At 41.6% G+C, this 135940-nt stretch overlaps 1 protein-coding gene across 1 annotated transcript; it reads left to right on the forward strand.

Annotated features, from left to right (window-relative positions):
* The first annotated feature begins 51264 nt into the window (after window positions 1–51264).
* Window positions 51265–119090, forward strand: LOC135989820 (mucin-5AC-like). The gene is made up of 48 exons (XM_065636883.1): window positions 51265–51355; window positions 63152–63223; window positions 64843–64914; window positions 65895–66156; window positions 67176–67290; window positions 67762–67852; window positions 68236–68348; window positions 68846–69062; window positions 69409–69534; window positions 70823–70940; window positions 71785–71923; window positions 73673–73783; window positions 74198–74267; window positions 74981–75118; window positions 75203–75367; window positions 76122–76216; window positions 77215–77341; window positions 77897–78152; window positions 78744–78793; window positions 79422–79522; window positions 79651–79802; window positions 80259–80397; window positions 80499–80612; window positions 80940–81119; window positions 81541–81780; window positions 82379–82535; window positions 83104–83232; window positions 83575–83716; window positions 84951–84994; window positions 85094–85300; window positions 86573–106942; window positions 107158–107381; window positions 108148–108322; window positions 108504–108754; window positions 109966–110149; window positions 110542–110740; window positions 111706–111884; window positions 112092–112161; window positions 112467–112567; window positions 112908–112939; window positions 113729–113906; window positions 114416–114520; window positions 114716–114750; window positions 115115–115237; window positions 116197–116325; window positions 117585–117642; window positions 118241–118346; window positions 118865–119090. Exons 1-48 carry the CDS (start codon window positions 51265–51267, stop codon window positions 119088–119090), a joined length of 26778 nt encoding a protein of 8925 aa, XP_065492955.1.
* The last annotated feature ends 16850 nt before the right edge of the window (window positions 119091–135940 follow it).

Here is a 135940-nt window from a genome sequence, read left to right on the forward strand (position 1 = left end):
ATCCATCCCTATAATAGAATTATTTTCCTAGCAGGCATCTCCTTAATTTTTAAGATCATGTGCTGCTGCTGAGGGGCACAGCAGCATTCACTGGATGGACATACAAGGCCAGGACCCTTGCAGCCATGTGCCCAGGTTGGGAATCTTAGTGATACAGAAGAGATTGATAAGGCTTGAGTAGCATCAACAAAGAGGAATATGAAGCTCAATGGGGACTGTTCTGCCAGGAAGAAATTCTTGGCTTGTACTGCAAAAATGACTTCAGAGTAGGCAGGGTTGTAGATAAATAAGTGTAGTGACAATGGCCAGCTGTTATACCAAAATTTATTAGACACGTGTCTCAGAAAAACAGAAGTGAAGCAAACGTGATCTATTGTAGGTTGGGGAGGTTGCTTTTTCCCCCAGGGAACCCTTCCCCATAGCCTAAGTAGTTAAAATGCACAGCATATTGTTTGCTTCGTAGTGGCTCTTGGGGTTAAAGTACCATAAATCATATATCTTTTTTTTTGGTCAGGATACTTAAAAATCTGATATAAACAGACTCCTGACAAAAATGCTGCACCACTGGAATGGCCAGAAGTCATTGATTTTATATGTTTATAGCTTATCTTCCCCATATTCAAAACAATCCAGTTTATAGCTAAATGTGAGTTGTCATGAGAGCTATTTCAGACTTTGAAAGCCAGTGATATCAATAGCTGAACAGTGACAGATTAGCAAGGTAAAGAGAACTGAGGTGCTTATTTCTAAGGACAATATTACCCATTTAATTCCAAATTATTTTTCCAAATATTTATATTAAACCATTAACCTAAAGGGTAAATTGCCCCTTACCTCAAACCAGTCTCTATTTGTGCTGGAGTTGTCATAGCACCACTATGGAGCAGGACTAGCAAGTCCACAAAGAGATGGGGAAGGCAAAACTGCAAAACCCTGATTACTGAGCACCCTAAAATTTTATCCAAAAGATCTCTATTTTTCTCTGTCTAGGAGGCAGGATCCTATTTTCTATTAAACTTCATAGGAGGTAGCAGTCCAATAAGAAAAAGTATCCCAAAATCTGCTGGAACAGCTGCTACCTTAAAACTAGGTGAAATGAATGGGTTAATTCCACATGTGGAAGTACTGCAGATGCTAAGGAGTGCATGGTAACTGGTAAAAAGAAAAAAAAAAAAGTGGATTATGATTTCCAATGGAAAAATAGATGGCTTATACCTTAAAAATGCATTCATTTAACTTAACATGGTAACATCATCATTTGTGGGTAACTTGTTCTCTGATAGCCCACTAAAACGTTCTGATATGCCTGGACTTAGTACAGCATCCACCACAGTGGGCAATAAAGCTTAATGCCATTCTGTATCTTTCTCTCAGTTAGGAGAAAGTCACCTGATGCAGGGACATCATCTTTGAACATATTGTCCAAAAAGTACAATTCTTTAAAGTTACTATAGGTATTGAGTGGTGATTTGTTTAAATCCCCCTAATATACTACAACCGAATAGATACAACTTAGTTCAGGTTTATCCTAGACACAATGAAGGGAAATAGACTTAGGAGCTTATGTAGATCACTGTATAATAACTAAACAATCACTATAGAGATTATATAGATTTCCGTGAAAACCAGAGGATAAGTCAGACGATCTGTATCAAACACTGTGAATGTCTGCTGCAGTTCCTCATCAGAGAACTAACTCTCCAGCTGCTGGATGCAAGAAGATAAGAAAGGGCTCAAACCATAAAATAAATCAGATTTGGATTTCAGACACTTTGGAAATGGGAGAGTTTAGTTTCTTTTGGCTTATTGCACTGACAGGGTCCACGAACAAAACAAATGAACAGACTAAACCTACCCAGAGCCAAAACCCAACTAATGCCATTCCTCTGAAGACACCCAGCAAAGTTTCTGATTTTCAGTCATTGTCCACAAAGAAAAAAATTGTTTTGCCTCATGTGGTACTCTCACTGCACATGAAATCAGACATTTCTTGACTAGCTGCTCCTGTCTGGACAGAAATTACTGAAAGGTAATGAAGAGTTAGGTGGTGATTCTGAATATCTTCTAATATTATAAATGTACATAATTCCTTGTGATACTAAAACACCGTGTCGATAGCTTTTCTGTATAATAAGAGATTGAGAGAGCTCATTGTGTAAAATCAGTGTTTATATGGAGAGATGAACAAATTTGTGCATAAATGCACTCATACATATACATTTGTGAATATAAATACAGATAGCTTAATTTATTTTCCCACGTCTTTCATTCAGAACTTCTCTTGTCTGATCTGCTCAATCTTTCTCTGTTTCTTTAAAATACCTGTGAGCTCTTTTTCTTGAGTCTCTGTTGCTCAAAAGGAGCGAGAACTATGAAGCAGTTTATTAAAATAAGTTAAAAGGGCATAGCTTATTTAGCCAAAGATTCAAAGGGGGTTATGCCATTTGTTTGTATGCACATAAAGTGTGGAGAAGAAACAATGTAAAGAGAATGATGTAAACTGGAAATTGAAGTAGGCAAAATACCAGACACCGATAAACTAATCATGGCCTTGAAAGTACCAGATTTGACACTGGTCATCCAAAAGGCTGTTAGAAAACTAAATAACTTGAAGATGGAGCTTAATCGTTAGAGAAGGGTTGAGGTAAGTTTTGCTGAAAATAGACCTCCCCACTCCCCCATCCCTGAAGTAGCTCCAGGGGTGGGAAGGGTTTTGAAGGACCAAGTAGGAAGCAATCATTTTCCCCATGTCCCTTCATGCATGATTTTGCTTCCAGGTGTGTTTTTCAGACTCTGAAGTCCTGGAGATTGGGCAGAGCTAAGAGGGTGCAAATAGTTCTTGTGTGGCATTCTCCTCATTCCCCCCTTACATGTATCCAGCTACCACAATCTGTTTGCACACAGGGAGTTAAAACAGATCTTGAACAGAGAGGAATTTTTTTTCTCACTGAAGTGTATTGGAAGGGGTTGTTGGACTTGGGGGCTTCTCTTATTTTCTCTGACATGGGTGTGTTTCACCAAAGCACAGCAAAACCTACATCCCATTATTTTCTATATGCTTTCCTCATTATAGGATACCTTCAAATCTATAGGCTTTGACTAGGCTGTTTTGTTCATGCTTTCCTGATTTATGACCTCCAAGTGACTTTCCTCTAGCCTTTAATGTGATACCCATTCAAAAGGCAACACATATGTTTTTAGGAAATAAAACGTAGTAGTGCAGAGTGACATTTGCAATTTATGCCATCTCTCCTGTGCAGCAATAGCGACAAGCAGACATCTGCTCCAGCATTTCTATGAGGTCTTCTGCCTGCATGGCACTGTTAATTTATTGACAGTTCCATGCTCACTTTAGGCACTTATCCTGCTATCACCGCATTGAAAGGAAAGTTGAGATTCCATGCAACCTCTCACATCATCAGCTATTTTTGCCTTAAGACAGGCACCAGAGGGCTCTGAGGCTTGTCATGAAATAGTAAGTTATGCTGAACCTGGATTTAAGCACATAATCTCTTTGACATGAGGAAATCTCATGCTAGTGGAACCTATTCCCTGTTTTCTTGGGAGATTTCTGGTAGGTTCACTGTGATTTGTCTCTTTTTGTGTATAACAGTATTACCTGTAGCAAACTAGCTAGCCTCTACAAATAATTTGCTACATGTTCTTGGAAATATATCAAATCCAGAAAGAAGTTTAATTAACCTTTGTGGTCAAGCTGATAAGGCACAATCGTATTTGCAGCAGTAACACTGGCTAAATACAGATGGTTAAGCTTCATGAGGACATGAGCCACCAATATGTCCTTTAAGCTTTTACTTCCCTCTACGTATCATTTTGGCAGTTGCCTTTTATGATTTCTCCCCTGCTATGAAATTTTACATAGATGCAAATTCCTGTGAGATCTGTGGCATGCAGTTTAAATTTCTGCATAGTTCTACTCAAGGAATGAGAAATTATCTGATACTTTTCTCTGGCCTCATTTTGCTATTTGAATGGTGATTCTTCTGGCATACACGTACTGGCAAATCGTCTTGGGAATCCTTTTGGATGAAAGGTATTATCCAAAGGTAAATTTTAACTTGTTAAAAATACCACTTCTTACTTTCTGTTAGGAATTACATGAACAGATGTTTGAAAAGCCTGGCTAATTCTCTTTGAAACGCAGGGCATAAGCCAGCACTGTTGCCTGCCTGGTTTTCTCTAGAGTAACAGGAATTCAAGAAGCCCTCAAGTTAAAAGCAAGAAATACTGCAAAAGACAGACAAGGTCCCCACCCCCTACCTTCTCATTTTTAGGAAAAAAGGGACATCATGAAAGAAACTGATTTTTGTCTTCATTCAAAGCCTATCACATTCCTAAGAAGTCTTGCCACTACCTTCATCAGCTTTGTTTACAGCTTTAAATCTCCCATATACCTCCAGTGCTTTCTTGACAACATGGCTTCCAGCAGTTCCCATCTTCATCAACCCTAAGAGTTGCCGCTCACTGAATTTACTCATTTTAGGCTACTGAGAAAAGGATGCTGCTGCATCTGCTAAGTGTTTGAAAAGACCTAACTTGTCCCAAAGAGATAAGTCATTTTTACTATGGTTTTTAAGGATACATACACTGATTTGTAAACACGGAACTAGAAATAATCTGTGTGCCAGAACTGTTTAGTCTTATTTTGGAAGTAGATTAGAACCTGGCTTCCATGCACGCTCTTTCTGCAATTGCCAAAGAATGAAGATCACTTAGAAATTGTCTCTGCTGATGTTCTGAGTTGGCTTGTTTTGCCTTCTACCAGCCACCCTCCCCCATTTACATCGGGTCCTGTATCCTGTACTGAACCCAAACATACTGTCGTAGTTTAACCTGAGCTAGCAATATAACCACAATAATGGCCCATTTACCCCCCTCTCCACACGCCTAATAGGGGAGAAAATCGAAAGGGAAGGGAGAAGCTTGGATTGAAATAAACACAGTTTAATAAAATAACAAAGTACTAATACAGTACTAGTAAATATAGATAAAAAGTAGAAATAGAATATAAAATAAAGTATACTCAATGCAATTCCTCATTAACTCTGTCCACACCAAGCAGCCAGTCCAGCACCTGATCTCGAACAGCTGATCCTGAACAGACAAAAAAAAAAATAGGCAGAAAGGCCCAGAGGCCTCTGCAAAACAGCAAAAGGCCAAACTAAAAGTCCCAAACAGAACTCCCCTGGCTTTGACAAAAAGAGTGAAGAAGGTGAAGAAGCAAGAGAGAGACCGAAAGATCCCGACTCTCCTTAAATATGAAGCATGATGCTAATGGGATGGAATACTCTCACTGATCAGTTTGGATGTCAGCCAAGGTCTGCCCAATCTGTGCCCCCCTTCCTTGATGCCTCACACCTGTGGGCAGAGCACTCAGAACATCCTTGGCTCTCAGACCAGAGCAATTAAAAACATTAACTCTGTGCTGGGGTGTTATCTCTTGTTCACAAACTAAGTCCAAATAATGACCGTGCTAGCTATGAAAAAGGAAGGTTTCTAACTGCATGAAGAAAATTAACTCATTTTCAGTCAAACCAGCACATATACTTTGTGCATTTCTTGTCAGCACCAAGATTCCTGCCAAAGGCCAGATGATGCCAAAGGGGCATCACTTTACCTTGTGATCTCCATTCCTGTGATGAACATATCTCCAGACACTTGTTTTTCCTGCATATATCTCTCTACTCCACACAGAATGCAAGAGGTGGTATGCTGACAGGTCAGAAGACAAGAACAAGGAATTGCGCAATTCCTGTCCATCAGCTTTTTATGTTAAGATCTGCACATGGGTAGACTCCAACCCTGCAGACACTGGCTGGAAAGTCTGCAGCGGCCGGGTCAGTCTGCTACGTGGAGATGACCAGATCTCCCACCACAGTCAGGCTGCACTGCTGTTTGGGGTCAAGTGAAAAAAACGAGGGTTGAGGTGAAAGGTAGACAGGAGCCCAAGGCCAACATTAAGGACAACATAATTTTGCTTACATCTGCTGCTTTACTGACACAGCACAATTATGCAAAACCATGTAAGAACACATGTACACAAATCCTTCACTGCATGTATTCATTGAGTCACCCTGCTATTAGCAGTGGCTAAGCTTCAGGCAAAACAGCAAGGTGTTGGCTTCCTCCAAAAAAGTTTTCATGAATTATGATCTCTACTGCTGAGACGGCTGGAGAAAAGAAATCTGTTTTTTCATTTCCATTAATCCTGCTAGTTTGTAACACTAGACAGGATAAAAATGAACCAGAATGAGAATGAAAAATACTGGAATAAACATTTCTACTACTGCAGGACTCTCTGCACTTCAAGCACATAGACACCCTCAGTAATATTATTATCTCACATTACTTCAGGGCCTTCCACCCTCTATGGTTTCACAAGCTGTTTTAATAATATTGTTTGGACAGGTGATTTCTATTTGTAGGCAATGCAGAGCAGAGAGAAACACTGCAGAACAGAGGATAATAATAGTACTAAATTTAGATGAAAATATAAAGCAAGATTTCTAGCAATGAAAATGCCTCCAAACTGGAATCAGACCACCATAGGATTAGTATCTTTTCCTTTACTGAATTTACCTCTGATCATCAATTTTTATGTGTATAATTGTTCTTTCAGTAAAACATCATCTTCTAATGATATGCGTGATGGACGGGAAACACCAGTGTAATGCTGGGATAAGAAGTGAATGAGTCACCTACTGAATTGTTTATGCCACCCATTAAGGGTCTCTGAAAGGTGCTATTCAAATTCAAAATAGCTGTGACTATCAGACTATATCCAGCAAAAGTAAGTACAGGAATCAAAGACATAATGTGCACTTACTGTCATTGAAAACTAAAGCAGCAAAATATCAAAAATCTTTGCTAAATTCAGATATGAAATTGTTCTTTGATGTTACTTTCCTGAAAGTATAATGTCTCCTTTAGTAATGTTTTTATTGAAACTTCATGTCCTTCATGACACCAGGAAACACATAAATACACACACAAACAAAAAAATATCCATGAAAGCTCTTATGGGCTGGTCTTAACAATCAACATCTGAACATATCTCTCAGCCCTTTGTTCTTGCAGAGTCTCTTTAAAAACTCTGTGGTTTTTGGCAGTTATTATCATAGTAGGTCTACTCTAAAACACAGTGGAGCCTTTCCATTGATTCTATTGGCATTTTATCAAGATCAGCATGGCAAAGATTTTGCTGTATTTTCCATTGGAACATATCAGAAAGTATGTGACTTTGTACATACCTTACTGACTTTTCAATGAACATAAGCCAGTGGCCACTTCTGCCTTGCTTGCCCAATTTTTAAAGATTAAAAGTCAAGACTCATGGTATTTTTGTATTTCTATTTACTAGAAAACCAAAACCAAAACAAAACAAAACCCTCCAGCTATGTGGCAAATTAGAGTTTGGAGTATTGGAGTATTGTTCCAAATTACTCATACAGTAAAAACTCATACAGTAAAAGCATATTTAGAAATGTAGAGATCATCTTGAAGATACCAAGGGTTGCCCCACTATCTTCGGTGATTAAACCTTAGAGACCTCAAAATAAAAAAGAGCACTATCGTCAAAACTGCCTTCTAAAGACATTTCCTTAATCTCTACTACTGGCATTCATTCTGACCAAAACACACTGCCATATAATCTCTATGGATATTTACTTAGGTCTTGCTGTTGGTTCACTGCTTTTACCTAGACAACAAGATTCATGGAAACACTCACATATCATAATCTAATCACTGATGAGATACTGTAAACGAGCTTTGCGTGACTGTACTAGAGTGGCTCAACAGGTTTTGGTCCATGTCTAGTACACTCTGAGTGCTTATGATTTACAGTGACATTCCATCAGATTTCCATCCAGAAGGGCAATCTAATATTGGTTTGGAAACTTTTTACAGCAACCAGGCCCTACTTTGCCTCAGCAAATTCCTCCTATAATAGTTTATTTATTTGTCACATGAAGTAAGTAGAGTTTTGAACAATTTGGAAGATTCTTTACTGTATTGGGTTTTATGTTATTGTATTTTGTTTGGTTGTTTTGGGGTGGCGTTTTTTTTGTGTTGTTTTTGTTCTTGCTGTTGTTTGTTTTGTTTTCTCAAATCAAAATACCTTGTCAGTGAATTAACTGCACACAACTTTCTTTGCAAGTGTCGATCTGCTTTCACAATAAGCTTTCAGGTGCCTGCGTGTTCTTGGTCCAAGTCTGAGAAACCAAGCTTTACTTTCTCAGGTGGGACATGCTCCAAAAAATAGTTACTGTGCATCTATCTTTTGACTTCAGTGAGCTTATTGTACATTGCTCATTTGTTGGGCACACATCTACTTATTGGTCAATGCCCGTTTCTGTCCAGACATTGCAAAAGGAGGCATACAAACACTGCAGACATCCAACAGAGTCTAAGATGAAGTCTACCTTTATTCTTTTGTCTTATTAATTACATTCTAGAGATAGTAGCCATATCTGCAAACTATTATCATTGTTACAGATCTATTGGGAGGTGCTCCTTTACGTCATACCCTTTCATTCAATATTGTTAATGTAAAAATACAATGTAGTGAGGTTTGTTATGGTTACTAAGGACAAAGATCTACACATTTTCCCCCTGCCTTTTTTGAGGCAACTTTAGCCTGATAGTTTTGTTCCTCCTTTCATGGGTACAGTATCCTTGGTACTAGTGAGTCAAGGGGGTAAATACTATACCAAAGGGAGAATGATTGCTATATGTGACTATCTTTAAGTGTCATGCACAGTCAGAGAAGCAAAGGAGAATCACAGAATCACAGATCACAGAATCACAGAATGTTAGGGATTGGAAGGGACCTCGAAAGATCATCTAGTCCAATCCCCCTGCCAGGGCAGGAACACCTAGGCGAGGTTACATAGGAAGGCATCCAGGCGGGTTTTGAATGTCTCCAGAGAAGGAGAATCCACAACCTCCCTGGGCAGCCTGTTCCAGTGTTCCGTCACCCTCACTGAGAAGAAGTTTCTTCTCAAATTTAAGTGGAACCTCTTGTGTTCCAGCTTGAACCCATTACCCCTTGTCTTACTGTGGGTCGTCACCGAGAAGAGCCTGGCTCCATCCTCATGACACCCACCCTTTATATATTTATAAACATTGATGAGGTCACCCCTCAGTCTCCTCTTCTCCAAGCTAAAGAGCCCCAGCTCCCTCAGCCTTTCCTCATAAGGGAGATGCTCCACTCCCTTCATCATCTTTGTGGCCCTGCGCTGGACTCTCTCCAGCAGTTCCCTATCCTTCTTGAACTGAGGGGCCCAACTGAGAAGCTGTATTTCCCATCTACATTCCTATCTCAATGGATCACCAGCTCTGAACCTGGCTGATCTGGTTTACAATAGCACAGAGTGATTTATAAATCCCCATTTTATATCACTCCACTAGGAAAAATTTTTGACAAATATCCAGAAGTCTGTAATGCACTTATGACTTCATCACATAAAAGCTGTGTAGTTATTCTATACAATAATGTACAATAATATTGTTCCTAGCTTTACTACTTTGCTGTCTCTGCTTTTCAGCAAATATAACTAAACTATGAATATTTGCCCTCACCTGTCACCAGAACACAAATGCTTCAATTTAACATCTTCTGTATGTACCCAGTTAGAGATATAATACCTCCAAGTACTGCAAAACCAGCATCAGTCCAGTGACTGCAGTGTAATTGTTAATACTGATAAAGAACAAGGGAAAGTTTTTGACCAAACTGATCAATTGAAAAAAAAGCTGGAAAGGCAAAGAAAACTTTAGTTCATAAGCTAGCACGTGGTGTTTTAAAAATACTAGCCTGTTCCCATCATGTCACAGTTACTCAGTAAAAATGATATCCAGAAATGCCATTTTCACAGTGGGTTTTGGGCTTACAAGCCCAGGGCTCTCACAGCCATTTTTCTGGCACTGATGGATCTTTCAAAAGGGTTTCAGGTGTACATTAAAACAATATATTATACTATTTGCTTTAAAACGCTTCAGGGTTTGGGTTTGGATTGAAATTCTTGATCATGAGCTTGTCAAAAAACAGATTTAAGATGTACTTGTTAAACTTCCCAAGTTAAACAATTTACACGCACACACAATAATAACAATCGTGAAAGCCCACAAAAACATCTGTTAAAGTGCGTATTAAAGGTCACAGTGTCAATACATATTGAATATTAAGGATATCAGGAATACTCAACTTTAAGAAAAATCAGTGATTACCAACATGGAAAATGTGAAGTAAGAGCTACTCATTTAAATAAGGCTTTCAAACTATTCAAACTGTTTAAAGTCAATGATGTAGAAATTCTTGCATACAATGTTAAATAATGACAGGTTAGTTAACAAGTTATTTTTTAAAATCAGTATCATGTTTCAGTACAATCACAATGTTTATTAGAGTATAATAGGAACTATTTTAAGCAGTCCAAATACTCTAGAATCTTTCAGGAATAACGTCATATGATAATAGTTTTTCTTTTCATACTCACAAAATTTTTTGCTTAAGAGAGGAAAGAATAGCAGTTGTTGGAAAGGAAGAGTTATTTGATTAGTTGTTTTGAAGGGGCTTGCATTGGTTCTGTATTATATACCCCTTATTACATTGGTTAACATTATAATTACATCACTTTCATTTTATTAATATAACTAGAAATGTAATGTCAAATATTAACTTTGTAAATGTCTTAAAAAAATACTTCTGGACTTAAAAGGACATTTGATGCTGAAATATCTTTACTGTGTAATTTTTAAAGATTTCAATCTTACCACATGAATGCACCATGAGACTAATTGCTTGTATTATTCCTTGAAAGACAGCCATGTGACTGTTCTCATATTAAGGTAAACCATAATATACGTATTTTATACTCATGTTCATGCTTTCGTCTGTCCAAGTTTTTAACAAGGCCTCTCAAACACTCACTGGTTTCTGTTTGCACAGCTCTATGGCCATTAGAGTTAAAAGCTTTAACATAGTGAATAAATACCTCTATATGACCAGCTGACTGCGTTCTACATTCGTGTACTGATGTATTAAAAAGCCTGACACAAGCTACTAATTTCAGCTCTCATTTTCACAGAATCACAGAATCATAGAATAGTTTGGGTTGGAAGGGACCTTCAAAGGTCATCTAGTCCAACTCCCCTGCAGTGAGCAGGGACATCTTCAACTAGATCAGGTTACTCAGCCCCCTGTCCAGCCTGGCCTTGAATGTCTCCAGGGATGGGGCATCTACCACTTCTCTGTATGTGCATATCTTCAACATCACATCAGACTTCGTTCTTCACAGAACTATATTAGGACATCCAGTGGGAACATCAAGAGAGGTCTTATTGCACTCTTGCGTCACATGAAAAACCATTTTAGTCTTCATGGAGCGATGTGTGAGTGCAGAGTAATTGGGTAGAAATGCAGAGCAACCACATTGCATAAGGTTTTATTCACCTAACTTTGGGGATTTGAAATTTGGGCACCTAAGGCCACATGAACACCCCGCTTCCCCTATCCTAGCCACCCCAAGAGAGAAGAATCATCTTCTAGAGATGCCTGTCTCTCTTGCTGGATGAAGGGAGATCTATATGAAACCCATAAGGCCAGAGAGCTCTCTTCAGATGGCTCATGCTAAGTGAAAGGAATCCTGCTTAACATGACAGCATATATCCTTAGAGATTTTAGCTTCTGTAAAAAATAGAGACACTTTTATAAATCAGCTGCAGCAGTACATGCTAATTTAGATTCATTTTACATACATTTTGTAGTATGTCTGCACTTTGCTGCTATTGAAGTGACAGCAGGATAGACATGCCTTTAGAAAATGTCAGTTTGTCTGGTGACTCATGCAAGGCATTGAGCGCCCTGAAACCTTGACATGAATGTGCTGAGTGTAGACAGGTTACCACTGGCTGTACACTGTTCAGTACTGCTTCAGTGTACTACTTGTTTAATAATTTATAATGCTCTTTTAAAGTAATACAAACAACTGAAATTAAAGCCATGAACAAACTAGACACTACATAATGAAAGTCATAATGTTCTATGTTCTTTCTGAAATACTCAGATCTCTCATTAAAAAACCCCAAACAAACAAACAACAAAACCACAACCAAAAAACCTCCAAACCCAAACACACAAAAACCGAACAAAAAAAACCCCAACCAAACAAACAAAAAAACCCCAGCAAAACCACAAAACCAGATGGTTTCTGCACATTAGCAATATTTTTAAAAATACCTGGTGTAAATAAGAAGGCATCACAAAATCTTGAAGCCACTTTTTCCCTTCCTTGGGCACTATTCATGGCCTGGATGGGTGTACTCTGTGATGGATAAAGAACTGACTGGAGGGCCAGGCCCAAAGAGTTGTGGTGAACAGAGCCAAATCCAGTTGGCAGCCGGTCACAAGTGATGTTCCCCAGGGCTCAGTATCGGGGCCAGTTCTGTTTAATCTCTTTATCAAGGATCTGGATGAGGGGATTGAGTGAGATTTAGTGAGTTTGCAGATGACACCAAATTGGGTGGGAGTGTTGATCTGCTGGAGGGTAGAAAGGCCATACAGAGGGTTCTGGACCAGCTGGATTGTTGGGCTGAGGTCAGTTGTACGAGGCTTAACAAGGTCAAGTGCTGGGTCCTGCACCTGGGTCATAACAACCCCAGGCAGCACTACAAGCTCAGGGAAGAGTGGCTGGAAAGTTGCCTGGCAAAAAAGGATCTGGGGGTGTTGATTGACAGCTGGCTGAACATGAGCCAGTAGCGTGCCCAGGTGGCCAAAAAGGCCAACGGCATCCTGGCTTGTATCGAGAATAGTGTGGCCAGCAGGACCAGGGAAGTGATCTTGCCACCGTACTCGATGCTGGTGAGGCCCCACCTTGAATACTGTGTTCAGTTTTGGGCCCCTCATCATAAGAAGGACATTGAAATACTAAAGAGAGTGCAGAGGAGGTTGACAAAGCTGGTGAGGGGCACAAATCTTATGAGGAGCAGTTGAGGGAACTGGGGCTGTTTAGCCTGGAGAAAAGGAGGCTGAGGGGAGACCTTACTGCTGTGTACAACTACCTGAAAGGAGGTTGTAGCATGGAGGGTGTTGGTCTCTTCTCCCCAGTAGCAAGTGATAGGACAAGAGGAAATGGCCTCAAGTTGTGCCAGGGGAGGTTTAGATTGGATATTAGGAGAAGATTCTTCATGGAAAGTGTTGTCAGGCGTTGGAACAGGCTGTGCAGGGAAGTGGTGGAGTCACCATCCCTGGAGGTGTTTAAAAGGCGTTTAGACAAGGTTCTTAGGGATGTGGTTTAGTGCTAGAGTTAGGTTAGGTTATGGTTGGACTCAATGATCCTGAGGGTCTCTTCCAACCGAAATGATTCTATGATTCTATATAGAAAGAATTAGAAACTATCCCTGTTTTATGAGGGATACAAACAAGCAAGTTTATCACAAGCATGTGTGAACTACCAAAAGTAAAAAGAAGCTATTTGTAGAGAACAAATATCTGTTTCCTTATCTACTTTTTCTTGAGGCCACTGAATCTTAACTAGCACACAAAAATGGTTTTGTTGCTGTGAGACTAATCAGCCTTCAACAGAAACCTTTATTTCCAAGCAGTTTCTTGAAGTCGACCGTATCATATGATAAATTCAAGTGTTTTATAAGCTAAGAGTCAGCACTTAAGCAAACTGATAAAACACAATTTACGTGAACAGTAGCACATCTATGCTTTTGATCCAACATGTTTACTTACAGAGTATTAGTCTCAATCTAGAGGTTTCATGACACTGCAGTAGCATAATTATTTCTGAGATTGAGAAAGGTGGCTCAGTCAGGGTAAAATGTCAGGGATGTCCTTGGTTCATTAGAGGTACATACAGTGGTTCATACAGAGCATGCTGCATCTCCATGCTTCCTCACTCATTACCCTGAACGCCACCAAAATTACCAACCCCTGCCACAAGCTCATCATCCGTTGTGTGTCTACTGCGCATTTGGGTATCCTTCAAAAACATGCATTTTCCTCTCTTTGGAATATCACTGAACCTCCTTTAGGTAGGTCAGGTACAAGGCAGCTACATCTACATCAACAACAGTAAACAAAGCTGCTAGCTCACACCACAGTCGCTAACCCCATGTGCTGGGTGGCTGGTAGACAGATAATGAAGATATCATTACACAAACATTCAGTCTCCTTTGCCTGAGGAGAGGTAGGAGCAAACTCTTATGGTGAGCTATTCCTTTTGGCTGCCTGTTGTGAGGTGTCTTACAGTTTCCTTGGAAAGCATTACTTAGCCAGTCATTGCCAAAGGCAATTTAGGGGATTTGCAGGCTTGGCTGCCAGAATTAGTCTGACACACCTCTTTATAAATGTGTTCTTGGTGTTTTCCTACCATAACTGCCTTGCAGCAGTTCCAAAGAAATCATAGAAGGGCTTTTTGGACTGGCAGCTCTTGAGAAGACTGTACGTGGAATATGTCAACACCAATTCCTCTTATTCATAGAATCATAGGATCATAGAATAGTTTGGATTCGATTGGAGCTTCGAAGGTCACCTAATCCAACCCCACTGCAACTGGCATAGACATCTCAGATGTCCCATCCCTTGAACGTTTCCAGGGATGCGGCATCTACCACCTCTCTGAGAAACCTCTTCCAGTGTTTTACCACCCCCATTGTAAAAAATTTCTTCCTCATGTCTAGCCTGAATCTAACCCCCTTTAGTTTAAAACCATTACCCCTTGTCCTATCGCAACAGGCCCTGCTAAAAAGTCTGTCTCCATCTTTCTTATGGTCCCCTTTTAAGTACTGAAAGGTTAAAACAAAGTCTTCCCAGAGCCTTCTCTTCTCCAGGCTGAACAACCCCAACTCTCTCAGCCTGTCCTCACAGGAGAGGTGCTCCAGCACTTCGATCATTTTTGTTGCTCTCCTGGCCCCTCTCCAAGAGGGCCATGTCTTTCCAGTACTGAGAGCTCCAGAGCTGGATGTTGTGCTCCAGCTGGGGTCTCACCAGAGCAGAGCAGAGGGGCAGAATCATCTCCCTTGAGCTGCTGGCCGCACTTCTTTTGATGCAGCCCAAGATACGATTGACCTTCTGGGCTGTAAGCACACATCGCCAGTTCATGTCCAATATTTCATCCACCAGTACCCTCAAGTCTTTCTCCCCAGGACTAGTCTCAATCCCTTAATTCCCCAGTCTGTATTGATACTGAGGGTTGCCCTGACCCAGGTGCAGGACCTTGCATTTGGCCTTGTTGAACCTCATGAGGTTTGCATGGGTCCACTTCTCAAGTTGTCCAGGTCCCCCTGGATGGCACTCTGTCCCTCAGGCATGTCAACTGCACCACTCAACTTGGTGTCATCCACAAACTTGCTGTGCACTCGATCCCACTGTCTCTGTCATTGATTAAGATATTAATCAGTACTGGTACCAGTATGGGCCCCTGAGGTATACCACTTGTCACTGGTGTCCATCCAGACATTGGTTCATTGACCACTACTCTCTGGATGCGACCAGCCAGCCAGTTTGTCATCCACCAAACACCCTCCCATCAAATCCATATCCCTCCAATTTAGAGAGAAGAACGTTGTGGGGAATCATGTCAAAGACTTTACAGAAGTCCAGATAGACAACATCTGTAGCCCTTCCTTTGTCCACTGATGTCATTACTCCATTGTAGAAGGCCACTAGGTTGGTCAGGCAGGACTTGCCCTTGATGAAGCCATGTTGGCTTTCTCAAATCATCTCCCTGTCATCCATGTGCTTTAGCATAGCTTCTAGGAGGTTCTGTTCCGTGATCTTCCCAGGCACAGAGGTGAGGCTGACAGATCAGTAGTTCCCAGGGTCCTCCTTTCTACCCTTTCTAAAAATGACTGTGATGTTTCCCTTTTTCCAGTCACCAGGCATTTCACCTGACTGCCATGACTTCTCAAATATAATGGAGAGAGGCTTGGTAACTACATCAGCCAATTCCCTGAGGACTTTGGGATGCATCTTGTCAGGTCCCATAGACTTATGTATGTTTGGGTTCCTCAAGTGGTCATAAACCTGATCTTCACGTACGGTGGGAGAGACTTTGCTCCCTCAGTCCCTGTCCTGTGGTTCATCCACTCAAGAAGTGTGGGAAGAGAGCTTGCCAGTGAAGACTGAGGAAAAGAAGTTGTTGAGTACCTCAGCCTTCTCCTTGTCCATTGTTACTAATTTACCAGTCTTGCTCATTAGGGGGGTACACTTTTGTTGACCTTCCTTTTCTGGTTGATACAGCTGTAGAAGCCTTTCTTGTTATTCTTTGTGTCCTTTGCCAAGTTCAGCTCCAGCTGTGCCTTGCCCTTCCTGACCCCATCTCTGCACAACTGGGCAGTGTTCCCATACTCTTCCCAGGATACCTGTCCCTGCTTCCACTGCCTATGCTTTTCCTTCTTGCCCTTTAGTTTGGCCAGTGGGTCTCAGCTGAGCCATGCTGGCCTCTTGCCTTCCTTATCCAATTTCTTGCACCTAGGGTTCATGAGCTCTTGTGCTCTGTGGAAAGCATACTTAAAGGTCTGTCAGCTCTGTTCTGCTTCATTGTCCTTGAGGGCAGTTTCCCAGGGGGTCCTGTTGACAAACTCCTTGAAGAGCTTTCCTAAAATTCAGGGTCCTGACTTTACTCTTTGCCTGTCCCACATCCCTCAGGACTGTGAACTCCACAAGTGCAAGATCACTCCTGCCCAGGCTGCCTCCAATCTTGATGTCACCAATTAGCTCACTTGCCTTGGTGACCATTGAATTCCAGTATCAAATTCCCCCCAGTAGGGCTGTCTATTACCTGGCTTAGAAAGTTATCCCCAATGCAATCCAGGAGTCTCTTGGGTTGCCTACAGCTCACTGTGCTACTTTTCCAGCAGATGCCAGGGTGGTTGAAGTCCCCCAGCAGGACAAGAGCCCGAGAGTGTGATGCCTCCTGTAGCTGGAGTAAGAAGGTTGTGTCAATAGTCTCCTCCTGATTGGGCAGCCTGTAGTAGACACCAACCACAAGGTTTCCTTTGTTGCCTTGGGCTCTGATTCTTACCCATAAGCTTTCAACCTGCTTGTGGCTATTCTTCAGAGACAGCTCTTCATACTCTATCCCTCTCTTGATGTAGAGGGCAACCCCTACACTCTTTCTACCTTGCCTGTACTTTCTGAACAGCCAGTAGCCATCGATCACTGCACTCCAGTCATGGGATCTGTCCCACTAAGTTTCAGTAATGGCCACTACATCATAGCCTTCTGACAGCATGGTGGCTTCCAACTCCACCTGTTTGTTGCCCATGCTGCATGCACTGAGCATGCTGCATACACATTCCAAGATGAAGGGCTATTTTATATCCCGGAGAGATGAACTGTGTGGAGAGGAAAAGAGGTCCTGGGAGTCTGGATCACGAGTAGGACATATAGGCAGTTCCAGCCTGTAGAAGACTGAATCCTCCTTCAAGGAGGACATCTCCCTCAGTGAGAACTGAATGTGACTTTGGATTCAGATTAGGGTTCTTTTTTCCTTGAGACACTGGCAGTTTCCTTTAAATCTGAACAATGTCTAATTTAGAGAGTGAAAGGATAAAAAACATTCCCTTTCATAATATGTTGCCTTAAAAATATGCAAATCAAAGGTATGTAGACTGAAATTAAACTAGTATGCAAACTGATGTCTCTTAGAAGCTTTGCCTGTGAGGACTTTATTACAAACAGAGATCCAAACCTATCAAGACACTGAGATTATTAAAATATAAATAAATAAATAAGTAAGTGAAACCCCAGCTTGAAAAATTAATCTAACAAGAAATCTCAGTCTCTTCAGATCTTCATGTTTTTTGGATTTTCAGTAGAAAATCTTATTTATATTTCTCTAAGATCATTTGGTTTATTCAACCTTGAGAGCAGGAAACTGAAGGGAGACCTCACCATGGTCTACAGCTTCCTCATAAGGGGAAGAGGAGAGGCAGGCACTGATCTCTTCTCTCTGGCAATCAGTGATAAAACCTGAGGAAATGGCAGGAAGATGTGCCAGGGAAGGTTTAGGTTGGATATTAGGAAAAGCTGCTTCACCCAGAGGGCGGCAGAGCACTGGAACAGGCTCCTCAGGGAGGTAGTCATGGTACCAAGTCTGAAAATATTCAAGAAGCATTTGGACAACACCCTCAGACACATGGTGTGAACTTTGGGGTTGTCCTATACAGGCACAGGAGTTGGACTCGATGATCCTTGTGGGTCCCTTCCAACTCAGGACATTCTATGATTCTCCTTTTTCCCTATACTTACCTTAAAACCCACCTCCCTATGGGGTTTTATTTGGGAGGGGGCTGCTTATATTCCCATATTCTGACACAAATAGTTTTTTTCTGCCCATCTAGACATAGTTCAGTAGTATATTAACATGCTTTTCAGTCTGTGAGCCCTGCGTTGTGAGCATATTTGGTCGCAGAGGTAGATTGTAGAGTTGCTTCCCTATTTGTCGCGGCATTACAGACTTTCTCTTCAGTCAATACAATTTATAACACACATATAATATTTATTAGAGACTGTGCATATCTTCATCTTACCACCATGGTTAGAACTTACCTTAACAGTCACACAAGCACAAAACTAGAGCCAGGAAAGAAGTTGCACTTTCCTGGTACATAGTTTCTCCGTCAGCAACAAACCCTCACAAAACCTCCTAATTAGGAGTTAAATGATGTGGACCATATCTCCATGAAACATTTAAAGTTAGAGAGTTAGTAGACAGATCCTCCACTAGCTAAAACTCAAAGTAAGCCTAGTGAAACTGAAGGAATAGGGGTCGCTGACAACTGCAGATAAAGCCTGTTCAGATGCTTCATGCTTCAAGGCATGCCCATTTTTTTTCTTACCTCTTTGACAAAAATGAGGTAAAGAGGCCATATAAACCAGGAAATATCTCCAAGATTCCAATGTACGAAATAATTTTATTTCACTGTTGCAGAAAAAAAGTCAAAGTACAAACTCGGTTTTAGAGTTGCACCCACCTAGGCATGCTGGACATTAACTCCTGTTTTACATATCTTTATGCTTCTTGTGTTTACTTCTCTCACGTAATTTTTGCAATCTTCATCTGTTGAACTTGTTTTCTGTTTGGTAACTTGTATGATGTGTTGCCTCCTTAGCTAAACATACAGATAAAATAAAAAGCTGAGAGGAATAATATAAATAAGGTTATTATTATCTAACAAGTGAGTCACAGTTATGTGAAAAACAGGGCCATAGAGGCATCAGCTACATATAAGTCAGGAAGGCAAATACAATCTTGGGCTTCATCATACTAAGAAGAAAGATAGCATTAGTCACCTTCCTACCAGAAACAGATAGACATTCTTTCATATCAAAATGAAACTAATTTCACTATTAAGTTTCCTGAGTTTTTTTATAATCAAAAGGCTCTTTCTTGGAAAACCAGACTTCTAATTCTTTTGCTTATCTTTCTCAACCCATTTTTTGAAAAAATCTTCCTTACAAATGCCATAGGGTCCAAAAAAATCTGAAATAGTGAATATGGAAGGAAACACGATCGATTCTAAGTCCAGCTCTTGCAAGCTGTTCTTCCTCCCAAAGCCACGGTAATTTTTTTGCTATTTGTTTTAAACCATCTTACCATTTCCTTTAAATATGAGCAACCCAGAAGATTTATGCAAACCAAGTGTGCAGAGGGACCTGTGCCTTGCTGCATGAAACTGTAAACTTCAGAATTTTGAACCTGCTCTGGGAAAGAGAAATACACAACCCGTTTACTACAGGTTGGTCTCTTCTTTCAATTAAAAACAGTTTTGGAACAGCTTTCTTAATTTTGTCCCATCTGTCCTCAGTTATCTGGTCCTCAACATGCTTTACTCCTTGCCTGTGTTCTGCAAAAGCAGGAAGACCATTTCCTATTTGCCCCTTCCCACCCTCTAATGCCACAAGTCATCAGACCATAAGCTCTGGTGTTGTGCTAATGCCAAGGGAGCTCTGCTTTAAAAAGAAAATCAGGACACGAGATCTGGAAATGTCTCCTGGAACACATCTGGAGATGGAGAAGTGAACTGAAGGAATCTGGAGCTGAACATTACCCATGCTGAAGTTGTGGAGTTAAAACAGTCCCCCAGGCAAGTGAAAACAAATGAATTATATTATTTTCCTGTATTGTATTTCCCAGAAAACCTTTCTGTTGTGACTGAAACACAACTAGAGTCTTCCTTCTCAGCTACTGAAGGACTTACTGAGGTGACCCTTACAAATGTGTAACTTTGCAGAATGAGGAAGATAATCTGAATCCTCATGTCGTACATAGTCTACAGTAAAATTTACACTGCTGGTAACACAACCTAACACTCTCTCTCCATCTCTCCCTCAGGAGCATGATAAAGACCAATAATCATGTGGTGTAATACAGTATGCCACATTACTTGAGAAATCCACCAGAAGGACTGACCCTTGCACAGCACTTTGATAAATCATTCATGAATAGATTTTCTTTTACCTTTGCATGTGTATTAAGGAGAGGAAAGGAAAGGAGAAAATGTGACTGTCATACCAGGAACAACATAAATGAAAATACTGGTGCATGGAGAGCTAAAATTCCCCAGCCTGCTTTCCCAATTTCTTTAGAAGCTATGCATGCGTTTGTGAAGGTGTGACTGTTTGCTGCCTTTTTCACCTGATATATTGACAGAAATGCCTGCATCCTGCCCACTCTCCGTCAAGCATTTGACTGAGGAAATAGTACCTCTTCACTTAAAGGCATTCAAACGTATGTTCCAGAGTGCAAAGTGATGTCCTGTGCACTATGGGGACAACAGAACCATCTCTGTTTCCTGAAAATGTTGGTCAATATGACTTAACTTTCAGTTAGTAGCATGTTAAAGGAGGTTATTTCTTGTACAAAACTGAAGACTGGCAGGAGATCACCTATGGGATTAGGCTTTGAGCATGTGACAAAGTCAAAAATCTGTCCAGAAGACGGCTATGGCTAACTTCAGCAAGGAAGGGAGATCCCAGTTTCCAGGGACACAAGAAGGGCTGATGCGGAATCCTTGTGTACAGCACTCTATTGTGCAGGGTTTTGTTTGGGTGAATGTCATACTAGATGTGTTCATGGATTCACCTGGGAAAGGTGCCTGGGAGATCAGCAGAGGCTGCAGAACCTGTATGCTGTTCTCAGAGTTCTTCCTCTACCATAAGTATCAAAACTTGTCCAAATAAAGACCAAGCTTACCTCCAAAGATCCCAAGTGCATGAGAAGAAACTTTGGACCAGGTTTGCAACGCACTTATCTTGGAAGGAAGACCAGATGCCAAGAGCTCCCTGTTTCAACATACATCGGGAAGAGGAAGCAGTGCTTGGTCTCTCCCACAGACAGGCCTGAGGGAGCATCCTCACATCTGAATTAGGTCCATCATTTTTCTTCTGACTATAGTTTGCACCGTCATGGTAATGCACTGGATTTTGCTCCTCAGTATTTCACTTTGAAGCCCACCCTTGTGATTTTGTGTAAACAATTGCTTACTTTCTGTGCCAAGAATTTGCTATGGTATTTCTGAGAAATGCACCTTTCAATACATGGCTTAAGAAACAAAAAAGCTGCGAAAAGGCATGGCAGATGCCTGGATTTGGCTGTCAAGAGCCACTCTTAATTTGACTGCTTTTGGGTCTGAACTGTTTCCTGAATAAAATGCATAGCAAAAAAACCCCAGAAACAAAAGAAAGTAACCCCATTGGGAAATGGAGTGGTAAGACTCTCTGTAAAGATGAAAGTAGATATTTCAGGAGCATTTCTCTCCATAGCTACAACTGATGAGTGACAGTGGAAAACATGACAATGAGAAAGTAGCCTTATTTCTGACAGTGACAAGTTCCAATGCACTGTATGGGTTTTAATTCTGTTCAAGTTTTGGATCTCTCAAAATAACCTCTTAAACACAGTCGTTTTGGCCTGGTGAGTCAAAGAGAAAACTGCAGAAGAACTGACCGAATACTGAAGAAACAATTTTGAAATTAAGATTTAAGAATTAACAAAAAAGAATCTGCGAAGCAAGAGAAAAATTTGACGTTCAGGCTGAATTCACAAAGGAGGGATAGCAGCTCAATAGAAATACCAGGAATGAAGACATGAAAGTAGGAAGATGAGCAAAGGTCTCAAAGTCACAGACAAGCAATAATATTATCCTGGTGTGCACAGATGGCAGAACAGAGCACAAGGGCTTGTTCAGACAACCAAAACACTCTCAGAAGGAAGAACGGGGAAGAAAGGGCAGGAGAGCTGAAAGTGTCTTCATGACTCATGATGCCTGGAAAGTACACAATTACTAAAAAGTACTACTTCTTTAACAGCTAAAAGAGGAGCTCATTAATTTCTCTCAGAACAGTAGTACATGATGAGGGCTGATCACAGTAGATTCATTCAGTTCCAGGGCAAAAAAAATCCTGAACAGTAGTTCCACAAGCATCAGACCTAATGAAGTTTAGTTTCCTGGAGGGTTCTGTCTTCTTGGTCCCCTGAAACTTTAATGAAGTTACACTAAATGGAGTTTTAATTGAACTACACTAATATTATTCATCCAAGCTAAGAATGTTATGAATGTGCCAGCTTTCAGTCAGTATATACATCTTAGTAGACATCACAAAATTCACCCATCAGGTCAGAGGTTTTTTAAGGTGTAGGGCAATGAAGCCTTGTTTCCAACATATAAGCAATTTCATGTTAAGTTCTCATATAGATTCCCTGTGCAATAAGGGGTAACTTAATACTGATGCTTCTCCTGCAGTGGAAATTCTTTAACAGAGAAATCCTAATAAAGTTTCGTTCTTTTACTTGGCTAACTAATTTCTGTAGCCTTACACAAGCTTGCGGAAACTTGAGACATCTAGCCACCTACCAAATTGGATTGAAATTGCCCAAAGGTTCAGAAAATGTTCAGAGGAACAGACAGATGTTTACACCAGGGAACAGATTATTATTGGATAACACATGTTGCATAAATAAGAGGTAATTGTTTAAAAAGGGGATCTTTTCTACTAACTGGTGGTAAAGGTTGGAGTGATTTGATTGACCAGGAATATTTCTCTTTTCTGGACACATTCACAAGGCTTTGGCAATGTCTGTGCATATTAACTTGCTGTTTCTGGAAAATACTCTTTCTGCAGACACAGGTTGCCTTGTGTTCAGCAAGGCCAGAAAACACAATCAATTTTTGAATATTCATAGGGTCAAACATTTGCATATCTGGCATATTACTCCAAAGAGAGGGGGGGGAAAAAAAAAAAAAGTGAAAGCGTTTGGAGGAGAAGCAAAACTGCAGGACAAGAATGGGGGGTGTATAATTTGCAAAGATGTCCACGACCTCTGAATTCCCACCTTCTAGATTTGAATAAGCATTTAATTACTGCTTAATTCCAGAATCAACAAATGTGGTCTCAGTTCTCTGTGATTTCCATTTGCTGCTTTTGCTATAAATGCACATTGGCCTTCATTCATGTGATAGCATAGACCTATCCTGACTCTTCCCTGATATTTACTTCTTACAAAATAGAAACTCTTCATGTCTACAATATTCCTAGTTCAGTTTACACTGGAACATCTCTGGCATCAGTTTATAACCCACAGCTGATAACAAGTGAAAGGTATGGCATGGATGTCTCACTTAACTCAATGTGCTGCCACCCACTCTGGACATTTTGCACAGGATAAATCAGATAGTGCATCTTCTACCAGCAATGGCTAATGACTGCTTTTTAACACACTATTAAGTAGTTTGGAATGCATGCAGACCTAAGGTATACCTCAAGGATTTCTCACTGCTACCAGACTGTAGGTTTACCACTGTGACCATGCTAATTTGGGAAGTCTTCCTTTTCTTTACAGATTTGCCACTACATTCCTCCATGCCTTTGCTTGTGCATATATGTGTATGTATCTATTAGATATGATATGGTATGATGTGATATGATTAGTATATTCTCAAAGGTGCCTGGTCCTAACTTCACCAAATTGCCTCTTTGCCATATGTCCTTGCATCCTGGTACAATTTTGGACAGGGCCCATCATTATGGTACTTGTGTCTCGGGTCTCGCGTTGATGCCCTGAGTTTGAATCCATTTTCTGTTGTGTTGCTGCCCGGAAGTGGGTGGTGCTCTCATCCAGAAGGAACAATGTGAGCTGTCCCATTAGCAATCAACTGCATTTGCCCACTGTCTCAGAATGCTTTTATTGCACATTGCCTCACCTATCCAAATACTGCCAGTACAACTTATGTCTTAGCAACCACCTGGGCTGCATTGGGCAGAGTGTTGCCAGCCGGTTGAGAAGAGGAGACATCCTTCCCCTCAGCACTGGTGAGGCACACCTGGGGTGCTGTGTGTACTTCTGGGCTCCTCAGTACAAGAGAGATATGGAGATGGTAGGACAAGTCCAGCAAACAGCCACAGGGATAATTAAGGGACTGAAGGATCTCTCAGGCAAGGAGAGGCTGAGACAGCTGTGATTGGTTAGCTTGAAGAAGAGAAGGCTCATGAGGTGCCTTAGCCTTTTGTATAACTATCTAATGTTTTATTTTCTTGCTGTTTTTCATGTTCCAGGTAGTTTCTAAACTGCTTATTGTAAGGTATGGCTGAGATATCCCAGAGGAACAATATATCATACATGCCTTGTTCTCACAATATTCTGTAAGTATCTTCTGCTATTCACCCTGTTATTCACACTTTTTAGATTCTGATCTTTTCAGTAGAATATTTGTTGGACCATAGCATCCACATTCTTGGCGCAGGTCTTTGCTCCACTTCTGGAGATTCCACAGATATTCCCTTGGTCTGCAGTTCTACCAGCAATGGCAAGTGGCTGTTTTTATTTGACCCCTGCCTGATCTACCTAGATTGTAGTTTGTGTCTGACATCATCCTCTCCCAAAACTGCAAGTGCTTTTCTAGGCACTCTTCCTTCAAGGCCTGCCAGCATTATTGGCTTTTCTGCCTTAAGGCTCTCACACAAATTATTCTGAAGACTATTGTAAAATTATGTACTGTTCAAACATTTTACTGAGTCATGATTGATGTATGAACACAGAATATTTAAAGATTATTGTATAGCTGTATATATTACTGTCTATATTGTTATAACTGTTATTTGTCTGTTAACAACCACTTTTCTGATCTGCTGAGTCAGCTATGGGAGGTTTTGTGCAAGAAATGACAATTCTAGTGTCAGAGGTCTGCAGATATCTAAGCATTTCTTGAGCAGTGTGACATTCAAGTGAATATACATGGCTCAGGAGACCTGAAAATATGAAAGGGACTAGAGGTAAAAAAGAAGGCTCTGATTTAGATGAAGGACATAACCTAACCCACACTTACTCTAAGAATGGACATAACACTTTGATTGAAATAGGAAGGTCCTGAGAGAGGACTGAATTTTGATCCAACAGTCTTTGCCTGAGAGAGGCATGTTGTTTAGTAGCTTCTAAATTGGTTGTGAAAGGTTGCTATGAGAGGAAATACTCTTTTAACCGGGTCTAGCTCATGAAATAAAACTGTAGTCATCCTAACAGCAAGAGCCAGTTCAGCAAAATGAAGGTTTTAAAGAGATGGGATTGAATCTTAAAAAAAAAACCCAAAACCAAAAACAACAACAATGAAAACACACACACCAAAAAAAACCCAAACAAAAAAACAAACGAACCCAACAGCTTTCTGTTTTGCCTGCATGTTGTTAAGCAGGATGGAAGCAGGCTTGTCCCAAGCCCCAGTGCTCCACCAACGGCTTCCAGAACCACCTGGAGCTCCTGCTGCCACCACAAAACACTGCTGGTTACCAAGGAGCAAAACCTCACTGCTATCTACATCAGTGCTATCAGAAGTTTTTCTTGTTTGAACTGAAACAGAAAAAAATGGACACATCTCCTTCCCACACAGGTGCTTTGTTAAGGGCCGTGTTAGTAAAAGTTCAACACTGATCCCAAGATTAGACATCCAAAGGGGAGCAACAAAAGGAGAACCAAACTATGAAGTAAACTACATGGTATTTTCACCACAGATGTTTCCACCCTTGGAAAAGAGAATGTAAGCCCTAACAGTATGTCTCATCATATGTATCAAATTTTCCATTGCTTTGTGATAGTGATATGTGACAGAGGGAAGGGTTTGGCCATGTTGTGGGAATAACGAATATATTTTATGATCTACACTTACTGGATTATTTAAACAAGGAGAAGCTTGCTTCCAATTCTGGATTTGGAAATGTTTCTTGAATTTGGTATAAACCACTGACATTTGTAGTAAAAGAACTTATAAACCAGCATGTACCTCTGTCATCTTAAAACTCAAGTTTCTGCACTATTTTTTTTTCTTTTCCTTTTTTGACATCTAAAGATGACAAAAATAGAAAAACCCTAAGGACACACAAATAGAAAATGAACCTTCTAATACCAAGTCTTTAGAAAACTGTTCCCTACAAGCAGATGGGCCCCAACTTGCAGCAAATTGAACAAATAAAGAATAATTTATCTCTAGGTGCAATAAGCATCATACTAAGTTTGCCAAAGGCTGGATAATTCCATAAAGCTGCTCAAAAAGAAGCCAGAAGAGATTAGAAATGAAAGGTCTCACAACACCACCCTGAGTACTCAGCTCTTAATCAGGTTATCAGACAGCAGGGCTTTTCTTAATTGATATAGCCTTTTATCAAATGAGGGTGTTATCTCATTGGTGAGGTCATAAAATATGAGTCACACACAGTCAATAGGATATCTAGCACAAAGGCAACGCTATGCATTTTAGAGGCTAAAGATATTGTAGGTATTGTAGGTGCTGTTCACTTAATAACTGGTGAGTGCTGTGGCCCTCTTCGACCTTCCAAAAAAGCTGTTTTAACCTCATTTTAAACTATGTCTGCTGTTCATAGTAATTCTGCTAACCACGATTTGATATTGTTGCTTTGGCAATGCTGTGTGATATTTTGAACCCAGGGCCTAATTTCTCATAAATAACTATAGTTCCACTGATTTTCATTTGCCACATAGCTGAGATTTTTATTTAGCTTAGCTGAACGTGTTCTCTGTGTTAAACTTGCAACCAACTCACTCATGTTAGGTAAAGAAAAATGAACATTATGAATAAGTATTTCACAGATTTACCAAAATTTTATCTTCAGAATGGCCGCCAGTCAGCACTGGACTTCTTATCTTGGAGATCTGGCTGTGATGACTCCTAGTTTCACACCTGAACTCTCATATGACTTTTGGCAAGCCTCTGGCTTTGATTTTATACAACTCTTAGGTACCTAACCCTTTGGTGTTGTACTCCTGCATGAAAACCAGTGCCTTAGAGTATTCTTAGCTTCATTTTTTGTTTTGTAAATTAGGAGAGAATGAATCCATAAACAAAACCAAGGCTAACACTTACGAGAATCCTAGCAAAGGCCACTCATAAAAAAACCCACTTCCACACTAGTCTAAAAAACATAATGCACTGTGTTACAAGAGCCAGTCACAAGATCACGATGCAGATAATTTTCTTTCTGAAATTATTTTTAAACCAAAAATCTTTAAGTTGATTAACACATCTTGCATACATATTAAATTTTTTTGTTTCACATTCAAGCCTTTAGTAATGCTTTTAAACATAGAATTATGCAAATATAAAAGGCGGAAATAAAGGGGCTATTTCTTATCATAGATAAACTCGAGTTGGAAGGAACCCATAAGGACCATCAAGTACAACTTATCTGTGTCTAGTTCATTGGTCGTGGTAGTTAACCATCTTTCAGGAATGAATTTCAACCTTGCAAATACACAAAATGGCAGAAGTGCCCAACTAGTTGGTACAGTGTGCTGAGTTTCATTGTACAGCATCCCCAGGACATAGAGTACACAGCAAGTCAGCTTCAGCAGTTTCACTGTTTCATTGCAAACACCATCGGGGCTTGGTTTACCAGGCACACTGAGATTACGACTTCTCCCACGTTTCTTCCTACTTTGTTACTTAATGCAATAGACTAGTCAGCCACATCAAGTGTAATGTTTTGTTTTATGCCAGAAATGGTGTTAAACATTATGGCCAAAGAATAAATAGCTTTTTGTTCTGTTAAAAAGGAGCAACAGCAGCAGAGAAATGCTTTCGAGCAGCAATGCAAAACGAATGACCAGAAGAACAGAAGGTACCAGCTGGATAATCTCAGGTTACGCAGGTTTATCCTGATAATGAAGTAGATACTGAATGTCTTAGATAGTTAATAATGAAATGTAAAGACTTATTTCTGCCAGCACTGAGGCAACTCAGAGCTTTAGCTCCATTGACTGCGATTTACCATCTCCAGACTGCTATGTCATACAGTTCAACCTATGTTGTAGTTCAGTGGCTTCTTATTAGGACAACTGCCATCAAACCACAGCATTGAGAACAGCATTCCAGAAAGGCAACTCTTTATATGTAAAACATATAAATACATAACTTCCAGGCTTCCAAGGAGGTGAACGCAGCTCAGCTTTTTAAGTATGTTGCTCAAGCTGTATGCAGATTACACTGAGAGAGGTAGTCAGTCCACAGATTTTTAAGATAGTTTCTTTATGCCAGCAGGGAAGCAATGGGTGTGGTTTTGGAGGACTTCAGGCAGATTTTTCGCTCCTTGCCTGGCTGGAAGTCACACAGACTTGTAAATAATACAGGTGATACCAAGGTAAGACAAGAGAAAATAACCTATTAAATCTCTCTTTTACCTCCTCATTCCACAGGCTTGAATTTTTCTCCCACTACAAATGGGACAAAGTGAGACCGCTGAAGGTTATCGCAATGGTGTGGCTGGCTCAGTTCTACAGCAGTAGCCATCACAAGGTTATCAGTTTGCTGCCTTCTCCCAACCGGCCAACTGTGCAGCAGCAGCAAATAGTCACGATTGCAATTCAGATACCTGATCTGGAAGATCGCATTTTCTCTAAAGTCAATGGAAGGAATCAAGCTCCACGAGTGGAATATTTACAGCATCAAACTTAGCATCCTGCTATTCTCCCCCAGCAGTGGAAGAGGTGGGATACAGGTAGAAGATTGCAGGCAGCCGGTGCCCTTTGCAAGTATCTGGCATCACCTGCGATTGCACAGGTAGAAGAGTACAAATTCTGTGTTCATGCCTCTCAGATATCCTGGACCATTTAAAGGGCCACAAGCTTTTTCATTGGCACTATATTCAGGCAACTAAATCCTACTTCTGAGGTCTAAAGAAGGATGTTCAAAATCAGGCTGTATCTGGGAGTCTCTCGTGCTCCCAGAGGCAAAGATAACCAAGGGCTGCAGGAGGAAGCATTTGTTCTAATTCTTAAGTAACAATTCCTTGCTAATGCATCAACTCATTTACTTGAGTGAAAGGTTCCACTTTTAGAAGTATTTGGAAAAGAGAGAGGGCACAAGAACGTACAGAAATATGAAGTGATGCATTATCTATAAACAGAAGCCCAGTCTCATCTGACCTGCTGTCAACAGAGCCCATGGAAAATTCCACCTCCTGTTTTCAAGCCATATAGACTATAACAGCCTAAATTTCCAAGCCTAAGTTATTGGTAGTCACAGGTACAGAGTAATTAAACTGATATATGAAGAAATAATTTTTTTAGTTCATTTGTCAAAGACAGAATTTTTTTCTGAATAATACCATGTCATGTCCTTCCAACACGCTTGCTAAGATGTATACCAAATTTAAATAATTGCTGCTTAATATTTATATTTTTATGGCACTCTATTTGCTGCACTAGAGGGTGCAGCAAGAGGAGGAATCCTGCTCTTGGTATTCTAGCTCACTAGAAGGTATTAGGTGTACAAGCATAGTGAGTTTCCACAGGCTTTGAAATTCACTTTGATTTGTGCAGGTATGTCAATGGCTCATACCTGCTGAGCTTGAATTCTCATTGAAAGTACAAGTCCACTCCTTATATAGTCTGGGAAACCCTTTCTGTAACCCCTGACAGAACTGCAATAGTATCCATGGTCTATTATAATTACCCTATGAAAATATAAATAAATTGTATCTACATCAACAAAGCTTGCAAAATGAAATTATAAACAATCATTCATAGAAAGCAAGCTGATGAACAATACCTTTTCAATTTCTCTTACACCAAGAACGTAAGAATAGACAGTGTTCCATTCTTTGAGATTATTGCTTCCATTTTATTGTCATAGAAAATAAACAAATTTGAAGTATCTTTTCCATTCTTTGGTGTATATTAAAATTTACACTGTTTGATAACTAGGAGATGCTACAGTGGTCTAACAAGTTCAATATCCTGGTACAAAAAGTCTTACATTAGCCAAGTAAAAAATAGCTCAACCACACTGTAGGTTTCTACCTAATTCCTGCCAATTAACAATTTGCAGATTTTCTGAAATAAGATGTAAGTAGCTTACCTAACAGAACTGAGGGCATATTCATTGTCCGTATAACTGAGCAACTAATGCCTTTCTGAATTCTACCTTGCTTGTAGATCTGCCTTGCCTGTCATTATGAACATTTTCATAAATCATTTATGACTTCATGATATGAGAGGGAACTTTCAGCTGGCCACTAATGCTTTAAATTCTCTATGTTGCTGAATAAAATGCAATATTTTATTTTAGACCGACTCCTGTAAGTGTATTTTAAAAAGAAGGAGGTCACATTTTATGGATCTACACTTTTGCTTTTCACCAGCTTGTTATTTTGCCTTACCTGTGTTTATTCTCTTCTTTATGGAAAAAGATCTTATGAACTCCCTATAACCACTCTGTGACAACACCTTCTGATGTGATGACAAGGCAATGTACTTGCCCTTGGAAGCGTAACAGTCTGCTGTATAATCAGAAAAGCCAGTCACATAAAACAAGGAAAGGATTCCCATCTCTATTTGAAATGTAATGGTTTCTTAAAGATCAATCCAAGAAATTTTCCACCAAAATGCAGTACCTTCAGCTTTTAGAAACCTATTCACATTTCGGTGAGGTCTTTAATCTTGCCTTCACTTATGTCATCTTAGCTCAATAGGGTGTTGTACCTGACTATGAACTTTTCTCATCACCAAAAATAAAGCCTGAAATCCACTGTCAGGTATGAACATTGCAGGTAACTCAAGCCTGAAATTAACCCAAAGTAGTAAAATGAACATACTCATTAAAGAAAAATAATTTCCTTTTGTTGTCTGGACAGCTTGGAGGTAAATTAAAGAACTCAAGCTAAGAAACTAAAGAAGAAAAATACAGTCACAAGTAAATGACTGGGAATGAGAACTGCTCATTTGAAACCTGCTGTATTATTGAGTTGGTATGTTTTAACTATCTGCAGCCACTAGAAAAAAACTACAGGTATGTGCACTGTAAAGCAAATAGGATCTTACAAAATATCTCTTTATTTGCTACCTCACATCTCACGTACTTTATAATGAAAACTACCCAAACTTTTTTGAGTAAAGCAGATTGTTTCTTTACAAATGGTGATTCAGAGCAACAAGCTGTTGTAAGAATCTATAGGATCTCACTTTCACATTGCTTCAAATATTTACCTGTGCTTTGACCAAAAAGAAATGGGGATTTCCAGGCAGAGAGGTACTGCAATAAACAAGACCATGTTTAATGGCTCAGTGTGTTTGTCACCTGGATGAAATCCTCCCATGGACTTGAAAAGCCCTTAATTACAGTTCAGCCTAAAGACTAATAGGGCTCTGCAGGCCAACAAAAGTTGATAGATGGGCAGTCTGCCAAAAAATCCAATGCAGAACAGAAAAAAAAAAAATGTTGAAAAAATATATTGGCCGGTCTAATTATACCACATCCCTGGTGCCATGAACCTGGGACATCAGATGTTAGTTAGTTCCTCCCTTACAAGAAATCTAACTGAGTTACTCATTCCTAAGTCCTGGTTTCAATTGCTCACTCATGTTGCATGTATGCCAGCTTACTCCTAGGCTCTTTTTGGGAAGAAAGTAACTCCACCCAGAGTGAAACTTGGGTACCTCCATTTGGGAACTTCCCTTCCAAGGCAGCATGGAGAAGCCTGTGTTGGGATCAGCTCCCTCTGACCCACGTGGTCATTTAGCATTATCCGACCAGGTCTTAAACCATCAAATGTCCTAGTCCCATGCCCAAAGTTCACAACTCAAGTGTTTGGCATCATGTTTTAAACACCTCACTCCTCTCATTTATTTGTGCACTTTAGACTGAAAAAGGCCCAAATTAAACACAGAATAATGGTTTTTTAGTGCCATAGAAGCCCCACATAGCACCCAGGGGAAATCCAGGTCAAGAGCTTCCCAACATGAATGCGGCCAGCCTGCTCCAGAGGAAACTAACCTTGGCAGTCAGAGGTTGTTCAGATGATGTCTCTAGCTGTGAAGGCTCCTCTGTAATAATCACACAGCTAAAACCTGGCATCTTATATTAGCATTTGATTTTCTAAAGCCAAATACTTTACTTTTTTATATATTAATCTCTACAGCTTTAAACATGCACGCACACATGTGCACATACAAGCCTATAAAAGATTAAACCTCTGAAATTGTTTTACACTGAAGTCCAACATACTTTCATTCCTTCAAACATACTTAGAAAATATTTTTGAATGTTTCAAATGATTAGGTTTTTGTTTCCTCCTTTGACTTCTTTCCCTCCTATTCTGCATCTTCAAGCCCTTCTTCTCTTTAGGACAAATATAATAGTAAGAACTCAGAGGTTCTTTTACTTTCATGTTTTCCTTTGTACTTTTGGGTTTATATCCTGTTACACTTCTGCTCAGTGTTGGCATAGTGATGTGGCAGAGAAGGAGTTTCACTTTCCTTCTGAAAGTTCTGATAAGTGGCAAATGGAAAAATCAATAAAGAAACCACCTCACATATAATTAATTTTAGAATAATTGGTGGAAAATGGCTTATTTTTTTTTTAATAATGGAATTAAAGACACTGGAATCTGTTTATGCTTTGGTAGAAAACTGGAACTAACTCTGTTTTGAGACAAGAAGAACCTCTCTCCCTTTTTTTTTTTTCTCCGTGGGGTTGGTGCCTAAGAGATGGATACGTTGTCATTCACCAGCCTCTGCAATATTGGGAGCTGTGGAAGTCAGATCCCAGCTATGGGACATTTCCAGCCTGCCCACCAGTTGCGGGCACTCATTTAGTGTCATGTGGTCATGCGCATGAGAAGAATCGATTCCATCACTACCATGCGTGTCTTTAACCAGGCTGTGGAGTTCAACATTTGTTTGTATAGGAGGAAGCATTACGTGTGGACATCACTTACTTCCTGCACAGCTGCTCCTCATCTCTTCAAGGGAATGGAGCCAAATAGGAACAACCGTGAATATGGACCATGCCCAGTGACCCATCTCAGGGGACATCACTTTTTTTTGCAGGTAACTGATATAGTTGGTGTTTCCATAAAGGAATATGACTTGCCACTGGCTATGGGCACAGACAAGCTGATTGAATGACCCCATGGGCTCTGAGTGCTGACATCAGCTATGCAGAATTGAATCCTGTAGTCTCTCGAAAGATTTCCACCTCCCTGTTAACTCTGAGTGATGGGAGCTTTCTGTTGCTGTGAGTGCCCAAGGATATCAATGTAAAGATTCTTACCACCTGCTTGCATAGAGTCCCTAAAGGCATCGCAAAGGTGAAGCCTTTGCTACTTTGGAGTAAGTAAGAGTAAGAGTCCTATTACTGACTTTCCCAAGACCTCTCTTTCTTGAACAAGTCAAGTCAGTACTCTAGGGAGATGAGTTTATATAGCTGGTTAAAAAGAGAAGAAAACAAACAAACAGAAAAAAATATCTCATGAAAACTTTTATTTTCTTTTTGTAACCACAGATGTATATTTCCAGTAATACATTTTATATGTTGCCAGGAATAGAGACTTTTGAAAACTGAACTGGAAGCTTGACTTGGGACACAAGAAAAACATCCAGAAAATGCTATCTATTCTGTTCAAAGTGTGGTGGGCTCATCACCTTCTCAAACTATAGCATCTGATCCTGTGAAAAGTACTGTGTAGATGTCCCCCTTCACACGATTTCCCTAAGCAGGTATTTTCTCTGATGTGTCTCAATGCAGACTATTATTGTTGATATTCCCTCCTTGCTACCAGGAAGAGGCTGAATGGGTGCACAAAAAGTCGTCCGAGTTGCATTCCTTTCACCATATCACTTGTTTGGTCAGACTATGCTGCAAGAGACGGACAATGTGGGTAATAAAATCATGTAAGTAGCAAAGGGAAATAAAGGCTGGGGTGGGGGAAGGAGGGGGGTAATGCAGGCTGTTTTTTTAATCAGTTCATCTAGCCAGAGGCATCAGATAAACATAATCATCGACACAGAGATTTGTCGAGCTGGAACATCATCCAGACCTGGTTTTTGGCACCAGTACAGGAAGAAGTCAGATTGCCTGACTCAATAACTTTGAATGGGTTGCTATTTCTCTGATTATTAACTAGCATCAGAGAGCTGCTAAATCAGTAAATTGCTAGCATATCTGAGTCTGAACTCGGCAAGCTTGACTTGCTCGTCCAGTTACTGTTGCACGTGCTTTGACATCAACTTCAGCAAGGAAGAGGATCTCAACCAGGAACTCAGGAACTGCTATAAACAGTTTTCCCTTGAAATCAGATTAGCAAGTCAGAAATGCCAAGTGATAAGACTTCGCTTCACAGACTTCCTTTAGCAGTCCTGAGCTTGTGACATCCAGAGGACACAGGCCTTCTTATCTATCCAAACAGGTAAAAAAGTTGATTCGCTGTCATCATGAAAGTATAATTTTAGCTTAACTTTAGCAAGCTGTGGAATATCATTAGAGATGTATTAGAATCAGACACACACCTTCCCAATTAAAAAAAAAGGAAAAAAAGAAAAAAAGGATAAAAAAGAAACAGGTATAATGTGCTTGCAGGAAATGTTCACTCCAAATCTGGATGAAAATATGTAGAGGAGGGAATCAATGTCTTTGCTTGCTGGTTTTGACAACAAGATTCTTTGCAGGCAAAAAGTGAGCCTTTCAAGCAAGCAGATGGAGAACTGTTTCTTTTCACTGAGGGGTGGGGAGAGAGGGAGAGGGTTTCTTTTTTGGAGTGGGCAGGTAGCTAGAAGGTCTTTTAAATAAATTATGCTGACATAATGTTCCTGACCTGTTCTTCTAGTAGCATCCCTTGTATTGGTAGAAATCTAGCAACTTGGAGATGCTCATCTCACGAAGGTCCATGCTTTGAGTTGTGGTATGCTGACTATGTAGCTGCACATTGGCATCACACCTGGATAATATATTCCTTGAAGAGCCAGATACACTGAAGCCTGTGGTTCTTCATCAAGCAGGCATGAAAGATACACTGAGGAAGAGGTATTTGATGAACATGTGAGGGCAGTTTCTCTTCTAAAAGTAATGGAACAGTTTCCCTTTCTTTGCCTCTGTTGAACTATAATGATAATGGCCCATCTCAGTCTTGACATCCCTTTTTTGGACTGGAACTCCACGATGAAAATTCAGAGTGAAAGCAGGAGGATTTTATAAACAATTTAGGAACCTGCAAGTATCCAAACTTCTCCCAACCAAAGAGAGAGTTGTCCAGCCTAAGAATTTTCATCCTTATGTCTGTTTTTTCCATCTTTCTCAAAAAAATTTACCTTAGAAATATCCTCAGATCATTGCCATTACAAAAACTTTACTGCTACATCTTGAAACTTCTCTATATAGCAAAAAATCAATAATAGCCATTCCAAAACGTAGGATTTTTCTACCATAGGCATCACATCAAAACCTCTAGCATCTATAAAACTGGATAGGTTATTTTCCAAAAAGTAGTTTACAGAAGGGTTTTCACATGCATTCTGTTTTACATTGGTCTAACAAAACCTCTCACACCTAGCCCATAGCATCCTACCCAAAATGGAAACAAGAATTACACAGCGGAGGTGAAAAACTCAAGAGTGCGAAATACACTTAACTGAGTCTTGTAAATCCAGCACTTAGTTTCTTGGTCTTCCTCTATTAACAGTGGAGAGAGGTACCCCCAGGAGGTCATTCGGCCTACATAAAATCTGAGTGGAACATGTAGTATAGCTGCATCTGAAATTACAATTCTCTAGCAAACACCAATAAAGCAGCATTCAGAAGTAGCTTCTGACACCTGACCCAGAAAGATCACTGTCACTCCTTTGCCTTGATCAATTTTAAGTCAAAAGAAAAAAACACATTATACTGCTGGAAAAATGGAGCTAAGCCCTGTACATCCACTATTTTCATGCACAAGCTTTAATTAGGACTGTGATCTGTCATCAGCACGGTGGGTCATTACCCATAGGCAGGGTGTTTCTTCTGCCAATATTTGTTCAAGTCTGCAAATAAGTGGATTACCTGCATGTATATATCTCTGCAATGATTTGCATGTTAAATTTTTTTTATCAGATCACAGAAGGTGTAACACAAATTTGACTACATTCATTTCAAAGAGCTAAGCTACTTTCTCACCCTGGTGATTTCCCACAGACTTTTCACAGTAATATCATCTCCAGGACAGAGACAAGACCAAAATACATAAAATAAATTATGGACCAGGAAAAATTTCTACTTCCTTTACTTTTCTAGGTATAATATACAATAATGTAGTCAAAAGGTTTCTCATCAGAATTGGTTTTAAAGATAAAAATGGCTTTTTGAGTTAATGTGAATTCACACATTTTTCTGTCATGGCTGGAAAACAACATATGGCACCTACCTTACTAAGCTGTCATGGAAGCCAATATTATGTTGAGTCATTAAATTAGGATCTTGCAATCAATGGGAGAGTTTAGGTTCCTTTGAGGTTCCTGATTAAGCATTCACCTCCATTTTCAGACAGTAAATGGTGGAGTTTTGGGATCTCAAAATAAATAAATATTTGCATTCATATCCTAGTGAAGAATGGCATATTCCACTGAATGGGGAGGGAAATCCTATTTGGACTTGGCCGTGAATATTCATTGTTTTGAACATACAAAGGGGACTTTCAGAGATACTCAGTCTCAATGCTTCCTTGAGTAGTACCTGCTTTAGCTCAGAAGTAAAGACAAGGGATTTGGCAGTTAGAAGGACAACGAAACGCTGCACATGAAATGAGCAGAAGGTTGAGACATGTAAGTTCCAAGTGGGTGATGAAGCCCATTTTTAATGCTACACAGCTCTACAGTTAGATCTACCCATAGTGGGCATTCAGAGGAGCACTTGCATGTGCTTCTAATACATTATGATGGCACTAAATATGAAAAAAAAAGAAATAAAAAAGAAAATTTAAAAAGGAAAAAAGAAAAAAGAAAAAAGAGAAAAAAGAAAAAGGAAAGAGGAAAAAAGGAAAAAGAAAGAAGAAAAAGAAAAATAAAAAATAAAAAAGGAAAAAGAAAAAAGAAAAAAGAAAAATAGAAAAGAAAAAAAGAAAAAATTATGCACTTCAAAAATAATTAGGTGAAAGAGGTGGAGGAATGGAGGATTTTACAAGTCTATAAAATAAAAATAACCTTAATTATAACTATCATCTTAACTCCTGTACATTATCTTTATATATTTGCTTTTAGTTTTTATCTGCATCCTGTTTATATGAAAACAAGATATTTCATAAGCCACTTGCATTAGTTTTGTTCCCAAAGGAATTTGTTTCAAAGTAAACTACATTCCTGCTTCTTTTACTCGTTTTTTTTCTCTATCCATATTGTTCATTTAAAAAATTATGAAATGTATTATTCTTACTTAATTGATTTTAAACCAGACAACTTTCTGCTTGATATTTTCTCAGCTAACGCCAACTATTTTTTCCCTCTTCCTTATAAGTCCCTTTTTCTTTTTCTGAGTTTCTGGCTTGCTTTCTTCCGATACACATATACCTATCTCAAACCCTTTACTGTAACATTTATGGATTTCATATATGTTTAGAGATATCTTGCAGTTTGATCTAGTTACCATGAAGAAAGCCAGGAAAAATACATGACAATTCTTGACTCCTACATTTGTGACATATACTCCATACTCAGAACTCTAAACATTTTCTTTTCTTGTGTACTTAGTTCTGAAATATCCAATCTCTTTTTTTTTTTCCTTTTAATGAGAAATATGCTGTGTAACTGGGCTCCAGAAAAGAATACATAAACTTAATATCAAGGCTTATGCCTGAGAGCAATTAGCTGAATATCAGTCTCAAACCAGTAATAAATGTAGCTGGTTGCTAGCCAAAGATCTGTTATTTTGAAATATTTAAACACATGTAAGTGTGAAGGGCAAGAATAATTTGGAGTAAGACCTGCTTAAATATTAGTAATCTGCCATCTTTAGGAATTAATCATAAACTCTCCCTAACACTAGAATCTTTCTTCCTTTACCGTGTGGGAAGGGTTGAGTAGGATATCAATAAGGAGAGGAAATCTGGGAAATTATGCAAACTAGTGGCTATAGCCACACTAGGAGACATGCAGTCCCTCCTAAATTCCACCACACTTATGTGAGGGCAAAGGACAAGCTACAATCACCCATTGTCAGTATTCACATCTATTCAGAGTGTGAGTTGGACTACAGAGGGACTAAATGTCTCTCTATGTGTGTGTGGTGCTCAGTATTATGGAGTTCTAACCTGAAGGTCTTTAAATTAATAATAACAAAAAAAATCACATACTGTCACCCTTTTTACCCACACTGAACTCTGTTCTGTTCCAATTGCTATTTCAAATTGCCACCCAGCAAGATCCAAGAGCTTTTCACAGCTTCTCCAAAAGAATTTCATATGTTTGCTACAAATCAAAAGTATCATGCTATTAAAACACATTCACAACTTTTCAAATGACCTTACATGGAAAGCCAGTAATTTCATTTTCATTGTAGCTTTTGAATCCTTTTTTTTTTTCAGTCTGACATCCTAGCATCTTTTCTGTTATCTCACATAAATTCCATCCCAGTATACAAGTAGCTAGTTTCCAGCCATTTTCATTGCTGCTAAATTCTTCTCTTTCTTTTTACTTCTTCCAACGCAGTCACTACTTCCTCTCTCTCACCTCCTAGCTATCTTCGCCTCAGCCCAACACCCTCCAGGCTCCTGTGACCTCTGCAAACAGGTATTGGAAATGCCTGGGAGCCTGGGGTCAAGCTCCCAGCCTGCACTGAGAAGACCAAAAGTGTTTATGATGAGATTGTTCTCTACTCCAATTCTCATTTTTCCTATTGGCACAGCAAACTCGTTGGGAACTGGTGATCTGTGTGGCACTGTCGAATCTGCTTTTAAGAGCATTATTGGAGGAAAAAAAAGTCATTATAAAGACCATTGCCCACTCTGAACATTGGTCTCTGTTGACATGGCTGTTGAAGCAGCAATAAACAGTGGCTATCGGTGTGAGACCCAGTTGTGAGCCTCTTTCATCAGCACCATGATACAGTGAATACGTCTTGAAGGAGGTCCTCGTGGGCCTCTTCATTCACTGAAGAGCTGTTTCTAGAAATGGTTCGTGTCTTGCCTAGCTCAGGTCTATTATAACAGAGAAAGAAATAAAAGGAGAAACATTTGCTGTGGGTGACTGACTGAACACAAATAACTGGAGGGTAAAGAGGTTTAAAACACAGCTCATTTCCGTCCTTGACCTAGTCCCAGGCTTAACTGCAACATCTTGGAGGCAAATGTTCAGAGGAGGCAGTCGTTTTACCTGCAGGGTATTTTCATTTTGCACACAGTTTCATGAGTTTATTCTTTTATGAGCATCTTATGCAATGCCGTGAGCCTGGCAGAACAAGCTGTGACAGGGTGTTTTGGTGTTTCAGTCTCACACTTGCTCTTTCCAATCAAAGGAATGCCTCCAAGAGAACAGCTGTGGAGTGGCTGAATCGATCAGCCAGTTTCACACACAGGTCTGCTTGCAGTGGACCTGGATAAATATCTGCAGTAATTCTTTGCTAATATTCAGTCAAAGCACTATATCCTGCTTCCAATTTTTCTAGCCTTTGCACTTGTTTTTAATTAAGACTGTTTTCCCATACACTCTTACTTGTGTGCCATCCACAGCCTGTTTTGCTTTCTGTTGTTTTGTTCTTTGGTTGCAAGACCTTTGCAGCTGAGAGAAATATTTTGCCCTGTAATTACATGTCTAGCAGAGCAGAGATTTGGTCTGAGACATATATATAGAGATATATAAAATAAGGACACCAGTTCAGCTTCTGTTAATATGTTCATCACCTTCCACAGCAACTTACTCAAGACTGACTGCAGGTCACCCAGCACCTTCTCCTTTTTTCTCAGTTCATTGTTCCTGTACTGGGCCATATTTCCTCAATTCCCAGCACTTCATTTTTACTAGACACATGGTCTGAGACATGTATTATAAAATAACAGACCTTTGCCTACCATAAATGTGCAACATACAAAACCGGGTCTGTAACCAGAGGTAAGAAGAAAGAGTGTTATCCAGATAGAAACTTTCTCAGGCTTTTGGAAAATGTAAATTGTGGTCTCAGGGTTAATGTTCACATGTACATCTGAATCACCAGAGAGGATGGCAGACAATCCTAGTTTAGCATGTCTTTTAAAAGTTAGCTCTAGTGGCTGTGTGCTCCACTCTTACAGTACATCAAGGACCAGACACATAATCAAATCAATAGAGTTAGGTTTAAGCAGAAGAGGGATGGTTTACAGTACCCGAGATTTACCTCCATTAATTTTGATAACAGAGTAGAAATTTTCCAGCCCAGTGCTTCTGAACAATGACAATTTTTCAGGTTTTTGGGGGACAATTTGTACCAGAACAGTATTACAAGACTACAGGACTGTAACAAGTGTAGGAATAACACATGCTGTTGTCATTGGCTTAGATTAAATTTTCATGGATAGACAGCAAAGAACATATAACCTGCTAGAATCCTGTTTTATCTTAAATATTTAGAGGGCTTAAGTGTGAGACTGAAGTGTAGCACAGTCTTTGTTCTGAAACCTCATTTAAGGGACCAATGTCATCCCCTGTTTAGGGAGATCACATATTAGAAATACAGATTTTTTTAAAGCTAAGTATTCATGTACACTAAATTTGAGATAAAGGAAAGAATTCCTATCCATACTAAAGCGTTGTATCTTCCTAGAGTCATTTAAAAATTGTCCATACACTGATATAATAATCATTCTCCTCTGTAGAGCAGGCTAAACACAAACCTAGTTCTATGTGCTTGTAAATCAAAGTCACTGGATTTATGCCCATTTATAAAAAATTTGAGCTAACCAATAGTTACTCTACCAGTAACTTTACTGGTTACTCTACTCATAACTTTAATTGAACTTTACCTCAAGTCCTTGTTTGACTTACTTTATTTTTTTTCCTTTAAAAGAGACTTTTCCAGTACTTCCAAATGAGTCATTTAAGCTATACATATATTTATCATATTTTTAAGTATTACATTATTACACAATTAAAAATAAAATGAAATATTGTCTGCTGGATTTCATCTAAGTCACTCTCTGTAAAAATTCAGCAATGACTTTAGAGATGACAGCTTTTCAAAGGTTATTGTCTGTTGCTTTGCTGGCTGCAGAGCTAGTGCAGTGGTCAGATATCTCTGGAAGGCTACTTATCAGAGGGGATATTATATGAAATCAGCAAATATCACAGGAAACAACTTCATAAAGGAGTCACAGGGTCTGAGCTGGCAGAAAAAGCCAGTGCTAGGTGGTCCAGTACACTGCCTTCCTTGCTTCAGCTAGTTAAGGGTCAGTAATCGAACAGCAGATGAAAACAGAAACCTTAAGAGTTCTGCAATAAAATTTCTCCCATCCCACCATTCATATGAAAAGTTGTACCTTTAGCCACAACGATTGATCATTAAGTTCATGTGAATGCAGAATTTCCTCTTTAAGTGGTATTTGAAAATCAAATTAATTATGGTGAGAAGAATAAAAGCTTCCTCTCTCATTTTCCATCTCTACCAACTAGAAAAATGGCCTTTTTCCCATTTGTGCCACAAAAGGAGCCTGTTTCATCCAAACTGCCCAGTTCGAACTCACTCAGCATCATCATTCTGTTCTCACATGAGCATTGCTCCTCGAATACCTACTTCACTCCTTGCCGGTACAGAAAAGCAGCTCAAGAAAGACTCTGCCTTTCCCAAGTTGCAGAAAGTCTTGCTGCCTCCCTGTAGCCTTGCTAGGAGACAGAGTCAGGACTCATTAGCCAAATGTCTGCCAAAAAAATGGGAAATGGGATTTGGAACAAGGGTTGATTTGGACTGAATTTCACTGGGACAGCACCAGAATATTTTCTGAATTTAAAGTCCTGCTTTTCCAAACAATGAAAATGAGTGATCTTGCCAACAGGAAGTCAGTCGCACACTACAGGTAGTCGTGTTCTCAAACACTCAAGCAAACCATCAGAAGCCACAGGATAACTACACAGGTGTTTGATTTAATTAATTACAAGGACTACAGGGTCAATATATTTCATTACTTCAATCATAGATCTTACTACAGGTAAAGACAAAATACACTTCACAATCCAGGGTTTAAGCCTGACCAAGGGTTTTGGTTCAAAATAAGTTAAATTTCCTGACTGGAACGTGTTGACCTGCAAGTGAATGTAATTATGGAAAGAACCTGTGGCATGTACAGTGGCAAGACAAATTTCTGAGGATTCTGTTTGTCTCCTGATGTTGCTGCACCAAAGCTGTCAACCAGAACACACCCTTTCAGTTGAGTTGCTCAGTCAAAAACAAAGCTTATGTGGATGTTCAGAGTCATTTCCAAGCATCTGTGACAGATACAGTAACATTTGTCTCTTCTATTACATAAAAGATGCTGTCTGACACCTCCAGAAGCCATATGTAAACTGGTACACTTAGCATATATGCTGGCTGAATGTGGTATTCAGCTCAGTATATTTAAACTCCTTATTGCTCCATAACACTCACCAGGAACAAATTATTCTATGTACATTTGATTGACCTGGAGACCACTCTTTCAGGTAAAAATGCAATTTTGTTTTTGGCAGTCATTGCAGAAACAAATAGATTTAATGTTGTAGTGCTTGACATGGGTTTTGGCTGAACAAGAATTCCAAATTTGTCATCTGTATGATTAGGGTTGTATGGTTACTATCAAAAGAAAACCTGGTAATAATCTGGCATAAAATGAAGTGAGAGTTCTTTACTTTGTTCTTATGGAACACAAGAAGTTTCCTTTTAGATACCTGTCTGCACAGCACATCTTATTATTAAACATACATTTCTGGGTGGAAACCAATCACCAGATGGTATTCTTTGCTATTGTTCTTGTTCTCCAATATAATGGTTTTAATGGGCTAGTCTTTGTTTTCACAGATGCTTGGCTTGAAGTTGTTCATTTAGTGCTTTGGTACCAGAGAGAACAACTTTTTAGCGGTGCTGTGCACTCCCTATGGCTGTGTACTTGCTAAATATTTTGTTTAAAAATACTGTCATGATACGAATCTGCTTTTCACTCTGATAGAAAATACTGACATACTCAAACAGCACAGATTTTGCACTAGTAATTAAGCAAATGGGAAACTGCTAATACAGGAATTCTATAAATGAATAGTTTATTAAACTAATAGAGCAAGTTATTGGTATACATTTTACTAATATTGCAAATAATTCTAGTTCTTTGTATGAACATGTAAATTGGTATGTGTCTGGACACAGTTCATTCAGTATTTCATTCCTGATCTGGATAATGGCATTTCTTGATGATACCAACCTTAGATGGGTAACAAGTACTCTGGATCAAAAGAATTGACATCAAAATTATCGAGATAAACTGGAAAAATACCTAAAATTAAGACCAGAACATAAAAACTATTTGAGCAGTTGATTTTGGGTTGCCAAAAGGAATTTAGGAATTGCAGAGGAAATTAGGTGTCAAAAGCCAGCCAGGAAAGTGGCATACCATTTGCATAAATTCCAGTTAGCATGTTAGTAAAACAGCATCATCTTTCTTCCGTTGAGTTATTCTCTATTTACCATTGAGTAAGTTTGAACTCTTATGTTTCCAGAGCACTGCTGCACAATCTTATGATTGTTAGCTGCCAGGAATTTATACTGCATCTTCATCCTTATTACAGAAATTCTCAAATTAGACTTCAATCTGTAACTATCAGTAGTTCTTACATTGATTACATTTCCTGCTAGTAATGGTAGAGTGTCAGGAATCACCATCAGACTTATGACTATCCTCAAATAAAACAGTCAAGTATATATTAATGAGACCCAAAGTGTTGAGGACATGAGGAACAATTGCCAGTAAGCTGGATAGCTGCTTAACTCTCTAAATATAGAATCAACTTGGTTGGAAGAGACCTTCAAGATCATCGAGTCCAACCATAACCTAACTCTGGCACTAAACCATGTCCCTAAGAACCTCATCTACACATCTTTTGAACAGCTCCAGGGATGGCGATTCAACCACTTCCCCGGGCAGCCTGTTCCAGTGCTTCACAACTTAAAAGTGAAGAAATGTTTCCTAATACTCAATCTAAACCTCCCCTGGTGCAACTTGAGGCCATTTCCTCTCAGCCTATCACTTGCTGCTTGGGAGAAGAGACAAATATGCTCCATGCTATAACCTCCTTTCAGCTAGTTGTAGACAGCGATAAGGTCTCCCTTCAGCCTCCTTTTCTCCAGGCTAAACAGCCCCAGTTGCCTCAGCTGTTCTTCATGATACTTGTTCTCTAGACTCTTCACCAGCTTTGTTGCCCTTGTCTGAACTCTCTCCAGCACCTCAATGTCTTTCTTGTAGTGAGGGCCCTAAAATTGAACACAGTATTCGAGGTGCGGCCTCACTAGTGGTGAGTACATATTACGTCGAGTAATAAATAGATTATTAATTGTAAGGGTAAACCTTCTTCCAGATCAAAGATGTTATTTGCAGGTTATGGTAGTGACACATGAAGGAAGAAGTCTGCCCATAACACCTTCAGTTCAGCTCAGCCTCTCTCAGTTGCATTTCCAGAAGGTGCTCTTTTAGCTCACCTCAACCAGTGTTGCAATACCTTTGAGAAACAGTGTGTGGTAAGCAAATCGGTTTCATGATTGTGGCCAGAGCTTAAGACACAACATTGCCATTCTACAAGATACTAGTGACAAGTATCATTCCTTCCTCTTTTCTTCCTTTATTTCCCCAAATTCTGCGTGTCTGCTGGGGCACATTCTGTGGCAGTACTTCCATCAAGGGTAGTTTTATTATTTTCAATTATTGAAATGAAGATAAAAAGCGGTGCAGAGGAGATCTTTATCAGGAGCTGTTTCTCCAATACTGTGTATCACACAGTTTCTTCCCTGGTTCAAAGAGGCACATGTCAAGAAGGCTGCCAACAAAAGCATTGTCTCAGACTTCCAGGGTTTCAACAAAACTGTTTTCACACTATGGACTGTGGCTCTGAGTTTGAAGTGCCTTGTTTTCAGGGAATGGTGAAGGGAAAAGTGATTGAACTCGTGCACCCAGAGTCTGGGCACTTAAAATCATCATCTATGCCACAGCTTTGGACACCACTATTTGTTAGCACTTAAACTGCCACCCTGTGTTATTAAATACTGAGCTTTATTATACCAGTGTATAAGACAGTAGCTGGGTTTGTTGCGTATTTAAGATTTTGATGGGATTCGTCCTGGCTAATCCTAAATGTTCAAACTGTACCGTTTAAAACAGTCATTGCTCTTTACCCAAGGAAGGTGTCCTTAGACCCATTTATTTAATTATTCATTTACAATTCTGGCTCTGACCAGGTTTCTCAGGTGTCTCTACCCCATCTTTTATTTATCAAGGTGAGAACCAGCAAAAATCACCATCCCTTCAATGCCTCTGATTTTTAAACTTCTAAGCTAGAAGTCAACAGTGCATATCTATTTTTATTTACCACACAAAAACCCCCTTACCACCTTTTGCTGTTTAGAAGTATAAAAGACTCATATTCCAAACCCATGGAATTTTCCCCTAGCTTCTCTAGTGGAAAAGTAGATTGTCAAAGTAGATTGCTTATCAAGGTGGATCATCTACCAGGACCACTGAATGTAACGGATTGCACAATACAGAGATAACCGTTACTTCCTGTAGACTTGAGGGCAGACTGAGCAAAGATTTTGCTTTTGGCTTTGAGACAGCAGAATAAGTTCCGTGAATATCTGCAAAAGAATCCTTCAGTGGACAAAGTTTAGTTGAATTATCAGAAGATTTTATGGGTCAGATATGCCAAAACTTGTTTCTACTAGCTAAGAATTCAGGCTACTATAATGTTGCATGAGAGAAAATGTACAAAATTTGCATTAGGAACTCTTAATAATACTTATAAGTTCAGCTTGGAACCACTAAAGGGGAAAGTGATTGCAGTAAGAAAACATCTTTTATTTCCTCAGCTAGCTTAATCACTGTAAATACAATGAATTCATGTGAGCTGGTTCAAACAAGAGCCTAGCTTAATGGCGCTTCAAGCTGTAATGCATATAAATATCTCAGTAATTGCTAAGCATTATATAAGTTGTAAAACAAAACATAAAATATCATTTAAGCCTTTTGATATGCAGCAGTTACAGCAAAGTTGAAATAGACGATAATACCTAGAAAAGCATGCTGAAGTGACCATTGTACAGCTCCAGTGTGGTCAAAACACCTCTGGTTACATGCAACCTGAATGATTCCTAACACAGTGAAAAGCTTGTCTCAATTCGTCACCTACAGGTAGTATTTTATCTTGATCTGATCTGGCTTCACTAGATGTGGGATAAAACTGGACTGAGTTCCTGGGAGCCCAAACTCTACATGAAAAACAAGGCAGTTGAACCTTTTTTTAGCCAAATTTTAACATCAAGGTTTCAGCAAGCAGACTTAGTTCTCAGCTGGGCAATGCTTCAACTGCTGACATATGTATGCTTCCTCCCCTCTACTCTTGCCTCAGAAAAATAAGACTCCGACATTTAACAATGTTGAATATATAAAAACTAGAACAGCTTCATGACAGATGCAGACAATTCTCTGTCATTGGGAATCTCTGAGCAAAGAGGGGATGTTTGCTTAAATGATTTGCCCTAAATCAAATGTAAATTGGTAAGCTACCTGAAGAAAAGTACAGGATAAAAAGTGTATGAGAGTGTAGTCTGGGTTATAGAGGAAGTCTGTTTCAACAAAAACAATCACAATGATCTCTGATAGCTTTAAATCTTTGAGTCTTGAAATATACTACAAGTTGTTTGGAATATCATTGAAAGAGCATAGAACTCATGCGGGTTTACTTCTGCGCAGGTCAGCTGGGTTATGCTGAACTACTTTGAAAGTACACCAATGTAAGAGACTGGAATTCCCTGGAGTCTTGAATTCTATCCAAAACCTGTAAGAAAAGAAAGCACTCCCCACCTGTTTGCAAGAACGATTCAGAGAGAACAAAGGAGCGTACAAAGGAGTTCCAAAACTGCAGGATCCACACCATAAAATCAAACTTATTTTTCGTGTTTCTCTTCTTGTTAGACTGAAACAGAAAATGGAGATGGAGAGACTTTTGGATTGTGCTTGTTTCAGAAATCTTAAGAGCTCACTGTCTGCCAAATCTGCTTTTGATGCATTCATTATGGCACTAATGCAGCATTTCCTATCTGTAGTGTCCAAAACACTTTCCAGAAACAGGAACAATGTTCTTATTTTATTAAAAGGGGAACAGATAACAGTGTTGAGCTTAGTTTGAGTCAACAGTCAAAATCTTGCTCTCCACAAAGTTAATTGAACTTATTTAAGAACAGGGCTTAGTGCTTTCACCAATAAGCAGGATCTACTATTATTTCAGTCATGAAATTGAAACATATATAAATAACATAAGGCAGACAATAAGTTAAATGCATTCTAGCACAAGTTACTCTTTTTCAATCACATATTATGTTCTTAAAAGGAAAAAAGTACTGAAGACACATAAAGAACTGACAGAGGGGTGCATCCCTGAAGCTAGTTGAGGGACAATATAAACAAGTGATAAATGTGCTTTGTTTTGTAATACAAAAGGAATCATAGCTCTTCTACCTGTACCTGCACACAGAATAAGTCTTAAGATAACACAATGCAGGACAAAATATCAGGAAGATAAAATTTGACAAAAATAATTCCACATATTCCATCTTACCACAACGGCCACTGAATCAAGAGACAGATGAGATATAGAAGAAGATCAAGTGTTTGAAAACCTAGAGAAGCAAATGAAAAGGCAAATCTATCCTCTAGAAATTAAGTACTTGAATACCATTTTTATTATGAAAACCTGTTGAATTTGACACTGTCCAAGGAATCTAGAAATATCATTATTTTGATTTGTAGGGTGATTACCAAGAGTTTGTAATTTAGCCTTACTTTCTTAATCAGCAGCTCACCAAAATCTGCTTCAGATCTGAAATCTATGTGGGATTCTCTCTGTTCACTTTATTACTAATAATGCAAACTCTGCCTTCATGGAGTCAGAAATATTAACAGAATCACAGAATGTCCTGAGTTGGAAGGCACCCACAAGGATCATCAAGTCCAATTCCTGACCCTGCACAGGACAACCCCAAAATTCAGACCATTTGTCTGAGGGCATTCTCGAAATTCTTCTTGAATACTGTTAGCACTCAAAAGAGGTACAGATTTAGAAGGTGTACATCAAAATTAGACAATGGCTACAGCAATCACTACCAACTTATAACATCATACTCCTACTGAACGATGTTTGACAGTCAAACTGCTATTGATAAAGTTTGACTGATTATTACAACAAAAAGGAGCAGAATCATCTTCTATTCATCCATAACTCTGGCAGTTATTACAGGTCAAGGGAAGAATTTTCAGTCAATAGGATTCTTATGTACAAAACATGAACATTCAACACCAGGTGCTGCATAGGATCAAAGCAGATAAGAGTTTTCATAGCTTTCAGATCAATAAAGCCGAAAACTGACTATAAAAGAGGACAACAGACAATTCATCCACTGACGTACTGAATGTTCGATAAAGTACAAGTCTAGCTGTTCAAGTTCAACAGCATTCTTGTTTTATATCATACTTCAGCATTGCAAAATGATAAGGAGGCTGACAGCTCAGCTTAGCAAACCATGCAGATCAATTAGTCACCTCTATGATGCATATTTAGAGAATATATCTAAAAACCACAATCTATGATAACTTACAACATAGAGCCTAAAGAAATGAGAATTTCTTATGAGAAGAATGAGGAAGAATTACTTAGGTGAGTAATGAGTGTAGGCTATCTGAAGCTGCAATGTGCCATCTTTGTGCGTATGCAGTATTTCACAATCTCCAAGCATAAGATTGGATCCTGCTGTTCTCCTTTAGGTTTCTGTTTCACTGGGTGCACATCAAACACCAGCTGTAGGGGGGGTGAACACAGATTGGAGGGTGAATGAGACCCTGTTGTGAGTCTGATGATTGTCTACAGTCCTCATTTCCTGGAGGATTTGACTGTTGCAGAGTGAAAGTGGCACACAGATGTCATAGTCTTGAAATGGATTCATTTCTCCCTCAATTTGAATAGTTCTTTTTCAAAGCTGCACATATTCGTTTAAACTGCACTTTTGACAGTCAGTGATTTGTTTTCTTCCAGGTGCTGTGTTGGACACTTCAGCATCTCAGCTGCCAAACCTTGGGACCTTCAGAGTTCTATCTGGGAGGAAGGATTGATACACCAGAAGGCTGTGCTGCCATTCAGCAAGACCTGGACATGCATGCTACAAAAATAAAGCTCAGTACTTTGAAAAATCAATCCTAGGAGTGTTAAGCTGTTCACCTCAAAATACTGGATATCCGTAACTCTTCTATGCCTCATCTAGCAACACGTAGAACAAAGGTAATAAAGCACAAGTATTTCCAAACCTATTTTCAAAAGCAGTACTTTAGTGCTGATGAATTTCTCAGGTACTCCAGTGATGGGCACTACAGAAAAGTAACCGAGGAAACTGATGAGTAAGGTTTGAATAACACACAGTAACAAAGTGTTAGGCCACATACTGAAAAAATAATTGATCAAATGACGGAAGAATCACAGAATCATAGAATCACAGAATCATAGAATCACAGAATGGTTGGGTTTGGAAGTGACCGCCAGAGATCATCTAGTCCAACCCACCTGCTAAAGCAGGTTCTCCTAGAGCAGATTGCACAGGAATGGGTCCAGACAGGTTTTAAATGTCTCCAGAGAAGGAGACTGCACAACCTCTCTGGGCAGCCTGTTCCAGTGCTCTGTCACCCTCAAAGTGAAGAAGTTTCCCCTCATATTAAGATGGAACCTCCTGTGCTTCAGTCTGTGCCCGTTGCCCCTCATCCTATTGTTGGGCACCACTGAAAGGAGTCTGGTCCCATCCTCTTGACACCCACCTTTCAGATATTTGTAAGCATTGATAAGATCCCGTCTCAGCCTTCTCTTCTCCAGGCTGAACAGACCCAGTTCCCTCAGTCTCTCTTCATAAGACAGATGCCCTAAGCCCCTAATCATCTTCATAGCCCACTGCTGGACTCCCTTCACTAATTCCTTGTCCCTCTTAAACTGGGGAGCCCAGAATTGGATGCAGTACTCCAGATGCGGCCTCACCAGGGCAGAGTAGAGGGGGAGGATAACCTCCCTTGACCTGTTGGTCACACTTTTCCCAATGCAGGATACCACTGGCCTTCTTGGCCACAAGGGCACATTGTTGACTCATGGTCAACCTGTTGTCAACTAGAACTCCCAGGTCCTTCTCTGCAATGCTGCTTTCCAGCAGCTCCACCCCTAACCTGTAATGATGCCTGGGGTTATTCCTCCCCAGGTACAGGACCCTACAATTGCCCTTGTTGAATTCCATCAGGTTCTTCTCTGCCCAGTCCTCCAGCCTGTCCAGGTCTCACTGAACAGCAGCACAGCTTCCTGGTGTGTCAACCCTTCCTCCCAGTTCGGTATCATCAGCAAACTTGTTGAGGGTGCACTCAGTCTCATTATCCTGGTCATTGATGAACAGTTTGAACAGCACTGGACCTAATACTGACCTCTGGGGAACCCCACTAACTACAGGACTTCAACCAGACTCTGAACCATTGATCGCAACCCTCTGACCTCTGCCATCCAACCAGTTCATGATCCATCTCAACATGCATTCATCCAGCCCACACTTTCTGAGCTTGCCTATGAGGAGGTTGTGAGAGACAGTGTCAAAAGCCTTGCTGAAGTCAAGGTAGACAACATGCACTGCTCTCTCCTTGTCTACCCAGCCAGTCATACCAACCTAGAAGGCTATCATGTTGGTCAAACATGATTTCCCTTTGGTGAACCCATGCTGATCACTTCTGATAACCTTCTTTTCCTCCACATGCTTGGAGATTATGTCCAGAATAAGTCGTTCCATCACCTTTCCAAGGATGCAGGTGAGGCTGACTGACCTGTAGTTTCTTGGGTTGTCTTTCCTGCCCTTTTTGAAGACTGGAGTGACATTGGCTTTCTTCCAGTCCTCAGGAACCTCCCCTGTTCTCCAACACCTTTCAAACATCACAGAATCACAGAATGCTAGGGATTGGAAGGGACCTCGAAAGATCATCTGGTCCAATCCCCCTGCTGGAGCAGGTGGAGAGCAGCTTAGGAGTAACATCTGCCAACTCTCTCAGTACTTGTGGGTGCATCCAGAGATACCCATTATTTAAGGAAGAACCCTCTAAGAAACATGATATTTCACTCATGTTATTTAAAACTGTCTCATGAAACTGCACTGATGGTCTTAACAAAAATACCACCAGCATTTTGACCTTGCAAACTTCATGATATTTTATATAAATAATTATAAGCTTTGTATTAAATTTACTAAACTGAAAATAAAACAACAGATGAAGATAACGTTAATTAAAACATCATGCCAATAACCACATGAATTAATATTAGGATTGTCTTTAAAGTATTTATGATCCTGATCCCTGCTACTGCAACAAGGTCTTGCAGTTCTGATGGTGACCCTCTGATGCTTACCAACCTTATTCAAACTTCCAAGTGACATTAATTTGTGGCAAATTTGTACCTCCCATATTTTGTCCAACATTTTCCATTAGTTTGTAAACCAAAATGCTAAATATAGAAAAGGAACTTTAAAAAGTTATTTTATAATAGAGATTCAACACACATGCCACCTATGCAATATGCTCTTCCATCAAGGAGAATGACATAAACAGAAACTTTAATTATTAAAATGAATGTCAATATTTGAATTGAAATACTAAAGAGACTTCTGCTAACTTCCTTACCAGAGCTGTAAATTTAATTAATTTCTCAGAGTCTTGAATCATATGTGGACTAAAAGATTTTATTTCCTTCTCCATGTTTGTTTACATGCATTGAATTGTATCTTCTATGCAAATTTTGGATAAAGAAAGCCTGCTACTGATTTAAACAAAGGTCATATTTGCAAGAGTCCAGTGGAGGAAGAACTATACAACTTACACTAAAAAAACTTCTGCCAAAACTCGCTATGGTAATAGTGTATAATATCCACTTCTCACAGTCTGTTGTTCATATTATTACAAACATACCTGAGTGTCATTTAGCAGAATGCTGTTTGCCAGACTATTCTAACATGTAGAAGTTTTTGAGGTTGTGCACCACTAATAGGTCCCTTTGAAGGTTTAGCTCAGCTCGGCAATCTATTTCACCCACTTTTTTACTACTTGTACCATTTATTTCTTTGAACTTGAAAACACCAACTGCTTCTAAAGACTGATTTTTTATTTTGGGGCACTATGGCACTATGTAACACAGTCCAACTTTCAGATGGCTTAGGCAGTGCTGCTATGACCATATGGCACAGTATAGCTCTAGGTAGAGATATCAGCTCAGATCCCAAACAAAATGTTGCCATGTCAGTGCCTCAGAGAAAGGCAAATTCTCACAGCTGGAACTTCCTATCAATGTAATGACATTATTTCCCACAGTAAATTTACCTTGGCCTTTGCTAGCAGAGGGATCTCTGCAACATGCACCACTGCACAATGTAAATAGGTCCTCAAGAATGTGCGTGTACATAAATTTTTTAGTCTATAATACCAATTGCAAATATTAGTATGCACAGCTGTGGTGTCTGTGTTTACAAGCTGTAAAGAGGCTTAAGTGTTTATCCCCTTTATATACAGACATATCCTGGACAACATGTAAACCTTATTCTGGCCCATATGTTCATATTCCTCATGGTACAGGATGCACATTATTTTTTTCTGCAGAACCTTCTCTTACTCAAAGCATTTGAGGGATCTTGCTGGTAAAATTGTCTTTAAGATTTCCTGCTTTGTTTTTTATTTGTTTATTGCAGAACTTAAATTTGAAGTGACTGAACTCGGGAAATGCTGAAAAGAGCAAGGACAGTATCATCAAGCTGCTTGAGTGCCATAAAGTTCATCTGTGATGCCAGTTAAAATATTTGTACCAAGTTGTAATCATAGTTTTTAACTGTGCATTCTTAATTTTCTGGACAATCAGCTTGAAATACAGACACTGAACATGCAGATGTGCTGAGCATTCAGTTACTGCTGAAAGCAAAGCCAATGGGAGCCATACTCTGAACATATAGCATTGTATGTAATGCTAAATACTCTGGGAGAAAAAAAAAAACCAAACAGATGTTATGTATGCCAAGAAGAAGTCAAAGGATACTGGAGGAAGAAGAGGAAGAGAAAAATGCAGAGCAGCACTGATTGCAGGTAGATCTGAAGCAAAGAAACAGTAATGACACAGGTGGCAGAAGAAGCCAGTCATGAGAATGGCTATTCTGTATGCAAAAACCCTGTGAATGACAACCTGAAATTTGGCACTAGAGTTGCAGAAAAAGGTGTGAAGGAAGGCATGGACTAAAACAATGCAGTTCAACCACTGAATGCTTTATTACAAGAAAAACACATCTTACCAGTGTGGGGTTACTCTGGGAACTTGTGGTAATCTCACATTATTGTGCTAATACTAATACTATTGTTCACTTAATCCAGTCCACACCAGTCATGACATTTCAGATCTTTCCCAGGAAAAGGAACTTGGTTAATGTAAGAGCATGGGTATATTTAACATGCAATACTTGTAAAATTAGGTCTCTTTTCTAACTTTGCTTGGGTGTAATGTCTTAATACAGGACTCTAAGATGTTCTATGTCTTCATTTCTTCACAAAGGAAAATTGTTAAATAAGATGAGAGATACCAAATGTATTTTACTTCCTACTCATATTGGTGTAAACTAGCCTCTCATGTTGCAGCTAAAAAACTTACAATGCCTGATTTAACTTGTTATGCATTGCTTGGGTTAATCTAAATGACACTGCAACCTTTGAAATTAACAGATAATAGAAATAAAACCAGAAATAGATCCTAATCATTATACACATTACCTGTATTACAGTAAAGCATAGAGGCTGCAATGGAGATCAAAGCATTATGTGCTTGGTTCTCTACAAGGTACACACTAAAAGACAGCAAAAGAACTACTCATGTTAATGAAACAGGATTTCAAATCTCAGATACTAATGTGATTTGATTTTAATCAAAGAGTTTTATCTAAGCCTTTGGAAGTAAAGGAATGGATTAATGGCACCATGTTTGACTAAGATCTACTAAAGGATATAAAAGGAGTTGTATCCCTATTTTATTCTTTAACTATAGCTTTACTTTGGTTAGATTGTACTATATCACACTAGAAAATACCTACTGCAACTGTTTGAAATGTATTTCATCTTTGCATAAGAGAACACCTATAATGTTAATGAACAACTTTTGAGTAGAAACTGATCAGTTGCCTCACCTTTCCATAGAAACTTTCAGATAAAAAATCTTGGTTTGAATTTGCACAGGAAAAAAAAATTAGGGACAATCAGATGGTAGTTCAGCTGAATGCAAAGCCTAACATCCCAGGACCAATTCTGGACCTTAAACTCAGCCTCAGAAGTAGACAAATGATCAGCCAGGGAAAAGCCCAGCAGACAGATCCTTGTTAACTTGCGTTTTAGCACTGGCACAGAGGAAGTGCCATAGTTTCTATAAGTTAGAAATGTTTTCATCAAAACAAAGCTACTCTAAGGTAGCACTAGGTGGACTATATACCCTTTGCATGTCTCTATGAGTCCATCATTCTATATCTATAGAAATATAAATGCAAACACTGATTTCAATCATTACTGCATCTGAAAGATAACTAAATTGGGTATGACATTTTATTTGCATTCTACAGAGAGCATGTATGAAAATAAGATCTGACAGTCTCATTTTTCCTTATGAAGGACCCGATTCAGAAATCATGAGTAAGATGTGTGAATAACATAATCACCATGGAGCATTTGATCATATAGGATCAAAAAGAAAGGATCTGAAAATGCTAACAACTCTTTACTGAAATGTTTCATTCAATTTAATATTGCAGATACAGAGAGTAGGAATACGATGCAATGAAAAAGAAAGAGGAGCTAAAGAAAGAAGTGTCTGGGTTTTCAGATCAAATGCAATTTTAGAATCTTTTATCTTTTCTGTTAAAGAATACATACCTCAATAATTTTTTCTAAGATATTAATAGTTCTGCTTATGCAGTCAACTATATCACAGAATCACAGAATGTTAAGAATTGGAAGGGACCTCAGAAGATCATCTAGTCCAATCCCCCCGCTGGAGCAGGAACACCTAGATGAGGTTACACAGGAGGGCGTCCAGAAGGGTTTTGAATGTCTCCGGAGAAGGAGAGTCTGCAACCTCCCCGGGCAGCCTGTTCCAGTGTTCTGTTACCATCACTGTGAAGAAGTTTCTTCTCAAATTTAAGTGGAACCTCTTGTGTTCCAGTTTTCACTCATTGCCCCTTGTCCTATCATTGGTTGTCACCAAGAAGAGCTTGGCTCCATCCTCATGACCATCACCCTTTACATATTTATAAACATTAATGAGGTCACCCCTCAGTCTCCCCTTCTCCAAGCTAAAGAGACCCAGCTCCCTCAGCCTTTCCTCATAAGAGAGATGCTCCTCTCCCTTAATCATCTTTGTGGCTCTGCGCTGGACTTTCTCCAGCAGTTCCCTATCCTTCTTGAACTGAGGGGCCCAGAACTGGACACAATATTCCAGATGCGGTCTCACCAGGGCAGCATAGAGGAGGAGGAGAACCTCTCTCGACCTACTAACCACACCCCTTCTAACTGTACACTGATTTGATCATAAACAGTTACACAAGTCTTGGCATGTTACTCCAAACCAATCCTAAAAAAATATTCTCCCATGCCACCTGTGTAGGTCTTTTGAGTGAATGGAAGTGAAATACAATCCGAAGAGGAATTATTTATTTGAATAAGTAGTATTATTACTGAATTAATTTACCATAAATATTTGGATTTTTTTTTGAAGTATCATATATTCTGATACACTTTAACATAATGTCCTTAAAGAATCAGCACAAGATAATGGAAGTTAACATGGCGAGAGGATTAATCAATCAAGTAACCACTTAGGAGTGTAAGGATAATGTGATCCATGACTTCTAAGAGATCTGAGACTTACAGCCAGAAATGCAGATATAGGGAACCACTTTTGATGGTGCCTTAAAGCTCAGTCAAAAGGGTTAAATTAAACTGTAAACCAGTTTCAGCCTAATTTGTCATGGCCATACAAAGGTAATCATCAGTAGTGACCAAACTGGGATCTGAGACGCCATAGTACTTCCCTGAACGTGCAGGAAATGTTAACCTGTGTATATGAAACCACAGCATAGCGACTGTTGATATGAATTGATTTTTCAGTGATAAGCAATGTAATGATTCATAAAGCATATTTTTCTTCTCACCAACAGAATCACTAAATAAGCTTATGTGTGTTACCCAGCTGAGTTTACCATACCATTTTATAATTACTTCAATTACACACCAAATGTGTCTGTTAATTTTTTTCTTTTGAGATCTTCATGCTGGAACTTTGATAATAAATATTAGAGGTTATAGCATTTCCCTTAAATTTTCATTGCACGTATTTCTGTATATACAAGTATCTTTGCTCTTTACGTGAGAGAGCAACTACAATGTATACAGTACTGTCCAGGTGCAGTTGAGGAGCGAGTTGAGAGTCTGTGGGTGAGAATTAAGGGGCAGGCTGGCAGGGGTGATACTGTCGTGGGAGTCTATTACAGGCCACCAGATCAGAGTGAGGAAGTTGATGAGGCCTTCTACGGTCAGCTGAGAGTGGCCTCACAGTCACAGGCTCTGGTTGTTATGGGGGATTTTAACTACCCTGATATTTGCTGGAAGGACTACTCAGCCAGCCAGCCACAGTCTAGGAGGTTCCTCCAGTGCATTGATGACAACTTTCTGATGCAAATGGTGGAGGAGCCAACTAGGAGAGGTGCGCTGCTGGATCTCGTCCTCACTAACAAGGAGGGTCTGGTTGAAGCAGTAAAGGTGGAGGGCTGCCTTGGTTGCAGCGACCATGTGATGGTGGAGTTCAGAATCTCATGTGGCAGGAACAGAATAGCAAGCAGAATTGCAACCCTGGACTTCAGCAGGGCCGACTTTGGCCTGTTCAAGCAATTGCTGGGGGAAATCCCGTGGGCAAGGCTGCTTGAAGGTAAAGGGGCCCAAGATAGTTGGTTAACATTCAGGGACTGCTTCTACCAAGCTCAAGATCAGTGCATCCCGACACGTAGGAGGTCAAGGAGGGGAGCCAGGAGACCTGCGTGGTTAAACAGGGAACTGCTGGGCAAACTCAAGTGGAAGAGTAGAGTTTACAAATCATGGAAGGAGGGGCTGGCCACTTGAGAAGAATATAAGGCTGTTGTTAAAGAATGTAGGGAGGCAACTAGGAAAGCTAAGGCCGCCTTAGAGTTAAACCTAGCGAGAGGGGTCAAGGACAACTTCTTCAAATACATGGCAGATAAAACTAACACCAGAGGCAATGTAGGCCCACTGATGAATGGGATGGGTGCCCTGGTGACAGAAGATACAGAGAAGGCAGAGTTAATGAATGCCTTCTTTGTCTCTGTCTACTCTGCCGGAGGCTGTCCTGAGGAGCCCCGTACCCCTGAGGCCCCAGAGGAAGGCAGGGCAATGGAGGAGTTTGCCTTGGTTGATGAGGACTGGGTTAGGGACCAGTTAAGCAATCTGGACATCCATAAATCCCTGGGTCCAGATGGGATGCACCCGCGGGTGCTGAGGGAGCTAGCTGAAGTCATTGCTGGACCACTCTCCGTCATCTTTGCCAAGTCTTGGGAAACAGGAGAGGTACCTGAGGACTGGAGGAAAGCAAAAGTCACTCCGGTCTTCAAAAAGGGCAAGAAGAAGGACCCGGGCAACTATAGACCGGTCAGCCTCACCTCCATCCCTGGGAAGGTGATGGAACACCTTATCCTTGATGCCATCTTAAAACATATCAAGGATAAGAGGGTCATCAGGGGCAGTCAACATGGCTTCACCAAGGGGAAGTCGTGCTTGACCAACCTCATAGCCTTTTATGAAGACATAACAAGGTGGATTGATGATGGCAGAGTGGTGGATGTGGTCTACCTTGACTTCAGTAAAGCATTTGACACCATCTCCCACAGCATCCTCACGGCTAAACTGAGGAAGTGTGGACTGGACGATCGGGTAGTGAGGTGGACAGCCAACTGGCTGAAGGAAAGAAGCCAGAGAGTCGTGGTCAGTGGGGCAGAGTCTGGTTGGAGGCCTGTATCTAGTGGAGTGCCTCAAGGCTCAGTTCTGGGACCAGTATTATTCAATATATTCATCAACGACTTGGATGGGGGAATTGAGTGTACTATCAGCAAGTTTGCTGATGACAACAAACTGGGAGGAGTGGCTGACATGCCAGAAGGCTGTGCTGCCATCCAGCGAGATCTGGACACGCTGGAGAGTTGGGCGGGGAAAAATTTAATGAAATATAATAAGGGAAAATGTAGAGTCTGACATCTGGGCAGGAACAACCCCAGGTTCCAGTATAGGTTGGGGAATGACCTATTAGAGAGCAGTGTAGGGGAAAGGGACCTGGGGGTCCTGGTGGACAGCAGGATGACCATGAGCCAGCACTGTGCCCTTGCGGCCAAGAAGGCCAATGGCATCCTGGGGTGTATTAGAAGGGGGGTGGTTAGTAGGTCGAGAGAGGTTCTCCTTCCCCTCTACTCTGCCCTGGTGAGACCTCATCTGGAATATTGTGTCCAGTTCTGGGCCCCTCAGTTCAAGAAGGATAGGGAACTGCTGGAGAGAGTCCAGCGCAGAGCAACGAAGATGATTAAGGGAGTGGAGCATCTCCCTTATGAGGAAAGGCTGAGGGAGCTGGGTCTCTTTAGCTTGGAGAAGGGGAGACTGAGGGGTGACCTCATTAATGTTTATAAATATATAAAGGGTGGGTGTCACGAGGATGGAGCCAGGCTCTTCTTGGTGACAACCAATGATAGGACAAGGGGCAATGAGTGAAAACTGGAACACAAGAGGTTCCACTTAAATTTGAGAAGAAACTTCTTCTCAGTGAGGGTGACAGAACACTGGAACAGCTGTCCAGGGACGTTGTGGAGTCTCCTTCTCCGGAGACATTCAAAACCCACCTGGACGCCTTCCTGTGTAACCTCACCTAAGTGTTCCTGCTCTGGCAGAGGGATTGGACTAGATGATCTTTTGAGATCTCTTCCAATCCCTAACATTCTGTGTGATTCTGTGATCTTTTAGTCACCTTCTTTTCCTCATTTAAATGGTACTAAGGTAAATTCTTCAGACTTCTGTCAATGAAGTTGCCAGAGGTGTAACTCATGACTGAAATTGACCAATTCTTTTACTCAACACTCCCAATTTTATTCAGTTATGTCACTTTTATTTAAATATTAATAACCAGTTGTACTTTTAAAATGATCAGGAAAGAGAACATATCTTCTTGTTTCTGCTCACTGGTTAGGAAAGAAAGTATTCCTTTTATTTCTCTGTTAATATTGAAGTTACTTCCTCAAATATAACTGTTCCAAAAGAGAGAATACATATTATTCAGAAAACAAACAAAAAAACCACATAGAAAATCATGTTTGAAGGAATGTCAAATGGCAATTTAGTCTATTACCTGGCCTCAGGGCACTATCAACAGCACTTATACCATTCTGAGGTAGGTATTTTTCTAACTTATTCTTAAAAAATACCCGTGATGGAAATTCCAGAATCTTCTTGGGCAAGCTGTATGAGTACTTCAATATCCTTGCAAAAAGAAATTTTCTCCCTGTTGCCTAACCTAAACTTCCTTCCCGGTTTTAAACCTAATTGCACCTAGTCCTCTTGCCAGAGAATGTGGAGACCATCACAGTACCTTCTTCTTTGCAGGAAATGTTTGATCCCATGTGGGATTATGGGATCTGTCCTCCTACTGAAAGACTGTGTTTCTCTACATCCCAGTGTAAAATACTATAAAGGATTAATTCACTAAGGTAATATAGCTGCAGATAAATATATTAACATATTCACAAAACACTGTTCACTCTTGTATTGTTCCTAAGATAAGAAACATTCCAAAGGACATTCTTATAGATTAGTCTTTTTGTGTCTCTAGGAACCAGAATCACCAAGAAAATCTACTTTTTTTATTGAAGGTAGAATCGATCCAATTTGTTATGATGGAATCATGTTTACTTAGAAAGGAAACAGCTGAAGTAGCACTAAAACTGCCCATATGAGAAGAAAAATCCCTCAAGGAAAAGTCCTTATTACTCTCCAATACTGAAGGATTTTCACTGCACAGTCCCGTGTTGTGCATGGCCTGTGGATAAATTTTGACCTTAGATGGTGTTTTATCTCCTCATTTTCACAGGTAAAGTGCAAATTCATCTAAAAAAAATCTGTGTCAGATGGAACTTCCTCAGGTTTTGTTTGAGAATTTGCCATCATTTACAATAAGGAAGAAAATAAAGTGAAAAAAAAGTGTTGTTTGTCTGTTCTTTAAAGTAGTTCATCCCAAGCTCCTGCTCAAATGTAATTCAAGAGTCCTTTAAATTGTATTTATCCCCTAATTTATAACAATTTTGTAAGGCTAAGCCTGAGCAAAATTTATTTCTCCTCACTTCTTGACATTTAATCAAAAAGACCTGTAGAAAGAAGACTCCTCCTAGAGTGCAAATACTTAAGGGAAAGTCAGAGCATCCTCTATTTACCTGTGCACCTGCAAAGGAAAACTAAAATGTCTGAAGCCCCACCTTTTAAGAACCTTGTGAAACAATCTGGGAACTGAGCCAAAACCTACTCTCTCACTATATAAGACTTGGGAGCAGACAGGTATTTCCTCAGAGGCAGGTCGTTCGGTAGTTTCTACCGGACTTCCAGAAGATGGGCACAGGTGGTGGGATACAAATACCACTATGGATATCAATACTAGCACTTGCCTTCATACAGATCAAAGGTAGGAAGATTCACTTTCTTGGCTTTTTTACTGTTTTAAGGAATTTATAGCTTGCTTTGGAGTTTGAAACTTTTTTTTCTTGGCTTTGTGAAGCTAATGAAGCTGTTACCTTTAAGCAAGATTTTCTTTTCTGTTGCAAATACTTTCCTTCCTAAGAAGAAGAATTTGTCTTGAAAAAATTGTGCTGTAGTCCATGCTCTCATCCTGTTTTCTCTAGTGGAAATCTGGAATAGCTCCACTGAATTCAGTGAAACTCACTCAGAACTCACATTTCACCAGAATGACTCAAGATTTGCATTTAGCTTTTAATGTCCACTTCAAGGTGGTATAGCATTTCAAAATGCAAAAACCAAAAGGTGCGAAAGTGGCTCTGGGAAGGAACAAATCAGTGGAGTATGACTGCATGCATTATTAGAGATTTTGTTTGTTTTATCTGCCGATGATATAGTATTGAAAAAAGGAGAGATTTTTCTTGAAAAACATTGGATAACAGATTTTAAAATTTTATATATATATGAAGTTGCATAAAACCTTAGAGCACAAGGCTGGTTTTTGATGGGGTGAAAACAAATGAAGTTGCTTTAAATATTCTTAGAGGGCACTTACTACTCACAGATGAGTGGAAAAAAATCTTATGTGTACTTCACCTGGTAACGTCCATTAAAGTTTAAAGTAATAAAGTTAGGGTTTAGTGCATTTTGACTCAGACACAGATCCTATTGTATTATTTTACTTTTTTCCTACTTCCAGATAATTTGGCGCTAACTTATGTCAGAAAGTGCTAGTGCTAAAGAGTAGCCCATCAAAAGACTAGCTGCAGCATTACCACGCCATGCAACGGAAGCAGGAATCTGCAGTGAATATGGCATGAGGCAGAGTGTTGGAGCCATGCAGTGCATAGCAAGAGAAGCAAAAAATCTCTCTGAGGCTAGGCAGTGGAGAAGAGGAGCCCAGAATCATTGAATGGTTCATTGCATAAAGACGGGCTCAGTGTGTCCATCCAACATCAGCTGCAGACCCTAGCTGATCCAAAAAGGAAGGGACTTACTCCCTGCAGCTCTGATTTCAGCATTAGCCCCTCTAGTGGTGCTACCCATGGACTGCCCTTGCTGTGGGATGCAGCAGAGGGTGAGGCTGCCTTTTCGGTTTTCTCCGGCCAGCATAGCCTCCCCTGCAACCTGCCCTCTGATGAACTGTCACTAAGTGGTGCATTAAAAGCCCCTCAGGCCCATGCAGATTTTGTGTGTATTCTTATTCTGATGCTGCGGTGGAATGGAATGAAAAAGCGTTTTTTCACTGGAAACAAAAATTTTGGTTTGGGGCAAAATCAGCAGTCATGAATGTATCTATTGGAAAGACCTGTTTCTTTCTGTGTGGTTTGTGTGATTGTTTTCCTTCTGCCATTTATTACAAAAAGTGCTTGAAACTGTAAAATACAGGATGACTTTGGCTTTCAGTAAGAGAGGACAGAGATCAGCCCTTTTACTTTAAATGGATTCTTCCTGTACAAAAGGGACCTATTTTTAAACTCCTCTGGGTAGGCAAATGGTTTTACTGACAAAGCATACAGTGATCATAAAAACCTGCAGTAATATTAGAAAAATAATTTTTTTAAAAAATATGAAGGAATAGTATGTAGCCTTCATGGTTGCATGTAGCACAAGTCCTAATGCAAATCTGACCTCCTGTACATGAAGATAGTTTTGCTGATTTTTGATATACTGACTATTGCATATTTAAACAGATATAATTGAGAAATTATGAGAGAACTCAAGAAAATTAGACATTAACATTTTACTCCTCCGCTCTTCTTGATACAGTTCAAGCCCAGGATGATGAACCACAAACAAAATCAAACTATGTTTCCCCATCCATCCTGCAGCGACAAAAACGTAAGTATTTTTATGCTGACCTATTTCTAAGATCTTGTCCCAAATTTAATTGATAAATAATAAGATTGCTAGAAACTAGTTATTTCTAGCTAGAACATATTTCCCTTCCCCTGCTCCCAGCCCGTCCTCCAGAAAAAAAAAAAAAAAAAGGAGAAAAAAAGAGAGAGAAATCCTCTGTACAATTTATCCGATTCCCAGCCAATCTCTGACTGCTCTAAACCAGAGAACGTCCTCTGAGGTCTTGCCCAGTGGATCTGGTCTACTGATACAATACAGTTATCTAATCTTTAACTTCATGAAAGGTATACACACCTTCTATATAAAAGTGTATTTTCAGAAGAGGTGTGTGTACACATACACATCACCAAACTACTTGATAGTAGGAAATAAAAGATACATTTTTTATGCTGTGTCAAGATGACTGTATCACTCATGAGAGAATAAGAAAACTGTAACTACCTTAAACATATGAATCATTAAACGCTACAAAATCATGCATGACATATAACTGTACAGAGCAAACACCATAACTTCACATAGCAAAATAGGGGTGGAAGGATGCAATCTTGACTGGTACATTAGTGATGATAGGCTGAACCAATTAATCATTAATCCTGTCTGGCAATCTGCAGTTTGTGAAGTCACTAACTAGTGATTAAAATAGTGATAAACCCAAACTGGAAGTGTACCACAAATTATTTAATAATAGTGAGCATATTTAATTATTGGAACGGGTTGTTAAGGAAGGTAATACGTATGATTTTCCTTAAAATTCTTATATCAAGACTAAATGAGATTGTCTTTCTAAAACACATATTTGTCTTAGTGATATTTTTTGGTCTAAATGCAAAAGTCAATGGCTGATATTGCACAATCTATAGTTTGGAAGTAATTAAATTCTACAGTTTTGATACTTTCAAGGGAGAAACTTCATCAGTTCCTCAGACTGTCATGTTAAGAAAATCACATTGCAGGTTCTCTAAGTATTCTGCACCTTTTGTTGCTGGATCCAAAGAGAAAGCATTAGATTTGGATGTGAAAAATTTAGGGCTGGATCCTACCAATAGAAGTCTTTGCATGAAAAGCACATGTTTAAAGTTTAATAGAATTTAAACTGCTGTTTAAAAAATATCTGCTTAGAGTTTGTTGTGTAAAACTGCATGTTCCAGCACAAATAAAGATATGAGCTTTACAAAAAAAAAACGGCTCCAGTTTCTCTTCCTCGGCTTCTAATATTCTTCAGTAACTGTCTGCTTCTGAGTGAGAGGCAAAGTTTCAGACATAGTCATTTAAACTTCTTTTTCTGCATTACTGTTACAAATACTGTGCTCTAAGGATCAGATTGCTCCTCTTCTGACTTCAGAACATCAGGCTCAGCATCAGATAGGAGTCTTGAACAAATAATGGAGGAAAGTACTACAGCCAAGAGGAGCTGGCTATTAGTGAAATATATAGAAAGACAGAAGCACTGTGTAAAAACCACCAATAAAACCTTGTTGAAACTTCCACCTAGAGTGTAAGTAGTAGTAGGAAATATTGATCCCTAAAGAGACTAGGCAATCTCTATCCATTTTTTAGGACTTCTAATAGATTAAACTTGATCATTTCCCCACCCTTAGGTTTTCCACTGTCTTCAAAATCCCAAGAAGTGACAATCATTCCACCTCTTCAAAACACACTGAAATTAAAGGGTAAGTTGAACAAATGTCATGGATCAGATATCTGTGTTCTTGTTGATCACAGGGGTAGAGCATGGAGTAACTGAGAAGATTAACAAATTGTGTCAGATCTTTTAGCATCATAAGATAAAAAATGAATAAGAAAAGTAGTCAGTTCATCAGGTGACAAGGATAATCTAAATATGACCCCACTACTCAGCCTGTATTTTGTTAATACAATGCAGCTTCTTTTTTCTTTTTTTTTTTCTTTTTTTTAAAATAGATATATAGATATATATAAATAGTACTGGGGAAAATGATGCAGAATATTTCCAGTAAAGAGAGGGAAATATTAATGTGTTCAAAGCACTGGTGAGACACCTTATCTAGGGTATAGGGTGCAATTCTGACTAGCCATGTTCAAGCAGGGTGAATGTAAATCTGGAAGAGACACTGTGAGGGAAAAAAAGAGATAAGTGATTTCTATAATGGGTGAGGGGAGGAGCAGGGAAGTGGAACACCTTCAAGGTGAAGTGTAATACTGGCACAAGAACAACCAGGCATACATAAGACAGGAATATGTTTTGGAAGATGCTGGCAAAAATCTTCCAGCCATTCAAAGGGTACAGCTCTGAGTGGCCTTCCCTGGCAGGAGTACAAGCTAGTTTAAATCTAGCTTCAGACTTATTTTACAGTTCAACTTCAGAACTCCTTACATTTAGGAGAGAATTTATAGAGTATGGCTGTCAGCAGAACCAGAGCATTGGACATAGTGATCCAGGAGATCTCTTCTTATCTTAGGCCCTATATCCCTATGCAAACCAGATTTAAGACAGAATATAACTGAACTAAATAAATAACAGATTGCTAAACAAATAGCTTGACAAGAAGGAAAAGAGAAAATGGGCTTTTTGGACAGAGATTAATGAAAGAAATAAAAGGGAAAAGCAACTAAAGGGAGGGTATCTACAGCAAATTATAGAAAATTCTTACTGCTTATTTTGTATCCACAGCTGGCAACCCCTCTCACAATGGTCGTGTGTGCAGCACATGGGGTAACTTCCACTTCAAGACCTTTGACGGGGACATCTTTTACTTCCCTGGGGTCTGCAACTACATCTTTGCATCCAATTGCAAATCTCCCTATGAGGACTTCAACGTCCAGATTAGGCGTACAATGGTGGAAAATGCTACCATAATCACTCACGTCATCATGAAGCTGGATGGAACAGTGATTGAACTGACCCGTGGCTCTGTCCTGCTTGATGGCAAATTGTATGTTCATAACTTGAAATTTCCATCACTGTTCTTAGTCCCAGTGGGCTCTTTGATGGAACATCCTTTTCCCTCATCTGATCTCACATTGCTCCCAAGCAGCTGGAGGGCTCAGGTCCTTCCTGAGGTATCAACAAAAATAAGAGGGCCTGACTAAGTGCCAGTTCTGCAGATTATATCTGTCCCCATTTTGTTCAGATGAGCCATATCTCAGATGCTGCCTCATTACTACAATTGTGTATGTGTATATACAACTGAATCTATGTGCTGGATTCAGTCGAAGTGTTAGATCTTTACACCCTTTAAGTTTCTACTTCCACTTAACTTTTTCAGAACAGGATCCTTGAGAGGAATTTTTGATGGCTTTTGTCCTTGCACTGAACAGCATGCAGTTTGACGGTGCCTGCAGCTTGTACCTGCACTCATTTAAAATGAGCTAGTCTGGAAACTTGCTATCCATGTAGCAATGGTAGCACTGACTTTGGCATAGGGTGTGAAACTTGTCCAAAAGGTAGGGTAAATATTTGGGCAGCTATCCCACAGTGAGTTGTGTATTACAGCAGTTAGATACAGCAAGCTAGTCTAAAGGTTATCTTGGGTACACCTTTGTGAATGGCACTCATGTCACAGAAAGCCTAAAGAGTCTATCCCTTCATTATCAAGGGCTTTAAGGAGTAAATAGCAATATCCTGAAGCATATTGCCTGCAAAACAGAACCTCCCAGCACATTTTGAACAATACAACCTAAGACACATGCCAACATTTTACTTAGCAAAACAACATTAACAGAGATAGCCAAAATGAACAGCAGGGAAAGCAAGGCTGATCCATTTGCACAATGAGAAGCAATTGCATAGGAAACAGCCAACATGTTACAAACCTATATTGCCTGGATTTAGTTACTGCTCTGACTAATTTCCTCACCTATGCATGCTGAAGCTTCACAAAGAGAATGAGAAAGGGTATCAGTGTGGATATTCTGTCCCTACCCCTGCTGAATTACAGTGATCTTTTCCCAGGGTTCAGATGCCCTACAGCCATATGGGAGTCTTGATAGAGAGAAGTAACAACTATTTGAAAGTTTCTGCCAAGTTAGGACTGACCTTCCTTTGGAATGAAGAGGATGCCCTCCTGGTAAGAAAACATCCAAGACATGGCAGAAAGCCTATATTTTTAAAATAGTCTGTTTATATCTTTGCAGTTTTAATCAGCCAGGCAGGCATTAGTTGCTGTTGGATTTGTGTCCATTTCCAATGTATTGCTCTGTCTTCCAGTCTTCTCCTAATTTCCCTTTTTTTTCCCACCAAGCTCAGCTCAGGATCAATAGACCCACAATTATAATGTCCCCACCTTCAGTGAAGTATTCGTCAGATTCCAGGTCCAGAAATGTGCTAATGTTCACAGCCCCAGGGCTAGAATAAGACAAAGTTTTTCTTGGTAGCCACTGACCTTCTCAACGAAGTCTAACTTGTTACCACAATACAGTCTGCACAGCATACATATGTCAAATTTTGAGCACATAAGCAATATTGATGTAGGCTGTGTTCCTAACCAGCAAGGCTGACATTATTATGAACCTAAACTCTCTTTCCTCATTTATTCTAGGTGGAACTAGATAAGAAATATGCCAACCAAACTTGTGGACTTTGTGGGGACTTCAATGGAATTCCAATTAGCAATGAATTTATTTCAGAGAGTAAGTAATAAAAAGCATTATTAAGCATTGGTGCTTTGTTTTTCTTTCTTTCAGCAGTATACTGTAACATAGGTTGTGGGCCATATTAACTGCCAAACTAGTGATAACGTATTTCTATAATGTCGGTTATGTATAGAGTTAAAGCTTTGAGTTGTATTAGGCTGCTTCCATCACTGTTATATCCTTTAAGACCTGCCACATACAACTTTCTATGTTTTCAATAGTTCCTTGTATACCTTCTTCATCTCCTTTTGCTTTTCATATTATTAAGATATTATTTTCTAATCACTGTCCATGTCATAGAGGGTAGTATCAGAAAATTTCTCCATACAGAAGCCAGTAAACCAGAAAATATTATTCTAATATTTGGACTGATTTTACAGATACAAAACTGACTCCTTTACAGTTTGGGAATAGGCAGAAGATGGATGGACCCACAGAGCAGTGTGCTGATCCTATTCCTCCTGCTGTTCTTGTGAACTGCTCAGCTGAATTCGTAAGAACATCTCTCAAAATTTGTTTTCACAGTGTAAAATACATTCTTCCTATCTTTGGATAAAATCGTTAGAATTAAAAAAATATACCACAAATATGACTTAACCTTAGATTTGGAAAGAAAATGTTTCTAAATTTAACATTTTATTCTTTACTAAAGTGACTGCTAAAAACTTGCATTCCCTTTCCAAAAGAAGACTGGATATTTTCATGAAAGAGAAATTCACTGAGGATGTCTTAAAACAAAGAAACTGCATAATGTTTGGGAAGTCACCTGAGCTGAAATTAACTCAAGATATGGGAAGATAATGGGGTTAATCAAAGCAGTTCCATGCGTAATTGCCCTATTGTTATATGCTTCCCTAAATATCTGCTTATGGCTACGGCTGGACAGGTTTCTGGACCAGATGGACCTTTGGTTTGTTCTGCTACATGCTTTAAATAATTAGTTTCACATTTTCTAAACATTTGTTTTACCTTCTCAATTTTCCCTCCTAGGCTTCTATCTGTGAGACAGTATTAACCAGTAAAGCATTTACAAGCTGTAATGCACTTGTGAATGTTCAAGACTACATTGAAACTTGCATACAAGACCTATGCCACTGTGATAGCTCTATGGCTGACTTCTGCATGTGCAACACCTTTGCTGAATACTCCAGGCAGTGTGCTCATGCAGGTGGACAGCCTCTGAACTGGAGAACCTCAGAACTGTGTCGTAAGTATGTCAGGAATGGACTTTCACCTGTGCTTACTACCCATACCTAGTAAACTTTAAACATGTAAATTTTTTTCCTGAGGAAGACAGCCATTTAAAGGTGCATTCAATTTTCATGAAATCAGTTTTAATGTGAGCATACTCAGGGCTTTGGGAATATGGAAGTTTAGAGGACTTTGCATTACTAAGGGTTTTCAATATATGTCAGAAAGTCTAAAATGTTGCAGCTTCCACTTGGATCAGAATTCCCCATTATGTCTTGACAGAAAACATCCTAAATTGCAAATACTGTCTTCTCAACATTTTAGAGGAAAACTCAGCATTATAATATTCTTTCTACTTTCAGCCAAGTTGTGTCCTTTCAACATGCAATACCAGGAGTGTGGCTCCCCCTGCTCTGACACATGCAGCAACCCAGAACGATCTGCACTTTGTGAGGATCATTGTACAGATGGCTGCGTCTGTCCTCCAGGCAAGCTTATTTCCTGCTCTTCTCTCATAGCCGAAGCTGCTAGGACATATATCTGTTCATTTAACAACTTTCTGCATCATTCTCCTCATGTCATCACTGTTATTATTATTAAAGTAATAACTGAATTTCTTTCTTGATACATATACCTCATTTCTATTCGGATTTCTAAAAATATCTTTTAAAACAACAAACATGCCTGAGTAATGTACGTAACAACTAAACTGAGAATAAGGCACTTCACTCCTAACAGTAAGGGCAAGTCTTCTATTCTCAGCATCCATATTCAATTCACAGAATGTATGCAGGGTTTAATCACATTTTTCCCCCAGTCATGATTCCTGGGGTTAGCAAAGCTGTGTCTGGTTCCTCAAATTACCAAACTCTTCCCATCCAGTGCTGAGTGTCTAAACAACAAGAAGCTGAGGGCGCACTAGGCAATGTGTAAAATCTGATGCTTCAGAGAATTACGCGTGAGAACTGAAAATCAGTACAAGACAAACAATGTAAATGTGTTTTCTTTGTGCACGTACACTTCAAAAGCTGGGAATTGTTGCTGTTGTGAGTGACTGCATGGTCAGACCTTCACACCTTGCAGCTCTTCTTCCCATCCTCTATGACAAGGGGTAACCATTTTAAACTAAAAGAGGGGAGATTCAGGCTAGACATGAGGAAGAAATTTTTTACAGTGATGGTGGTAAAATGCGGGAACAGGTGTCTCAGAGAGGTGGTAGATTCCCCATCCTTGGAGACATTCCAGGCCAGGCTGGATGGGGCTCTGAGCAACCTGATCGAGTTGAAGATGTCCCTGCTCATTGCAGGGGGTTTGGACCAGATGACCTTCAAAGATCCCTTCCAACCCAAACTATTCTATGTTGTCTCACAGAAATCACGGTGGCTTGTTTGTACAATTGAATTGACTTCTCTTGGATAATCCTCTGCCTTTGGGTATAAAAATATTTACCATACTCTGGGCAGTCTCACAAATGATTCATCTATTCCACCTCATTATCTAGTAATTTTAATCCTAATTCCAATCTTATGAAGTCCATAATAGAAAGGTATTTCCCTAGAGGTCTCTTTCGATCACCCTAAGATTTTAGATAGGTTTCAATGGAATGTAGCTCTTCAATCCCTACATAGCTGGTATGTTATTATTTCAAAGTACTTTCTATTCATTTTCTGTGTAATACAGAAGAAATGGAGCATCCTTTCAGGCATCTGCCAGATATGTGTACAAAAGCAGGTTCTGCAGTGCACAGAGTGAGTAACAGACCATTTGGTTTCCTAGGAATGGTATTTGATGACATTAACGGTGCTGGCTGTGTTCCCCGTAAAGAATGCCACTGTACCTATGAAGGTGAAATTTATGCTCCTGGTGCCTCTTTCTCATCTAAATGCAGATCATGGTAACACTTCTTTCTCATACTTCTTTTTTTAGGTGCATTGCCTGAACATTTTGAAACAGGGAAAAATTACTATTTTCCCCTTAAAAATGAGTGAGGAACTACTTATCAACTGAAGTTCCTTGATTACACATTTTTAGAGGTTACTTATATCTCTGTTTTCTCCTCACACTTGGAAGTAAAAAACAGAGTTTAGTTATAGATATTCCAATTTCAAAGTCAAACAATTAAAAGAGACAATCAAATTCGAATACCAAAGGTGTTTAAAAATGTGAGTTACTATGTTACTACCTTTGCAGCACTATAGTGTAATACTAGGATGCTCCTGTAAATAATATGGAGGACGTGACGTTTAGAGACATGTTTCATTAGACAGAGTAGGAGATCACATTTTAGAGGCATGTTTGACAGATATTATATATATTTTTTCAATATCATTATAATTACTGATGTATTACGGCATACATGTATGCAAATGCACCTATCTATCTATGTATACAAGAAAAACAAACATGCATGTTATTTTCCAAGAAATACTTAACATGTTTGAAGCTTGAGCCATGCTAATGGAGGTGAGGGCCGATCCTCCCTATGTGACAGAATGGATGCCAGGTTCACCAGGACTGCATTCTGTAAAAAGACTGGAAATGAACAGTGATATATAAAAAACTATCGTCAGTATAATTGTGTCTGCCTCAGACTTATTCTGAGATTTCAAAGCAGTGTTGGTTTCTTTGACAGTATGATCAATGCTTCAAGAGGGAAATTAAGGCATCAACTGCCTTTATTATTGTCTCTCATTTACACTTGTATTACCCAAGGTTACCGAATGCCTTCTTCATTTCAGTACCTGTGCTGGAGGCGAATGGTCTTGTGTCAGCCAGTCATGCCTTGGGACTTGCAGCATTGAAGGAGGCTCACACATTTCAACGTTTGATGAGAAATATTATTCCTTCTTCGGAGACTGTAGCTATGTCCTAACAAAGGTAAAAATGAGACACAACCCTTGCTAAAAAAACATGCTAAAGGAAAATGTTTTTATTATATATAACATTGTTTAATTAAAGCTACTGGCAAATACATCAACTTTCTGAAACTTAGGGGATTGACATGGAGCCTTAAATGGATTCAGGGGGCTTTCTCTTAGGATTATGCTAAATAAATTCAGTGTAGTAGCTTTGTGTTCTTTAATCATAGTTTAAGAATTGCACTGAGTTTTTAGGTTCCAGAAGACAATTTCCATGCTTCCCATTAATTTTTTAATTAAATATTGTCTGTCTGGTCTTTTATAACTATTTCTTTCTGAGCTGTGTCCATTGATACTGTCCTTTTTGTCACAGTTCATATAGTTAAATGTCTTATTAGCTTAACAGTATTTGTAAACGGATTATTATACAGAATTCATGGGAGAGGAGTTATTTCATTAAGATAATCAGCCTTCCAAACAGTCTTTCCCAGTAAACATACAAGACTCTAGAGTTTAAAAGCAAAAGGCTAAGAAATACATATATTTGAAAACCTGAATTAGAAACTGATGACTTACAAAAATACCTAAGATTTACTGGAATTTTTAGATTAGTAGGGACTCAATTCTAAGTAGATTTATCTAAAATAATTACTACTGAATTGCACATTTCAGAAGCCTAGGTATATTTGTTATTTCTTTTGGATGAGTGATGTAAACAATTTTCATAAAGACTTCATATTAAATAAAATGCATTGTCAAAAAGCTCAAACCAAATGATACCAAGAAAGAGCATCATAAAAACTTAGAAATGGTCCAGAATGGGGTAATTTAGAAATAGGTTAGACTATATCAATGAAACTTTTTTATGAGGCTCACAAGCACTGGGCTCAATCCACAATGGGACCATAGACCAGACTTACACGTTAAAATCCCCTTTTGGTACCAACACATACAATTAGATTGCCAGAGGCTCTGGAGGTACAGAAGGGCTCTAAACTTGGACACAGAAGGTCAAAAAGCCCACAATTTTAACATTAAATTTCTAGACGGCTGTAATTTTGCATCTTAGCTGTCCTCAATTTAATCTTCATTATGCGAAGAAAGTGATAAGACACTTTAAGAACCACAGCCTTCTGTTTCCCTATAATATATTGGCTATTACACATACTTTGAATATAGCTAACAGAACACAGTCCAGTGAAAATCAGAACCAGAAGAAAAACTGAATTTTGCCTTTATTCAGTAGCTTAGTGAACAGTGATTTTAGCTTAATTTTCTACTATAAGAGGATATTTAAATGCATTTTTCCTACCTGTTAAAAGTATGTCCAAATCACCAAGCTCTTTGATAATCTATTCAATGCACAAGAGACTGGAAACAATTTCTCTCCTCTTCCAGGTAAACACCATAACCAATGGGCAAGAAAGGAAAACTTCCTTCTCTCGTGTATCAAACTAGTATTACCTAAACATTAGCAACCACTATTACCTAATCATTAGGAAGTTTTAATGTTCAGCTTAATATATCTAACTTGCGCTTGAATGTCAGAAGTAATGGATAGCTTCCACTGTGCAGACTGCATGAATGCCAGCTTACTTGGTGACTGCATACATATATGTAAGAACATGTTAGCAGGAAGAAAAGGAATAAACAATATTTTAAAATACTTACTTTACTAAGAATGCCATTTGAGTGTGAAACTTTTTAACATAACAGTATTTTAATATGACAAATCCTTTTAACAATATATTTTGATTTATTCTTCTAGCTCTGTGACAGCAATGAATTCACTGTTCTGGGTGATATCCACAAGTGTGGCCTGACTGACACTGAGACATGCCTGAAGGGTATAGCCATCAGCCTAAGTGGAGGACAAACTGTAAGTAGCAAAAGTAAACACCTAACATTCTGCAGGGATGTTTTCAAAGCTTAATAGACAAGTAGTTTGCAAATGACACATAACAGCACAGGCAGGAAATCTGCACTGGGTTTGTTTGTTTGTTTGTTTTAGCTCATTTGAACCTTATTTAAAGAAAAATTAAGAATAAAGTAGGCAGGTTGGAAGATACTAGTTCTCTGTCACTGAGTTATCTTTGAGGTTTTGCTTTTTTGTTTTGATAGTCAATGGACCCCAGTAATAAAGACTAAAGAAATAGTTTAGAAATCATAACATCATCACAGTCTCCCCAGCTTGTTTTTTCTTTATCCTGAACAATACTAGATAGCAAACATTTGGAAAGTGTTTTACTTTTCCTAAATATGCTTGATAATCATTGCCTTTTTTTGTGGACAGAACATTGTGATCCAGCCTTCTGGCAGTGTATTTGTGAATATGATCTACACACAGCTGCCATTCTCTGCAGGTAAGTTCCTTTGGAAGACTTCTGTGATGTTGCTTGGTTTTGCCTTTACAATGTTATTACATCAGTTATTCTAAAGCCAAATTCTAATTAACTATTCAACTCTCATAATTTTAGCAAAAACACAGCCTAATTTTAGCAACATCTGATTAAATGGAGATTGAAGCAAATAGTGTCATTGTACACTTCCAGATCCAAACACTGCCATAAGAGAGGAAAGAAAAATTCTGATTTGCAACAGGACTGCAAGATCTCAAGTTGTTTAGTTCCTTGTGTTCCCTCTGTCCATTTGCTTGGTGCATATTCAGCACTGGAGAGTTTCTTTCATACCATTTCTTCTCAGATACTACTGCACCTGAATAGAAAGCAAACCATGAAAGCACAGAATAGATTGAGGTTGGAGTCTACCACTAAATCACACTATATCATTTTCATCAAGCAAAAGTGTTTTTTTAAATAGCAACAGAAGTGTGTGTTCTTCCCCTTATTTTAAATTGTTTGACAGAAAGTGGAGGGTTTTTATACATCTGTTGTTTAGGGGAAAGGCATCCTGTTTTGGTACTGGATTTGGAATCCTATATGGATCATTTTTCCTCCAGTTCTTCAGAAATTAGGATCAAAATGAACACAGCTGTAGAATCCCTCTATATAATGAACAGTTATTTCAACTGTTCATCTCATATGAAATTATAACTCTTATGTTCTTATGTCCCTAGCAAATGTCACCATCTTCAGACCATCATCTTTCTTCATCATTCTGCAAACAACCTTTGGTCTTCAGCTACAGGTTCAGCTCGTGCCTCTCATGCAACTTTTTATAGACTTAGACCCATCACATAAAGGACATACCTGTGGTAAGTGATCTTATCATAACAACTGCCTTCATCAGTATGCTTGATTCTGTAGGAGACTTTCACAGCCCATCTTCTTCCTTTCAGGTCTCTGTGGAAACTTCAATGACATGCAGACAGATGATTTCAAAACCACCAGTGGTGTAATAGAGGGTACCTCAGCTGCCTTTGGCAATACTTGGAAAACTCGGGCTGATTGTCCTGATGCCAAAAATACCTTTGAGAACCCCTGTACTGTCAGCATACAAAACGGTAAGTTCAGCATACAGTAACATCTTCTATTCTCTTTTAAGATGGAAAGAAGGAATGAGCTGATCAACCAACAAGCATTTAGCTAAAATAACAGTCGATCATTTGCACACACATGATTTTCCTCAGTTCAAACTAGAAATCTTTAATTACTAAATTATAATTAGGATAATATTGTGTATCTTCAAAAATATTCTTTTGGATAAAGAAAGCAAGTGGTTTTGCCAACTTATTTAAAAGAAACTGGAACCATACAGCATGTCAGGGATTCATTCCTGGAAAGGATTGATTGTCATATAGGAAAAAAGCGGTGTATAGCCCCACTGAAGGCTGGACTCAATGTGGTCCTTCCACTGTTAAATTGAGAACCAGACCTACAATTTAGAGCTTCATAGCTCTCAGGATCCATTTCAGCCAACCAAATACTGAATTTTTGAGCATTCACAAGCCACTCTTCTGTTTTCTGAGATGAACTAGTGTATTGTTAATTCACAATGTGAACCTTCTTTTTCAAAATTCAGCTAAAGATGTCTTAGTTTATTCCATGAAAACTACCATGAATTAAAAGCATTCAGTTTATGAAGAGTTTGTATTTCTTTAGAGAGGAAGTGAAAGACTGTGTTTCAGCAAATGCAGAGCTGAATTCTATTGTAAAGTTAAGTTTATGCACTTTCCCTGCAGGAAGTATAATTACATTGAGACAAGTGTTTATACAATGAAGTGCAATAGAAATTCTTATAATGTTTTCAATTCATAGACCAGTATGCTCAACACTGGTGTGGACTGCTCTCTGATACTATGGGACCTTTTGCTGAGTGTCACTCAACAGTGAATCCAGAAGTTTATGAGAAGGTACTTGGCTCTTAATTTTTTCCCATTTAAAAGAAAAATAGAAGATTTTTCATACTAATACCTGAGAGAATAACTTGCCAATTGGGAGGATATGCATTCATGACAGCTCTTTTCAAGCCAAGGGTTCATTCTATCTACACGTGACAATAATCGCTGCTTTATAAAGGTACCTTTCCATTCCCAGGAGGATAAACTTATAGGTGTATTCCTGCTGCCCATATTTTTAGGTACTAAACTAAACGCCTAAGCTAGGAACTTGGACTCCCTGGACTCCTTATAAGGTCAAAGGACAAAAGGAAAGCTTTAGTCAGAATCTTAGTTAGTATTTTGCTTAGTTGCTCTGAACTGCTCTCAGAAGGCTTTTGCATATATCCAAGGACAAGGCAAGAAATGTGTGTAAGAAGCAGTAAGGATATTTAGATATGATGTGAACAAAAATGTTCCAGGAATTCAAGGTGATGAAGCTCTGGAACAGACTGCCTGGGAATTTTACAGTCCCCCTGTTATTGGAAATCTGTAAAATCATGTTCAACAAACATTTTCTGGAATGATAACATTATAGTGACCTTGCCTGGCATAGTAACACATTAAATGACTTCTTGTTTTCTTCATTCCTCTGATGCAGAGAGCCCAGGCTTCTAAACCTAAGCCATAAAAGTTGGGTGGCATCAAATACCTTCTACTTGTTCTAAGTATATATGGCACAGTGGCTATAAATTGGAAGTAGCTGGGAGACCTACCAACACCTGAAAAAACAATAAAGAACAAGAAAAAGAAGAAAGTTTAAAATTGTGGACCCCTAATTACTCTCTTTCCTTGCAAAGGATCTTTTTTGAAAGTGCTTGATGAAACCTTTGAATGAAAAACGGGCATATGGTTACTTATGCATATGGATTGTTCTTACTTTTAGTTCTAATGAATATGACACTCTAAAGAGTATAGAGCATCATGGTTTTGACATGACAATCTGATGATTGTATTTAATCCTCTGTCCCTAGAACTGCATGTTTGACACATGCAACTGTGAGAAGAGTGAGGACTGCATGTGTGCTGCCCTTTCCAGCTACGTTCGGGCCTGTGCCGCTAAAGGAGTTCTCCTCACTGGATGGAGAAGCAAAGCCTGCAGTAAGTTCTACATGCCTTTGTCTCTTGAAAATGATCATCAAGAAGGCCTCACACATCAGCTCTCAGGGATTCTCACAGTAAATTGTGTTGTTTTGTATTGACTTTCAAGAATTCGAGTAGGAAAGGAATACCATAAAAGACAAGCAGTAAGCAGGGAGAAATCTAAAAAAGTGGCTTTTTTAGATTATTTGTTCAGAACCAGCAGAAGCAACATGGACCTCAATACCCTTGCAACAGGAATAAAATAAGTAGGATTTTTTTCAATTTACTTTAACAAAAAATATAAAAATAGCAATGAAGAAAAACCACACTATGCATTAATATAGTTGAACTTTTTTCTTTTAACCTGGGCAAAACAGTTGTATTCATGAAACATTTATAGGGAAAATTTCTTCTCTAGCAGTACAAAAAAATGTTACACTATCGAGGTTATCACTAAAGCACATGTACATACATTGCCATGTTTACCATATATACTTTACCTCAAATACTGCATTTATACCTATATCAATTGTTAAAGGAACTAGAGATGTAACTCACCTTTTTACTCTCAAGCAAAATACACCACCTTGTGTCCAAAATCCTTGAAGTACACGGACAACGTTGATGCCTGTCAACCCACCTGCCGGTCCCTGAGTGAGCCTGATGTCACATGCAGCATCAAGTTTGTCCCAGTTGATGGCTGCACCTGCATAAATGGAACCTACATGGATGAAAGTGGCAAATGTGTGCCTGCTTCTAGCTGTCCTTGTTACTACAAAGGAATGCCTCTGTCTTCTGGAGAAGTGATTCATGATAATGGTGTTGTCTGGTAAGAGATTTGTAAAAAAAAGAATGAGATTTTATATGGGCAATCATGGAACCATATATAGTATTGTGCAATCTGTTCCAATCAAATGCATTTCTCTCCTGAATAATTTCAATACAAAAAAAATCACAGAACCTTAAAAATTTTTAGGGCTATCCATGTTTGGAAGATTGTACTTAGACTAGTACAATAATTCAACAAACCATACTGTGGTGGGTTAGCCTTGACTAACAGCCAAAGTCCCACCCTGTCATTCACTCACTCTCACTCCCCGCCACACATGTTTTTCTTATCCATGACTGTAAAAGACTTGTTCCATGGTTACAGATTATTCCAATTATAAATGGAATCTGAGCTGATCTAAAGGACAGTTTTTAACCAGGCAAATGCACAGAACAAATCTGTCTTTATAGAGAATATACTTGTATTTTGGTCTCGTCTAATATAGAATATTTTTGAATAGTACAAACTATTCTGATAAAGGAGACATTTTCTCTGTTTTATCACACAGTAATTTTTCATTATCTCAAATTTATTAGGAAACAAGCTGAAACCTAACAAGGAAAAGCAAAAACTTTTTTTTTTTTTTAATAGCACTTGCACTTACGGAAAGCTGAGTTGCATTGGAGAGAAACCTGAACCAGGTAACATACCACTTAAGATTTTCTTTCTTTCTCCCTTTCCATCTTCACCCTTTCCAGTTCTCTCTTTTTATTTTTTTTGGTCATAATGATGCGATTTGTACGAGTGTGAAATCAAACAAGAAAATGAACTCATTACTTCTGTAATATACACAATATTCAAAAAATATAAAGAAATTCCATCTTACCTTTCAGATGGCTGAAAAAAGTCATAACCTCCTGGGTTACCCAGGGGAAAAGAATACTTGTTCACCTCGCTAAATGTGAGGAAAAATCTGTCCACATTTTTAATAGAAGTACTAAAAGCCTAAAAAATAATACAAAGTAAACCAGGGTCTTTGTTTTCTTGGGTTTGTTTGTTTCTTTGTGTTTGGTTTTGTTTTCTTAAAGGAAGTGTTTCATGAAGCTAACTAAACATTATTTCTATGTGTAGCCCAAGCGTAAGTACAAGAAACAAATGAGCATGATTTCAAAACAATATTCAGTTTCTCTTTCTGGTCAAATGCATTATATTAAGGCATACCTATCTCACAAAAGAGTTGTCTTTGTTTTCTTCAGTCTGCATTAAGGAAACACAAAGATGTAAATACATGGTTGATCTCACATTTCTCATGGTTTTTCTCTCTTTCAGTCTGCGTACCTCCCATGGTATACATTGACTGTGGCAATGTCACTGCAGATGTGGTAGGAGCAGGATGCCAGAAGAGCTGTCAGACTCTAGATATGGAATGTGTAAGTATAGACACTTTATATTCAGTTGAAAGCATATTAAACTATATCTCTTTTACAATTACTAGCTGCAGCTGGACTCTTCTATCAGGGAAATGTTACAAGTCATGTTTTCAATATGGTCTTTACAGTACAGAACCCACTGTGTCTCTGGCTGTGTATGTCCTCATAACCAAGTGTTAGATGGCAAAGGTAGCTGTATAGCTCCAGAAGACTGTCCATGTATTCACAATGGGAATTCCTACAGTCCAGGAGAATCAATCAGAGTTGGCTGTAACAACTGGTAAGAGCATATTGAAAAATATTGTTTTCACGCATAGTAGTTTAAGCTCTAGGTGAATTACAGCATTTCACTCTAGTAGTATCAAGATTTATAGGAAGGAATCCTATGTAAGAGGATCCTCTTAGTATTTAAAAAGCAAGTTCTGTCTGCTTTTTACAGTGGCACACAGCACAGAAATTGCAAAGATTTTTCCTTGCAGGCAATCCCTACATGTCAATACATCCAAAAAGATTTGGAAATGTGAAAGATTCAAAGTATTTTCTAATCCAAATTATTCATGACATCATGAATAGCATTTTGAGCTATGATGCATTTCTGAGAATAAGCAAACCTTATTTTTTCATTATAGACTAGTCACATTTTAAAATTAGATTGATGTACATGCAGGAATGTACATATAGGTTTATTGTGTGTATGTCTGGTTTTTACATTTGGAGTTCTTCTTGTTGTACGTAGCACATGTAGAAGCAGAAAATGGCATTGCTCCCAGGAACCTTGCCTGGAAACCTGTTCTGTTTATGGAGATGGGCATTACACTACCTTTGATGGCAAACGCTTTGATTTTGAAGGAGACTGTGAATATGTTCTGATCCAGGTAACAGAGTCCTTTCCAAACCTTTGCACTATCGAAGTACCTTGCATTTTATCTATGACCATTCAGCATAGTTAACACTGAATATCATTCACCTGTTTCAGAACTACTGTGGTCAACAAAGTGTGAATCAGGGAACCTTCAGGGTTATCACTGAGAATATTCCATGTGGCACTACAGGAACCACCTGCTCTAAGTCTATTAAAGTTTTTCTGGGGGTAAGTATTTTCTTTAATAAGTTGTACCCCAAGCTTAATGTGCCAGAAGGATGGAACAAGCCGTCCCAGACTATATCATAGAAGTGTCCTCCAAGACAGTGAAAATGTTACTACATTTCTTTGCTCACTGGCAACGATTCTGCTCTCTGGTAGAGAAAGCAATGGAGAGAATTCTGAAGATAAATTGCTTAACATAAGGTTGTTGAATAGAATAATTTTGATGGTAATAGAGTTATAATTTCAATCACAGTTACTGGCAATACATAAAACTCTGTTCAATAGGTGACTTTTAAAATTTGCTACTAAATTGCTCTTTTCCTATCCTAGAACTATGAACTGGTACTCAGTGATGGACACTCTGATGTCATCCAACGGACACCTGGAGGAAAAATGCCATTCCAAATCCGTTCCATGGGCATTTACCTGGTGGTTGACACTACTGTTGGCCTGATACTCATGTGGGACAAGAAAACCAGTATATTCATCAAACTTAGTCCCAGCTTTCAGGTACATTTTAAAATCCAAAACCTGGGTAAAATTATTTCTGAAGCATATTCATGTTAACTCTCAAAGAAAAAAATGGAAATTTAGGTTACAGCCTGAAGACTGAAAGAGCAGTGATTGTATATTATTATCCTTGTAGTGTTGACTTAGATTGTGTACTACAATTTTCCTTAAATTACGTTAGATAAAACCAATTAGCTCGATACTAAGAACAAAAACCATAAGTCTACTCATCTTCAGATCCTTATCCTTCCTAACAAGAAGTTAGAGACATCTCTTCATGATAAGTATTTTATGAAAACATCCAAGACTGTTACTGAAGAAGTCCCAATAATCTTAAATAAGATTCACTCTGCCTGTTACTCACAGATACTGATAAACCGTACCTTACCGACCTTTGTCATTTTGTGTTTATCCTCATCAGGGAAATGTCTGTGGACTTTGCGGAAACTATGATGGCAATGGAAATAATGACTTCACTACTCGTAGTCAGTCTGTGGTAGGAAATGTGCTGGAGTTTGCCAATAGCTGGAAAGTGTCTTCTAGTTGCCCAAATGCCAATCCCACCAAGGATCCATGCACTATGAACCCATACAGGAAAGCCTGGGCACAGAAGCAATGTAGCATCATTACCAGTGAAGTGTTTGCACAATGTCACTCCCAGGTATGACAAAAACTTCAGTCTGAAATTCTCTTGAGTCAGAGATTATTTTAATTTTTATGTGGGATAGCTGAAAAATACACTAAAACACACTTTGTCGTGCTTGACAAAATGAAGTTGGACCAAGTTCCAGAGAGACTGCATAGAAAGTGTTTTCACTTTTTATTTCAACTTGTGCCTTGAATGAGTACACTAAATAAATTTATGGTGGTTTTTTGTTTGGCTGGTTGGTTTGGTTTAAAAATAAAGGACAATCACAAATAAATCTCACAATATGTTTATTTTCTAATGGCATCCATTTCTACTAATCTAAGATATCAGCCACCTGATAGATATGACTGTGTGCTAGCTTGTAGTAATTAACAGTATTCTTTCTGCAAATGTATCTTCAACATCAAATAGTTCTTAACATTATGACTTATTAGTAATATTCTGCATTTTCCTCTTGAATTCTTAAAGTATTCTCAGGGTTTCTTCCTTTCTTATCTTTCTCACACATACAGAGTTGTCAGTTTCTGATATTTTATTCAGCTTTTTTAGTACAGTGAATGCCTTTTCAAAGAGGACAAGTGCATGAAAACTCAAATGTTTTTTCCAACAGGTTGAACCAAATGAATATTATCAGGCATGCGTGGATGATGCTTGTGCCTGTGACACTGGAGGAGATTGTGAATGTTTCTGTACAGCAGTAGCTGCCTATGCTCAGGCATGCAATGAGCTGGACATCTGCATTTCATGGAGAACGCCATCTATTTGTCGTGAGTCTTACCCTACTACTTTTTGAAGAGGTCCAGAAGGAAAAAAAAACAGAGAAGAAAAAACCAAAAAAGTAGAATGAAGAGAGAAGGATAGAATTGTATTTATAAGATGCACTGCTGTATTCTAAAAACAGCAAAAAGACACCATGAAGCAAATTGGATAAATCACTGGAACTCAATCTACTCTCTTAAAATGAAACCATTGATAGTAACTTTACCAGTGATGTCATTAGTGTCTGATTTACTTGTCAGTCATGAACTATAGTATTATAATACTATTATACTACACTCCCACCTGACTACATCAGACTAAATGTAAATAAATGTTAGCACATGCTAACTAAACTCAGTGATTCAATTAATTCGGGTTTTTTGTGCTTAATATTCTATGTTTTATAACTTCATTGGTGTCAAAAGGTGGTAGAAATGTAACAATTAGAAATAAGACAATATACAATATACCACCTATGTGATTATACTGATCGCTTTGGATTTTTACCCAGCAAAACTGAAAGACTGTGAAGCAAAAAGATCAAAGGTCTTTTTCTGACATTTCTCCCTCCTGTAGCTCTGTTCTGCGATTACTACAATCCACAAGGGGAATGTGAGTGGCACTACAAGCCATGTGGAGCCCCTTGTATGAAGACCTGCAATAATCCGAGCGGGAACTGCCTTCATGAGTTGAGAGGTTTGGAAGGTAAACATAATTATGCATATCTCGTTCTGCTTATAAACAGGTAAAATGCAATATTATTTTTTAAAATTATATTACTCTGTATATGACATTATTATATTAGAAGTTATAAGAGATTTTCTAATTATTATCTTACTCCCTGATGGATCATGAACTTGTTTGAAGTGAAGATGAGGACAAAATGCTCCAAAGCTTAATGTGCAGTCAAAAGAATATCAGTAACAGAGTATGAAATTCCATGTACCATGTGGAATAATTTGGGTACAGCAAATACAAGAAGAACATAGAGTTACTTCTACTTGTGAAAGGCCTAGTGTCAACACAACTGTCATTTTTTTACTGCAGGTTGCTATCCACACTGTCCAAAGAATAAGCCCTATTTTGATGAAGAAACCATGACTTGTGTTTCTAAATGTGGTTGTTATGAAAATGGAAAAAATTACAAACCAGGAATGCAGATGCCTTCAAAGCAGAATTGTCAATCATGGTAGGATTAGTAAAAAATTTTAAATGTTGTGTTTAAAGTTATGGAATATAATTCACCATGCATTAAGTTTTTTGTTTGCCAACAGGAGCTAGGACAGTCATAGGCTGCTGAATAATGTCTCCTTTTCTTGTCTTCATAGGAACTTAAATGATGACGTACTGAAAAATTTTACCATAGAGAGATTAATTTGCTACTTATTCTGTATTCTTATTAAAGTACTTTTAAATTATTATTATTATCATTATTAAATTAAGTAAACCGACTTAAAATAGTAATGGTTATGACAATAGTCAGAATTTTTATTAAGATATCCCTAAAATCATTATGTAAAATTATTTAGAAGTCAGTTGGCAACTAATCTTCGTTGTTTTGGGCTTGTTTCTGTTATTGCACTGGTACTTGCATATTTGCAACAGTCAGTAAGTATTCCCACACATTCTGGGCAGAAATGACGATGTGTTGGGACAAGTGCTGCTAAGCCTTCTATCGAAAAGTACAAAGTTAGCAGAACCAGTTGTGAAACAGTTAACACCTGTTCTAAGATACCTTTAAATTAGCTAGTGTAAGCTCTGCAGCCAGAATGGTAAAGAGCTTAGCACAAAACCCATTTGAGCTAACTCAACTTTCATGGCATGTTATGCAGCTTTGCCTGCATAGTCTATGTCATTAACTGCACTAAACATAAGCTGTTAAATACATATCTATCTTTATTCAAGATTATTCAGTGTACAGATGCCCTTAGTGACTGTAAATAAATATATTAAGATTCAATTCTTAACAGTAGATAAATTTTCTTTAAAATAGACTGCATTCTTGCATATTTTGGTAATCTGATGGAAATTCTCTGTGTAGGAACCTCAACATCTGTGATACACTGATCATTTCTCAAATGATACATTTACTGCATTTACCCTTTCATAAAATAAGTGTACCTATCAGGGAGATAAGAACATTTCAAAACACCCCTCTCCACATCTTTGCCCAGCCTCCAAAAGCATCGATGAGGGTACTGCATGTTTAGTATTCTGGCATAGAAGGGTTGCCTTTCTTGCCACAAAACTGAACAATCCTGCCTAACCTGAATTTGTACAGCAGAACTGATTATCTAACTCAGAGAAGACAGGGTCTTTCTACATTTAAACATAGTATGAATAGCAAAGCATCAATAGAAAAAACTGAAACAATGAAATGATATCATGAACCAATTGATTGTCTCCTTTTTTCTCTTTTCCAGTGAATGCACAAATTATGGAAAAAAATGCAAATATGATGAACATGGTATGTTGACAAAGTTGTTTTTTTCTGAATAGAATGTATTTGAGGTACTCTGCTCTGTGTTTCAGATACCAAGGAATAACACTCTCTTTTGATTTACAGAATGTGTCTGCATTTATGAGGGACAGAAATACAACTATGAAGATGTGATCTACAATACTACAGATGGCACAGGAGGGTGTATTGTTGCAACCTGTGGTTCCAATGGAACGCTTCAAAGGGTTGTCTATGAATGTCCAATCTCAACAACACCCACGACGGCAACAACATTTCACTTCAGCACTACACCACCTGCCACTACTTCCACAGGTACATTGTTTATAGCACATAAGAGCATATTCTGTTCATTAGTGAGTAAAATATAGATACAAAACTATGCCCATATTCACAACATAAATTAACTTATACAACCTCAAAATAAATGACAGTAAGTCTCATTTGTTATTAGCATTTGGTTTCAGTTAGTATTCGGTAACTAAACTAACACAAGAAAATAAACATAGAAAATAAAACCATTTCTGAAACACCAAAATGAAAACCACTGAACACTGGTTTGATACTATTAATTTGTTTATCTTCATAGTGAACAATAAAGAAACAGTATCAGATTTATTATCTGGAACTATTTCTATATCTGGAATAACCTTTACTGAATGAATAATTCATTACTTTTCTTATTAAATTAGAGAATTATTATTTTCTGTAAAATTCCTGGTAGGTTTCATAGTGTTTATAATGACAGTACTAAGTGGATTGCCCAGATATTGGCACTGAGATACTGAAATTTTCATTTCTAGATTTCCTGTTCAGCATTCTTCAGGTTGGTAGTCTCTAAATACAACGTGCACATGTTGTTTAATGAAATAAGTACTCAGCATAAAATTTCAAACTTCGGGTCTTGAAATCACAGAAACCATCAATACTGCTGGAATTCATTAGGCATTTTCCAGCCATTACATAATGAGAAACCACCTGCAAAAGCTTACGGACTGTTCTCCAACCAATAAGTGCTTTCTTAAGACCAGAGCTAAAGTACAAAGTGTAGAAGTGCTAATAATGCTGCATTAGACATCTTTTACTTGAAATGGAAAAAACTATGCAGCATATTACATGAGGAGTCAACTCATTTGGAAGAAAAAAGTACCCATGAATCTTGACACATAGACTAAATGTTATTCTTTCCACTGGAGGTAAATTCAGGCTTTGACACTCCAGATATACTACCAAATATTCAAGTAAGATAAAACCCAAGCAATTACACCAAATCTAATGCAAAAATAAAGTGAGATTTTTTTTCCCCCAATGTGTATAAATTACACCTAAAACTTATTTCAGCACTTTGTAAAAGATCATTGGCGTTCTCTTCAGAAGTGAAAGTCAAAGCATGTCAGTACATTAAATTGCTGGGTAATAGATTTACTGTTCTATTTCATATTAAATTATAAGTACACTAAACCGATGGCCTATAGGCTCACAACGCAAGCAAATGACATTAGTAAAATTTTCAGCCCATTTAAAAAAAGAAAATATCTACAGGAATTTATTCTAAGGTTTGTGGTCTCTTCTTTTTCTCTTTCAAAGTGTCACCAACTACATCAGTATGTGTTCGTGAAGTCTGCGAGTGGTCAGAATGGTATGACGGTAGCTTGCAAATCCCTGGCTACGATGGTGGAGATTTCGAAACCTTTGATGATTTGAGATCTAAAGGTTACGAAGTCTGTAAAGCTCCACGGGCTGTTCAATGCAGAGCAGAGAAATTCCCGGATATACCACTGAAAGACCTTGGCCAAAAAGTAGAATGCAGTAAAACAGCTGGGCTTATATGTTACAACAAAGATCAAATTTCCATGATGTGCAACAACTATGAAATCAGAATCTTATGCTGTGTTTTTGTACCATGCTCTTATACAACACATTTCAGCATACCAACACCGATCACAACTGCTGCTAAGAGCAGAGAAACATCAAGTCCGAGTGAAGAAACTACATCATTTTCAACCACCACAACATCACCAGTTATTACAACTTCAGAAAGTACAACATTCATACCTTCAGCCACTAGAGAAGAAACCACAACCACAACAGAAATGACAACGCCTCTCACCGCTTCTCCATCAACAACTTCCCTTTGCACTAAAGAAGAATGTTACTGGTCAATGTGGTATGATGTAAGTTATCCAGGATCTGGATACAATGATGGAGACTTTGATACAATTCAGAACATTGAAAAAAAAGGATACAAAGTTTGTGATAACAGAAAGGCTGTTGAATGCAGAGCAGTAAGGTTTCCTAATACACCATACCCACTCCTGGAGCAACACATAACATGTAATAAAGAGGAAGGACTCATATGCTACAATAAAGATCAATTACCACCCATCTGCTATAATTATAAACTAAGATTTAAATGCTGTAAAAATATAACAGTACCATGCCATCCAACTTCAGCGCCCCATACAACAACAATATCAAAAATTACATCGATTTTTTCAACACCTCAAACTACATCATCCAAAGAAGAATCAACCACGCCACGCTTACAAACTAGACATAAGACAACCACAATACCAATCACACAACCAGAAACACAATATATTCATACGAGAATTACAACACAACCAATAACACAAACACAAACTGAAACAATGAAAAGCTCTACCATACCAGTCCCCAGCGTGAGCTCCACCACCACTCGGTACACCACGCCCTGTGAATCCGAAGTGTGCGCCTGGAGCGAATGGTTCGACGTCGACTTCCCCTCCTCGGGGCCCAACCAGGGAGACTTTGAAACCTACCAGCGCATCCGAGCCGCCGGCAAGGAAGTCTGTCAAAATCCAAAGGAAATCGAGTGCCAGGCGGAGGACTACCCCGAGGTTCCCATCCAAAACGTCGCACAGGTCGTGCAGTGCGACGTCCACTTTGGGCTGGTCTGCAAGAACGAGGACCAGACTGGCAAATTTAAGATGTGCCTCAACTACAGGATCCGCGTCCGCTGCTGCAGGCCAAACTACAATTGCCCAACCGTCAGCCCCCTGTACACCACCAGCCCCACCACCACCACCAGCCAGAGTACTCCAACCTCCACCACACTCACCACCTCCACCTCCACGTCCTACTCCTCCACCACGCTGCCCACCTCCTCAGAAACCACATCGCAAACCTACACCAGCACTACCAGCCCCACGCCGACACCCACCATATACATCCCCAGCGTGAGCTCCACCACCACTCGGTACACCACGCCCTGTGAACCCGAAGTGTGCGCCTGGAGCGAATGGTTCGACGTCGACTTCCCCTCCTCGGGGCCCAACCAGGGAGACTTTGAAACCTACCAGCGCATCCGAGCCGCCGGCAAGGAAGTCTGTCAAAATCCAAAGGAAATCGAGTGCCAGGCGGAGGACTACCCCGAGGTTCCCATCCAAAACGTCGCACAGGTCGTGCAGTGCGACGTCCACTTTGGGCTGGTCTGCAAGAACGAGGACCAGACTGGCAAATTTAAGATGTGCCTCAACTACAGGATCCGCGTCCGCTGCTGCAGGCCAAACTACAATTGCCCAACCGTCAGCCCCCTGTACACCACCAGCCCCACCACCACCACCAGCCAGAGTACTCCAACCTCCACCACACTCACCACCTCCACCTCCACGTCCTACTCCTCCACCACGCTGCCCACCTCCTCAGAAACCACATCGCAAACCTACACCAGCACTACCAGCCCCACGCCGACACCCACCATATACATCCCCAGCGTGAGCTCCACCACCACTCGGTACACCACGCCCTGTGAACCCGAAGTGTGCGCCTGGAGCGAATGGTTCGACGTCGACTTCCCCTCCTCGGGGCCCAACCAGGGAGACTTTGAAACCTACCAGCGCATCCGAGCCGCCGGCAAGGAAGTCTGTCAAAATCCAAAGGAAATCGAGTGCCAGGCGGAGGACTACCCCGAGGTTCCCATCCAAAACGTCGCACAGGTCGTGCAGTGCGACGTCCACTTTGGGCTGGTCTGCAAGAACGAGGACCAGACTGGCAAATTTAAGATGTGCCTCAACTACAGGATCCGCGTCCGCTGCTGCAGGCCAAACTACAATTGCCCAACCGTCAGCCCCCTGTACACCACCAGCCCCACCACCACCACCAGCCAGAGTACTCCAACCTCCACCACACTCACCACCTCCACCTCCACGTCCTACTCCTCCACCACGCTGCCCACCTCCTCAGAAACCACATCGCAAACCTACACCAGCACTACCAGCCCCACGCCGACACCCACCATATACATCCCCAGCGTGAGCTCCACCACCACTCGGTACACCACGCCCTGTGAACCCGAAGTGTGCGCCTGGAGCGAATGGTTCGACGTCGACTTCCCCTCCTCGGGGCCCAACCAGGGAGACTTTGAAACCTACCAGCGCATCCGAGCCGCCGGCAAGGAAGTCTGTCAAAATCCAAAGGAAATCGAGTGCCAGGCGGAGGACTACCCCGAGGTTCCCATCCAAAACGTCGCACAGGTCGTGCAGTGCGACGTCCACTTTGGGCTGGTCTGCAAGAACGAGGACCAGACTGGCAAATTTAAGATGTGCCTCAACTACAGGATCCGCGTCCGCTGCTGCAGGCCAAACTACAATTGCCCAACCGTCAGCCCCCTGTACACCACCAGCCCCACCACCACCACCAGCCAGAGTACTCCAACCTCCACCACACTCACCACCTCCACCTCCACGTCCTACTCCTCCACCACGCTGCCCACCTCCTCAGAAACCACATCGCAAACCTACACCAGCACTACCAGCCCCACGCCGACACCCACCATATACATCCCCAGCGTGAGCTCCACCACCACTCGGTACACCACGCCCTGTGAACCCGAAGTGTGCGCCTGGAGCGAATGGTTCGACGTCGACTTCCCCTCCTCGGGGCCCAACCAGGGAGACTTTGAAACCTACCAGCGCATCCGAGCCGCCGGCAAGGAAGTCTGTCAAAATCCAAAGGAAATCGAGTGCCAGGCGGAGGACTACCCCGAGGTTCCCATCCAAAACGTCGCACAGGTCGTGCAGTGCGACGTCCACTTTGGGCTGGTCTGCAAGAACGAGGACCAGACTGGCAAATTTAAGATGTGCCTCAACTACAGGATCCGCGTCCGCTGCTGCAGGCCAAACTACAATTGCCCAACCGTCAGCCCCCTGTACACCACCAGCCCCACCACCACCACCAGCCAGAGTACTCCAACCTCCACCACACTCACCACCTCCACCTCCACGTCCTACTCCTCCACCACGCTGCCCACCTCCTCAGAAACCACATCGCAAACCTACACCAGCACTACCAGCCCCACGCCGACACCCACCATATACATCCCCAGCGTGAGCTCCACCACCACTCGGTACACCACGCCCTGTGAACCCGAAGTGTGCGCCTGGAGCGAATGGTTCGACGTCGACTTCCCCTCCTCGGGGCCCAACCAGGGAGACTTTGAAACCTACCAGCGCATCCGAGCCGCCGGCAAGGAAGTCTGTCAAAATCCAAAGGAAATCGAGTGCCAGGCGGAGGACTACCCCGAGGTTCCCATCCAAAACGTCGCACAGGTCGTGCAGTGCGACGTCCACTTTGGGCTGGTCTGCAAGAACGAGGACCAGACTGGCAAATTTAAGATGTGCCTCAACTACAGGATCCGCGTCCGCTGCTGCAGGCCAAACTACAATTGCCCAACCGTCAGCCCCCTGTACACCACCAGCCCCACCACCACCACCAGCCAGAGTACTCCAACCTCCACCACACTCACCACCTCCACCTCCACGTCCTACTCCTCCACCACGCTGCCCACCTCCTCAGAAACCACATCGCAAACCTACACCAGCACTACCAGCCCCACGCCGACACCCACCATATACATCCCCAGCGTGAGCTCCACCACCACTCGGTACACCACGCCCTGTGAACCCGAAGTGTGCGCCTGGAGCGAATGGTTCGACGTCGACTTCCCCTCCTCGGGGCCCAACCAGGGAGACTTTGAAACCTACCAGCGCATCCGAGCCGCCGGCAAGGAAGTCTGTCAAAATCCAAAGGAAATCGAGTGCCAGGCGGAGGACTACCCCGAGGTTCCCATCCAAAACGTCGCACAGGTCGTGCAGTGCGACGTCCACTTTGGGCTGGTCTGCAAGAACGAGGACCAGACTGGCAAATTTAAGATGTGCCTCAACTACAGGATCCGCGTCCGCTGCTGCAGGCCAAACTACAATTGCCCAACCGTCAGCCCCCTGTACACCACCAGCCCCACCACCACCACCAGCCAGAGTACTCCAACCTCCACCACACTCACCACCTCCACCTCCACGTCCTACTCCTCCACCACGCTGCCCACCTCCTCAGAAACCACATCGCAAACCTACACCAGCACTACCAGCCCCACGCCGACACCCACCATATACATCTCCAGCGTGAGCTCCACCACCACTCGGTACACCACGCCCTGTGAACCCGAAGTGTGCGCCTGGAGCGAATGGTTCGACGTCGACTTCCCCTCCTCGGGGCCCAACCAGGGAGACTTTGAAACCTACCAGCGCATCCGAGCCGCCGGCAAGGAAGTCTGTCAAAATCCAAAGGAAATCGAGTGCCAGGCGGAGGACTACCCCGAGGTTCCCATCCAAAACGTCGCACAGGTCGTGCAGTGCGACGTCCACTTTGGGCTGGTCTGCAAGAACGAGGACCAGACTGGCAAATTTAAGATGTGCCTCAACTACAGGATCCGCGTCCGCTGCTGCAGGCCAAACTACAATTGCCCAACCGTCAGCCCCCTGTACACCACCAGCCCCACCACCACCACCAGCCAGAGTACTCCAACCTCCACCACACTCACCACCTCCACCTCCACGTCCTACTCCTCCACCACGCTGCCCACCTCCTCAGAAACCACATCGCAAACCTACACCAGCACTACCAGCCCCACGCCGACACCCACCATATACATCCCCAGCGTGAGCTCCACCACCACTCGGTACACCACGCCCTGTGAACCCGAAGTGTGCGCCTGGAGCGAATGGTTCGACGTCGACTTCCCCTCCTCGGGGCCCAACCAGGGAGACTTTGAAACCTACCAGCGCATCCGAGCCGCCGGCAAGGAAGTCTGTCAAAATCCAAAGGAAATCGAGTGCCAGGCGGAGGACTACCCCGAGGTTCCCATCCAAAACGTCGCACAGGTCGTGCAGTGCGACGTCCACTTTGGGCTGGTCTGCAAGAACGAGGACCAGACTGGCAAATTTAAGATGTGCCTCAACTACAGGATCCGCGTCCGCTGCTGCAGGCCAAACTACAATTGCCCAACCGTCAGCCCCCTGTACACCACCAGCCCCACCACCACCACCAGCCAGAGTACTCCAACCTCCACCACACTCACCACCTCCACCTCCACGTCCTACTCCTCCACCACGCTGCCCACCTCCTCAGAAACCACATCGCAAACCTACACCAGCACTACCAGCCCCACGCCGACACCCACCATATACATCCCCAGCGTGAGCTCCACCACCACTCGGTACACCACGCCCTGTGAACCCGAAGTGTGCGCCTGGAGCGAATGGTTCGACGTCGACTTCCCCTCCTCGGGGCCCAACCAGGGAGACTTTGAAACCTACCAGCGCATCCGAGCCGCCGGCAAGGAAGTCTGTCAAAATCCAAAGGAAATCGAGTGCCAGGCGGAGGACTACCCCGAGGTTCCCATCCAAAACGTCGCACAGGTCGTGCAGTGCGACGTCCACTTTGGGCTGGTCTGCAAGAACGAGGACCAGACTGGCAAATTTAAGATGTGCCTCAACTACAGGATCCGCGTCCGCTGCTGCAGGCCAAACTACAATTGCCCAACCGTCAGCCCCCTGTACACCACCAGCCCCACCACCACCACCAGCCAGAGTACTCCAACCTCCACCACACTCACCACCTCCACCTCCACGTCCTACTCCTCCACCACGCTGCCCACCTCCTCAGAAACCACATCGCAAACCTACACCAGCACTACCAGCCCCACGCCGACACCCACCATATACATCCCCAGCGTGAGCTCCACCACCACTCGGTACACCACGCCCTGTGAACCCGAAGTGTGCGCCTGGAGCGAATGGTTCGACGTCGACTTCCCCTCCTCGGGGCCCAACCAGGGAGACTTTGAAACCTACCAGCGCATCCGAGCCGCCGGCAAGGAAGTCTGTCAAAATCCAAAGGAAATCGAGTGCCAGGCGGAGGACTACCCCGAGGTTCCCATCCAAAACGTCGCACAGGTCGTGCAGTGCGACGTCCACTTTGGGCTGGTCTGCAAGAACGAGGACCAGACTGGCAAATTTAAGATGTGCCTCAACTACAGGATCCGCGTCCGCTGCTGCAGGCCAAACTACAATTGCCCAACCGTCAGCCCCCTGTACACCACCAGCCCCACCACCACCACCAGCCAGAGTACTCCAACCTCCACCACACTCACCACCTCCACCTCCACGTCCTACTCCTCCACCACGCTGCCCACCTCCTCAGAAACCACATCGCAAACCTACACCAGCACTACCAGCCCCACGCCGACACCCACCATATACATCCCCAGCGTGAGCTCCACCACCACTCGGTACACCACGCCCTGTGAACCCGAAGTGTGCGCCTGGAGCGAATGGTTCGACGTCGACTTCCCCTCCTCGGGGCCCAACCAGGGAGACTTTGAAACCTACCAGCGCATCCGAGCCGCCGGCAAGGAAGTCTGTCAAAATCCAAAGGAAATCGAGTGCCAGGCGGAGGACTACCCCGAGGTTCCCATCCAAAACGTCGCACAGGTCGTGCAGTGCGACGTCCACTTTGGGCTGGTCTGCAAGAACGAGGACCAGACTGGCAAATTTAAGATGTGCCTCAACTACAGGATCCGCGTCCGCTGCTGCAGGCCAAACTACAATTGCCCAACCGTCAGCCCCCTGTACACCACCAGCCCCACCACCACCACCAGCCAGAGTACTCCAACCTCCACCACACTCACCACCTCCACCTCCACGTCCTACTCCTCCACCACGCTGCCCACCTCCTCAGAAACCACATCGCAAACCTACACCAGCACTACCAGCCCCACGCCGACACCCACCATATACATCCCCAGCGTGAGCTCCACCACCACTCGGTACACCACGCCCTGTGAACCCGAAGTGTGCGCCTGGAGCGAATGGTTCGACGTCGACTTCCCCTCCTCGGGGCCCAACCAGGGAGACTTTGAAACCTACCAGCGCATCCGAGCCGCCGGCAAGGAAGTCTGTCAAAATCCAAAGGAAATCGAGTGCCAGGCGGAGGACTACCCCGAGGTTCCCATCCAAAACGTCGCACAGGTCGTGCAGTGCGACGTCCACTTTGGGCTGGTCTGCAAGAACGAGGACCAGACTGGCAAATTTAAGATGTGCCTCAACTACAGGATCCGCGTCCGCTGCTGCAGGCCAAACTACAATTGCCCAACCGTCAGCCCCCTGTACACCACCAGCCCCACCACCACCACCAGCCAGAGTACTCCAACCTCCACCACACTCACCACCTCCACCTCCACGTCCTACTCCTCCACCACGCTGCCCACCTCCTCAGAAACCACATCGCAAACCTACACCAGCACTACCAGCCCCACGCCGACACCCACCATATACATCCCCAGCGTGAGCTCCACCACCACTCGGTACACCACGCCCTGTGAACCCGAAGTGTGCGCCTGGAGCGAATGGTTCGACGTCGACTTCCCCTCCTCGGGGCCCAACCAGGGAGACTTTGAAACCTACCAGCGCATCCGAGCCGCCGGCAAGGAAGTCTGTCAAAATCCAAAGGAAATCGAGTGCCAGGCGGAGGACTACCCCGAGGTTCCCATCCAAAACGTCGCACAGGTCGTGCAGTGCGACGTCCACTTTGGGCTGGTCTGCAAGAACGAGGACCAGACTGGCAAATTTAAGATGTGCCTCAACTACAGGATCCGCGCCCGCTGCTGCAGGCCAAACTACAATTGCCCAACCGTCAGCCCCCTGTACACCACCAGCCCCACCACCACCACCAGCCAGAGTACTCCAACCTCCACCACACTCACCACCTCCACCTCCACGTCCTACTCCTCCACCACGCTGCCCACCTCCTCAGAAACCACATCGCAAACCTACACCAGCACTACCAGCCCCACGCCGACACCCACCATATACATCCCCAGCGTGAGCTCCACCACCACTCGGTACACCACGCCCTGTGAACCCGAAGTGTGCGCCTGGAGCGAATGGTTCGACGTCGACTTCCCCTCCTCGGGGCCCAACCAGGGAGACTTTGAAACCTACCAGCGCATCCGAGCCGCCGGCAAGGAAGTCTGTCAAAATCCAAAGGAAATCGAGTGCCAGGCGGAGGACTACCCCGAGGTTCCCATCCAAAACGTCGCACAGGTCGTGCAGTGCGACGTCCACTTTGGGCTGGTCTGCAAGAACGAGGACCAGACTGGCAAATTTAAGATGTGCCTCAACTACAGGATCCGCGTCCGCTGCTGCAGGCCAAACTACAATTGCCCAACCGTCAGCCCCCTGTACACCACCAGCCCCACCACCACCACCAGCCAGAGTACTCCAACCTCCACCACACTCACCACCTCCACCTCCACGTCCTACTCCTCCACCACGCTGCCCACCTCCTCAGAAACCACATCGCAAACCTACACCAGCACTACCAGCCCCACGCCGACACCCACCATATACATCCCCAGCGTGAGCTCCACCACCACTCGGTACACCACGCCCTGTGAACCCGAAGTGTGCGCCTGGAGCGAATGGTTCGACGTCGACTTCCCCTCCTCGGGGCCCAACCAGGGAGACTTTGAAACCTACCAGCGCATCCGAGCCGCCGGCAAGGAAGTCTGTCAAAATCCAAAGGAAATCGAGTGCCAGGCGGAGGACTACCCCGAGGTTCCCATCCAAAACGTCGCACAGGTCGTGCAGTGCGACGTCCACTTTGGGCTGGTCTGCAAGAACGAGGACCAGACTGGCAAATTTAAGATGTGCCTCAACTACAGGATCCGCGTCCGCTGCTGCAGGCCAAACTACAATTGCCCAACCGTCAGCCCCCTGTACACCACCAGCCCCACCACCACCACCAGCCAGAGTACTCCAACCTCCACCACACTCACCACCTCCACCTCCACGTCCTACTCCTCCACCACGCTGCCCACCTCCTCAGAAACCACATCGCAAACCTACACCAGCACTACCAGCCCCACGCCGACACCCACCATATACATCCCCAGCGTGAGCTCCACCACCACTCGGTACACCACGCCCTGTGAACCCGAAGTGTGCGCCTGGAGCGAATGGTTCGACGTCGACTTCCCCTCCTCGGGGCCCAACCAGGGAGACTTTGAAACCTACCAGCGCATCCGAGCCGCCGGCAAGGAAGTCTGTCAAAATCCAAAGGAAATCGAGTGCCAGGCGGAGGACTACCCCGAGGTTCCCATCCAAAACGTCGCACAGGTCGTGCAGTGCGACGTCCACTTTGGGCTGGTCTGCAAGAACGAGGACCAGACTGGCAAATTTAAGATGTGCCTCAACTACAGGATCCGCGTCCGCTGCTGCAGGCCAAACTACAATTGCCCAACCGTCAGCCCCCTGTACACCACCAGCCCCACCACCACCACCAGCCAGAGTACTCCAACCTCCACCACACTCACCACCTCCACCTCCACGTCCTACTCCTCCACCACGCTGCCCACCTCCTCAGAAACCACATCGCAAACCTACACCAGCACTACCAGCCCCACGCCGACACCCACCATATACATCCCCAGCGTGAGCTCCACCACCACTCGGTACACCACGCCCTGTGAACCCGAAGTGTGCGCCTGGAGCGAATGGTTCGACGTCGACTTCCCCTCCTCGGGGCCCAACCAGGGAGACTTTGAAACCTACCAGCGCATCCGAGCCGCCGGCAAGGAAGTCTGTCAAAATCCAAAGGAAATCGAGTGCCAGGCGGAGGACTACCCCGAGGTTCCCATCCAAAACGTCGCACAGGTCGTGCAGTGCGACGTCCACTTTGGGCTGGTCTGCAAGAACGAGGACCAGACTGGCAAATTTAAGATGTGCCTCAACTACAGGATCCGCGTCCGCTGCTGCAGGCCAAACTACAATTGCCCAACCGTCAGCCCCCTGTACACCACCAGCCCCACCACCACCACCAGCCAGAGTACTCCAACCTCCACCACACTCACCACCTCCACCTCCACGTCCTACTCCTCCACCACGCTGCCCACCTCCTCAGAAACCACATCGCAAACCTACACCAGCACTACCAGCCCCACGCCGACACCCACCATATACATCCCCAGCGTGAGCTCCACCACCACTCGGTACACCACGCCCTGTGAACCCGAAGTGTGCGCCTGGAGCGAATGGTTCGACGTCGACTTCCCCTCCTCGGGGCCCAACCAGGGAGACTTTGAAACCTACCAGCGCATCCGAGCCGCCGGCAAGGAAGTCTGTCAAAATCCAAAGGAAATCGAGTGCCAGGCGGAGGACTACCCCGAGGTTCCCATCCAAAACGTCGCACAGGTCGTGCAGTGCGACGTCCACTTTGGGCTGGTCTGCAAGAACGAGGACCAGACTGGCAAATTTAAGATGTGCCTCAACTACAGGATCCGCGCCCGCTGCTGCAGGCCAAACTACAATTGCCCAACCGTCAGCCCCCTGTACACCACCAGCCCCACCACCACCACCAGCCAGAGTACTCCAACCTCCACCACACTCACCACCTCCACCTCCACGTCCTACTCCTCCACCACGCTGCCCACCTCCTCAGAAACCACATCGCAAACCTACACCAGCACTACCAGCCCCACGCCGACACCCACCATATACATCCCCAGCGTGAGCTCCACCACCACTCGGTACACCACGCCCTGTGAACCCGAAGTGTGCGCCTGGAGCGAATGGTTCGACGTCGACTTCCCCTCCTCGGGGCCCAACCAGGGAGACTTTGAAACCTACCAGCGCATCCGAGCCGCCGGCAAGGAAGTCTGTCAAAATCCAAAGGAAATCGAGTGCCAGGCGGAGGACTACCCCGAGGTTCCCATCCAAAACGTCGCACAGGTCGTGCAGTGCGACGTCCACTTTGGGCTGGTCTGCAAGAACGAGGACCAGACTGGCAAATTTAAGATGTGCCTCAACTACAGGATCCGCGTCCGCTGCTGCAGGCCAAACTACAATTGCCCAACCGTCAGCCCCCTGTACACCACCAGCCCCACCACCACCACCAGCCAGAGTACTCCAACCTCCACCACACTCACCACCTCCACCTCCACGTCCTACTCCTCCACCACGCTGCCCACCTCCTCAGAAACCACATCGCAAACCTACACCAGCACTACCAGCCCCACGCCGACACCCACCATATACATCCCCAGCGTGAGCTCCACCACCACTCGGTACACCACGCCCTGTGAACCCGAAGTGTGCGCCTGGAGCGAATGGTTCGACGTCGACTTCCCCTCCTCGGGGCCCAACCAGGGAGACTTTGAAACCTACCAGCGCATCCGAGCCGCCGGCAAGGAAGTCTGTCAAAATCCAAAGGAAATCGAGTGCCAGGCGGAGGACTACCCCGAGGTTCCCATCCAAAACGTCGCACAGGTCGTGCAGTGCGACGTCCACTTTGGGCTGGTCTGCAAGAACGAGGACCAGACTGGCAAATTTAAGATGTGCCTCAACTACAGGATCCGCGTCCGCTGCTGCAGGCCAAACTACAATTGCCCAACCGTCAGCCCCCTGTACACCACCAGCCCCACCACCACCACCAGCCAGAGTACTCCAACCTCCACCACACTCACCACCTCCACCTCCACGTCCTACTCCTCCACCACGCTGCCCACCTCCTCAGAAACCACATCGCAAACCTACACCAGCACTACCAGCCCCACGCCGACACCCACCATATACATCCCCAGCGTGAGCTCCACCACCACTCGGTACACCACGCCCTGTGAACCCGAAGTGTGCGCCTGGAGCGAATGGTTCGACGTCGACTTCCCCTCCTCGGGGCCCAACCAGGGAGACTTTGAAACCTACCAGCGCATCCGAGCCGCCGGCAAGGAAGTCTGTCAAAATCCAAAGGAAATCGAGTGCCAGGCGGAGGACTACCCCGAGGTTCCCATCCAAAACGTCGCACAGGTCGTGCAGTGCGACGTCCACTTTGGGCTGGTCTGCAAGAACGAGGACCAGACTGGCAAATTTAAGATGTGCCTCAACTACAGGATCCGCGTCCGCTGCTGCAGGCCAAACTACAATTGCCCAACCGTCAGCCCCCTGTACACCACCAGCCCCACCACCACCACCAGCCAGAGTACTCCAACCTCCACCACACTCACCACCTCCACCTCCACGTCCTACTCCTCCACCACGCTGCCCACCTCCTCAGAAACCACATCGCAAACCTACACCAGCACTACCAGCCCCACGCCGACACCCACCATATACATCCCCAGCGTGAGCTCCACCACCACTCGGTACACCACGCCCTGTGAACCCGAAGTGTGCGCCTGGAGCGAATGGTTCGACGTCGACTTCCCCTCCTCGGGGCCCAACCAGGGAGACTTTGAAACCTACCAGCGCATCCGAGCCGCCGGCAAGGAAGTCTGTCAAAATCCAAAGGAAATCGAGTGCCAGGCGGAGGACTACCCCGAGGTTCCCATCCAAAACGTCGCACAGGTCGTGCAGTGCGACGTCCACTTTGGGCTGGTCTGCAAGAACGAGGACCAGACTGGCAAATTTAAGATGTGCCTCAACTACAGGATCCGCGTCCGCTGCTGCAGGCCAAACTACAATTGCCCAACCGTCAGCCCCCTGTACACCACCAGCCCCACCACCACCACCAGCCAGAGTACTCCAACCTCCACCACACTCACCACCTCCACCTCCACGTCCTACTCCTCCACCACGCTGCCCACCTCCTCAGAAACCACATCGCAAACCTACACCAGCACTACCAGCCCCACGCCGACACCCACCATATACATCCCCAGCGTGAGCTCCACCACCACTCGGTACACCACGCCCTGTGAACCCGAAGTGTGCGCCTGGAGCGAATGGTTCGACGTCGACTTCCCCTCCTCGGGGCCCAACCAGGGAGACTTTGAAACCTACCAGCGCATCCGAGCCGCCGGCAAGGAAGTCTGTCAAAATCCAAAGGAAATCGAGTGCCAGGCGGAGGACTACCCCGAGGTTCCCATCCAAAACGTCGCACAGGTCGTGCAGTGCGACGTCCACTTTGGGCTGGTCTGCAAGAACGAGGACCAGACTGGCAAATTTAAGATGTGCCTCAACTACAGGATCCGCGCCCGCTGCTGCAGGCCAAACTACAATTGCCCAACCGTCAGCCCCCTGTACACCACCAGCCCCACCACCACCACCAGCCAGAGTACTCCAACCTCCACCACACTCACCACCTCCACCTCCACGTCCTACTCCTCCACCACGCTGCCCACCTCCTCAGAAACCACATCGCAAACCTACACCAGCACTACCAGCCCCACGCCGACACCCACCATATACATCCCCAGCGTGAGCTCCACCACCACTCGGTACACCACGCCCTGTGAACCCGAAGTGTGCGCCTGGAGCGAATGGTTCGACGTCGACTTCCCCTCCTCGGGGCCCAACCAGGGAGACTTTGAAACCTACCAGCGCATCCGAGCCGCCGGCAAGGAAGTCTGTCAAAATCCAAAGGAAATCGAGTGCCAGGCGGAGGACTACCCCGAGGTTCCCATCCAAAACGTCGCACAGGTCGTGCAGTGCGACGTCCACTTTGGGCTGGTCTGCAAGAACGAGGACCAGACTGGCAAATTTAAGATGTGCCTCAACTACAGGATCCGCGTCCGCTGCTGCAGGCCAAACTACAATTGCCCAACCGTCAGCCCCCTGTACACCACCAGCCCCACCACCACCACCAGCCAGAGTACTCCAACCTCCACCACACTCACCACCTCCACCTCCACGTCCTACTCCTCCACCACGCTGCCCACCTCCTCAGAAACCACATCGCAAACCTACACCAGCACTACCAGCCCCACGCCGACACCCACCATATACATCCCCAGCGTGAGCTCCACCACCACTCGGTACACCACGCCCTGTGAACCCGAAGTGTGCGCCTGGAGCGAATGGTTCGACGTCGACTTCCCCTCCTCGGGGCCCAACCAGGGAGACTTTGAAACCTACCAGCGCATCCGAGCCGCCGGCAAGGAAGTCTGTCAAAATCCAAAGGAAATCGAGTGCCAGGCGGAGGACTACCCCGAGGTTCCCATCCAAAACGTCGCACAGGTCGTGCAGTGCGACGTCCACTTTGGGCTGGTCTGCAAGAACGAGGACCAGACTGGCAAATTTAAGATGTGCCTCAACTACAGGATCCGCGTCCGCTGCTGCAGGCCAAACTACAATTGCCCAACCGTCAGCCCCCTGTACACCACCAGCCCCACCACCACCACCAGCCAGAGTACTCCAACCTCCACCACACTCACCACCTCCACCTCCACGTCCTACTCCTCCACCACGCTGCCCACCTCCTCAGAAACCACATCGCAAACCTACACCAGCACTACCAGCCCCACGCCGACACCCACCATATACATCCCCAGCGTGAGCTCCACCACCACTCGGTACACCACGCCCTGTGAACCCGAAGTGTGCGCCTGGAGCGAATGGTTCGACGTCGACTTCCCCTCCTCGGGGCCCAACCAGGGAGACTTTGAAACCTACCAGCGCATCCGAGCCGCCGGCAAGGAAGTCTGTCAAAATCCAAAGGAAATCGAGTGCCAGGCGGAGGACTACCCCGAGGTTCCCATCCAAAACGTCGCACAGGTCGTGCAGTGCGACGTCCACTTTGGGCTGGTCTGCAAGAACGAGGACCAGACTGGCAAATTTAAGATGTGCCTCAACTACAGGATCCGCGTCCGCTGCTGCAGGCCAAACTACAATTGCCCAACCGTCAGCCCCCTGTACACCACCAGCCCCACCACCACCACCAGCCAGAGTACTCCAACCTCCACCACACTCACCACCTCCACCTCCACGTCCTACTCCTCCACCACGCTGCCCACCTCCTCAGAAACCACATCGCAAACCTACACCAGCACTACCAGCCCCACGCCGACACCCACCATATACATCCCCAGCGTGAGCTCCACCACCACTCGGTACACCACGCCCTGTGAACCCGAAGTGTGCGCCTGGAGCGAATGGTTCGACGTCGACTTCCCCTCCTCGGGGCCCAACCAGGGAGACTTTGAAACCTACCAGCGCATCCGAGCCGCCGGCAAGGAAGTCTGTCAAAATCCAAAGGAAATCGAGTGCCAGGCGGAGGACTACCCCGAGGTTCCCATCCAAAACGTCGCACAGGTCGTGCAGTGCGACGTCCACTTTGGGCTGGTCTGCAAGAACGAGGACCAGACTGGCAAATTTAAGATGTGCCTCAACTACAGGATCCGCGTCCGCTGCTGCAGGCCAAACTACAATTGCCCAACCGTCAGCCCCCTGTACACCACCAGCCCCACCACCACCACCAGCCAGAGTACTCCAACCTCCACCACACTCACCACCTCCACCTCCACGTCCTACTCCTCCACCACGCTGCCCACCTCCTCAGAAACCACATCGCAAACCTACACCAGCACTACCAGCCCCACGCCGACACCCACCATGTACATCCCCAGCGTGAGCTCCACCACCACTCGGTACACCACGCCCTGTGAACCCGAAGTGTGCGCCTGGAGCGAATGGTTCGACGTCGACTTCCCCTCCTCGGGGCCCAACCAGGGAGACTTTGAAACCTACCAGCGCATCCGAGCCGCCGGCAAGGAAGTCTGTCAAAATCCAAAGGAAATCGAGTGCCAGGCGGAGGACTACCCCGAGGTTCCCATCCAAAACGTCGCACAGGTCGTGCAGTGCGACGTCCACTTTGGGCTGGTCTGCAAGAACGAGGACCAGACTGGCAAATTTAAGATGTGCCTCAACTACAGGATCCGCGTCCGCTGCTGCAGGCCAAACTACAATTGCCCAACCGTCAGCCCCCTGTACACCACCAGCCCCACCACCACCACCAGCCAGAGTACTCCAACCTCCACCACACTCACCACCTCCACCTCCACGTCCTACTCCTCCACCACGCTGCCCACCTCCTCAGAAACCACATCGCAAACCTACACCAGCACTACCAGCCCCACGCCGACACCCACCATGTACATCCCCAGCGTGAGCTCCACCACCACTCGGTACACCACGCCCTGTGAACCCGAAGTGTGCGCCTGGAGCGAATGGTTCGACGTCGACTTCCCCTCCTCGGGGCCCAACCAGGGAGACTTTGAAACCTACCAGCGCATCCGAGCCGCCGGCAAGGAAGTCTGTCAAAATCCAAAGGAAATCGAGTGCCAGGCGGAGGACTACCCCGAGGTTCCCATCCAAAACGTCGCACAGGTCGTGCAGTGCGACGTCCACTTTGGGCTGGTCTGCAAGAACGAGGACCAGACTGGCAAATTTAAGATGTGCCTCAACTACAGGATCCGCGTCCGCTGCTGCAGGCCAAACTACAATTGCCCAACCGTCAGCCCCCTGTACACCACCAGCCCCACCACCACCACCAGCCAGAGTACTCCAACCTCCACCACACTCACCACCTCCACCTCCACGTCCTACTCCTCCACCACGCTGCCCACCTCCTCAGAAACCACATCGCAAACCTACACCAGCACTACCAGCCCCACGCCGACACCCACCATGTACATCCCCAGCGTGAGCTCCACCACCACTCGGTACACCACGCCCTGTGAACCCGAAGTGTGCGCCTGGAGCGAATGGTTCGACGTCGACTTCCCCTCCTCGGGGCCCAACCAGGGAGACTTTGAAACCTACCAGCGCATCCGAGCCGCCGGCAAGGAAGTCTGTCAAAATCCAAAGGAAATCGAGTGCCAGGCGGAGGACTACCCCGAGGTTCCCATCCAAAACGTCGCACAGGTCGTGCAGTGCGACGTCCACTTTGGGCTGGTCTGCAAGAACGAGGACCAGACTGGCAAATTTAAGATGTGCCTCAACTACAGGATCCGCGTCCGCTGCTGCAGGCCAAACTACAATTGCCCAACCGTCAGCCCCCTGTACACCACCAGCCCCACCACCACCACCAGCCAGAGTACTCCAACCTCCACCACACTCACCACCTCCACCTCCACGTCCTACTCCTCCACCACGCTGCCCACCTCCTCAGAAACCACATCGCAAACCTACACCAGCACTACCAGCCCCACGCCGACACCCACCATGTACATCCCCAGCGTGAGCTCCACCACCACTCGGTACACCACGCCCTGTGAACCCGAAGTGTGCGCCTGGAGCGAATGGTTCGACGTCGACTTCCCCTCCTCAGGGCCCAACCAGGGAGACTTTGAAACCTACCAGCGCATCCGAGCCGCCGGCAAGGAAGTCTGTCAAAATCCAAAGGAAATCGAGTGCCAGGCGGAGGACTACCCCGAGGTTCCCATCCAAAACGTCGCACAGGTCGTGCAGTGCGACGTCCACTTTGGGCTGGTCTGCAAGAACGAGGACCAGACTGGCAAATTTAAGATGTGCCTCAACTACAGGATCCGCGTCCGCTGCTGCAGGCCAAACTACAATTGCCCAACCGTCAGCCCCCTGTACACCACCAGCCCCACCACCACCACCAGCCAGAGTACTCCAACCTCCACCACACTCACCACCTCCACCTCCACGTCCTACTCCTCCACCACGCTGCCCACCTCCTCAGAAACCACATCGCAAACCTACACCAGCACTACCAGCCCCACGCCGACACCCACCATGTACATCCCCAGCGTGAGCTCCACCACCACTCGGTACACCACGCCCTGTGAACCCGAAGTGTGCGCCTGGAGCGAATGGTTCGACGTCGACTTCCCCTCCTCGGGGCCCAACCAGGGAGACTTTGAAACCTACCAGCGCATCCGAGCCGCCGGCAAGGAAGTCTGTCAAAATCCAAAGGAAATCGAGTGCCAGGCGGAGGACTACCCCGAGGTTCCCATCCAAAACGTCGCACAGGTCGTGCAGTGCGACGTCCACTTTGGGCTGGTCTGCAAGAACGAGGACCAGACTGGCAAATTTAAGATGTGCCTCAACTACAGGATCCGCGTCCGCTGCTGCAGGCCAAACTACAATTGCCCAACCGTCAGCCCCCTGTACACCACCAGCCCCACCACCACCACCAGCCAGAGTACTCCAACCTCCACCACACTCACCACCTCCACCTCCACGTCCTACTCCTCCACCACGCTGCCCACCTCCTCAGAAACCACATCGCAAACCTACACCAGCACTACCAGCCCCACGCCGACACCCACCATATACATCCCCAGCGTGAGCTCCACCACCACTCGGTACACCACGCCCTGTGAACCCGAAGTGTGCGCCTGGAGCGAATGGTTCGACGTCGACTTCCCCTCCTCGGGGCCCAACCAGGGAGACTTTGAAACCTACCAGCGCATCCGAGCCGCCGGCAAGGAAGTCTGTCAAAATCCAAAGGAAATCGAGTGCCAGGCGGAGGACTACCCCGAGGTTCCCATCCAAAACGTCGCACAGGTCGTGCAGTGCGACGTCCACTTTGGGCTGGTCTGCAAGAACGAGGACCAGACTGGCAAATTTAAGATGTGCCTCAACTACAGGATCCGCGTCCGCTGCTGCAGGCCAAACTACAATTGCCCAACCGTCAGCCCCCTGTACACCACCAGCCCCACCACCACCACCAGCCAGAGTACTCCAACCTCCACCACACTCACCACCTCCACCTCCACGTCCTACTCCTCCACCACGCTGCCCACCTCCTCAGAAACCACATCGCAAACCTACACCAGCACTACCAGCCCCACGCCGACACCCACCATATACATCCCCAGCGTGAGCTCCACCACCACTCGGTACACCACGCCCTGTGAACCCGAAGTGTGCGCCTGGAGCGAATGGTTCGACGTCGACTTCCCCTCCTCGGGGCCCAACCAGGGAGACTTTGAAACCTACCAGCGCATCCGAGCCGCCGGCAAGGAAGTCTGTCAAAATCCAAAGGAAATCGAGTGCCAGGCGGAGGACTACCCCGAGGTTCCCATCCAAAACGTCGCACAGGTCGTGCAGTGCGACGTCCACTTTGGGCTGGTCTGCAAGAACGAGGACCAGACTGGCAAATTTAAGATGTGCCTCAACTACAGGATCCGCGTCCGCTGCTGCAGGCCAAACTACAATTGCCCAACCGTCAGCTCCCTGTACACCACCAGCCCCACCACCACCACCACCCAGAGTACTCCAACCTCCACCACACTCACCACCTCCACCTCCACGTCCTACTCCTCCACCACGCTGCCCACCTCCTCAGAAACCACATCGCAAACCTACACCAGCACTACCAGCCCCACGCCGACACCCACCATATACATCCCCAGCGTGAGCTCCACCACCACTCGGTACACCACGCCCTGTGAACCCGAAGTGTGCGCCTGGAGCGAATGGTTCGACGTCGACTTCCCCTCCTCGGGGCCCAACCAGGGAGACTTTGAAACCTACCAGCGCATCCGAGCCGCCGGCAAGGAAGTCTGTCAAAATCCAAAGGAAATCGAGTGCCAGGCGGAGGACTACCCCGAGGTTCCCATCCAAAACGTCGCACAGGTCGTGCAGTGCGACGTCCACTTTGGGCTGGTCTGCAAGAACGAGGACCAGACTGGCAAATTTAAGATGTGCCTCAACTACAGGATCCGCGTCCGCTGCTGCAGGCCAAACTACAATTGCCCAACCGTCAGCCCCCTGTACACCACCAGCCCCACCACCACTGTTACTACTACATTTGGACCTTCATTTACCAGCCCTCTTTCTCCATCTTTATCCACACCATGTTTTTGTAAAATTGGCGATTCTATTTTTTCACCTGGTTAGTGAATCTTAGTTTTGAACGCTATATATCTCATGATAAATGTTTTGTGTTTATTTTTTGTCACGTTTCCTAAATTTCACTTTTATATAGTCACAACGGGTTTTTTCAGAAATTCAGTAGTTTCTTTTTGAATTTTTTACTTTTTATTTGTTGTGTTGGGAGTTTCTTGTATATATATTCTTTGCATCTCTTATTTTCTTTATTTTTTGCAGGTGATTTGATTTACAACAAAATGGATAGTGATGGATGCAGATTTTACGCTGTCTGTAGTCCAACATGTACAGTTGAACGACACACTGGATATTGTAATATCACTACTCCTTATACCACTACTTCGCCTGAATGGTCTACCATAACAACGTCAGTTCCTCTGCCTACCACTTCTGAAATACTTCCATTTCATGGCTGTGTTTCTGCTACTTACCCTCCCCTACAGGTTTGTATTTTCTTTGATATGTTATGTTTGTTGACATAACATCAATATTAGCTTCATACTAGAGTGGAAGTGTTTGCATTCTTTAAACTTTATATGTGCAGATTGCCAGAGTATGTGTTGCAAGTGATGGGCAAAATAGTTGACAAAATTTTCTACGTTCCTCCCTTATATTATTTTTTATATGGATAGAGCAAGTTACAATAATCATTTGTTATTACTTTAGTGCTAATAAAACACTTTCTGATGCACTGCATTTCATAAATAACAAACCTTCCTATTGAAATAATAGAGGAAGTTTTATTGTTCATTTTATTTCTTCACTAAACAGAAAAGTTTAAGCTACTGTGGAAACTTCTATCTGTTTCTGTTCTCCTGCCCTCTCGCCTGTACTTCTGTACACATTCTTTTGTTTGTTGTTGGTTTTGTCTTTTGGGGGGTTGTTTGATTGATTGATTTGCTTTGGTTGGTTTGGTTGGTTGGTTTTGATACTGACGGTCTGTGCTGATAATGAAGTACAGTACACATAGCTAGTGTAAAGGACATCGGTTCTCTTAACCTACGACCACTCCCCCCAAACCTCAGAAGAGCTCCTCATGCAGAAGAAATGTCTGGAATTGAGGTTCCCTTCTCCTTTTAGTATAAGAAAAATAGATCGTGTGTAATATTGACAACCTTGTACTATCTGTGAAGATTTTCAATTTAGTCCTTGCTTCGGATTTGGAAAAGAAAACAGTTTCTGTGACAGCAATTTTTGTTCATTTTCCAGCCTGGACAAAGATACAAATTATCCAACTGTACAGAACTCATCTGTAAGGGAGACAACAAGGTAGAAGTAATTCCAACGCACTGCCCACCTGTAAGGGAAATTACCTGTGCTAACAAATATCCGGCAATACTGGTACCTGATGAAAACGGCTGCTGTTACCATTACGAGTGTCAATGTAAGCACCAGTAGATTAAGGAATAACTTTTTTTGAAAAATGCAAAACTTTGCACAGATTATATAAGTATTTTGTTTTCTTAGGATTGTTCTTTAAATTGTAGTATATTCATTCCAGTTTCTAAATTCTTTCTTCTACATTAAATTTTATGTTAATCTTCCAAATATTTTCTCTCTACCAGGTGTGTGCAGTGGATGGGGTGATCCTCATTATATTACTTTTGACGGAACCTACTATACTTTCCTTGAAAACTGCACTTACGTCCTGGTGAAACAGATTGTACCTAAATATGACAACTTCCGTGTTTACATTGACAATTATTATTGTGATGCAAAAGATGGACTTTCCTGCCCTAAATCGATTATTATTTTCTACAAATCTGCAGAAGTGCTGCTGACCCGTAAACTCATGAATGGTGTGATGGCCAATGTGGTAAAATACACATTTTTTATTTCTTTATTTTTGCAAAAAAGGAATAAGTTCCATAGGCCTTACTGATTCTCATTTGAAACACAGTCTGTTAGAATATCATATCACAGAGGTGATGAGGGCAAAGGGTATCACTAGGGGAAAAAAATTACACCAGTTACTAAGAACAAAATGTCAGAAACTATGAAGATATTAATATATTATGTGCATGTATGCATATATACAAATAACATTATGAAACAGGGTAATACAGATGATAGGGAGAAGACAGGTGCTTGATTCATGTTTTATGAAAAACAGCACATTGTGCCATTCGTTTCTGCAAACAAACACATTATGAAGAAATATGAATGCAGATCACAAACATGATTCTTCTCTCATGGTGAAAATGGGTATGTAACCTCTAACAGCTGGACGACTAGAGACTGCTGCTTCTGCATAGGGAAGTTCAGGCGCCAAACTGAGCCATAACACTGAGGAAGAATTTATTAGTTGATTAGAGAACACAAAGAGGTGGGAGGAAATCTTTGTTTCAATATGCACTCTTCCCCTAAAAAGCCATGCCAGCTTCTCCTTACTTACAGTCAGAAAGGCATGCTGAAACAATGAGTCAAGTGATTTCCCTGCAAAGGAAAACAGTAACTGACCACTTTACTTCGTCCCAATTCAATGCGAAGAAAGTTGCAGAGCAATTCCTGACAAAAAGTTACTAAGCAAATATGTCCACTTGCATCACTGCAAATGCAACAGCTTAGATTAATGAATTTGAATTCAGGCAACTTTTCCAATGCCAGACAACGTGTAGTATAGGAAGTGTGATTTTGCAACCAAGTTATTACATAATAATAGCAGGAACATTCCTGTAGTGAAAGAAAACTACCACTTATTTTCATATCAAAAATGTTTACAATAAACAAAATGATGAGGGATACAAAGAAAATATTTGAATTTAGAATGCTGTACATTAGCACACAATCTGTACAAAGCACAGTACATAAAGGCCACTTAGATTATTATCACACTGTAGCAATATAGCAATACAAAGATATTAATGCATATATATGCTGTTATCACAATATCAATGGGCATTGAATGCAATGCACAACAATGTGAAATTATGCACAATTATGAGGATTAGAAAATTATTTTAAGAAATCAGGCAGAAGTAGTGCTTATTCTGAAGTCATTTTGTTTTGTTTTAACCCCGCATTCAGATGTACTTCAACCAAAAGATCGTCAAACCAGGCTTCAAAAAGGATGGCATTTATTTCTCCAGGCTTGGCATCAACATGATTGTTGAAATACCAGAGATTGGTGCAACTATCACCTTTAGTGGGCTGATTTTCTCTGTGAAACTCCCATACAGCAAATTTGGCAACAACACTGAAGGACAGTGTGGTAAGACAGACGCACTAATTAGAATTGGAACTCTCTCCCCACTCCACCATGGTTATTCTCACCCACTCTGGCTATAAAGCTTCATGACTGGCAGAAATTTTTAAACAGAAGTAAAATGGAAATGAAAACAGTTCTGCTCTTTCAACCTCTGTAGGATCAGAAGCTCAATATTTCAGCAACCTACTTCTTTTCTTTGGGGCTGGGGTTTTGGATTTGTTTGTTTTTCCATAACCTAAATTAAAGCTCATATATCTGTAAAGAAAGCACTCTCTATGAAGCAAGGCACCTTATATATTTCATGAGCACACCATGTCTAAAGGTCATATCAGGTCAATAATGTATTGTGCATCTCTGATGTGGCTTATGAGACTTACATAGCTTGTCTCTTCCAGGAACATGTACAAATAATAAATCAGATGAATGCCGTTTACCAAGTGGTAAGATCATTTCTTCCTGTCCGCAAATGGCTCATCACTGGATCGTTGATAACAACAAGTCATGCCATGGAGTACCAATACCACCAGTTGTAACAACACCTTCACCAAAACCTCACTGTGAAACGCCTCGTCTCTGCAAGCTTATCTGGAGCGAGTAAGAAAAAAAATGAATTAATTCACTCTTTCTAGACAAAGCTGTCTCAGTATCTTACAGGATGAGTAAGAACTTTAGCCCTAGCATGTGATAACAGCTGAAAATGACAGCTTAATGACAGGATATATATAGTAAAAGGCCTTTGCAAAAGAAACTGCTCTTCTTTAATGACTTGCATGCCAAAGGTAACTGAGTAAGGAGAAGTGAAGTCAGAAAATCAAGGATGCAGCAAGCACTAAAATCAGTATTCCCTGGGTTGCAACCACACAGATCTATGTCATCTTTCTCCCTCCCTACCTTCCAGGGCATGCTCATTCACTATTAGTTACACTATTAAGTAAAGACAGAACTCGAAATTTGAAGTGGATCTTCAGTACAAACCATAAAGAACCTCATTACCTATCAGGTTAACAAAGCAGACAGAAACAACTCAGCCAAAAAGCATCCATAATTCTTTGTGTGTTTTATGTAAAACCTAGAGCTCCAAAAGCATAAAGGCTTGTTTCCTGCAGTATTTCCTATACTTGCATGAGCTCTGACAAAAGCTTTTTTTCAGCTGGGTCACTTATAAAGGTCCACTTACACTTGCTTGCTGTAGTGTCCATTAAGTTATGAGCTATTGTGTATGTAATTTTTCTGTCTCTCAGCTACTTTTATCATCCCTTTTTCCTCAACTTGATGCGTTGCCTTTTTCATTAAATTTCTGGTGTTGGACTGATGAAAAGTTGTATACACATACTGAAATACTATTACCATTAGCCTCTTCAGAAAAAAAAAAATGGTGCTTTAAATTTCCTAACCTTTCCTTTATCTATCTCCCATATTATTAGCCATTCTTAGGGGTTTGTTTCTTATAATACATTCCTTCTTGAAGCAGAGAGTCATTAGCCGTTAACTGGGAAGTGCTGGATTTTATATAATGACAGGTTAACATTAAAAGGGTTTCATTTCTTTTCTACCTGCAGGATTTTTGCAGAATGTCGTGCCGTGATACCACCAGAACCATTTTTCAAAGGCTGTGTTTTTGATGGGTGTCGCATAGCCGATGAATCCATGCAGTGTTCCAGTTTGGAGATATATGCCACAGAGTGTGCTGCTAGAGGTGTCTGCGTTGACTGGAGAGGAAAGACCAATAATACATGCTGTAAGTATTGCAGAACTCAAAAATGTGAGAAATGGTAGTAATTAGTGTTTTATCCAGTAAACACATCTTACATCTAACACTTGACTACTGTCCACAAAAACACAGCAACATCCTTACTCACAGAAGTTGTAGATGAAGAAGGCAAAGCTGTAGTCACTTTTGCATCTACTGTCATTTTTTGATCTTTTTTCTTCTTTTTCCATACAGCATACAACTGTTCAACAGGCATGGTATACAAGCCATGTGGGGCCATTAATCCTGCTACCTGTGAACCAAGGTATGGAAAGACAAAAAACCCATTCTAAAAACAACTGCTTATATTTTTTTTCTATTTTTATCTAACTATTTTCCTTAGAAAATGGAGTTACTTCATAATGAAATGTCCTGTGAATTTGGATAATTTACTCAGGATTTATAAATATCAATCATCTCTATGAATACGGACTTCCTGTTACACTTCAGAAACTGCAATTTTTTTTGTCTCCCATCTATCTGACATGGTGACCTTCTACATATGCTGCTGTCTCTCCTGCTTCACTGCAAAAACGTTGTACTCATATACATGCATTCTTCCCACTCTAGCCTCGTTGAGCTTCCTGGCTATGGAGTAACTGAAGGATGTTTCTGTCCTGAAGGAAAGACACTCATGAGTGAAGACAGCAACATCTGTGTCTCTGACTGCTGTAAGTAATCTGTAGGTAGTTTGAGGAATAATTAGAGATCAGGATTGACAGTCAGGAGGTCTGTGTTCTAGTATCATCTTCTACATGGTCAGATCATGGGGAAATCAGCCTCTTTAAGCTCCCTTAGTCTCCCCAACTACCTTATTTCTAACTATCTTCCTTACATGAGACCTACCAAGGTGGTGGAATTACACATTTCAGAAGAACTAGTCTGTATATTTGCTTTATTGTTAGTTTTATCTTCACAGTATTTCTATTTGAAACTGCACAAATTCACTCCTTTGTGTCAGTTTTCAGTGGTGTAAATCTTCACTTGTTTTTGTTTTATTTTTTTTTTCAGCTTGTAGAGAACCAAATGGAGTATCCAGATGGGTGAGTATGACAGTCAATGTGGTTTACCGAGCACAGACAAGTGAAGCAAGAGGATATTTTGTGGTTCACAAATAACAAAGTTTGTCTTAGGTTGGGGGAAAATTTAGGGGTTTTTTTCAAAAGTTCATTCCTCTTTAGTCTTAAAAATAATTATGACTGCCAGAGCAGAAATTGCATTACTCCTTAATAATATAAATAAAGTAACCATCAATTCACATACTGGGGGGCTGGAAAGGGTGGCAGGGGGGAAGAAAGAGAAGTAGCATATGTGCTTCTTTGCTTTTTTATTTCCACAAATTTGGCTCTCTAAAGCTACTAGAGATGAAGAGACAGATGGATAACAGAGTTTACTTGTTGCTGATAATGTTGATAATCTGCATTCTTAGTTCCTCAGCTGCATATAAATTATAGAAATATCTCTCTGTGACTTAATGTGCAAATGAATGTGTCATGTGATTATTTCTTGTTCAAAAATGCATGCAAATCTCAATCACTTCTCATTTAGACCTCTCGTATCCCTCATACTAACACTACTAATAAACAGAAAGCGATATCTGTGTGAACATGCTCGGAACCCTCAGTGGTCTCCAGTATCTTCCCCTAATTACCTTCGTTTTGAGGGTTCCTTGTAAAATCTAGAAATACTAGAAATATGAAAAGGCTGATGTAATCAGGCACCACTGTATCTATGAATAAGTCAACTAGAAACAAATAAAATTATTTTGGTTTGAATTTTTATATAATTTTTTTCTTCTTTGTTTTTTTTTTTTCTTTTTTGTTTTTATATAGCCAGGAGAAAAATGGACAAAAGATTGCCAGGAATGTTTTTGTGACAAGAATACTCTTAAAGTGCACTGTACAAAACACAAGTGTTCTCTGACAAATAAAGTATTTTGTGATGAACCAGGATACATGCCTGTTAAGATACAGATACCAGAAGATCCATGCTGTACTAGGACTGAGTGCTGTAAGTTCTGTCTTTGTTCTTTATCATGGAGAATATACTATATTCATTTTGAGGAATTACATTAAAAATTATCATTTTTTAATACTTTGCATTGATTTAATAATCTTTTTCTCCCTCATCCCACTTCTTAGGAGCTTCTTGAAGAGCATTTACTAGATTTAAACATGAAAAGATTTTACATAGTTGGATACAGAAAAGTAACTGGAAATCTCCTATAATTTAACATTGAAACCCTTTAATGCTTTCACCACCTGAAACAATATTAAAAAACTATTCAAAGCATTTTCTGTTTTAAAGACCAATATTAAAAAAAAAATCTTTAAAAAAAAAAAAAGTCTTGAATATGTAAATATTCCTGGACAAATATACTGTATTAGTCATTTAACTAGCTTGTGTAAACAGTATGATATTTGTCCTGTAGGAGAACGTCTGAGGCTCATGCAAAACAAAATTACTTTCATTTAAAAATTGTGAGTTTATTATTTTCTATATTTTCTTACAATAAACAGACTGCAACACTAGCCTCTGCCCTGAGGTCACACCACAGTGCTTAGAGGGACAGGAAGCAGTCATAACAATGCAGCCTGGAAAATGCTGTCCTACCATTGAATGCAGTAAGTACTATGTACCTTCTCCATGTGTTTTTCACAGGTACATTTTTCTAAGTTGATGAATATAAAAGCCTTGAAAAAGGAAGATGTAAATTATCTGTGTTGTCATATTGGGCCAATAAGGCAGCAGTTTTTTCACATGCTTCTGGCTCTTCAAATTTACACCATTATGACACCATCTTTCTTCCTTCTTTCCAGGACATGGCTGTGTAGTCAATGAAACCTACTATGCAGTAAGTACACAGAGTAATTCAGTATTCACATAGGTTCACAATACCGTGTTTTTGTGACTCCTATCATGGAGCATATTTGGCATAAAGGTCTGAGATAAGACATTGATTCTTTAATCGAGCTCAGCATATCAACACTCTCCCTACAAGCAAAACCATTTCCTTCTTTCCTTTTTGCATTAGCAGGATTTAATTCCAAAACAGATATTACCGACAACAGAACCTCTGCTTAAATAAAACAACAAAAATTGTATTTAAGGATAGTTTAGTCCATATATAGTTCAGTTTCATATTGTCTGTGACATACATACACAAGTAACTTATTTTTACTGATTAATAATGACTTTTTTTTTCTGGCTTCCCCTAGCCTGGAGCCGTCATTCCATCAGGCCCCTGTGAAGAATGCACCTGCTCTGAATCCTCTTACTCAGGCTCTCACCATGCTACTGTCGAGTGCGAGCCTGTTATCTGTGACATATACTGCCCAGCGGTGAGTGCTATTTTGCTGTCAATAATTCCTACCACATTCAACTCAAATACCCACCACTTAAGATCAGTGTCCTACCTCTACGTCATTTCCTCTCTCTTTCTTTCAAAACAGGGTTACAAGTATACAAAGATACCTGGACAGTGCTGTGGCACCTGCAAAGCAGCAGCTTGCATAATGACTGTGGGAGACAACATTACACGTGTGCTTCAAGTAACTATCCCTGTATTAATTCACTTTTGGTGAACTCTGCTAGTCTTTCCACTCTTTCCTCTACTTGCCTGTGTCACATTTGTTTGCTACATCTTTTCTCATGTTGGACAAACGCTTATTCAGGCAGAAAATACACTGTCTTGAACAGCTGGAACAGTACCTCGAGCTATGGAACTCCAGTTCTAACTAAAAATTGTGGAAGCAACTGTGATACTAAATAATGGTTTTCAGAAACCAACATAGAAAAATACATAGCTGAAAGCAATGGGCACTTATTTGCTTTCATTTCTGAAAATATACCACCCATTTTGCTCAAAGGATGCTTTTATCTGTGGAGACAGTTTTCTGCTCCAAACAGCCAATCTCAAGTTAACTGAGAGCTTTAGGAGAGAACAAGTCAGTGAAGCCAGCAGAGATTCTGCCATGTATCTGAATGGACATACCCATAAATTCTGATAACAGAACTATTGGAATGCAAATTAATCTTTCCAAATGAGCCCAGATACTATTCACGCAAAAACCTGTCCATATCCAGATAAAAAATACAACCTCTTTACTGGTTTAAAGAAAAAGACTTACAGCAGTATGATAACACTACAACTACCAGCTGAAATTCATGCAAATTATTTGGAATAATCAAACTGCAGTAGGCAGCAATGATAAGACATGGGTTTGTTTTGTTTGTTTGTTTGTCTGTTTCATTTTTATGTAAGACGACTTTTATTCACTTTAATTTTAACCATTTTCAGGTTGGAGAATTCTGGAACCCACCTGGTGAGAACTGTACAACTTATACATGTGAAAAACATGATGACCAGTTCATTCAAGTTGTCTTCCAGAAAAGCTGTCCTCCCTTTAACCCTGATGACTGTGATCCAGTAAGTACTCTTCTACCAGTTCTAATGTTTGGAAAAGTTGCAGTGCCTAACACTAATGATAGAAGGATTATGGTATTCAAGGAAAATACCTAGCAGAAGCATCACACGGGATGTAGCTCTCATTTTATCCTCTCTGAATCTGGTTCCCATCAAATTTCATTTCAGAAAAGCAAATTAAAATTAAAATGGGTGCTATATCAATCCTCACTGAGGGTCGGGCACTAGAGAAAAGGGTACAGCATAATGTTTTGGCTTCTTAAAAGTCATCAGGTGACCTACAAGCAAGAACCTTATTGAAAAATAATGGTATTTTAATTCCTAAATTATTTATGATTACAAATTCTTTTTTAGAATTCACTTTTTGAGAGCAAAGGTGAAGGAAAATAAGCTTCTTCAGTTCATAACATCATTCAACTTAATACAGCTCAGGGTAGATTAGAACCAACCCCACATATTTCATTAATTGTGTTATCAGGTCTGAAAAGTGCTGGGTCACAACAACCCTGTGCAATGCTACAGGCTCAGGGAAGAGTGGCTCACAAGTTCCCCAACAGAAAAGGACCTGGGCATGTTGGTCAACAGTCAGCTGAACATAAGTTAGAAGTGTGCTCAGGTGGCCAAGAAGGACAACAGCATCCTGGTTTGTGTCAGAAATAGTGTGGCCAGCAGGACTAGGGAAGTGATCCTTCCCCTGTACCTTACATTGATGAGACCTCACCTTGAATACTGTGTTCCATTTTGAGACCCTAACAACGAGACAGTCATTGAGGTGCTGGAGGGAGTTCAAAGAAGAGCAATGAAGCTGGTGAAGGGTTTGGAGCACAAGTCTTATGAGGAGCCTGGAGAAAAGGTGCTTAGGGACGTGGTTTAGTGGTGGACTTGGCAGTGCCAGGTTGGATTTGATGCTCTTAAAGGTCTTTTTCAACCTAAACAATTCTATTGTTCTATAATCCTTTACCTGGACTGACTTGGGTCACTCAAAATAACCCACATGTGCTACAAGCTTCATTTTTGAAATTTTATCACTGAACTCTGATGACAGCAAAGCTGTTCCAGTCCTCTTCAATGTCAGCTTTAAAATAACTCTTATTAATATTGAAATAGTTATGTGCCCTTAATATTTAGCCTTTCTTGAAATTAGATTCCATGTCAATACAATGAACTTTCTGGTGCCAAAGAAACTCAGGAAGCAGGGAAAGTCTCTGCTTTAGTATGCAGATATGAAACCTAAGTTATCTTTTTCTGTTTTTCTGCTCAAGGATGATATCAAGCTATCTGATGACGGCTGTTGTAAAGAGTGTCAAGCAAAACTGAAGAGTAAGTATTGATAATTTTTTCAAGAGTAAGTAGTGATAATATGTGACTTACTAGGTATATTAGTCCATCTTGCATGGTAGACACATAGACAGAAGAGGTAAAACAGACCAAGTTTGGGACAACAGCCTCACAGTGAGGTGAGAAAGGAAACAAGTGTCAAAAGAAGGGAACAGAACAATTCCAGCATGCACTTTAGGAAAACATGGATAGGGTGAACTTTCTCATCCCCTACTGTTAAATGTTAGCCTTTTTGTGGGGAGGGAGAGGACTATGAATATTCTCCAACTCACATAGGTACACTCTCTTTAAGGAAGAGAGGTGGGGGTGCATTGAGCAGTTGCCACAGTGCTGATCTTTATTTCTGCATCCTGCACCAAAGTTGCATGAGCACAAGTGAATTTTTCATTTATTGATAACACAAGAGGCAAGAGTCATCATTTGACCCTTAGCAATTAAAAGAGAAATACACTGTGACCTAATTTCCTATTTCAGCCCCATCCATCTCAGTTTTCTACTACAAGCTGTGTATCATACACATATATGTATTTACATGCATATGTATTTTAACCTATTTTCCTTTGGTTTGTGACAACCTCAGGTTGTATGAAGCACAATACTACTACCATCATCCAATATCATGGGTGCGTATCTCCTGCACCTGTTGAGATGACATACTGTGAAGGCAGCTGTGATGCTTACTCACGGTAAGTGGCATAAAAGATAATCGTGGTCTCATCTTCTACTTCTTTACACTAGTTAAATAAAGCAAATTTTAAGTGATTTTTCTAATGTGTCTAACATCCACCCAGTCATGAGCAGTTTTCATTTCACTAACTAGATTTTTTGACAGACGTGATGTTGTACTATCTTCATTTCCTCAAGACTCACAGTGTTTTAACAGCCTATTCAGTGTCATAGTGAATAGACCCAAGCTTTGATTTTACCCATGTAAAAGTGCAGTTGTTGCTCACTGTTGTCTCATTTTGTACTGGCTTCATATGTGATCTGGATTAATCCTGTGCCTTAATGAAGAGCTAGATCTATCCATTTTTACAATGAGGAACCACTTATATTTCACCCAATACTGTGAGAATGGTAATATTCAGTAATAGTCCCACATGCAAGCACACAGCTTCTGGTTATATTTAGTAATGGGTAGAAGGGGCAGTGGTATTTCTCACACAATTTCTGACTCTTTCTCTTTTGTTGGTTTTGCAATCAGATATTCTGCAGAGGCAAACACGATGGAACATAAATGCTCATGTTGTCAAGAAATCAAGACTAGCCAAAGAAAGGTGACTCTGATGTGTAGTGATGGAACCTACCTTGATCACTCATACACCTACGTGGAGAAATGCAGCTGTGTGACCACTGAGTGCATTCCCCAAGTCAGCATCCAACAGGCAACAAAACAGATAAAGGCCTCTCAGGAACAAGGAAATGTCTAAAATTAGAAGTAGAGCGAAGAAGTCAAACAAGGGTTGAACATAAAACTAAAAACAAAACTTTGAAAAAAATACAAAAGTGTGAAAAGCAGCTAAAATTTTGGATGAACAGGTGATATTTTCTGCATACAAACTCAATATGTCTGTCTACATTGTTTCAGTTTTCATTACCAATATATCTCCCATTGTTTTTCATGTCTTTTCTTTTAAACCTTGAGAGGTACAGCATAAGGTCATTTTGACATTTTCTGTGAGCTTATTTGTCTTATGAGAAGTGCTGCACCATAAGACTGAGAGCTGGATTTACACTTGCAGAGTCTATCATGAGAACAACATTCTTTTCTGGCTTGAAGCTTGCCTGTGGTAGCACAGAGTAGGCACTTGACAGTATCTAATATTTCCATTGATGTAAACTGACATTTTTGGTAACATTTTCATTCCAGATCATTGATAAAAATCAAAAGCTAAAGTCCAGAAAACAAACAAACAACAAAACCCAAGGAAAACTGTACCTCTCTGTTTCTTTATTTTTATTTTTGCATTAAGGAAAACAGACTGCAGAAAGCCATATCTTCTCAGAATTATAAACTTCAAGATTTTGAATAATTTATGATAGGCATATTTCTCTATATATTCTCATGAGAAGAAGTCCTATCATGTGAAGCTGCTGTGTGCTACTCTTTGTTTACATAAGACCATCAGCATAGTAACTGTATGAAAATATGGAATTTTTTTTGTTTGTGCTTAATTGTTTACAGAAGAAGTATATATATATATATATATTTGCCAACAGGGGCATATGAAGGATTTTTGTAAACAAAAGTTAATAATAATAATAATAATAATAATAATAATAATAATAATAATAATAATAATGATGATGTAAATTCTTTCCTAGGAAGCTTTTAAAAGCTGAACCATTGCTATTTATTTTGTTTTTGGAAAATTGATTTATTGGGTCATTTCTTTCAGAATTAATATTATCCCATTTCTTAGTCATATTATCTTGGTGTGGTATATTTTCTCCTTCTATTTCATTTTGGAATATTGTTTTATTTTTGTTCTTTATGACAAAAAGTAATAATGATTAATAAATTTTCAGCATTTTATAGCATGTCTCCTTTGACTTTTCACTGAATCCCTCACAGGAGAGCTGCTGGACCAGTAAAATATTTGCTTCCTGTTCTACTACAGCCATTTCTCAATAGCTCCAGGTCAAATGTCAATCTAAACACCCCCTATAGAGCTTTGATACTGCTTTGAATGAAAGGTACTCATAAGCAACGTGTTCCAAGCACATCGCTTCAGATGCTACCAAATAGTGAGCTTCTAGTGAGCAAGCACATCTTTGACTCTGTACATATTTTTTAGCTCTGAAACTATCCAAACTAGTTAGTCTCTTATTTTAGAGCCCACCGCAACATGTATAAATCTCAAACATGAAATTGTAAATCTACAAGTTTCGACAGGTTACTGTGCAGCTTTAGTTAGACTATACTCTGAACCAGCCACCACAGATCTGACTGTAGATTGTATAACAATGCCACATGCTTTTCACAATTTACAAATCACTGCTTTAGGATCAGTAGCAGAACAGTAAAAAAATAAAGGTGATGACCTTTCTCCCAGCCAACAGTTTGGATAGCTCAGTAGAGGAAGTAACAGGGTAACAACACAGGCTTTCTGCAGGTGCCTTGTGTGCACTGACTTGTCCCTGAGGATCACTAGTAATGTTGTACTGCCTGGTGGCAAAATTCCCTACTTCCTCCCAGCTTTCTGTCGACAAATTGTTACTTCGCTGTCTGTTTTTTCCAGTCCTTAGGCTCTTCTCCATCCCAGTGAGGCCCCAACAGAGCATACTGCTCTGTTCCCTCCTTTCCACCTAACCCAACAGGCTTTCCAATGCAGCACTGTTACTGAATTAATGACCAATTTGGTGAGCGACAGATTCTCTGGCCTTCTCAGGCAAGCTAGGAAGGAAATTATTCTTCTCCCACTCATTCTGCAGAAGGGGAATGAGATTGCCTATAATATAGGATCAATTATTATGCACTTCTTTGGTCCATAACAGCTCCTTTTCCACAGTTAGCCCAGCGAAATAACGGGTTCCCTTCATGTTGCTTCAAGGTCATTAGTTGTTTTTTGTTATGCAAAGCCTGTATCTCAGCATCCCAGCAGCTAGACTCTTCCCTGGAAAACTCTCTGTATATTAAGTCTGTGCCACCAGTCACTTCATACAACTCACTGAAAGAGAAAAAACTATGATGAGGAAGAAGAGAATGAGAGACATGCAATATGTGTCACATGGGAAGACTGAAAGGTGATAATGACAGAGACAACAGAGGTCAAAAACCAACCTAGAGTTTGGTGGCATAAGAAGAAAAGCAAAAAAATAGAGAGAAGTGAAGGAATGGACAGACTTTGGTCCTGGAATGGTGAGACAAGGAGGCAAAGAAACAAGGAAGGGAAACATAAGCTAAGGCAAAACATGGAGGCATGCAGATCCTGTGTTTGAGAATGTACTGGAAACACTGCCTTGGAGAAGGAATGATCTGTATCATAGATACAGTCCCAGTGCTGAGAAGAGTAAATGGGAATGCTAAATTCAAGAGGAGAACAGAGGACAGCGTGCTTTGGGCATCAAAGATCCAGTGGAATGCATTGCAGGGATTTCCTGAAACAAGACACAAAGTAAGTGAAAAACCAAGATCTGCAGTGGATGTAGGTAGAGCAGCCTTACAGGCTTCCTAAATCTTCTTTTACATAGGACTTCTATTTGCTCTGAGTTCTTGCTGAAACAGACTGGGCAATAGCTCCAAAGTAAACCTATCTAAAAACTGGGATGGATGAGATCAGTTATCTCTTTCAGAAATGAATCTCAATTTTTTTAAACCATAGATAAATCATAAAGTCAACAAACAATTAGATGGAAGAAAGTGATTGGCTTGGTACCTCTTTCTTGACGTAATTCAGAATACTGTGCAGGTCACACTGAACCATGCTAGCGTAGGTAATTTATGTATATTACACGCACGCTAACACTAGAGGGCTCTAGGCTCACAGTTTACAAGCCTGTATCAACAGCGTTTTCTGTCAACAGAGTTTCTTCTTACAAGGCACTTCGATGCAAGCCACATAGTAACTACTGCCTTACTTTCAGACTATTAAGATAAACTTTGCTCTTAACTTACACTTTAATCTACGGGCATCCATTCCAGATAGCATACTAACACTTGTTTATGTATCTTCTTTTTTTTTTTCTTATCTGGTCATGTTTGGAACACAAATAAATTGCAGCAGAGAAATCATTCACCTAGGACAGAACTTATTCCAGCTGTACAAAAAACATACAAAGCTTTCAGGTCTAATTTCAATATTGGCTGTCAGCAGTCCTTCCTTGGGCATTCATACACTCAGGACTCCTATTATGTAGTATAACTACTGCATGACCAGCTTATTTTTCCCCATTTCCACACAGCATTTTAAAACTCTACAGTGTAAATAACAAATTACTAATGATGCATTTTCACCTATGCTTTGTATTTATCCATAATATATAAAATATAACCTGAAATTATATGTCTATTCAGATTTATCACCTAGGAGTCCACTTCAAGTAATTCATTTCACCATTAAAGCACAACAGCCAGCTTTTGAGCCACCTCACATTCCAAAAACAGCTATGGAAGGAATTAGGATTGTTTGCAGCACAATGCAGGAGCAGGGCTGAAAAAAGATAATTGAAGATTGGAAACCATACTTGAAACCCAACTCAAAGGAGGGAGCTTTCTTCCTTTTTAATAGGCATTGTTCTACCATTGCAAAAAAGAGCAGCTGTGTTGGAACCAGCCAAATTAAAACAGAGTTTTATATTAGAACAAGAGACTCATTCTTTTTGAACATTATTAATGTAATAATAAAACAACTACAAATGCAGAGAAAGTACATTTTTGCAAATGATGTCATGCTCATGATTGTCACATTTTCTTTTGCACTGTTTCAAAAATTACCTTATTGAGTCACAGATTTCTTTTGGCATTCATTTTAAGTTATTTATAAATACAACTCAGTCATAAGAAACAAGCAAATGTTTGTACTGTTACAATAATCATTGTTACTAACAATTATTCACATAGTTAAAATCTTTTAAACAGACTGAAACTTACTCTGTCTGCTCACTCCTCCCCTACTGTTACAGCCATGCATGCAAATAAAAATCCCACTTTTGACTCCCTCTGTTTCAAGAAAGCAAAGGCTGTAGAGGCAGTCAAAAATGGAGCCATTAAACATGAGCTGTTATACAGATCTCATGCACTAAGACTCACAAACTGCTGTAGACAACTGCATGAGTCTAGTAGCCAATTCTGAAACTAAATCATTGCTCCTGCACTTGCATCTGTCTAACTGCAGGGATATCCCCATGGCTGTTACAGGTTTTCACTGACCTCAAAAAAATAAATGCCAGGAATATTTGAGGGGAGCCTGATTCCAAGGCAAATTTGTAACTGGCCTAAGTTTTGAACAATATCATATGTGGATTCTGCAGCTGTACCCTCACCCAGCAAGAAGCAAGTCAAAATCTCTTATTCCACTTTGGCTGATCTTTAGGGAGGTTTGGGGCCAAAACTGAGCTTTATCATATTGCACATTTAGTGAGGCACATGACTGGCAACTGCAACAGAGGCAACCATATCAGAATTTGCAGATAAAATATGACAGTAGGTAATACAGAATCTGCAGAAAAGGCATAATAAACACCATCGTGGAATGAATTCCTTACACAGCAGAACTAAGTTTCTTATTCACATTAGTTGGTGGTTGCTCTGTATTTTGGAGAATGAGATTATTCTCCCTGATGCAGTTCTGTTACTTGCTCTGCTACTAATGCTTTCGTGCTTTATGACCTCATTCTAATAGAAATTCAGGTCTATTTTTCAAATATCTGCTGTTTTACAGGAAATAAGAATTATAATTGCACTAAATTTGTGTCGACTGAAGATAATGCAAAACAATACTGAACCACATACCTCATGGCAAGGTGCAGTTGCACAGCATTCATAATAGAGAAATTGTCATAGTATACCTGATCTAACAGACACATGTAAAAAACCTTCACCTTTAGCAAGGAAGCTATGGGATCAATATAATCCACCCCTCAGTAATCCTAGACAGGTTTTTAATGACCAGTATTTCAACAAACAGTCTTTCCATCTCCGTTGAGATTGCATCAGAAGCAATTTTTCAACCCAAACCATTCTTGGTTTCCAATATACTCTAGGCTTTTATAAAAGAAAACAAGAAAGTTATTAGTCATTGTAAATGTATATTACATTGTTATAGATTCTATATTCTTTTATATATATGTGTATGTATGTGTATGTGTGTGTGTAAAGACCAGCAAAGGTATATACAGGAAAAACTCATCAACAATCCTACTTCTCATTTATCTTTTATCTTCAGTGTGAAATGGTTAGCACCAGAGGCTTCACACACACAGCCTGTTAATTCAGCGCAACTACTAACCAGAAATAACAGAGTAGCCTGCAATTTTGTTTCAACCTATTAAACTGGAGGTCCTGAAGAAAAGGCATCTCTGAAGCAGGCTTTCCAGAAGAATACAAAACACTTAGCAGAAAATTTGCAAAATCTGGCTTTTTACATAAACAACAAGCCCCTTACCATGTTAGCTTATCATTGATTTATTAGATCTACTCTTAATTTCTTTCCTGAAGAATTTCTCTATGTCACTATCTTTGCAAGAACAACAGTGGGCATGAGGGAAATGGAGGAATGCCACCAAAATGCCTATGAACTTCAATCAGCTATCAGACCATACAGGTTCACATGTGCCTTTCCACCAGTGCAAGAACGCATCCATGAAAGGAAGCCTTTCCACAGCAGTGGGAAACCAAGGCCATAAAACCAGCACAGTCCCTGCCAAATCACACCCTGAAAAAGAGAGACTTCTTTAGGATCGCCAAAAAAGCCAGGTAGTAGAGGGAACACACACACACACAAAAGTGCACCTCATGGTAATACTTGATCTTACAGATTGGCTTCATAGGTTAAATGCAGAGATTTATTTGTGCAAAAATCTGGACCAAACCTTTGTTTATACTTGAAGTCCTACAAGTTCTCCTGTGACTGCACTATAAAATTGGTTTAAATCATCAGCAACTTATTTGGTACAAGGAAGACTTCAGCTGACTAAAAGTCTACATGTTCGGCTCTAATCCACTCCTCAGCTCTCTGGGCTTGGAATACATGGCAGGGACACGGTGAAGAATAGCTCAAGTCTGCTCAGCTCCTGCGAACCTCATGAAGCTCATAAGTTCTTCCTCAGTATCAAAGAAACTGGTTTTTTTTTCACGTTTGAAGCAGAAATTCACATAAAACAGTAATCCTAAGCCACAAGGCCATCAAAGTCAGCCTGCACTCCAAGAGACACAAAAAACATGTCAACATTGCATTAATGTAACTACGGGGAACATGATATTAGCAGGATCTCCATTTACCTCACAGGAAAATACAAATATGCACTGTTACTAATCTCTGAACGAAACTACGAAAATGGTTTGGACACTCTTATTTACAGTTCATCCGCTCCAACTGAAAAAATTACTGAACATCCTAAATGCCTCAGTAAACGCATCTCACTTACCCAATTGAGGAAGCACACCTGAGCAACACACAAGGGTTAGAAACAAATAAATAGACAAAAGTTACCAGAGAGAGACAGAGACTTTCTCCTACCTTGCTTCCCTCATTTCATTATGGTCACACAGGTACTATTTCATAATTTTTCTAGTATGCATGACAGAAGCATGGAGCCTTTATATGCTGGGAATCAAACACAAAGCAGAGCATGAGGATTACAGTCTTTCTTACATTTATGACAGCAATGATAAAGAAGGGACCAACTTTCTAAAGGCAGGTTTATTTTTTCAAGTTGCCAATTCACTTTAAGCAATTTGAGATTTAATCTGATCTGGTGACATGGCCAAGCTAAGCATTTGGAAACCACTCATAATAGAGCCACCCAGTGGCAAATTGCTTCAATCCTTGCAACTGTGGGGTTTTTAAAATCTTTTATCAAAGATAGAATTAATGCAATGTATTAAAAATAAATTCTCGCACGTAATTTAGTCATAAATGACATTAAATAAGAAATAATCAAACCACGTTGTACCCCACACAGCTCTTTTTAAACTCCTTTTACAAGGGCTCAGAGTAAACAGTAAAGGATTAAACAAATTTATTTGAATGTGCCACAGTCTGAATGAATCCATGATGTAAAAGCATTGCAGGAGGAAGGAAAGAGAACAATCCCCCACTGCCTTCAGAGAGCTTTTCCCACTCAAAACACCACCATGGCTGTCACAAACTGTTGAAGATAATGTTTTTAAAAAGTGGCGACACAAGTGCTGAGGGACCAGGCAGAAGGAGGTTGTGCCTTTCCCAGGGCTGAATCCAAACCTTACCAAGCTCCAGGAGTGTCCTCCTGAGAAGTATTGAGGAATACAACAGAGAGAGGACTCCCTTCCCCAGAGGGTCTTCAAGTACACCATCTTAAACCCACAGAGCCACCACAGGACATGTAGTGCGGAGCAGCTAAGGTGGACAGCTTGAGGCATGCCATGTTCCCTGGATGTCATTGGGGCTGTGTAAAGCCCCTGGGGATGATGTCCACCCAAATGCAAGGTGTCACCTGCCTCCCAGAGAAAGCACAGCCTTTTGCCTTAGCACATCCCTCTGGATGGAGGAGTGACTGGCACCACTCAAGCAGCACCCTGTACCATACACACAGGATGCCTGCAGCTCCAGGAATGACAATTCAACATCTTCACCCCTTCCTCAGGAGAAAGGCAGTGAGGTGTGGACCTGCAGTGTGGTGCTCCTACCTCTTTGGGAAACCTATTCCGAGAGCACATGGTAAGTTTACTGCATTTCTGCTCCTGGGACAGCAGCCAAAACTGTGCCTGGAAAGCCAGGGACATTTTTTCCCCCTTTATTTGTTTGTTTGGTTTGGTTTGGTTTTGTGACAGGTATTTGGGGTGGAACAATCCCATGCAAGCAGGCACCACAAACAAAATCACAGGCTTTCCATGCTGAAAAAACCTAACGGAGCACAAGATAATCCTCCTCAGCAAGGCAACCTCTTAACTCATACCTGAGATTACATGTAAAGGGTGGAAAAGTGCTGGTGGCAAACTGTCCCCCAACCTTCCCCCAGGATCTGGTAGGTCTGCCCTGTCCCTGCTGCAGCCCCCGGACCAGCTTCCCCCTGCCCCTGCAGCCAGGACACTGCTATGCTCTGGCTCACTCCAATATCCTCTGTGGCAAAGCACACACCACACAGTATTTATACACAAAAGAACAAAGCAAGCTACCCCACCATTCTCCATAAAGTCCAGTTTCTGACATCACTGGGATTTGGTACAGTTTTAGCTGCTTTTAAGGTTAAAAGAGAAGAGAGAGAAAAATGTCTCCAGCTGTTTTTTTTTTTTTAAAGTATATCCTTTTTCCAAACTCTTTATTTTTATCAGCATGCTTTTCTGGTTGATCTTGGTTGCCTGGCATGGTGAAGTTACATAGGTACTGCATTTTACAGCCATCTGTGTGCCTTAAGAGATGCTCCCATCTCTGCCTGGTACACATTTTCTGCTCTGTTCACAGGGCCTCAGGCAAGGCTGAGGATTCTGTCAGTTTAGACAATGGGCTGAATCAGGACAATATAGGAAAGGCTCAAAGCTGTACACGTTCCTCTGCATAAGGTGTGCCAAACTCTGTTCTGGCATTGCTGAGGATCTGATGTGTCATACTGCTAGTATCCTGATTGCAAAAGTAATGACCGTCAAGATCAAATGGGTCATTTACAAGGAAACAGCACAATGTATGCAAGAACAGCCTGTTTGCCACGTTACTAAAAGAGCAGTTCTATTCTTGCTTATATTTCTTGAGGCTATGTCTGTCTTGTTATTTATTCTTTGTTCCATTCTTTATATCCATTGTATCATGTAGCTTAATGCATATTTGTACTGATGATTATATTGTATTTCTTCTCTTACATGATATAGGCTACTGTTTCATTCTGTTTACTGACATGTATACGTTTTCTGAAAGTTTCAAAATACATATTTTAATAATATTATTTTTTAAAATAATAATGTGTATTTATATTTTAAATGAAATCCATAAGCTTTCATTTTTCTGAAGAAACTATGTTATTAGTCTCCAGAAAATATGGTTAGTTGCTTTCAGAACCACACAAGAAGTTTTACAGCTGTACATTTCATTTATTCACCTACCAGCAGTTGCATAGATGATCTTTGGTCTCTCTTGTAAAAGTCCAACTTTTGTACAATACAATAGTAAACAGAGTGTTTTGCTTGAGGCGACAGGTTTTTTGTTCCTTTCTCCCAAAAAGTTGTGTGTCTTCTAGGGTGTGACTCGGATATTTCAGCTGTGTTAGGCATTCTGCATTTTTATATATATATATATATATATATATATATGAACTCTCACTCTCTTCCTGTGGCCGATGCACAAGGATCCCAAAGATGAAAGGACCTGCAGGGAAAATGCAGATTTGTTGTGTCTTGTTGTATGCTATTTCAACCAATTTTTTCCTCTTGTTTTCAGTAACCAATTTGGAGCTACTTGTACCATTATTTCTCTGAAGTCTACCCAGCCTTCTTTCTCTCAAGTGAAGGTTGTAGGTAATATAAGGTTTGTTGGTAAATATAATGTTTTATTGGCTCAGTTGGCATAATTAGAAAAATTAGGTAATCTTTTTGGCACAGAAGCCCTCCAGTCAGCTTTAAAAAAGGTGACTCAATAGTTTGCCATCAGAGAGTTATTTCTTAGATAAGTCTACCTAAGGAAGTGGTGAAATCCGGCCAAATCCTACTCTCCTAGCCCATTCAGTTGAAGCCAGAAGAACTGGATTTGCACAGTCAGGACAGAATTTGGCCCACAGTGAACTTCAAGAAAATATTTACACCACTGATACTTGAAGAAAAACCCTGCATTATTTTAGTGGTACGTTTAAAGGCTTGCTTTCTCCAGTTACTTCCAGCTATGATTCTATGATTCTATGACACCACTAGTTGCTGGTAGTGGACAAAGTCCTCCTTCTAACTGGAAAAACTGCTTTGCCCTTGAGTTCTGCAAAGGTTGAGAGTAGTTGTCATTTTATCCTTGGTAATAAATCTCCTATTCATTTTGACAAATGCTTAGATATTTAACAGATGTCACACAAACTGAATCCATACAGAGCAAACAGTCAGACAGAGACTGCCATTGTGGATAGGTTGTATTGCTTTCAGCCTTGTGCCTAAAACTGTCCTTGAGGTGTGGTCTTGGCTCTGACCCAACACAATGCACATGCTGACAGATCAGAACTTTGTAAAATAATGGCTGGTAGATAAAGTAAATCCTCATCAAAAATGTCCTCTCTGATGAAAAGATCAATATAAGTAATCAAGACACTCTGGAAGCCATGTGAAGGCTATAGCACTACAGAACAAGGACTGGTAGTTTTGGTTGAAATATTTCTGTCAAAATCACGCAACAGCATGAGTAACATTCCTTTATACAAGGGAATGAATAGCAAGAAAACGACGATCTTACCATCTACTCTCTCTCCCTCTGTTTTTACTTATTTTTTTTCTCCTCCATTGTCTGTTGTGTTTTTCTAGTTTTCTGATTGCATTCCATTAGGAACACTTCCATTTTAGGGAAGTGGGGTACTGGTTCTTAGCAGTCAACTCAGCAACATTCTTGAGAATTTATGAAACTCTAAACTCACGAATAACTGTGTTGGAACAATTGGAATTACTTATGTCTGTGAAGTCAGATACCCAATTCCATTCCACATACTTATTCAGAACGGTAGATTAAGAACATATGCATTTCAGAAAGAAGCTAAATGCTTGCTTTGGCATTAGTGTTACTCTAAGACCTAAGAACCCAGCTCACATGGACCAGGATTTTCCTGTGCTAGGCACTATAATATACTATGGTCTGAATCAATTCTTTGAAATATGCACACACATGCTTTGCCAAGCTAGATTAGAATTTCATTTTGTTTACATCTCTCTGTATTGTCCTATTATTACTTATCTACATATTTATTAAGCCATGGCAGTGGTTGTAGCAGAATGGCATAGAATTACTCTCTGCTGTGCTGTACAAATATGAAACATGAGAATTCTTAGAGATAAAAGGTAATATAAAGACACGGAAGAGAGGAAAGAGAGAACAGTAATAGACGTCTAAGGTTACTTATGCTATTTATGAAGCTTAAAGGAAACAGACAACTGCTTGAAATGGGGATTTTGCTAGTTATTTCTGTAGTAGTGTGGTCCTTGCTCTGCTAGTTTTAGGACAGTAGTCACAGTGTTCAGGGAGTGAACAGTAGTCAAACAGAGGGAAGGGATCTTAGCTGACTAGGGACAGAAACTTTTCTTAAACTCCAGCAAGCAATGTCATTTAAAGGAGACTCTGAGATACAAGGATGTCCGTGTACCACCTTCAAGACAAATAAAATTCAGAAGCATGACGTCCTTTCCATGGCTCTCCCAGAACAGCACAGAAAATAATTCTTTATATTGAGTTGTTTAACTATTTCAGTCAAAGGCCAGTCAGTATCTTTAGTTGTGTTTAATTTAGTTTACCTCCAGGATTTGGAGACACAAATAGTTATATTATCCCATTCATTTTTTCACTCGTTACCTCACACACATTCTCAATTTCCTCACTCATCCACATGTACCCATTTCGCTCTGACACCTCTCTGCTTTACGTCTCCTGACTCATTTTCTCCAGTGACTCTGCCTTTATGATCCCCAAGTCCCACTTTCTTCCTCTCCCCTCTCTCCCAGTCAGCCACTTTTTGTGTCTCTTTGGCTTCTGTGGGAGGAAGCTGTCACACTTGTAGTCCAGTAGCAGCAAAAGCAAAGGGCAAAAAGAAAAGGGGCAGTGAAGAGGAAGTTCATTGACTGGCAACAGCTGAGCTGCAACAGACAGTCAAGAAAAGAATGAAACTGGTCAGTCTTCAAGGTCTTTTAACTTCTATTTTAAGTGTGCTTCTTCTCCTTACTGACTGCAACAATGATCCATATGCGCTTTTAACTTAATAACAACAAAACCAACAAAACTATAGAGATAGTGAACCCAAAGACTTCACATTGGGATCCCATAAGACACATATTTGTGGAGGGTATTCTTCAGAACTATCACTTTGTGCTTGCTCAGCTCTTTCCTTGACATGCTCTGTTGGCCACCGCCACAGATAGGGTATTGGGTTCAATGGACATTTCCTCTCATCTACTGTGGTCATTCTTATACTAAATGAACAGAGTGGAAGAAGTTCTCATCTGGGTAAAATCAGCACCAACTTATCTACTGTTCTTCTTTTACAGTAGTGTTGGGGGAAGAAAAAAGTCCAACATATTAGCAAAGCAAACATTTATTTATCAGAAAGGCTTGATTCTCTGTCCCAGTATCTAGTTTACTTTTCTGCTGAAAGGTTAAGAGTTTGACTTGGCATTCATTAAATGCTTTACCACACAATAGAAATACCGGGATCTCTCTGAGATAAACGTAACACCCTAGGATGGCATCAGCAGTTGTACTTTTCAAAAGTCAAGACATGCTTTTTAAACAGAAACAAGATCCACCAAGTTCCATTACATTGCAACATGTTGATTTGTTAAATGATATATCAAGCAATTTATTTTCTTGCTACCTGCTGAACAGCTGGATCATTCTGATTGAAATATTTCCACCTCCTCCTTCCAAAAATACTCGGCACAGGTAGATCACAAGTCTGTAAAATGTCAACCAAACAATTAAAAGCTTAGCAAAGTCATAGCAGTTGGAAAGAGGGTTTTAGCATGGAAAATGTTGTATAATCACATCTGGCAGTGCTATAAGACAAAGATATAAGAAAGATTCGGGAACAAATCAAAACTAGAGTCAGTTGTGTTCTAGCTAATGTATGAATGATAGTTCAAGATAATAATTCATGTCAGAAGAAATGCAGTTATTCATTTTCCACAATTCTGCATTATACATTGCTGTGGGATAGGAAGCATTTTGCCCACTTGAAAAGCCAGCGTGTGAAAGGATACAATCATTATCAAAGTATACATTATTAAATTTGTATAAGCTTCCATAAAAGTCTCTTCATTGATTTCAGTGGGAAGTGAATTAAATTAAATTCTTACCCAGCTGTGAAGAACACAGGATATCTAAGGCTAATCACTAAAATACAAGTGCAAATTTTTAACATTTTAGCAAATAAGTGTAACTTAACAAAAATACGAATTTTCATAGATCTTTGTCATCACTTTCATTATCTGTACCTCGGGTCCACAGAAAAAAATATCCAGAGACAGTTCTTTTCCCAAGACGTTCTTCACTAAGTCAGTTCAGATAATTCCTGCCTGTAAGCCTACAGGGAAAGCTTTCCCACATTAACATTCAAGGGACATGGAATAAAAAACGTCTAAGGAAAATGATTTTTTAAATGAGCTTTGTCGTAGAACTGCCTAAATTACATGCATAAATAGACTTTCATTCCTTTCTATTTATGAGCAAACATTGGCAAGAATAGTGACTAATTAGCAGGTACGCCCAAAAGAACAACCATGAGAGTTTCCTGACATTCTATTATATTCTCCTAGGCTTCAAAATATAACATACCAAATGTTTTGCTCCATTCAGAACTTTTATATGGTTTTGATCCACAAATATCCCAGCAAATAATTCTAGCGCCAGATGTCTTCTTGGGTACAGCTAATGTCTCTGATGTACAGAATGAGCTCATTCAGTTCTTTCATGAGTGGCCAAACTGGAAATTCTTTTCCAAAGTCCTACTTGTCTTTGATGATGACACATGCAGGATGTTGCTTCTGTTAGGAGTAATGTAGCACAACAAGGAAAAACCCACTAGATTGTCCACGGTGTATATACAGCATGCTCTGTGTTGAGACCACCTGGTGTTCACAGTTAAAGTGTGTCTGATGTTAACCCAACAATACATTTTATTACATACAAGAGTCCCAAAAGGTTGCCTCACAGTTGACATGATTGTGTTCAAACTGAAAAACTCCTTATCAATTTGAAAGGGAGCAGAAAAGAAGTTAATTTATCTCTTAAAAGCATAAAATGTGCCTAGAAAGTCCTTGAGTTGGCCAAGCATGTGTCTCGAAACTTTAAACGTTACTTTGAAATTAGCATTTGAAATGTCACAGAACCACTGTACCAAACTCCAGGCTGCTGTGATACTGACCTGTGAACCACAAAGGACAAACGTAAGGCATTGCTTATGCCTCTCTGTATCGAAGGACATGGCAGAGCAGATGCTTGGCTTCATTTGGGTGATCAAATACTGGAACAGGTTGCCCAGAGAGGCGGTGGATTCTCCATCCTTGTAAACACTTGAAGCCAGGCTGGATGGGGCTCTGAGCAACCTGATCTAGTTGAAGATGCCCCTGCTCATTGCAGGAGGGTTGGACTAGATAACCTTTAAAGGTCCCTTCCAACCCAAACTATTCTATGTTTCTGTGATTCATCTGAGTATTACTCAATACAGTCAAAGTGGGAGGTAAAACACTGCTTCCGTGAGTGGTTCAAGAGAGGACTACTTCCTTTGCTCAGATTAGGGCAACCTGAAAGACACTTTAATTTTCTCCTAGTGCCAAGATATAACAAAGTTACTGCAGGTGGAAGAGGCCATTCCTACTCTCTGCACACCAAATTCTGGGGAAAAGGGTCAGCATTTTTAATAATCAGGGTTTTTTACTCCAGTAGCACTGGCGAAAATGCACACTGGCATTTTGCAAGGAAATCATAAAGCTGAAACTAAATCCAAGGACTCCTGAGTCTCAGTAGACTGTCACAGCCACTTCTGTAAGAGACCATAGACCCCACAGATTCCTGGTAACAATCACATCGCTACTTTGATTCTGAATTAAAGCCAACATATTATTATATACATGAAGATTCTTACTGTGAATTGTGTCCTATCCATGCTCATACTTGGACATAAGCAGAAATACCCAGCTTTTTTTTCTGAAGTACTTCGATTGAATTGCACATGGTTTGAAATGGTCCAACCACTTTATCTACTCCACCAACAGATGGGTTGTAAGAGCCTGAGAAATTGTTTAAAAGAATTCATCTTAGTCCTGAATTTTAATATTATGCTCTACATACACAAAGAGCTACACTATGTCAGGATAGTATCGGTATGGGATACCCTAAGAAACATAATGAAAATATCTGTATCCTACTTTTTTCATTATGATGGGAAATTTCAAGCAATTCTATATGCAATGCTATATGTCCAAGGATCCTATTTCCATGAAGGGTCAGAAAGCATGAAATGTTGTTGTACGGAGCAGTTTACAAAGCAATAGGAAGGGTGAATACTGGAGTACCAATAGTGGTGTCGCAGGCAGTACAGGTTGAGTTTACAAGGCCATTTGGTAGGACATTTAGGTGAGTGAAAACAGCTCAGAATTGCAGAGAAGGTTGTCTGTGGGCAACAGGTTGAAGAGTTAGACACAGGAGTGAGGGCTGCTGTAGAATATGCAACCGAGGTGTATGGAAACACATTAGCAAAGAAAAAAAATAGTGATGGAGAAAATTCACAGCAGTGTGCAGCCCTTCACACCATTGCCTCCTGTTTCCTGACAGAGAACCAACAAGCTCAGCAATGATATGGCAGGAAGATTTTTATTCCCAAGGGACTGGATTTCATATTAAAGTCTACCCTTCCTACATAGGATCCAAATAGTTCATAACTTAACTCACAGATTTGAAGACAACCTATCTGCAGTGACTGAATTTTAAAAGAGCCTGTGACGGGCAGGTATTTGGGTGACAACTTTCAGGATTTCAGACCACCTCTTCAGCATTTTATAACCTCCTGTGTTCACTAAGCCATTTTAATACTACACTATCTGCATTTAATCTGATTCTCAAGCTTCCTATCCATAAGCTTGGTACCTGAGTATCTTTGGCTACGACATACAAGAATGTAAATGAAATCAGAATCTTTCTCATTATGTTCAGAAAGCTACAAGAATAGTTTTGACTGTTCTTTGCAATGTTTTCTACAGATCAGTCAGAAGCATTATTGAATGTGGTCCTGAAATACAGCTGAGTTTGGATGAAATAAAATTGCTAAAGTTCTGGAGACTCTCTTCTTTTTTACAGATGTACACCACAAAAATCAGAAGAAATGAAGACTGGTCCTTTTCAAATTCTCTTTGGGAATTTGAAATAGAAGTGAAGAAACTAACCCCCTTACAGCTATCCGGATCATCTCCTTCAGTAGTTGCAATGTATTCATTATGGTAAACTAGCAGAGCAGCATGCATGTACATGCATACATAAAAAGGTTATGATGTGCAAGTAGTAAATAGAGTGGATGACTTGCAGCCTCTCCCAGAGCAAAGCCTGACTGCATGAGATCCATCAACATTCTTCTTTGACTGGCCCTTAAATACCATACGCAGAATGGCAACTAATTTAAACAAAGTCCATGTTGCTCTGCATGTTCTTTCTGCTTGTAAGGAACAATACTTAAAATTGAAACTTACCCCAACAGTAAAATAACAAAAGTAACATCTCTGTTACTCTGAAACCTTTTGCTGCAACTAGAAACAGTCAAACAGTGCCATCAGAGAAATATCAAGATTCCTACTGTGAATCGTGTCTAATCCATGTAGAAAGATGACTGGCAGAAAAGGACCAGAAGTCCCTTCCAACCCCAACCATTCTGTGATTCTATGATTCTGTGACCTTATTGCTGTCTACAACTACCTGAAAGGAGGTTG

This window comes from Caloenas nicobarica, chromosome 5 (genome assembly GCF_036013445.1).
Source record: "Caloenas nicobarica isolate bCalNic1 chromosome 5, bCalNic1.hap1, whole genome shotgun sequence".
NCBI classification, from domain to species: Eukaryota; Metazoa; Chordata; class Aves; order Columbiformes; family Columbidae; genus Caloenas; species Caloenas nicobarica.

What these genes read in the sequence shown, in the direction of transcription:
- LOC135989820 (XM_065636883.1), top strand. Translation starts at nt 51,265, where the DNA reads ATGCTGATCACTTCTGATAACCTTCTTTTCCTCCACATGCTTGGAGAT. An exon ending in TCATCTAAATGCAGATCATG is followed by an intron (nt 70,941 to 71,784) that starts GTAACACTTCTT and finishes TCTTCATTTCAG; the next exon opens with TACCTGTGCTGGAGGCGAAT. An exon ending in TACTGTCAGCATACAAAACG is followed by an intron (nt 75,368 to 76,121) that starts GTAAGTTCAGCA and finishes TTCAATTCATAG; the next exon opens with ACCAGTATGCTCAACACTGG.